The following is a 144179-nucleotide window of genomic DNA, read 5'->3' as shown; positions in this document are numbered from 1 at the left end:
GAATCTCAAGTTTTGACAGAGAGTTCAAAATATCACAGCTAGCAGATGACACTACGCTGTTTTTGCAGGACAAATGTCAGTTACCAAAAGCTCTGGATTTGGTTGAACAATTCTCATGTGCTTCAGGTCTAAAACTTAATACTTCGAAATGTGAAATTATGTCAATTCATGATAGGGATGATATAGTCTTAGGAGGCATCCTAGTTAAAAAAAGTGTAAAATATTTAGGAATTCATATCAGTAGAAATGTAATCAGTAGACATCATTTAAAATTTTCTGATAAAATTATAAAAACGAAACAGATCTTTAATATCTGGCTTCAGAGAGATCAGAGAGTTATTTTATCTAAAGTTGAAGGGCTCTCTCACTTTGTATATTCTGCTCTTTCTTTGTTTGTCAACGATAAAGCTATAAAGGAAATTAATAAAATATTTTTGGATTTTATCTGGAAAAATAGACCGTACAAGTTAAAAAGAGATGTGCTTACTAACTCCAGAAGCGAAGGTGGCCTTGATTTTTTGGACTTTGCAGACACTGTAAACACCTTTAAAGTAAACTGGCTGAAAAGATGCCTTGCAAATCCAATGTCAATGTGGTTTTATAAGATATTTGACCAACTTTGTGGCCTATCTTTCTTACTGAAATGTAATTTTCTGCCTGGTAAGTTACCTATTTCCTTATATAACTTCCACCATCAATGTCTTCTTTCCTGGAAATTGTGTTTTGTCCATGGATTCTCCCCCATAAAGTTCTCCTTTGGAATAATGCTGATATAACGGTTAGAAATAAATCACTTTTTTCCCCTAGATGGTTTAATAATAACTTGAACCCTATTCTATCTGTGTTTGACAAGTTTGGTAATATTTTAACTTACGAACAATTTATGAATCTTCATAATTTTCCAGTCCCACCAAAGGAATATAATAATTTGATGATAGCCATCCCAGTAGGTTTAACTCAGTTAATTTCAAGTCACCTTAAATTCAGTAAAGGCAACAGCGTTTATCCGGCTTTACGTTTGGGGGGTATTGGTATTTTAGATCGGAAATGCAATAACAGACATATCCGCAAAATATTTCAGACAAAAAGAAAGATTGTTCCAAGAGGGAAATTCTATTGGGGTTCCTTTATAACAAATATAAATTGGAGAAAGGCCTGGCTCCTGCCAAGTAAATTTTGCATTTCTAATAAGGTAAAGGAGATCCATTATAAAATCTTTCATAAAATTTACCCCGTTAATCTGTCTATCTCAAAATATTCTAATGTCGATGAATCATGCTCGTTTTGTGGAGGAAACAGCTGCCCATTTGTTTTTTGATTGCGGTGTTACCAACAAATTATGGGTTGACATAAGCACCTACATTTCTAAATGTGTCCCACAAAAAAAAACTTTTATCCTCAAAGATGTTATCTTTTATTATGAAAATCCAAAGCTATTATCTGTTGAATATGTTGTTAATTTTCTTATATTGAATGCAAAATTTTTCATTCATAAACAGAAATGGCTTAAGTCTCCTTGTCTTTCCCCTATTTTCTTATGGAATTGGACTCTCTTGTTTCATCTCTTAGACTTACAAAGAACAAAAAGAGTAGCAAGTTTTTGATGTATTATGACAACTTTTCCAAAAGAATGTAAGTTTATTTTTGCACTTTTATGTATCAATAATACTATAATACTACAATCGCTGCACTGCTGATCATGGTTTCGAGGATCGATACATATCCCCTTTTAAGACAACACATGAACGCGCAATTATTTCAGATAACTCAATCCAGCGATACTAATCATACACAACTGGTGTGTTCGAAGAACCCAATTAGCCGGATCATAGCACGATGATATCATCTTGGATGTGTCATTTGATCTCCGATGTAATAAGCGACGTACGAAGAACGGGCCCCAGATCTGGACATCGAAGCAGGAAGTGTTTGTCAAACAGTTAATTGGTGATAAATGAATATTTAAACTTGAAACTTTTTTTTTTTTTTTTTTTTTTACCTGTCGATTCAGCCTGTACGTGGTGCAGAATTAGTTTTTATAGTCTCAATAAAAAATGTTTACTAAACTTGGGATATTGTTGTTTACTATATATATATTTATAGCAATAAGCGTCAAGAGTCTGTGGTTTACGGTGAATTTATAACAGCTAAGGGGCGTTGTTAGGCGCTGTTATAAAACGTTTATTCCATATATGTAGTAAGGTTTCACAAAATAAAACAGAGCAAATAAAGTGTAATGATATTAATAAAAACAGTATTCTTCCACCAAACAATATAGCTGCTCAGAATCAGTTGTGGTTGTTCTCGACTCGGTTGATTCAGATCGGCACTTCGGAGCATGTTCGCGACTCGGTTGATTCAGATCGGCACTTCGGAGCATGTTCGCGACTCGGTTGATTCAGATCGGCACTTCGGAGCCTCATCGCGACTCGGTTGATTCAGATCGGGACTTCGGAGCCTGTTCGCGACTCGGTTGATTCGGATCGGCACTTCGGAGCATGTTCGCGACTCGGTTGATTCGGATCGGCACTTCGGAGCATGTTCGCGACTCGGTTGATTCAGATCGGGACTTCGTAGCATGTTTGAGATTTTTTTTAATTCAGATCTGGACATCGAAGCAGGAAGTGTTTTTCAAACAGTTAATTGGGGATAAATGAATATTTGGACTTGAGGCTTTTTCTTACCTGTCGATTCAGCATGTACATGGACCCACACACAAAGGTGGACACACTAGGCTTAATCATCAGTAGGGCTCTAAACCTTTCATCCATTGTTTTAAAACTTAATTTCTGATTATGCATATGCAATATGCATTGCTAAGAACTTCATTAGGACAACTTTAAAGGCGATTTCCTTAATGTTTAGTTTTTTTGGGGGTTTTTTTGCACCCTTTTTCTCCTCCTAACAAATCTTACATTAATGGAAAGATTATTTATTCAGCTTTCAGATGATCCATAAATCTTTTTTTTTTTTTTTTTTTTTTTGAAAAGACTGGTTTTGTGCTCCAGGGTCACAAACAAGAGGGTTTGTTATATACCTCGGTTTTTTACGTCACTCAGCAGGGGAGAATCTAAACATAAAATTGATTTTTTTTATTAAATAGTGGTTTACTGAACAAATCGCTCTTTCTTTCAATAATTTCAATTAGAGATAAAAATCTACATCAGCTCATACTATAAACTACAGGGGGTCCTTTAACATTTCTGGAGAGTTAAAATCAACAAAGCCCAAACTTATATTTATTTTTAAATATAAAACCCTCAACTTAAAAAAAAAAAAAGTATGAAAACATGTAAATTGCACGTAATGCAGTTAAATTAAATTACCCCCTAAAATGATAACATTTCTATAATATATGCATTATATACATGTCTATAATATATAAAATATACGCAGTGGCTGTCATAACTTTTATTTTTTATTTAAACATACATTAAATAACAAAGACATCACTAACAGATAAAGTAAAATATATAGACAATATAGTTTAATATTCGGTGAAATGCTCTTCTCTGTGGACGCTGATGCTACATGACCTTTTGAAACACGGTTGAAACACTGATTTATGTTAAGTCATGTTTATTTCGCATTAAAACTATGATCGCGTTACCGTTTGAACTGAGGCGTTTATATGCAATCTGACACTCACTACTCATCAAACAGCGTCAAAATTGCATCAATTGATTGAATTTACTGTGTTATATGATTTAATAGAAATGTGATTTAATCAAAAATGGTAGTAATCTTATGATTACATAAAATTTTTACTTTCACAACAAGATTAATTAAACTGTAATCAAATTCAGTTTGAACAATCCTTTCGTTTTGTGGCCATACAGTGCAACATGACATGAATAATATGTGTGTTGTATTCTTTTAATTATTTATTAGTATTAGCTTTAATAAATTGAATTATTGCTATTAATATTCGTACACATTACTATACTATCCCATGACGTCTTGTGTTAAACAGTAAAGTACACTTTTATGACTGAATCCCGTGATTCCGTTCCGATCGCAGAAATGCCAGGGCTCTACATTACATGGAAAAAAACTTTTGGGCGACCAGAGAGGATCACAGATGGCCAACACACCCACCAACCTGAGAGAGACCAAACCTGTGAATATAATCATAGTTTCACTCAGTTTGACACACTTTACCATTAGTGCTCAACCGATATATCGGCCGATATCTGGCTTTTTTTTTTATTTATATCGGCCGATACATTTTTCTGTTTGGGCGATGTGTTCAAAGCGGGACTTTTATTTTGACGGCATAGAGAGCAGCACACAGTGCACTCTCTCTTGTTCGTCGCCGTCGTTAACAGTTCTGTCTAATACGGATAGAATGGCTAAACAAAGGAATTAATGTATACCGAACGTATTATAACGATTGCTTTTATATTAGTAATAGAAAGGCAAACATTATAATACTTTTATAATACCCTGGCTTTATTTGAAAAATATGCTTCCCAATGCACACAAACTTCCCAGAAAACAGAGTGCCCTGTTGGTTACAGGGTTTACTTCCTTTTTACTTATATTTGTATTAAATATTTATTTATTTGTGTAAATACTGTCATCTAAAGTATAAGCATGTTTCTTTTACACATTTACTTTTTAATCAATTTAAAATTTCTTAAAATTAATAAAAATAACTTAAAAAAAATAATAATATCGGCTTTATATCGGTTAACGGTCCGCTGCTTCCAAAGATATCGGCATCGGCTGTCAGAACAAAAACATCTCGGTCGACAATCATTTACCGTGCTTCAATCCATTCTGGGATTCTATTTTTGTAATAAATTGGCTGATGCTATTAAAACAGGACTGAACGGGTGATATCCACTGACATAATCAATGAATCCTTGCATAATCAATTGCTGAATCATGCCGATCGTTTCCGAGCAGATCAGTACAGATGAGACTGAAGCTATTGATCGTGTGGATCAACACTAGATGAGAAAACCACAAGATTATTATTGTTTTCCATTAAAAGATTTATTTCACTACCATTAAGATTATTTTTATGGCATGAGGTAAAGTTGACTGAAATAAAATTAAATATAAAAACGTTTCATTTAGTAATAATAATAAAACAAAAACAAGTAAAATTCCACAACAAATAATAAACTTAAATATAATTAAAACTCAAAATATTAATAAAAAGTATAATAGCATCTAAATGAAATGAAATAACAGTTATATAAAATAAAATACACAATTATGTTCTATTTAAATCCGCACTTAGAAATTAATTTAAAAAAATGACTTTACCATTTAAATATAAAAATACCATAGTATAACAATATAAATATTTATATTAATATAAAACAAAATTCTCTCTCTCTGACCTCGACAGAATTCATGAGATTCATTTATTAAAGTCTACAAAGCACCTGGATAGAGATGTATCAATGATTTTACAGACGTCATGTAAGGTCTCGCCGATCACAGAGACCTAATAACTGCAATATTACCTTATCTTTAGAAAAATAAAACAACAATGTGTGAAATCATTATTTCCAATGCCCAAAAAAAACACAAAATCTGATCATATGTCTCATCAATGTCATTTTAATTTAATTGTGTGTTAATGCATTAGAAAACAATACATATGAATCTTCAGCTACGCAGAAAGAGCATGTTAACTCAAGAAACCGCAAGTCTTCGTCTGTAACACACATGCACTAACATGCACACATTCCAATGTGTTATAGTGAAGGTCTACAGCAGGATCTGGATCTGGATCTGGATCTGGATCGGTCTCTGTGTGTCCAGAAGATGCTCAAAGAAAGAAAGAAAGAAAGAAAGAGTCTGCAAGAGAGGAGATGATAAAAAGGATAGAGTTAAACAATAAAAACCAAATGAAGCAAGCATGCAGCATAATCAGATCTCATGTGACAGTGTAGCATACTTCAGATTTATTTATCGTTGCATTGCATGCTGTCTCACAGACTACATGAGGAAAAAAAATAATTAAAAATAATATATTACATATGTGACCCTGGAGCATAAAATCAGTCTTAAGTCTCTGGGGTATATTTGTAGCAATAGCCAAAAATACATTGTACGAGTCAAAATTATAGTTTTTTCTTTTATGCCAAAAATCATTAGGATATTAAGTAAAGATCATGTTACATGAAGATATTTAGTAAGTTTCCTACCATAAATATATCAAAACTTAATGTTTGATTAGTAATATGCATTGCTAAGAATTCATTAGAACAACTTTAAAGATGATTTTCTCAATATTTAGATTTTTTTGCTCCCTCAGATTCCAGATTTTCAAATATTGTCCCCCTAAAAACCATACATCAATGAAAAGATAGTTTATTCAGCTTTCAGATGATGTATAAGACTCAATTTCGAGTAATAGACAGGTTTTGTGCTCCAGGGTCACACATTTTTAACAGTTTCTGCATGTTTTATGATGGTCAATTTAACTCGTAATTCAAAGAGAAAACTAGATTTCATTTCACATTGAAAGCTATTTGACTTTTTAAATTCTGACTTCATATGTTAACTTTGCATCTCCGGTAAATGTATCTTGATTTAAGGATGTTTGGATATTTGTTACTGTTACTGTTAAAGCACACACACACACACACACACACACATTGATCCACACCTATTCATGTTGATGGGAATGTAAACTAATCAAAGAAAAGTTCATGAAAACAAAAAGCTAGCTGACAATATCTGTTTGCTTTCAACAAACCACGTATAATGACAGATATGTTATCATGCTTTTCAACAGCTCAATCCTTCAAGTCTATTGTGCAACAGTGTAAATGACCAAAATCAGGTTATAACACAACTGTTGTGCATTCAAACCTAGTGAACTGCCTACCTAGTGTGCAAGTAGTGAGCTGTCAGCATAGTGTGGATGACTAACAAGGCAGTAAACAAGTAAACAAGTGGTCTGTCTAGATAGATGCAGTAGAATTGTGGTTTAACAGCATCATTCTCGGGTTGACAGTTATTAAACTCGACCTGCTGCGAGAACTAACAGCTGTGCATTGATTAAAGCGCTCCTGTGTGGTTTATTAGATGTTAAACACTAATGTCAGTCATTAGATGTTGTTTATGTTTGTTGTCGTTGTTGCAGGGCTCTCAAGTCTCACGCATTGGGCGTGAGACTCACGCATTTCAACCCGTTCACACGCTCACACGCCACACCTTGTATTTCTCACGCAGAGACATTACGAGGACAACGCCCACCAAGTTGCGGCGCTATTTTTTTAAACAGTGAAACAGGTAACGTAGAGGAATCAAGTGAGTTCCCCGAAGGCCCTGACACGCACCTGCTAATCGAATAAAAAAAATATAGCTACCGATCAGCCAATCAGAAAATAGCATTGCTGTATCCGGGTAAGATTTTTACAGGCTCGTGTGCAACACAGATCCAGACGCTCGCTGAAGTAGGTAACGTTACGGTTACAGACTTGTCAAGACAATGACACAGATTTTCACTATATGTTTTTTTTTATCAATATATTAATTTAACATTTTTTAAAAACAGTCTAAGATATGTTGAGGTCTGATGGTTATTATGACCCCGACACGCACGCAATTTTGGCCATTATACGTGGTCGGCCGTAGCTTTTGTGCCTATTATTAGCCCACTATTATTTTTTTATTGCCAAAGTTACTCGTTGAAAAGGATGCGGGGCTACTCTGACAGTTTTATATAAGAGACTTCTATAATAGGCCTATCCATAATACTTGTATGGCAGTATCCATAATAGTTTAAAAAAAAAAAAAAAATTTCTTTCCTTTTATTTTTACTGCACCTCATCCTGGTCCCCATTTTCAAAACGTTTTGCCTAGGCTATTTCATTATATTTTATCCAATGTATAATATTGATTATTGCATTCGTCTATTTCAAAGATGTCAGGGAAGAGGCAAAGGAGCAATCTTTCATGCTTTGTTCTAAAAGATCTGGGCCCGTATTCATAAAGAATCTTAATGCAAAAAGTAGTTCCTAGTGACAAAATTCTAAGAAAATTCTTAGAAATGTGGGCGTTTACTTTTAAAATTAAAGAAAAAAATCCTAGTAAAGAAAAAAGTAATTCAGAAAGCATCTTATCCCTTAAAAGAGGTCTTAAGGTAAAATTTGTTATGAGCACAGACGAGGACTTTTAAGAGGCTTAAGAGTTTCTTTAGCAGAGGAGAAAATGGCAGAAAGATGAAGAGGCAGAAGAAATGTGTTGCAGACAATGGATGACAATGAGTTAATAAGACGGTATAGATTATATAATCATTTAATATAATATAATTTAATATATAAATTAAAGTAATCACTACATTACAATATTTGGCAACTGGGAACATGCAACAATGCAATAGTGATGATTTGGGTCTGTCACAACCTTCTGTAAGCAGAGTGATCACACAAACAATTACAGCACTTTCAGAACATCTTATTGTGTCGCAGTTCATTTCGTTTCCACTGGACATTCCCACCTTGCAAGCTCAAAAAACTGCATTTATGAATATAGCAGGCTTAGGTGCGCACAAGCAGGGGGAATGAACCGTTAATAGTTTGTCCCATGTCTGCTTCTTGTCCCTTGCTGTGTCTGAATTTTCCTTTAAGAATGGCCTTGTGTTCATCCATTAACTGGGCTAACAGTAAACACTGTTCCTCTGTCCAGTTGGGCTTTCTCGCTCTTCTTGGCTTTGATTCCATGTTTGATACATTAAAACCAACACTCAAACCGCCACTTAAATAGGACAGCAATCACTGTAACTGGAAAGAGTGGAACAATTTTTATCATTCTAAGCCAATCAAATACCTTATAGGAAATTAAAAGCATGGTAAATAAAAAAAATAGAATTCATATACACACATATAATGTGTGTGTGTGTGTGTGTGTGTGTGTGTGTGTGTGTGTGTGTGTGAGAGAGAGAGAGAGAGAACGGTCAAATAGGAAAAATTACGCATGTAAATTCAAAGTGAGAATTAGAATAGACCCTATACTTAAAATCACTCTTTTTTTTCCTTCTTGGACAACCAGCCAATCAGAGTCTTCAAAAGATTGTGTCATACATAGCAACCGGTTCAACCCCGCCTCCTCACTAAGATAAACGTTTTTGTCTTTTCCTTACTCAGAGTTGCTCTCAGATCGGTCCCGAATCGCTTTTAAGCTAAGACTCCTACGTAAAAGTTTTTAAGCTAAATTAAGAGTTTTCTGAGAGGATTCTTAGAATCTTTATGAATGCGGGCCCAGCTCCCTAAAAAGGTGGCTAGGTCAGAGGAGGAGGCTGTGGAGAATACAGTAGGGGAGGGAGTTAGGGTGCCAGAAGAGGATGGGTGCATGGAAGAGACTGTGGAGGACCATAGAGGAAACAGTGGAGAACCCACTGGAAACAGGGAAAAAGAGAGGGTTATGTAGAGCAGCCACCTGTAGGTGTTCCTTTAAGAAGGAGTGGTCAACCCGATCACCATTCATCACAATGGGAACCACCAGCTCTTTTTACTGGTGCTTAGTCTGCAGACAAGATAACTCCTGTGTCCATCAAGGTGTGAGGGACATAAGCAGGGAGGCTTTCTAAAATAGCTGCATTAGTGTTAGTGCTTGCTCATTCAAATACCTATGCTGAGAGGGTTTTCTCCAGGGTGGGATTAAACAAGACCTAAACCAGGAACAGTTTAGCACTTGATGGAACTGTGAAAAATGGCTGGCCTGGAACCACAGTGATTCAAATGGGAGCCACCAACCCCTGGCCTCAAAACCAGCTACCAACACCTACTATAAACAGCACTGACCATTTTTTCTCTCTCTCTCTCTCACACACACACACAAATAAATGCTGAATTAAATAAATATTATTTTATTTGTAAAAATATGTGTCATTTATGAGATCAGACACCCGTCCCCATCAAACCCCTGCCGCCATCGCGACCGCGGGCAAAATCTCACTCTGAACTCAGTTCAAAACTTGAGAGCCCTGTTGTTGTTAAAGAAAAACACGTAAATAAAGAGTATGCAAGCGTCGGTCAATCACCTGCTTCAGGCAGTTAGATGCAGGAGACGCGCGCTGTTGTGGTAAAATCGGGGTAAAAGCAGAAAAGAGACGGTGAAGGGAATGTAAACAGTAACCATACAGTAACCTGTCTACGCCGCCATGACGCTCCCTCTCAGCTGCGATGCTGTCATGACGTAAGCACGCACGAGCGCGTCACGCGACGACGGTTTGTTTTGGCTTTAGCGGAGTTTGGGAGATCTTTTTTTGTTTGTTTGTTTGTTTGTTGGTGTTTATTCGTAGCTGTTCTCAGTTTGTTTTAATTAATTATGTAGAATTTATCGATTGTTGGTAATTATTTTATATATTTGTTTAAATTGTTTGTAACCCCCTGGCAATGTTCGTTTTCTAATGTTGTTCGCGTATTAATTGTAAAAATAAAAATAATAATACAATTAATAAACAATAATAAAATTACATTTAATAAAAAAAAAGTTTGGATAGAAACAGAATTGTAAATTTAAATTATACAATTTTTAATTAAGAATTTTTAGTAGTATAGTGATTATTAACCATTAGTATATATTTTTTTGTTTTTTTTAATAGATTTAAATTAAATGCAGTGTTCTTTTAAACAACTTTCAGAATTTTAAAATATTTTTTGTAAGATTTATAATAATTTCTAATAATTCTTATATTATTATAATAATTGGGCTGATATTTCCATTCCCTTAAGTGTACATTTATGTAAACATTTTGTTTTGTTTTTAGGTCTTGAGTTAAATCACTTTCAGCATATTGTAGATTATTTTAATAAAAAACTTCACCATCAGTAGCCAAAAGAGACTCACATTTATTAGCAAACTTTCATTGTTAACCATTTAGTCTCCAAACCAAACTGAATTTAAATGAGCGTACACAAGTAGATATCAAACATATATACAACCAGCAATTATTCATCAGTCATACAAAAAAAAATAAAAAATAAAAATCTGGCCAAACAGTGTTTACTTTTTCACTGAATCGTAAATGAATCATGCTTAAAAAAAAAAAAAAAAAAAAGACAGACTGAAAGGGTGTAGTGTTCAGATTTAGAGTTCCTGAGATCTGTCTGTGTTGATCTCACAGCTCTTTCTCTCTCTTCACACTGGTGAAGACGTGATCTGTGTCCTCCTCCATCTGTCCGTCACTGGGCTCCGGTTTGATTCGGACTGAACTGGCTGAAACCGGACCAGAACCGACCGGATTCTGAAATGTTCTGGTTTGTACCGGTTCTGAAACGCCATCTCGTCTGCTTCTGGACCTGTTCACAGAGAGAATTACATTTATTCTTTTGTGTGAGTTTAAAGAGCTTATATAACATCCATTTGATATCTTTACTTGCTCAAGTACATACAATATACATTATTTGCCTTGAACTTCATTTATTTTGTTTTTGCACCAAAAACAGGGTTTTGTTTTAGTTTATCTAGATCTAAGATCCCCAAACATTATTATGAGCTAAAACCCTTGAATCACGTTCTTGGTTAATTATAATTTTTAGTGTTTTATATTGATTGTTTATTTTATAATTATTTTTTATTATGTTTAATTTCTCAGTATATTAATTTAATATATTTTTCTATATTTTATATAAAATATTTAATTGCATATATTTTTTAGATTTTATATATGTGTGTGTGTTTGTGTGTGTGTGTGAGAGAGAGAGAGAGAGAGAGAGAGACAAATGTGAAATATTTATACATTAAATATATAATTTCAAATAATATGGTGCATGCATCTTATATATATATATATATATATATATATATATATATATATATATATATATATATATATATATAAACAATTTTTATTACTTGTCTATATGAATGTTTTATATTTTATTAGATTTTATATTGTTTGTATATACATACTGTACCATACATACACACCTTATAGATTATATAGGCAATAAAAATATTGATTATTTAAAATCATAATAATTATCTTAAAATATTAGAATATTATTGTTTTAACCAATTATAAAAAATCATGAAATTAAATTAATTAGTAATTGTACTGTCATGTAAAAAAGGAATATTTGATAGTAATAGGTTTAATAATTATTTTGTCTGCACTGCATGTTGCAAAAACATTTATATTTGTGGTATAAATCCTTAACTTTTATTATGTCTAACGTATTCTGGTGAAATACTGTAAACATCCATCGACAGAAATGTTGAAAACTGTGCACATTGCTTCCCAAAATGCACTTTTATTTCACATTAATTTATTTTAATTTATTTTAATTTAATTCTTATCTTTCCCTCATCTCGTGGTCATTGATACGGACCTGTAGTTGTAGAACCAGTTGCTGACGGTGCTGGAGTGGAGGCCTAGCTGTGCTGCGAGTCTCTCGATGGTGTGTGGAGACGGATACGGCTCTGTCTGATACACCGCTATCAGTGCTTCTCTCTCCTGAGCGCTAAAGATGACACGCGGCCTCTTCACCACCTCACACCGTCCCCAATGATCACAAACCCAGCGTCCTCTGGCGTCTAACGTCCTGTGTGACTCACAGTCTGATCCCATCAGAGCACTTTGAGACGAGCTGCGAAAGAACAGACGACGTTTAAAGAAACAGTGCACCAAAGATGTGTAGGAGATATCCTTACCCTCAAGTCACCCGAGTGTGCTTCTTCATCAGGTTTGGAGAAATGTAGCATTGCATTAGTCTCTCATCAATGGATGCTCTTCAGTGAATGGGTGCCGTCAGAATGATAGTCTGATAAAAACATCACAATAATCCACAGTCCATTAGTGAACATCTGGAGAAGACAAAAGATGAAAAAAATCCAGTGTTAAGAAGTTTTATAGAGTCTATAATCCATAATAACGCTTCCTCCAGTGAAAAAGTGTTCTGGTCTGAATCAGGAGAGAAATCTGCACAGATCAAGCAGTGTTTAAACACATGTGAGAGATCTTTCACCGGAGGAAGTGTTATTATGGATTATAGACTCTCTAAAATCTTCTTAACGCTGGATTTGTTCCTTATTTCGTCTTCTCCAGATGTTCACTGATGGACTGTGGATTTTTGTGATGTTTTTATCAGACTCTCATTCTGACGGCACCCATTCACATCCATTGGCGAGGAAGTGGTGCAATGCTACATTTCTCCAAATCTGTTGAAGACACAAACTCCTGATGGACTGAGGACGAGTAAATCAAACACACATTGACCTCTCTGGTCCATCTTCTTCATAGCGTTGAGCTTCTGGATGTTTTGAGGGTCTTGGAGCCACAGATGCATCCGAATGAAGTTCTCCTTCCCCTTCAGACTGAGTTTAGTCCAGGGTTTGGGGTGCGACAGCAGTTCAGACACAGAGCTTTGTGTTAGACCCAAAACCTCTTCGCCGAACACGCGCTGACCTGCCAGAACAACAGCAATCAAGAGCGGCACTATTAAACACAAATACACTTAAACATTCAGATTATACGTCAAATGGTACATTTCATGCCCATTGATGGGGATTATATTTTTTTCTAACAATTTTCTTCAAAAATATAATATTAGAAATATAATTTCATAGTTAATAATTTACCAAAAGGAACTTTCTTAGTAAACTTTAATCTCATTGTTTACCATTTAGTCTCCAAAAGATTATTATTCAGTCATACTGAATTAAAAGAAATACTTTGGCGGATCAGGATTTACTTTTACGTTCTTTAAATGAATTGATAAATGTAATTTTATTTTTTTATGTAAATGTAAAATTTTTGGTACATTACAAGTAGAATTAAGATTTATATTATATTTTTTTCTGACTGTTTTCTTTAGATAGATTATATCCATTAAGTGAAAGTATTTTAATATTTTAAAGAGCAAGTCATGTAGGTTTTTGGAAAAAAATATCTCTTTTGCAGTTTATAACGTAGCTATCCTTAAATTAAAAAAAAAGTGCATGATTAATAAAGATATTTGAAAAGATATGATTTGAAAGAAAACAGTGCATCCTTGTGGAGCGGTGGACACAGAAGAGCGTACTCTAATATTTAATGGATATTCTGAGAAAACAAATAAGATGCATTTAAACATAATATTAGGACACTTTAAAATACCATATGACCTACTCTTTAAATTAGCCTTTATTTTTATAGTAATTTTGTTTGTTTATTTTATAAAAAAATATATTGTAATATTTATTTAGCTTTAATTTATTAGCTTTATATCTATATAGCTCTAATTTATTTATATGTCTATTTAAATTTTACTTAAATTTATTTATTTCAGTAAAATAATTTTATTTCAAGTCGTGATTTAAAAAATAAAAAATAAATAATGACTTGGAAAAAAAAGATGAAATAATATAAAATCTAAAAAAAGTTGCCTTGCAACACAATTAAGTTGAACTAAAACTGAGATAAATAAATAAAATATACAGACATAAAAAAAAAAGCTAACTTACTAGAACTTTAAAATTAAAATCAAAATGCAAACTTAAAAAAAAAAAAAATCGAATATTTATACTTGATTGGAGGTTTATTTTAAATGACTGAAAATACTGATTTTTAAAACTAGTATTTTTAGATAACAATAACAACACTGCTTCTGGTCTCTAGATACGGTTTAGGTTCCTGCTTTTATCTGTGGGATTTTTTCACTTGTGTTCTGCTCCAGCAGATGAAAACGATGCATTAGATCGGTTATGATCCGAGGAATCATTGATGTCTGATCTCAGGTCCTCATTTGCTTTATATGCATGAACACAAACCGATGTTGTTGACTGTGAGAGCTTCTTTGACCCTCTGCGTGATGCTGAAGGTGTCCAGATCCAGAGACTGAAGCTCACAGCTGCTGCTGATGGGACAGGAGCGAGGTCTCTGACGCGGCTCCGTCTTCACCTTTGACCCGTTAAAGACCTGAGTTCTCTGATCCGGATCCACAGGAAGTGTCTGGGACGAGCGGCTCACGGAGGACGGAGAAACGGAGGGGTCAGTATCTTCATCCAGTTCACATTTGACCTTCTGGATGATGCTTTGGACAAAATCAGCCGGGGACTGAACGCTGGGCTCCAGTGTCCCATCATCCTCTTCTTCTTCTTCTTCTTCTTCTTCCTGGAGCGCTGCTTCACTCGAGTCGTTCGTCGTATGCATCTCGTGTTTGGCCTGCTGCAGGATGTTCCTGATCACGTCGTCTGATGCCTGAGATCTGCTGCCTTCATCATCATCATCATCATCATCATCATCATCCAGCACTGAAACAAAGACACTCAAGCTGTGAGAATCCCTACAAACACATGCCATGAAACACTAGGACTGTCAATACATGAATGGATGGAAATCCGCTTTAAAACTCTCTGTTAAATGTTGTTAAAGTGAGATGTGAGTCTGCACTGACTCTCTCGACGACTCTGATCCAGAATGTTCCTGATCACGTCGTCTGAGCTCACGTCTGCAGCACCAACCCACGGGACGAAGACGCCTTCACAGACAAGAACAAACTAGATGACAAGACTACATTTGTATTTTTTTATTTGGTAAGTAAAATGTGTATATATATGTATATATGTGTGAATAATAATAATACTATATAATAGTTTATTCATTATATCAAAAATACCCCCATCTGTTTCATTACTTTAATACAACAAACTATTTTGGTACAAGAAAGCAAGCAAGAAAGAAAACATATTTTCCAAATAACTAAACTAACTGTCTTGAAAATGAGGAATTTACCTGAGAAATATAACTACAGGAGATATTGACTCTAAGATATTATCTGTTTTCAAAGAAACTGTTTAAAAGAAGTACATTTTCTAAGTTCTATCCATGAATATCAATATTGCATCACAATTCCATTTATCCATTTCTTCATCTATCCATCATTCCTTCCTTCCTTCTTTTCTTCCATCCATCCATCCATCCACCCATCCATCCATTAATCCTTCCATTCATCCATCTAACATCTTTCCTTCCTTTCATCCATCCATCATCCATCCATCCTTCCATTTATCCATCTAACCATCTTTCCATCATTCCATTTGTCATTCATCCATCCATCCATCCACCTTTCCATCGACTCTTCCTTCCTTCCATCCATCCATCCATCATCCATCCACCTTTCCATAGACTCTTCCTTCCTTTCATCCATCCATCCTCCCATTCATCTTTCCTTCCATCCATCCATCCATCCATCCATCCTCCCATTCATCTTTCCTTCCATCCATCCATCCTCCCATTCATCTTTCCTTCCATGCATTCATCCTTCCATCCTTCCATTTACCTTTCCATCCATCCTTCCATTCATCCATCTAACATCTTCCCTTCCCTCCATCCATCCATCATCCATCCATCCTTCCATTCATCCATCTAACATCTTTCCATCATTCCATTTATCCTACCATCCATCCATCCATCCATCCATCCACTTTTCCATCCACCCTTCCTTCCTTCCTTCCATCCATCCATCCTTCCAATCATCTTTCCTTCCATCCATCCATCATCCATCAATCCTTCCATTTACCTTTCCATCCATCCTTTCATTCATCCACCTAACCATTTTCCTTCCATCCATCCATCCATGTTTCCATTCATCCATCTAACCATTTTTCCTTCCATCCATCCTTCCAATCATCTTTCCTTCCTTCCTTCCATCCATCCATCCACCCTTCCATTCATCCTTCCAACCATTTTTCCTTCCATCCATCCTTCCAATCATCTTTCCTTCCTTCCTTCCATCCATCCTTCCATTCATCCTTCCAACCATTTTTCCTTCCATCCATCATTCCAATCATCTTTCCTTCCATCCATCCATCCATCCATCCTTCCATTCATCCATCTAACCATTTTTCCTTCCATGCATACTTCCAATCATCTTTCCTTTTATCCATCCATCCATTCATCCATCCAACCATCTTTCCTTCCATCCATCCATCCATCCTTCCAATCATCTTTCCTTCCATCCATCCATCCTTCCATTCATCCATCTAACCATTTTCCCTTCCATCCATCCTTCCAATCATCTTTCCTTCCATCCATCCATCCATCCATCCTTCAATTCATCCATCTAACCATTTTTCCTTCCATCCATCCTTCCAATCATCTTTCCTTCCTTCCTTCCTTCCTTCCATCCATCCATCCATCCATCCTTCCATTCATCCTTCCAACCATTTTTCCTTCCATCCATCCTTCCAAACATCTTTCCTTCCATCCATCCATCCATCCATCCTTCCATTCATCCATCTAACCATTTTTCCTTCCATGCATACTTCCAATCATCTTTCCTTTTATCCATCCATCCATTCATCCATCCAACCATCTTTCCTTCCATCCATCCATCCATCCATCCTTCCATTCATCCATCTAACCATTTTTCCTTCCATCCATCCTTCCAATCATCTTTCCTTCCATCCATCCATCCTTCCATTCATCCATCTAACCATTTTTCCTTCCATCCATCCTTCCAATCATCTTTCCTTCCATCCATCCATCCATTCTTCCATTCATCCATCTAACCATTTTTCCTTCCATCCATCCTTCCAATCATCTTTCCATCCATCCATCCATCCATCCTTCCATTCATCAATCTAACCATTTTTCCTTCCATCCATCCTTCCAATCATCTTTCCTTCCATCCATCCATCCATCCATCCTTCCATTCATCAATCTAACCATTTTTCCTTCCATCCATCCTTCCAATCATCTTTCCATCCATCCATCCATCCATCCATCCATCCATCCATCCTTCCATTCATCCATATAACCATTTTTCCTTCCATCCATACTTCCAATCATCTTTCCTTTCATCCATCCATCATCCATCCATCCTTCCATTTACCTTTCCATCCATCCATCCATCCTTCCATTCCTCATTTCTTCCATCCATCCATCCATCCATCCTCTCACCTCTCAGTCTCTCCTGGATGTGGCTGAGTGTCCGGATGCTGTGCTGGTCTGACAGGAAGTGCTTCATTCTCAGGAAGGGTTCTCTTCCTCTGTTGGTCAGTTTGCTCCAGGGTTTGGGTCGGGCCAGTATATCACTGACGGTTCCCTGAGAGAGACCGAGCACATAGTGACCGAACACCCGCTGACCGATGTTCAGCCGCTGAAGAGCCTCTCTGACCTGCTGAGCTAATCCAGCCGTGTCAAGCTCATCTCCATCCTCAGACTCCACATCTCCACAGGGGTCTGTCTCTTCTTTAACGAAGCTCTGGAGGCTTGGAGATGAGGGTGATGAAGAAGAGGACGACTCATTCAGTGCTTCTTCTTTCCCAATGGAGTGATGAAACTTTGTTGTTTCCGTCTGGATCACAAGATCTGATCAATGAGCAAAGGTATCAACAGATCAGACATACAGCAACATAACAGCATTGCTAATACACATCATTTAGCGTGCTTTTGTAAAATAAAGAAATAGATTTTCATTCTGTTTTCTCTTTCAATGTGGATTAGACTGTATTATGTGGATTTTGTGTGTTTTTAAGGCCGGATTAGACTGTATATTGTGACACTTACACCAGGCTTTCTCAAAACTCGGGTTTGTGAGTTCATGAAAATAAAAATGTAATGAAATAAGCACATAATTTTAAAATGAATTAAGAAAAAAAAAACACTGTAAAATCAGATTTTTTAAAATAAATTAAAATGTGAATACATAATTTAAAATAAATTATAAAGCTAAACTGTCTTATTTTAAATAGACTAGAAAAAATAATAATGCAATAAATCATCAATAAAACACACACTTAAAAATCTTAAATATATTATTTGAAATAAATTGGACGTACTTACTAACTTGGTTTTTTTCTCCCAAAATGTAAAACTATAATGCGTTTTAAAATAAAATATAAAAAAATCAAAATAAGATAAGTAAAAGGGTGAAATGTTTTATTATTATTATAAATTTTATTATTATTAAATAACATTCTTACCAAAAATACATTGTAATTAAACACAAAAACACTTATTAAAAACGCTATATATTTTATAAAATTTGTATACATTTTTAAATCAGAACAAATCAAAACAAAAACACCTAGCAGAAATCTGAAAAGTGCTGTATTTTGAATAAATTAGAAGAAATAATTTTTATATAAAAACAAGATTAAAGACTAAAAATCTAATTGAATTAGAATAAATTATAAAAAAATAAACACTTACCAAAAAGCTGAATTATTTTATTTGAAATAAATTCAAATTAATTAGAATAATTCAAACATTTAATCTACAAAAAAAAATAAAAAAAAATCTGATATTTTATTTGAAAAATTAAAATTAGAATACATTTTAAAATAAATACAATTAAAATAATACTTACCAAAAATAAATGGAATAATTTAGAATGAAAAAAAAAAAAAAAAATCGGCACAAATTTTTTTACAATTGAAATTAGAATAAATAATGTATTATTTGAATGAAGCACTCACCGTTATCAGCAGAAACGCTCCTGAGAGACACCTGAGAGAGAATCAAACACCAGTCAAATAACTATTGTAAGTGAATGACAATAATTTTTCATCAGTAGGTGGCGCTGCCAACAAACGCCTTAGTTCAGCTGACTGAATTCAGAATGGCATGCTTGCATACTATTAATATTTCTGCAATATAAATACAGTAAATAAGAAGAAAAGTGAGTGAAAATCATGTTTCTCTTACCGACACGACATCAGTAGTTTGCATCTGTGCTCGAAGAGTCCTGAAAGTCACAATAAAGAGACGTTTGTAATGTTATATCACTGTATATTACACGAGGAGAGAATATATTTATGTAATACCTGAGCTCAGCTTTGATCTTGTCATAGTCCTGCTGGGATTGTAGCTTTGTCTGGAGTCTCTAAGGAACGGACGAGATGTCAGTGTGAGTAAACGAGTCAACTGTTCCTTTAATAATCAATACCTCTGTATATTTCTACCTCTATATGCTGTGCTTTATTGGCCAGTTGCTGTTGCAGCAGAGCGACGTGATTGGCTGCTCGCTTCTGGACTTCCTGCAGCAGACTCTGAAGTCGTCGCACTTCCTGTTTCAGACGCTGAACGTCACGATGTGTCATCACAACCATCGTTTCCACATCAGCAGAGCTACAAATCAGTTCAAAGAACAAAAAAAAAAAAAACCTTTTCAATCTTGATTTAATGCATTATTATTTAGTAGTATATTTATATTCATATTTATTTCATTCATATTCAGTAGTATACTTTTACATTTATATTTATTTTCATGTTATAGTATATTTAGTACATTTGATATTTAGCAATATATTCAGTGTTTACATTTTATATGTATATTTAATTGTGTGTTTAGCAAATTAGTATTATATTTTGCAATACATTTGCTATTTATATTTAGTAGTATATTTTGTACACTTTATAATTTGCAAATCATTTAGTTTATTTACATTCATATTTACATTTTATATATATTTAGCACATTTATATTTAGTAATAAGCTTGGTATATTTATGTTATAATATATTTATTACATTTACAGTCATTTATTTAATTTATATTCAGTAGTATACATTTGCATTTATATTTATTGATATGTAATTTTATTTTTACATTTGATATTTAGCAATATATTCAGTAGTATATTTAGTGTATAATTGTATATCCTATATTTAGCAAATAATTTAGTTTATTTGCATTCAAAATTATTTACATTTCATTTATGTATATTTAGCACATTTATAATTATATTTAGTATTATACATAAGAATTTACTTTTATTTTCAGTAATTATTTAGTATATTTACATTTAAATGTCTTTATTTCATTTATATTCAGTAGTACGTTTTGTTAATTTCTGTTTATGTACAAGTAATAGTATATTTTGTACATTTTATATCTACATTTATATTTAGTAAATTTATATTTAGTGATATATTTAGTTAATTTATATTTTATAGAATATTTTGCAAATAATTTAGTTCATTTACATTAGTATTTACATTTATGTATATTTAGCACATTTATATTTAGTAATATGCATAGTATATTTAGATATATTAAGTAATAGCAATATATTAAGTGCATTTACAGAAATATTTACTTATATATTTAGTAAATTTATGTTTCTATTTAGTATGTTTACATTTCTAGGTATTAATTCTCACGTTTGAGCAAGACTAAAGTCGTTATGATAAAAGTCTTACGGTGGTGATGCTGCAGGAAACACACACAGATCCTGTAAAGATGAAGAAAGCAGATAGAAAGATGATAAACCTCCACTGAACAAGCAGAAAAACCTGGTTTACTACGGGGTAAAGCTGTGAGCAGCACGTTTCCCGATACGAATACTGTACATGTTATTCATCACACACCCGTGCAGTGACTCTGTAATCAAAGAGACAGACATAAACAGTGTGAGAGAAACTGAAGCAGCTCTTACCATCAGTTGTGCTCTTGATCTTAATGTATTTCCACGCAGCGCTGAGCTTCAGCAAACTAACATCAGACCAGAGACGAGGAGAAGAGAAGAGAGGAGGGACAACACAGCCGCATTCATCCAGACAATCAATCCCTGCAAACAAAGAGCTCCATCAATCCATCAATAGATCTATAGACAGCAGCTGATGGGGAGGAGTCACGATCAATCAATCAATCAATCCATCAATCAATCAATCAATCAGTCGAGAGGAGACATGCATTCAGCTGCACGCGTGTGCAAACGCTCACTATTTCAGTTTCACCTCTCAATGACCTTTTGTGAGACACATTAATGTATAAATGCACAATTACTGCCAGTGTCGTTATAGTAAACTAAAACCATGTAAAAAAAGACATTACTCAGTAATAACTGATTCAGAATATGAATCTTTTATCTACTACGTCTATAGTTTAACATGTCAGTAATACTAAAACAACTGCATATGTTTATAAAACTGCGTGTGCAATTATTATATATATTAGCATAGTAGCATAACATTATGATTTTTGCCACAGGTATATCATATTAATATTCATGCTCTGTATAGTATGCACTGAGGTCATGTGATAAGGTCATGTGATGATTTAAAAAAAATAGTATGCAACAACAAACATTTACAAAAATCTGATTGATACATTCTGTTGTTTGTTGCTAGCGTTTGATGTTGCACACTGTCACTTGTATTATTATATAGTGTGTAGTGTTCAGTATTCCATTTAAAACATAATTCATATTTTATATTACATTTTTCATATCCAATAGTCAGTTTATGATCCCATGCAAAATTCATGATGAAATCTGAAGCCCAGCTGAAACGGCTGTTGTAATGAGGATGAGGAGGGTTACAGATGACATATTGACTGTCACTATTGGTTTATTGATCCTGATGATTGATCTGAAGCTCACAGGACACAGTATTGATTTGAAGCACAGCCGGAGGAATATTAAGAAAGACCCAGAACCCAAACCTTTATATAACTATATTCACGGGAAATAAAATAAAATGTGTGTGTGTGTGTGTGTGTGTGTGTGTGTGTGTGTGTGTGTGTGTGTGTGTGTGTGTGTGTGTGGGCACTTGGATGGTATTACACCCCGTGTCTAGGGAACGAAAGGGACATATAGAGTTTGGGGCGTAATAGATGAGTATGGGACACTCACTTTCTTTTTTCACTTTTCTTTCTTTTCTTATTTGTTGTATTTTTATGTATTTGCTGGTACCATTTTTTATGTATTTGTTGTTCAATCATCAATAAAAAACTAATAAACTAATAAAACTTTTTTTTTATTGCAATCTTTAGAACAATGAAGGGCAAAAACAGAACTTTCATAAAAAATAAATATAATAATAAACAAGGACAATTAAAAATATATATAAAATAGGAAAAGCAGTAAGAAAATCACATGAAAGTAGCTAGAAGGACAAATAGTTACAAATTAATCAAACAACAGATATAAGGCTTTAAAATAATTTTTGTCACTTTGCCATTCTTTATTTATTTATTTATTTATTTATTTATTTTTTAGCTGTAGCCTATACATATAGTGATTTATTCTATTTTCAAATTTTTTTTTATTTTTTATATATATATATATATATATATATATATATAATAAAAATTTAATAACATTTTAGAAACATTCTCAGTAATATTGCCAACGAAAATAAAGCACGGAGAACTGTTCTGGATGTTTCCTGAACTAATCCACATTTTTAAGAGTGACTGAATTTTATTTTGGTGAATTCTATGCATCTCAGGAATATTATCGGCTTGGAAATGCAACTATTGGTTTGGACAGATTCAATCAGTCCAACTGGTAAATCACATTTTTAAGTGAAAGTAAAACATCACATTATTTATAGTCACTGAATATGTAACCACATGTCTGATGCTTTAGATTTTATTTGCATGTCTCAAAAAAAGTTCATTCGTTGTTTTAAGATGAATGACAAAAAACTGAGATATTTTTCATAAACAGCTGTCAGAAGTTAATAGCTAAAGCAATATTAATTGACTGATTAAAGGTAAATATACATACATACACTGTATGTTTCTCAGGGCTGTGGTCAAAAGCGCTGTTATATACTCTCTTCCTGTATACGAAAAACTGACGAAGCTTGGCTTTGGGATTTCTGAGATCAACAGGTTTCTTCTCAGATTTAACAAAATAGCCCTTATTCTTGAAGGGAATGATAAACCCAGGTAAGAAACATAAAACATGTCTGAGACGTTTATATTTGTTTACTATGTAAATATGAAACTATTAAGACTTTTTATGTTTTGCTCATTTCTGTCACAGACGTTGGGACACTCACAGCACTATTGAGAGCTTTCCTGTTTTAATTTTGTTTTCACTTGCTTTTATCGCTGATAAGGAGATCAAGAATAGCAAGGAAATCCAACTGTTACTGCCTTTGCGGTAAAACCATTAAGTATAAAACCTTAATGACAATCAGTTTGAACCAGTTCAGTAACAATAAGTTGTATTTATTTTGATAAATTAATCTAGAAGGCGAATATTATGCATTTATACTCTTCATAACTATTGTTTGTTTGCTACAGAGTAATCAGGAGAGTATTTCTAGAGTTCTGGAACCCTATTCTCACAGCAAGAAATGAGACTGAAAGCCAGCTAATAGAGAGGTAAGAAATGCCCTTTTATCCTCTTTAGTTTTTATATATATATCCAGTTCCTGTCTGGAAATCTTGTAAACTGTCTGTTAAACGGATAACAATCACATAATAATTCAGAAATTGTTTATTTTACAGCAAATGGATTCATTTGAGTAACATCACTAATAACGAGTTATTGAAAAGTAACGTATTTTCTCGAAAGCAGCTTGAAGACGCGCCAAAGTAAGAGGAAAGATCTGTTTATTTGTAAATAGAAATATGCAAAGACATGTATGTTCCTCAAATTCCCATCCCTGTTTTATATATGTGACTTATCTCTCTTTTCGGCTTTTGAATCCTAAAGGAACTTTGTTGAAGCCATTCGCCGGATCCTGGAGAAACTGAAGCAGTATACCGATCTCATAGATGGCTTCGATGAAAGGATCCATCCATCATTTTTGTATGATTATTATTTTGATTTCATGCATTTGAACAGAAGCCGTATTGATTGTCACTTTGTGTAATTAGAAGATAAATATGAGTTGATATTGCAAGTTTTTATTTTGAAGTACAATTGACAAGATTATTTATTTCCTCAGAGCCTTCAAGAAGTTGATCCATGACATGGATAAATCTTTTCATGTTATCTGGGACTTGCTGTTGGAGTAAACGCTCTATATTTGAAGACAATAAACAGGATTATACCAGAAATGCATGAACAGTAACATGCTGTTATTGTGTTCCTGTCTCTGAAAGAATACTAGGTTCATTGCATTAGTAAATATGTGCCACTGTAATGCTTTGTTTTCACCAAATCATGATTTGTTGCATTTTTTTTTAAATTTGTTTCACACATTCTTGTTCTCCAGCATCTTAACACATTAAATAAAAAAAAACAGCTTAAAATCTTGATATCAATAACATCTAGATCTATTTTCAGGTGTTAACACTTAAGTGCAAAGTAAATAAATATTTGTTTGTGCAATGTGTGAGAGCATGAAATTTAATTAATGGAAGATGAAAACAACTAACAGATTTCATTTCTGATGGGTTTAATACAAACAGGGATAAAAAGTACCTCATGCCACGGTTAAATATACTGTAGATAATTATTATGAAAAAACAGATTATTGTTCAAATACTGTACATTATTGTAGATCCTCTATGCCCCGCCTCTCTCTCAAACCTGTTGTTTTCTACAAAGCCCCTCCTCCTGACAAGAGCAGTCTGCTCTGATTGGTCAACTGATCCAGTGCACTGTGATTGGCCGATCACCGCAAGCACTCTACGGAAATCTAACGCCCCTTTCCATAATCATGAGCTTCATCTTTTGAAATAAATGTAAAGATAGTTAATAATGTCCTTTACAAAATAAATGACATGCCTTGCTTTTAAGATGATTCTTTCATGAAGCTGCTGTTTTCAAAAAAAAACAAAAAAAACCTGTTGAGTAAAATGTCAAAACGACGGATTTCCATCAGTTCATAATAGGGCTGTCAACGAATATTCTAAATTTGAACATGTATTCGAATAGTAAAAAAAAATTAAAAAAAAATAAATAAAAAAAAATTCGAAGGTGAACATTAATATTATAATTAAAAAAAATGTGGGGAAAAAACGTCCGCGGTAGTAGAGGCGTGGTTGTGTGCAAAATCCCAGCCATGTTCGTCAGTAAGGGAGCAGGTCAGAATTTAATTTATATTTACTAGGGATGGGACGGTTCACTGAAAAATCCGAACCAAATCGGTTCACCACACTCTTCTATAATGACAAAAAAGAACCCTTTTGGCACAAAGATTCTTTAGGCTATTATTCATTCATATATTACATTATTCTGCAACATTTTGTATTTGTAATTAAATTATTGTTTGTAGTAACTTAATATCACATTTTAATCATGATGATTTTTGGAGAAAAACGTTGTGTGATATTGATTAACTTAATTGATTAATTAATTTTCTAACCCCCATATCTTGAATTTTGTGATCATTCACATGCATTCATAAATGTATTTGAATACACAGAATAATGCAGTGAAAGAACGCACTCAAAATGTTCACTAGTATGACTTAATCATGTAACTTTACATTAGCCTAGATGCGTGCAGTTTTTAGGCACGATTTGTTTAGTTTTTGAATATACTTAATACTGTTAAAAGGCACATCAGTAAAACAAAAAATACAAGTTCACATATCACACCTAAACACGCTTGGAAAACGTAATTAGAACTAGCTACTAAATTAGTTAAAAATGCCTATCCATATACAGCTATGATTCGCGATCCCCAAACTGACTCAAATGATTCGCGAACCCGCTTTGAACTCCCGAACTGACTCAAATGATTCGCGAACCCACTACAAACTCTACGAACTCCCAAACTGATCCAAATGATTCGCAATCTCGCTCCGAACTCCCAAACTGACTCAAATGATTCGCGATCCCACTCCGAGCTCCCAAACTGACTAAAATGATTCGCAATCCCGCTTTGAACTCCCGATCTGACTAAATGATTCGCGAACACGCTTTGAACTCCCAGACTGACTCAAATGATTCACAATCCTGCTTTGAACTCCCGATCTGACTAAATGATTCGCGAACACGCTTTGAACTCCCAAACTGACTCAAATGATTCGCGATCCCACTCCGAGCTCCCAAACTGACTAAAATGATTTGCAATCCCGCTTTGAACTCCCGATCTGACTAAATGATTCGCGAACACGCTTTGAACTCCCGATCTGACTAAATGATTCGTGAACCCACTTTGAACTCCAGATCTGACTCGAATGATTTGCGAACCCGCTACGAACTCCCGAACTGATTCAAATGATTTGCGATCCCCAAACTGACTCAAATGATTCAAATGAGTCAGTTTGGGAGCTTGGAGCGGGATCGCGAATCATTTGAGTCAGTTTGGGAGTTCGGAGCGGGATTGCGAATCATTTGGTTCGTGACCCCGCTACAAACTCCCGATCTGACTAAATGATTCGCGAACATGCTTTGAACTCCCAGACTGACTCAAATGATTCGCGAACCCACTTTGAACTCCCGATCTGACTCGAATGATTCGCGAACCCGCTACGAACTCCTGAGCTGATTCAAATGATTCGCGATCCCCAAACTGACTCAAATTATTCGCGAACCCTCTACAAACTCCAAAACTGATCCAAATGATTCGCAATCCCGCTCCGAACTCCCAAACTGACTCAAATGGTTCGTGATCCCGCTACGAACTCTAGATCTGACTAAATGATTCACGAACACGCTTTGAACTCCCAGACTGACAAGAACGCACTCAAAATGCACACGTTCACTAGTATGACTTCATCATGTAACTTTACATTAGCCTAGATGCGTGCACTTTTTAGGCACGATTTTAGTTATTGAATATACTTGATACTGTTAAAAGGCACATCATTAAAAAAAAATGAGTTCACATATCGCACCTAAACACGCTTGGAAAACGTAATTAGAACTAGCTACTAAATTAGTTAAAATAAATCCATATACAGCTATGATCAGCTGTTACTTCATATTGGCTGTAGAATACATCTTTATAGAAATCTCTGTCACTATCCAATAAGGATATATATATCTATATATATATCTATCTATATATATATCTATCTATCTATATCTATATCTATATCTATTTATATATATATATATATATATATATATATATATATATATATATATATATATATATATATATAAATCTGCACACTGTTATGCACCCTTTATTCAAAAAGTTCAAAATAGCAACATTTCGGTCAAAGACCTTCGTCAGGCAAACACACACACAAGCAAAGGTAATAGTTCAATAAGTATTCAAACAGTTTCAATAGACACCTGTTAACAATCAAAAAAATAAATGGAACAGCTATAGTATATCGCATTAAAACAACATCTCAAAATATTGTAAATAATATTTTATAGGTTATTGAAAGTGCTTATTTGATATTGCAGAGAAACTCATTGTGCAGAGTGAGAGAGAGAGGGGGACTCAGGGAAAGATGATAGAGACAGTGAATGCCTTGATACTTCTTGATACTTCATTTGATTATTTTGCCGTTCACAGTCTAAAGATTTTGATTAATTTTTTAATTCTGGTGGACACATGAATTGGGTGGTGACTGCAGTTAGGTAAAATTGTTGACCCGCGAGATAAAAGTTGTATGGAAGCTATTTAAGATACCATTTGACCACTAGCAACATGACGTCACATCTCAAAAATGTGCACCCAAATGAGCATGGCATAATGTGTGGAACTCCAGCTAAACAGTCACATCTTGACACCTAACGTTACTTTGCATCGCCCGCCGCAAGCTCTTTGTCTGCAACACGACAAAGAGGCCATAATGGATAAAATAATATCGTTCATTAATTGTAAGGACATGAGACCGATCAGTATCGCGGATGGGGCACGCTTCGGGGAGTTCTGTCAAGCAATGGATCCGAGGTTTGATTATTTATCGTTTCATGTCAAGGAAAAGTTCCATGTTTTTTTTTTCATTATCAAACAACTTAATTTCACACACCCAATTGAAAAAGCTTTGAATTTTATTTTTAAATTCAAATGTAAATATGCTAAAGTTAATATGATTTTAGATGCATTGAACAGGAGGCTGCAGTATTTGGGTTTTGGATGAGCTGCTCCTTTAAGAGCTGAAGAGCGCAGCTGCGATTGTGTTTGTGTTTGTGTAAATCTCCTGTGAATCTGATATTCTCGTCTGATCCCTACTGAGGCCTGATATCTGTATTTATAGAGACACTCTTTAACATACTGGATTCACTGCATTCTGTCAGTGTGACTGGGACGTGTGTGATATTGTGAGTCTGTGTAATACAACAGTATGATCTCAACAGCGTCTCACACGCTTCTGCTCAGATTCATACACATCAGTGTCTCAGACAGTGCTGCTGTTCCTCTCTGTCTTCATCTCCAGGCATTTACCATCATGGACCAGAACTGAGATGGATTCATTGACAAGAATGACCTGAGGGACACGTTTGCAGCTCTAGGTTAGTTTGACAAAAAATTAAATCATAAGAAAAAAAGGCCAAATGTTCATTTATAGATTCTTCACTGGGTCAAAACCTCATATTGAGATTAAAATGTTTTTTTTTTTTTTTTAATTACTTAATTTTATATTTTACCTACTTTATTTTAATTAATGTGTGTGTGTGTGTGTTATTTTATTTTTATTTATTTTTTAAATAGATTTACAAATGAATAAATTACAGGAAATATATACATATATATATATATATATATATATATATATATATATATATATATATATATATATATATATATATATATATATATATATATATATACACATATATATACACATTCATTTAAAATATGTATAGGTAAAAACTAAAATTTAAAAACACGTTTATTATATTTTTATTTTATATCTTACCCATTTTATTTTAATTATATTAACAATTATTAATAATTAAATAACCACACACACACACACACACACACACACACACACACATATATATATATATATATATATATATATATATATATATATATATATATATTTACATAGTATTATTTTATCTACTTTACAATTTTTTTAACAGTTTCATTTAAATAGTAAAATTACAAGAAACAACATTTAAATTTATAAATAAATATATAAATACACACACACACACACACACACACACACACACACACACACACACACACACACACACATATATATATATATATATATATATATATATATATATATATATATATATATATATATATATATATATATATATATATATGGGTAAAACAATTTTATAATATACTTATTTTATTTTATATTTTATCTATTTTATTTTAATTATATGAATAATTATATATATAGCATTATTTTATTTTTTTTCTATCAATTTTACAAATTGTTAAATTACAAGAAATAACAGTTTTGATATATATACAATATATATTATTTTATATTTTTTTTAAATGAAAATGTTACAATTATGTATTGATATTATATTGAAAAATTAGAGGAAACATCAAACAGAAATGGGACTCATTCATTTTTTAAAATCCTTTGGTTAGTTTCGATGGTAACTAGTGCATTACTACATGCGTTTCCCATCATGCCCCACTTCTGTCTGTAACAGGCCGGCTCAATGTGAAGCAGGAGGAGATTGATGAGATGCTGAAGGAGGCCCCGGGGCCGATCAACTTCACCGTCTTCCTCACAATGTTTGGAGAGAAACTCAAAGGCAGGTTTTCTGCAGATCTTGATCTTGAGAGAGTTTGACTGAGGCGCTGATGAGGGTTTGTTTGACCACAGGAGCCGATCCGGAGGAAACCATCCTCAACGCCTTCAAAGTGTTCGATCCCGAGGGGAAGGAATAGTGAGATCTGTTTTAGCTCAGAAACACAAACACTTGGTCTTTATTGTTTTGTCTTTTGAGTAATATGCACTGATGAATCTGTCCTCAAAACACATTCGAGTCCATTTCGACCCAGGAGAAAAAAAAGTGTGTTTTTTTTTTTTTTTACAAGGGAACAAAACTATGCAAATTCTTTTGCAATAGGACCCTCAAAATTCACATAATTTATTTAGTTTTATTTTGTAATTTAGTTTTTATGATAATGTTTTGTATTCGGGTCATTTTTGACCCAGGTGTGTATTTAGCAACATTAGGTGTCAAAAATACTTAAAGTAAAATAGTTTCAAATAATACTTTTTTAGAACAACCCATAATCATGTTCTTATCAGATTTATTTAAGCATCATTTATAAACGATTACAGTTTTATCTTTAGAATTTTGAATACATTTTTAGTTTATATTAATATTATTGTTAATATATTTATATTAATGTTTAGTTTTTGTGTGCTGATGCCCTATTTATTCTATTTAATAATCATTTTTATAATATTCATCTGTAGAAAAAAATATTTTTTATAATATTTATTCTATGTTTAAATTATATATATAAGTTAATATAAGTTATTATCTGGTTTTATTTCAGTTTTAGTTATTTTAGTACTTCAATTAAAAACTAAATGAAAATGAGATGATTCAAATAAAATAAGTAAAATTTATAATTTTCTTTTAACTTTTTTTCAGAGTTATACTTATGTCGTGTTGGTGTTATTTTTGAGAATGAAATAAATTAAATGAGAAGTAAATATGTAGGTTTAATGAATTTAATTATATGTTTTAGACTTAATACTGGTAAATTTCAGATTAAATGTCTCAGAAATGTCATATATAGATAAATAAATGTGTATATAATTATTAATATATAAGTGCTATATATATATATATATATATATATATATATAATTTTAGAAATATAATTTTAGAAATTTGTAAAATATATAATATAATATAATATAATTTTTGTTTGCTGTTGTTCATGTGTATTTTGAAGATAAAATAATTTTTCAGTTTTTTAATTAATCAAAAAAGGGGTAAATGCAATAATATCATATATATGTAAATATCGAAATGTAACAATATCATTCCAATTTTTAATGCATTATGACTGTTGACATTTCTGAAGGAAGTGAACTTGTGATTAGTGTCTCTCCAGTGTGACTGAGATGTTGACCACACAAGCCGAACGCTTCTCTGCTGAGGAGGTGAGGCTCGTCTCACATGTGATCTGATGCTCGATGGACACAGTCTCAGCACCACTGACCGCTGTGTTGTTTCAGATGGTGCAGATGTTCACCGCATTCCCACCACATGCTACGGGAAACCTGGACTACCGCAATCTGGTCCACATCATCAGACACGGAGAGGAGAAGGACCAGGAGTAGATCACACGCTCCTCAGCCAATCACAGCGCTCCCTGCGTGTCTGTACCCGCCCACTTATTTACAACTGACAGGCTTGCTGTTGCTGAAACGAGAATGTTCAGATTTTGTTAATGTATGATGATGTTGTGTGGATTTTTGCACCTGCTACCCGTCAAAGTGTACTTTTAAAATACATTTATATGAAAAACTGATTTGAGTGCAAATTATTTTCTTTAGAGACAAGGAATGCAATGCAATCCAGTGATGTTCAAGAGACGAACAAATAAACAATGCAAGAACGTGTGCATATGAGGGATGTAGAAAGTATGTTAATATGGAACAAGAAAGAGCCATAGTTACAGAGGTTTAATTTCTGTCATAACATCAGTGAATATTATGATTCAGTAAGGCACTGAAGTTTTCTGTCTCAAGGTGACTCTCAGGACAGGTGGCAGTACTTTTGTTTTCTTCTGGGATAAAGTCGAGAGCCTGTGCTGTTATTTCTGTATGCAGCTTGTAATCTAATACAGTTTTACTGCAGCGGCCAGAGACATTGAGCATAGAAACCTCCGGATGTCTGAAGTCTCACTATGGCAAGCTGTTTTTACATTCAATCCCTAAAATCTATTTTCAATCCCTAAAATCTATATTGCTACTAGTACATGCACTTACTTTTATATATATTACATTAGGTACTAGTACTTGGCCTATTTGTTGGCTAATAGTGCTTATTTTTTAGGTATTAGTAGCTATTTTAGTACTTTTTCATTAGATACTAACTCTTAGTAGATACTGGTACTCATTCATTAGATACTACAAATAGACACTAGTACTCATTTATTACATAATAGCACTTTGATTTGTTTTACTAGCACTCATTAAGCAGGCACTATTTATTAATTATTTATTCCTTATGCTAGTACTTATTAAATAGACCCTAGTACATATTCATTTGATGCTAGTACTTATTTCTGTAGTGACTAGTAAGTATTCTGTTGTTACTAGTAACACATTGTAACTAGTAATTTATATACATATTATACACTAGTAATTATTCATTAGGTACTAGTTTTTATTATTAGTATTATTTTTAGATACCAATATCTATTTTTCTTAATCGTTAGATACTATTACTATATTATTATTATTATTATTATATACTTGTACCCATTAAATAGTATTTATTTATTACATACTAGTATTTATTCTTTAGATACTTGTACCTATAAATGATATACTATAATTAATTATTTAGATATTAGTACTTATTTATTAGCTACTAGCACTAGATACAAGTACATTTATTAGCTACTAGTATTTATTCCAGATGTTTCTAGTAAGACTTGTAGAAATAAATAATAATTAGTATCTGATGAATAAGTACCAGCATCTTTTAAACTTTACTAGTATCTAATGGATAAGCACTGGTATAATTAGTAATGAATCAATATATATATATATATATATATATATATATATATATATATATATATATATATATATATATCAGTACTTAATTTAATAGATACTAGTAGATATATTATTTTAAAAGTACTAGTAGGATGAAAATAGATACTAGTATGTTTTTAAGGAATTGATGTTAAAACAGCTTGCCATACTATGTCTGACGGGATGCTGATCGTCTCGTAGCATCGCTGCTCGGGTCATGACTGCCAAAGATGAAGAGATTGTATTAGTTGTATTAAACAGACACTTAAATATGTAACTCAAGAACTCTTGACTGTGTCTTACGTGCTCCTCTTCCAGTCATTGTGTCAGCGCTGTAGTGTTAATCCAGGGTCTGGATGGGCTGGTATTGTTGGCCAGCAGAGGATTATGGGTCAGGAGCTCTTGTTTCTAGGTCTATTTTAAAGCTTCTGAAGCTCTAGGACGCTTGTATGAAAGAGGACGAAATGAAGATACGTCTGATGACCGATTTTCATCACACACTGCTGCTTTTGTGGAGTTTTTCTGCTGAAACGGTGTATTTGCAAAATGTACACTGTTAAAAATGTATTGGAACTAATGGCAACTAATTGCCGTGAATTTACAGCAAGTAATATACAGGCAATATACAGTTTTTTTTAATACAATATAGTACTGTATTTATACAGCAGTCCTACTGTGATTATAGTAGCATTATTACAGTAAAATGCTGTAATTTATTTTAATTTACTGTATATTTACTGCAACTCAGTTGCCAGGAATTACATACAGACAATTACATACATTAAACTTTTTACCGTCATTATGTTGTCCACCACAGGCTATTAATTTTTGTAAATGTTTCAAATTTTTATATTTACTGTGTTTGTTTTAAGTTTAGTTGGTTTTTGTATGTTGATGTGTGTTATTTTCATTTTTAGTTATTTATTTATAACGATTTTTTTTTCATATGCCTATAGCATTTTTATTTAATTTCTGTTTTATTTTGAATTATTTTAGGACTACAAGTTGAGATCATGAAAATGATCAAAATAAAATATTTTTTTTTATTATAATAAAAAAAAATCATTATATCTTTTATAAATAAAATATACTTTAAATATATTTTATAAATAAAATATTTTTTACATATATTTTATTTTATTTCACTGAACATTTATTTAATTTAAAGTAGTGAAATACATATATTTTTTAGTGTTTTAGTTTTCAGTTAACAATAATAACCCTGATTCTCATCCTCACAGGATATGGACTATTTACAGAAACACTTTTATATTATTCATTTATTTTTGACAGGTATCTGATTTTATATTGCACTATATTTAACAAATTAACTTTTGTTTTTGTACCATGATGGAAGAGTAATGAATTTCCCAGAATGCTCTAATTTAGTCACAATATTATAATCAATGTAATCCAACCTGGATTTCAGTATATATTTTTGAGTTCTTATCAATTAATATTCATACTCTTGAACAGAAAGGGACTGAATTAGAAGTAAAGTCACTGCACAAACACTAGAGGACACCACAGTTCTGTTTCTACCAATACTGCTCTGAATAGGCTATCCACAAATCTAATTTATATATGAAGTTGACAATGATTTTTTGTTTGTTGTGATATTTTTTGGGACGTGGTTTATTCAGACACACCCTGTCAATATTCTTCACCTTATGTGAGCATGATGCTGACGAAACATCTTAAGAAATCATCATTTCCTGGTGATGTAATACTGTATGATGCTGAACATCTATCACTAGTCCTGTGTTTCCTCAGTCACATAAACTTTCTTCATTACAGTAAAAATACTAGGATTTTTAAATAAAATTAAATGCATGATGCTAAAATACTTTTACAAACGAAATAAGTAGCCAATTTCCTTTTTACATTAAAGTATTGAGAACCAAGGGAGAATGTGGTTAGTTGTAATTAAAATAATATTGACATTTAAAAATAATATTTTTTTATAAATATTTCATATAAAAAAATATAAATAGCTAAAAAAAAGTATCCAGTTAAAATTCAGCGTCACGGAATATTGTGAAATCCAGCTCCCTCCCATTTCCTCCGGACTATTTTTCCTCATTTGTGCAGCTGTGGTGTATTCATCCGCGCGCCGGTCAGTATATAAACGGCTGTAACTGAATGCGTGTATCCTTCCGCTGAGCCGGTGTGCCTCTGCCGCAGCACGCACATCTGACGGCCCACTCAAAACCACGCGTTAAATCTTCTCTTTAGAGTTTTCTGTGACAAATCTCTTCCTTTCTAACCGAAATCGTTTTATCTGTCGTATTTTGTGTGTGTTTTGAGCGGAGCTGTTTGTGTTTTATTCGGCTAGTCATGGCTGACATCGACAAACTCAACATAGACAGCATCATTCAGCGCCTGCTCGAGGGTGAGTCGATCAAATATTGTTATAAAAAGACAGATCATTTAAAAAGTGTTCTTATTGTAGCATATCGATATGTCTATTACTGATTTATCCGCTATCAGCGTCGTATTTCGAGCTGTTGAGCTGAGCTAATACGTTTAGCTTAGCGTTAGCCGCTTAACGTAACGTTACTGACATCAACGTCTATGTTTCAAATACATTAAAATAACGTTAGATTTCCTCTCGAGACACGTTCAGAAGCGCGCCAAAGATGTCAAACAATGCAGTCTACATAGACAGCTCGCTTGGTTTTGAGACACAGCCGAGCTCCTCGCGCGGGTTTTGTGGTTAAAATATAAAAATACACTATATAATGCTGAAAATGTATGTTATACACTTATATAAGGCTCCCACATTCATTAAAAACCTGGAAATGACAAAACTGTACTGGCCTGAGTTAGTAAAAATAAAATAAAATATATTTAATTGCTTTTTGAGACTAAATATTCAAAAACATTAATTTTATTTTCTGTTCTGACTCTTATTATACAAGTGCATGTTTCATAATGTTATTGCTTTATTGTATTGCATTATCATAAAGCAGTAAAAGTCGTTACTGCAATAAATGCCTTGCTACCATGCAAAAAAAAGTTTTATTGTATACAGTATTATACTGTAATAGCAATCCTTCATGATAACGAAAGTTTTTACGTAACTCACTTCTGGGTTCGGTTATGTGCAGTATTTTTGTAGCTTTACATTGCATTAGTTTTTAACATTGTAGAGATGCATCATCTTTAGGAACGTAAACATGGATGTTCAGAACTCAGATGCATTAAAGAACAGAACGTACACACCTTGAATCATTTTCACACATGCATTGCTTTTAAGAAAGACTTTTTTTGCTTTGTGTCCGAGCCGGTCGTGTGTTTTCATGCGGGCTACTCTATAAAGCTAACTGTGTTTCTCAGAAGCCTCTCCCTGTTTTTTCCACCTCGTCAGAGTTTAGATGTAGCCAGTTGCACCACCTGCATGTTTATTGCTTTACAGCCTAGAAACGCGGCCGGGGTGTGAGGACTGCACCTATATCTGCCCGCCGTCGCCCGTTATTAGTACGGCTGTTCCCTTGGCAGTCTGCTCCTGTTACATAACCACACCCACTTTAATGCCGCCCGATGTGTTGCCAAAACCTGCTTCCTGGTTCAAGGGTGGAGGATATCAGTCCAGGAGAGCGGGTCCTTCTCAGATTCATGAATTGAAGAGTTTAGGATATGCTCAAAGGAATAGGTCTAGTTCACTTAAAATGACAATTTATGGAAAAGGGAACCCTCAGGTCATCAGAAATGTAGATGAGTTTATTTTATTTTTCACTTGAAATTTAGCTCCGCAGTAGATGCTCTGCAGTGAATGGGTGCCGTCAGAATGATAGCTGATAAAAACATCACAACACTCCAGTCCATCAGTGAACATCTGGAGAAGACAAAACCTGAAACACATCCAGCATTAAGATGATTTTAACTCAAACACATAGAGTCTATAATCCAGAATAACACTTCCTCCAGTGAAAAAGTGTTCTGGTCTAAATCAGGAGAGAAATCTGCACTGATCAAACACAGCCAAAAACAACTCTCAAAAAATATGTGCCTGGATTTTGATGTGAGAGACAACAGCAGATGCACTTTTTCAATGGAGGAAGTGTTATTATGGATTACATATTCGTATATAGCTTGTTGGTGCATAAGCAATGAGCATTTGTTGTATTTTTTTTATATTTTGCTAAGGACTCAAGTTGGAAGTGAAACTCTTGAGTACTTCAAGTACCTTCATGAAGCTCTGAAAGGTTTCATTGCACAAGCTCAACTTTAAAGACGCTTTCCACACTATTCAGCTGTTGTGTAGTGTTGTTCATACAGTATGTGAGCTCACGAGGGTGTAGTTTGGTATGTGTGTCTCGTCACAGGGAGTTTCAGCTGGTGCATTACATGGCAGTGACTTCACCCGCATAACTCAGACGAGTTCGTCCAAGCAGTTGAACTCCAGCATGCGTCATCTTCTGGCTTCATTCACTGTAAAGCTCCAACCTCGATAGCCGTGCACCACGTTCTGTGTGTTGCAATCACTCAGAAGTTTTTGGGTGGATCTCCCGCCGTTGTCAGCTGTGTTGTCGGTGTAGTGTAGACAAGTTTTGAGGAGCACTGACTCACAGTCACCGTCTGAAACCTCGTGATGTGGCCGATCTGTGCTCCAATGTTGCGGCTTTCAAGCTTTTTAAGGAGCAATTTGTTACATAAGTAGCAGATTATATAATTTAGCATTTACGAGCAGAGTTTTGAGTGTCACGAAAACAATGAGGATGTGAATTAAGGTGACGGCAGTCTTAAGACCGAAACAAAGAAAACACTATTTTACATCTGCATCCAAAACATAGTGACGTCTATCAGTATTTAAAGGGCCGGTACACTCAAATGCTGACTGTTTTCGTTATTTGCATGAATGATTCCTTTAAGAAAGGTTCAGCTAATGGTGATGAAGTGACTTGACATCATCTCGTTGAATAGCCCTTTGCTCATTGTTGTGGAGTGTTTCGGACAGTCCTCTCTCTCTCTCTCTCTCTCTCTCTCTCTCTCTCTCTCTCTCTCTCTCTCTCTCTCTCTCTCTCTCTCTCTCTCTCTCTCTCTCTCTCTCTCTCTCTCTTTCTCTCTCTCTCTCTCTCTGTTAGAGTTTGTTGACATGGAATGAGATTATGAAGACAGCCAGTGGAAACTCATTTGCTGTAAATGACTAATATATTCCACTTTTTTAATACTATTATACTGTTTTTTTTTAATATATATAATTCATATATACACACAGCATATTTTTTTTTGAATCTAGTTGTTGCTTAAATTGTTCAAAATATTAAATAATAGATTTAAATAAAATATAATGCATTTAATATTTTAGTGTTATTGTTTTTAGTTTTTTATTCATATTAAATAATATTCAGTATTATATATGTATATATCAGAGTATTTTGTTATTTTATTTATTTTAAGTGTGTATTAATATTTTTCATAATCATTACGTAAATCAATATATTTTTAATTCTTTTTTTGTTGATTTTAAAATTAATATTCAGATTAAATGTATAATATTTGTCTATGTATTTCATGTCATTTAATGTACAAAGGGTTTTATTTTTGTTTTTATTTTAAAGAGATTTTTTTTATAATTTTAAATGTTTTGCTTTAATTTTTATTGAACCCCAGTTTGGGAAACGCTACTGTAAATGTAAATCCCCACAGTCTTACATCCTGGTAATTATGTTGTTTTTTTATATCACAGAAGCTCTATATTGCAACATATTACTGCTGTTTTAGTTGGTACTTCAGTGGGAAAATACTTAAATATTAACCGTTTCAAGCGTGTGTATTTGGATCATCCAGTTAAATCCTGTGTTTGGTACGTTGTGTCCTCCATAACTTTCCGTTATCAGCAAAACAAGCTTCGGTCCAGAGCTGCAGAGCTGTGTGCCAGTTGCTCAAAACACGGGGTAAAAATAGAAAAGCTGGGCAGTAACAGGCCGTCGTGGAGCACAGGCCAGCCTTTATTCCCTGGAGTTCCAGCGCAATAAAAACGAGATCGATGTGAAAACTGCCAACATTGTGAGCAGGCAGAAGTTGTTAGTGGGGAGAAATGGGACTGCGGGGTGATCCGTGTGCTTTCCACATTAGGGATGAATCCTGTAGGTCACTTTGATCCTCTGTAAGTAGGGCATGTCTGCAGACAGGAAGACGAACCTAACCTACTTCCCTTCCCTGTGCTGACGGATCACAGAAAGGCCATATTTATCTGCATAATGCCACGGTTCTCTCCTGTTTGTCCTAAATAACTACAGGTTAAATTGCTCTGGTTTCGCAACTCTGGACGCACACTTGCGAGAAACGATTGCTCAACTAACCAGATAATTACATGAACTATGACGTCTGATGGGGATTGAAGTGTTGGCTTGGATTGATAAATTGTCCACATCTTTGTTTTATCTTCCAGCTGTAGGCAGAACTTTGGACCAGGATTATGATTAAAAACTATTATTATTATATTAGTTTTATTATATTATTATTATATTATATTATATACTCATGCCTTAATTTGATTACCTAAAAAAAGTATATATTTTTGTTTATTGTTTTAAAACCTAAATCCAAAAAAAGAGGAACAATGTCTGAAAAAACAACAACATCAAAGAATTTCATAAGGTCCTGTTATTGTAAACAGTTTAACTAAATTGTTAAATATTTATGAATTCAGTTGATTAGACACACATTTTGAATATTACAATTTAAATAAACCATTAAAAAGGAATTAAGAAACACAAAACACAGACTTTGAGCACACAAAATATATATATATATATATATATATATATATATATATAATATAAGAACCTTTAACGTATTTCAGTTAGTTATCAAGACATCATTTCACATTATTATTATTATTATTTTAAGCTTAAGTGCTGAAATATACGTTATACACCGGATAGTTCTGGTCCTTGATTCTGATTGGCTGAGCTGCGTTCGAAGCTGTTGTAAATTACTCTACAAACACACACCTTTGTTTATTTTTGTGTGTTGCTTGGCAACCACTCTGTTACAACAACAACTGTTTCTGAGGAGCTACATAGTTTGGTGATTAATACCATTACACGATTTGCTCTGTTTTTGTGAAACCTTACATGTATGGAATAACAGTTTTATAAAAGCAGTAAGCCCCGTGAAGCCGTGGTTTACAATTAATTTATAAAAGACAAGGGGTTTTTATAACCGTGCCTAACAACGCCTCTTAGCTGTTATAAATCCACTGTAAACCACAGCTTCACGGGGCTTACTGCTTTAATAAATCACAAAATTGATATATAACAAAATGAATAAATAAAATTGCAACAATTAAAATGTAAAAATATATAATAGGAATTATAATAGTACATCAGTGATACTATAATAAACATCAAGTGTCTTGAAAACAATCACTGCGCTCTTATGTTTTTCCCATGGGACTGGTCAAAGAGTCGACGCATTGCTTTGGTTAACTGTGTGTGTGTTTGTGTGTGTGTGTGTTTGCAGTGAGAGGCTCGAAGCCTGGCAAGAACGTGCAGCTGCAGGAGAACGAGATCCGGGGATTGTGTCTGAAATCCCGCGAGATCTTCCTCAGCCAGCCCATCCTCCTGGAGCTGGAGGCACCGCTGAAGGTCTGCGGTGAGTAACACAACCCTGCTGCTAAGCTTCAGCTTTAGCCGGTCGTTTTGTTGAAATAGTCAGCTCTCCTCTCCTCAGGTGATATCCACGGACAGTACTACGACCTGCTCAGGCTCTTCGAGTACGGAGGATACCCACCGGAGAGCAACTACCTGTTCCTGGGAGACTATGTGGACCGAGGGAAGCAGTCTCTGGAGACCATCTGTCTCCTGCTGGCCTACAAGATCAAATACCCCGAGAACTTCTTCCTGTTGAGGGGAAACCACGAGTGTGCGTCCATCAACCGCATCTACGGCTTCTACGACGAGTGTGAGTGTCCAGACACTGTGCTGCGGTTTCAGTGATGCCGAAGATGCGCTATAATAATAAAAATAAATTTCTTTTTAATAAAAAAAAAAACAAACTAACAAAAAAAAAACCGTGTTTCAAAAGAAGATATTTTGAAAAATGTTGGTTTCCGAACAGGTCACCAATGACTTTCATAGGATTTTAAATTTTTTTTCCTACTATGGAAGTCAGTGGTGACCTGTTTGGAAACCAACATTCTTCAGAGTATTTTCTTTGGTGTTCGACAGAAGAAAGAAACAGGTTTGTAACAAGTGGAAGTTGTCAATGTTTTATGCCATTATTTGATAACCACCATTTTTTTTTTTATGAATTAATTTGTTACATTTATAAAAACCACAAAAACTGAAAGCGCGGATTTTCTGAAAAAATAAAAATAAATTGTAAACATTAATAAATAATTAAATTGTTAACATGTTATTAATTCAATTTATTAGACATGCTTTTGTGATTATTACTATTTAATTATGCCATTAAAATGGAATATAGGCTCATTATAACGGAATACACAGAATTTGAGGAAAATAAAAGATTTCATAGGGTCTTAAAAATAATAAATTGTTTATGTATCATCTGAAAGCTGTATAAATCATCTCTCCATTGATGTTTGTTCGGAGGACAATATTTGTCTGAGATACAACTATTTTGAAAATCAGAATCTGAGGGAGCAAAAAAATCTAAATATTGAGAAAATCATCTTTAAAGTTGTTCAAATGAAGCTCTTAGCAATGCATATTACTAATCAAACATTACGTTTTGATATTTATGGTTTGAAATTTACAAAATATCTTCATGGAACATAATCTTTACCTAATATCCTAATGTTTTTTTGGCATAAAAGAAAAATGTATTATTTTGACCCATACAATGTATTTTTGGCTATTGCTACAAACATACCCCAGAGATTTAAGACACATCTATTATTTTATTTAGTTTATCTTTGTTCTAAAATAACTAAAAGTAGAGATGGATAAACTAAAACATTTAAAAATTACAAAAAAATCAACAAATTACTAAAACTTTTGTCTTTTTTTTTTTTTTTTTTTATAAATTGAAAAACATGATTTTGTGTTAAGGTGTGTGCTGAAATCCCTAATCCTGCTAAAACACTGGACCATCGTGGGAATATAATCTGTAAATGCATGTCCAGATTTGACTGTGTTTAGCCGTGTCTTAAACTCTTTTATAAGAGCAAGACGTGCACTGTAAACAGCACTCGTTCAGTGCAGAATTAATTATTGAGCATCGTGGAGAGTGAAAGGAACCAGAGTGTATTTTTAGCAGAGTGTGTTCCTCTAGAGCTCTTCTTCTTTTTAATGTGAACTAGTGTTAAATAATGAATCCTGCAGGTGATCTCAAACTCATGCTTGTGTGTTTAGGCAGGAGACGCTACAACATCAAGCTCTGGAAGACGTTCACAGACTGCTTCAACTGTCTGCCCATCGCTGCCATCGTGGATGAGAAGATCTTCTGCTGCCACGGAGGTGTGTGTGTGTGTGTGTGTGTGTAGATAACCAGAGAGACTTTCACCTGCTGAACAAGCGCTGGCTCTTCTGCTGCGTGGAATGTCATGAGTCTGAGTTTTTATGGTATCCATTAACGCTCACACTTTTTACAAGGGCATCTATACAAAATATTGTACACAAGTCTGAGTCACATCACCGGTGTTTGGTCACGAGTCCAAGTTTAATTTCAAATCCATTTGTTAGTCTCTTTCTGTACGCAGGTTAGTTTTATAAACACTGTTGCTGGACATTGTTCATACATTATATAAATAAATATATACATGCATACATTATACAATTATATAAAATACATTAAAAAATGTAATAGAAAAAAAAAAAAAAAAAAAAAAAAAAAAAATATATATATATATATATATATATATATATATATATATATATATATATGTATATATGTATATGTGTATATATAGGTATAGGTATATATATAGGTATAAAAAGTTAAAATATATTTTAAAATATATATTTTCAATTAAATATACACTACTGTTCAAAAGTTTAGTTTGGTAAATTTTTATAAAATCTTTTTGAAATAAGTCTCTTATGCTCACCAAGGCTGCATTTATTTGTTAAAAAATACAGTAAAAATTGTGAAATATTACATAATTTAAAAAATGCTGTTTTCTATGTAAAGGTAACTTAAAGTGTAATGTATTTCTGTGAATCTCCGCTGTATTTTCAGCACCATTCCTCCAGTCTTCAGTGTCACACAATCTTCAGAAATCATGAAAATATGATGATTTACTGCTCAAACATTTGATTATCATCAATGTTGAAAAGAAACAATATTTTTGTGGAAACTGTGATGCATTTTATTTTTCAGGATTCACAGATGAACAAAGTTAAAAAGAGGAGCATTTATTTGAAACAGAAATCTTTTGCAACATTCTAAATCTCAAATGTCACTTTTGACACATTGTGTCCTTGATTAAAAATAAATAAATATGCAATTTAACTTAAAATTAATATGTAAGCGAAAAACAAACTTATGCTACTGAATTAAAAACAGTATTTAATGAACTATATTTGTTACAAAATGATACACATTATATCGTAGTGCCCCCCCCCCCCCCCAGTCATTAACACGAATGTCCTTATGAACTAATCGCTAAAGTGAATCAACCTCCTAATGCTTCAGTCCTCCGTCAGATGATCTTTCTCTTCAGATACATGACGCATGTAAAACGAGAAGCCTGAACATCTGCTGTTTAAATCATCTTACTTCATCAGTTTATGATTTGCAGTGACATCATCTGCGTCTCGTGTGATCCCTGAACGGGTGCAGCGTCTCTGGGAACCTAATCTCCAGCGCTTTCTGCTGTTCCTCAGGTTTGTCTCCTGATCTTCAGTCCATGGAGCAGATCAGAAGGATCATGAGACCCACAGATGTCCCGGACCAGGGTCTCCTGTGTGACCTGCTGTGGTCCGACCCGGATAAGGATGTGTTGGGATGGGGCGAGAACGACCGGGGCGTGTCCTTCACCTTCGGAGCAGAAGTAGTGGCCAAGTTCCTCCACAAACACGACCTGGATCTGATCTGCAGGGCTCACCAGGTGAGGCAGTGTTTTTTTTATTGAATACATGATTTTTTTTTAAAGAGTTTTATTGCAGTTTTTGTTTGCTCACACAGTTATGATGCTGAAAATTCAGCTAAATAAATCATATTTTTAAGTATATTAAAATAGGAAACCTTGGGATCTGCCTTGACTTCTTACTGATCCCAAAGTTTGTAACAAAAATGTTTGTTCTAAATGTTGTCCTTTAGTAAATTCTTGTCTTTTTTTTTTTTTTTTTTTTGCCTGTATAATTTTTATTCATTTTATTTAATTTTTTTGTTTTCTTTATTTTAGTTTTTTATTAAATGTATAAAAATGAAAATTATGTCTTGGTAACTAGCTGAATAAAAAAAAAAAAAAGTGTTTTATTCCAGGGGATTTTTTTTTTATTAACTTATTTTTTAAAACAGCTTTGAATGTTGTAACTCTCCAGCTGTGATTCGGTGAAGTAGTGAGTTGTTTGACTGATAGCTGCAGCTCCTGAACTTCCTCTTCCTGTGTGTGTGTGTGTGTGCGCAGGTGGTGGAGGACGGATACGAGTTCTTCGCCAAGCGGCAGCTGGTGACTCTGTTCTCCGCACCGAACTACTGCGGAGAGTTTGACAACGCTGGAGCCATGATGAGCGTAGACGAGACCCTGATGTGCTCCTTCCAGGTGCGTTCAGTCCTGCTCTGATCCTCTGATCGAAATCCACTCGCATCTAAACCTTACGTGTGCAGCCAGTCCCAGATACTCCAGTTTAAAAAACTACAAAAAAAAACAGTTTAATGCATCTTAAACTGTTAAAACGAGTGAGAAAAGATGACATTAAAAAGTGCATTAAAAAGAATGTAAATCAAGGACCTCTGATAAATACTTTCCCTTTAAAAGACATGTATAAATGCTATTTAAATCCAAATCGCATTCATTTAGATTTACATAAAAAATGCATGCAATACGACCATAATCCAGTGACTACTCATGAGATGAAACGACATACATTTAGTTTATAATGCATTATGCATTCATCATAGTGTGTTATAAACGTAAGTGTTGCATGACACAAAGCTGATTCAGACTTTCACGTTATTCAGCTCGATTCATGTTTAATCTGCAGATTTTGAAGCCAGCAGAGAAGAAGAAACCCAACTCGAGTCGTCCAGTGACTCCTCCGAGGAACACAGTCCCCAAACCGGCCAAGAAGTGACCCCCGCGGCCCACTGGACTTGTATCATACGCTCTTCATGTGTCTCGGATCAGGAGTGGCTCTGAACCGTCCACCACGTCTTTATTTCGATTCTTCACGTCCTTGTTTATCGTCCCGAGCGGAGCGTTTTAATTTCACTTCATTTCCGAGGCAAACAGTCTCTAATTCCCACTTCAGGACGACGTATCTTCTGGATTTTTAAATCGACACGTTTGAGATGATTTGTGACCACTGTGAACAAACCAGTCTGTTTTTATGCACCTGTTGCTTATTTTTGGTCTGGTGAATGTGCCATGAGGTTTGATATTCAGTCCGCTTTTATCATTTTTGAGTCTTTTTTTTTAATCTTCATGATTGCGAACGGATGGATGTTGTGAAGTGTATGAACTAAAACGTCCTCTTTCTTTCTTTCGACGCGATGCCTTGTTTTCTTCATTGCGTATCATGTGAGGTTTGGGCATGTTGACTTCTGGATCTCTTGTGTTGCATGCGTTAGTGTTAGAGGAACAGGACACAAGGTTCGGCTTCTCTCAGGGCATGCCACCTTCAGCATGTCTGCAGAATAATGTAGCTCCTCATCAGGTAAATCACGTCAGGAAAACCTCTTTTCTTGCAAATTTCTACAGTATTTCAAATAGATTCTGTTTAACCCAAACTCACTGTAAATATACAGGACACGTTTTGTTCAGTCTTGGCAATAATTCAGTTTTCCACACTATAAATAATTGTTATACTTGGAGAATAAATCGAAGGGAGATGGAAACACTTTGTTTGTTTGATTGTTCATTTCAGAAATGTATTGAATTTAAAGGGAACATGAAATCAAAACTGATTTATTAATGTTATTTACTTAAGATATATATATATATATATATATATATATATATATATATATATTATTGTGTTCCCGACAATATTCAGTGTTCTTTTAGATGTTATTTTTGCATTTTGAGTTCAGAAAATAAGATCTTAAATGTTAAGACAATATTTGAGAACTTAGTTGTTCTTTAGAAAATATTACAAATATTTGAAAACTTAAGATACATTTAAGAATGTTAGGAAAATATTTGAGAACTTAATCATCTTAACTTAAGTTGTTCTTTAAATATTCAAGAACTTAAACGTTCTTAAAATATTGGAGAACTTGGGTGTACTTTGAAAAATATTTGAAAACTTGAACGATATACTTCAGATTAACAACTAATTTTTTATTTTTAAATATGAGAACATAGACGTACTTAAACTTAATAATAAAAATGTTAATACAATTTTTAAAACAAAATATGTACTTGTATTTGCAATCGTAAAAATATTTAAGAAATAAAAATATTCTTTAAGAAAATATTGGAGAACTGACTTAAAAAAAAATCTAATTGAAAACTTAAGATGTTCTTAGAAAAATATGTAATGTTAATAGAATATGTAAGAACTGAAAAGATGTACTTGTATTTGCAATAAAGTTAAAATATTCAAGAACTTAATCTTTTAAATTCTGAAATATTTTAATATTTAACTTAAACTCTTTACAATAGAAAACAAAAAATAAGCAAATATTCAACTTACATTTTCTTGAATAATGAGAACTTAGATGTTCTTAGAAAAATACTTAAGAATTTAAAAAACTGATAAGATGTACTTAAGAAAATATAAAGTGTAAAATATTTCAGTAGAATAGAAGATTTGAAGATGTACTTTAAATATTTGCAATTAATTTTAATAAATCATATATTTAATTTTTTAAAAAAATTCAATAACTTTGTTTACATTTTTGTTTTAAGGTTTGCACGTGGAACATGATTTGTTCGAAGGAAAAATTAATCTTTGTAATGTTCATGATGACACTAATAACTTTTCCCCATTCACTGAACCTCAACCTACATTTCTTTTAATATTTCAATCTGAAATAAAAATCAGTACATGAAAATCTGACAATAAAATATAACCGTTAAAATGACTATTAAAACATGAAGTGTTGCATTATTTCTTTATTATATAAACAAATACATTCTGTATTAAAATAAAACAAAATGATTGCAAAAATTTGATTCATAAACAGATCTGTGCAAATTAAGTACGATTCACAAACCCTTTATAGTTTCTCAGCCATCGTTTACAATGGATATGCATATAGTTTTCACGAATGTCTCGATGTCTATAAACCATCTCATAATCAATCCTTTATTCCTTTATCAACCGATGCACAAAGAAAGACCATGAAAATGTAAATCAGTCATTGAGATTTGATCGTCCAGCATTATGAATCGTGGATAATTGAATTAAATGCTCGTTCACATTAAAAAGTAGTTCACATGGAAATGTGCTGTAAATGTGCTCATGCCCAGACCATCAAAGATTAGGAAGAGTTTGTGTCTTCATCAGATTTGGAGAAACGCAGCATTGCATCATGTGATCACCAATGGATGTGAATGGGTGCCGTCAGAATGAGAGTCTGATAAAAACATCACAATAATCCACAGTCCATCAGTGAACATCTGGAGAACATAAGATGAAACCAATCCAACATTAAGATGCTTTTAGAGAGTCTATAATCCAGAATAACACGTCCTCCAGTGAAAACGTGTTCTGGTCTGAATCAGGAGAGAAATCTGCACAGATCAAGCAGCGTTTACAAATCAAAAACCGCTCAATATAAAACAAGTTTTTTACTTCTAAACACATCTTTTGTCTTCTCCAGATGTTAACTGATGGACTGGAGTGCTTGTTGATTATTGTGATGTTTTTATCTGACGGCACCCATTCACTTCCATTGCTGAGACACTGATGCAATGCTGCATTTCTCCAAATCTGATGGAGACACAAACCCACGCTGGCCTCAGGGGGAGTAAATATTCAGCCGTTTTTAATTTTCAAGATAATTATTACTTTAACAGCGCGTCTTTCTGTGGGACGATCGGTACTCTAATGAGACTAAAGCATTTCTATTGCATTGAATATTTCACCATGAATTAGAATCGAATGTCAAGCACTTAAAAGTCAGTGTCATAATTGATAAATATGAATGAAAGCCGTTTACAGATGATCCCCATCTTCACTGGATCTGTTGAACAGATTTGGAGCTGAAGCGTGTAAACAGTGCAGGATCATCTGAATAAACCGTGAGTTTGAGCTCTCACAGGACGGGGAACATAAACACTCGTCCGTCAGAAGGCGATGTGGTGACGAGGTCCTCCAGGAGGAAGCTGAACGTGATGAAGATCGAGCTTGATAAACTGAAATATGTGAGATCTGCTGATGACACCAAAACCAACACAACATGAAGTTCTGAGCAAGATTTCACACAGAATGAAGATTCTGTCATCATATTTCCTGGAGGAAAAAATGAATAAAAATTTTGCTTATAAGAAAATATTTGAAAATATTTTTTTTCCCACTTGGATAAAAAAAAAAAGTAATTTGTTTTTATTTATTTTTTTTGATTTATCAAAACGTTTAGTTTTTAAATCTCTAAGAACTCACGTTTTTATTTTATATCATCCTTAAATTGTTTTGCTGTATGTTTTCATTGTTTTTTATGTATTTTAATTATATATATATATATATATATTTTTTTTTAAAGCACTTTGAGATGCAACTTTTAAAAGGCGCTATGAAATAAAGTTTATTATTTTTGTTGTTTTTGCAGAATGCATCAGAGCATGTTATTCTAAGAAAAAAATACTTATTTCTCATGTGAATAAATTAAATGATTATTTATTGATTAATGTAATTAATGCAGAAGATCCTCAATATATTTAACTAATAAAGATCAGCACATTTAATTATGACACTATCATTTTACAAAATATTAGATTTTGATGATAAATTGGTAACACTAAGGTTTCATTTGTTACATACATTAATTACAGTAGTTAAACGAACAATAAAAATACTTCTAAAGCGTCCATTAATCTTTAGAATTTAAACATTTAGTAATATACAAATTTTAAGTAGCATCTCTTAATATTAATGCACAAATAAACAAATAAAAAAAATGAACAACTGTATTTTTATTAATAATGTTTATTTTTAGTTAATTATAGTTAATGAACGTTAGACTTTATTGTAAAGTGTTACCAATAAAATAATATACGATTGTTTAACATCTCATCAGCCGATTAAATTTAGTCTAAGTGGCGTTTTAACAAATTACTAACTCATAATTCATCACATATTGATCATAAGGCCTAAATTCGTCCAATCTGGATTATAAACGGAGCACAGATTATCAGATGTTAAGAAACCGAGTAAATGACGACAGAATCTTCATCTGAGGCTTTAAACCTTGTTCTCATTAATTGTATTAAATGCATTCCTCTACACTGTATGATTATGAAATATAACTAGTGAGTGTGTGTTTATGTCATTTCCTTCTAAAGTCATGAATAATTCTGAGGATTTATGAGAGATATGTCATCTCAATCGCCAGGTTTGACTAGTGAGAGCATAAAAACGGTGAACCTCATAAGTGAGAATTGGAAAAAAAGATCTAAATGCCGTCTCCTGGCGACAAAATGAGCACGTTTGAGCCAGCGCTTCACGTGTTCATGATGATTCCTGTAGTTTAACAGTGGCTGTTGTGTGTGAAAGAGCAGCGTGAACATCCTGAGAAAGGTCTTCTCCTCAGAGCGAGGTCTCGCTGGTGTGCGGTCGAGACGTCTCCTCCTCCAGGAGAGCGATGCGCTGTTTCAGCATCCGCACCTGTGTCTCGTGACGCTCCACCATCGCCATCATCTGAGACTCCAGCTTCTTCAGCTTGTTCTGGTGCTTCTTCTTGGCTTTCTCGTACGCTGCCACCAGATTACTGCGGGAGATGAACACACACAGCTTTATCCTCCTGATTGACTGAGACGCTCCACTCCAGTATTACTTTACAATCAAAAACTTGAAGGACCTCAGATAGAGGTTACAGCTCAAAACACATTTTAGATGGAAAAAATGCACTAAACCTAAAGCTGAAAAAAACCCAAAGTGTTCAAAACAACTTATGAGACAAGTTGAAATACTAAAATTATTAAAACTGAAATCAAAATATATTAAAACTAAACAGATATATTAGGGGGAAAACAGCAAAAGCACATAAAAAAAAAAAAAAATTCTAAAGCTAAAAAAAAAAAAAAAAGCTGGAATGAATAATATTAATTTTGAAACCTTGTCTTGGCAACTAAGTGATACAAGTTAAAGTTACTAAATTACTAAAATTTTAATAATTAGATGAAAGCTAAATGGAAATATAAAACTGCAATAAAATAAAAAAATATTAAATTAAAAACTTCGACTTAGATACTAACTGAAATAAGCTAAAATTACTAAAAGACTGAAATTAAAATAAAATAGAAAATGTGAATTAAAGGAATAAAAAATTATATATAAATAATAAATATAAATAAATAAATAAACCCAAAGTGTCAAAAAAACTTATGAAACAAGGTGAAATACCAAAATTATTAAAACTGAAATAAAAAAATATTAAAGCTAAACAGAAATATTAGGAAATAAATACTTTTTTTTCTAAAGCTAAAAAAATAAAAATACATAAAAATACATCTCAAATGAATAATAATAATAATAATAATAATGATAATAATAATAATTATTATAAAAACGTAGAAATCTTGTCTTGGCAAATAAGTTACTAAATAGCTAAGTAGAAATATTAAAAAAATAAAGTTAAAAATTAAAATGAATAAAAATGTTGCTCTGGCAATTAACTGAAAGAAGTTGAAATGCTAAAAATAACTAAAGCTCAATAAGAATACGTAACAAAAAATATATTTTTTAATTTAGCCTCAAATTGACAAAAATATATTAAAGCTAAAAATTAAAACTGAAAATATAAAAATAAAATCTTATTGGAAACATTAATAAATACTCTAATAATATATAAAATAACACTAAAATAACTAAGGTAACGCCTGGACGTGCAGCAAGAGTGTGGCATTAACAGCAGCTCCTGAAGTAAACACACAGTGATGCTGCGATGTGACCAGCAGGAGGCGACACAAACATACACAGCTACACTGGATCCTGTCATCATGAGGCTTCTTCACATCAAGGCACACATTTGAGCTGTGTTTGTGTGTGTGTGTGTGTGTGTGTGTGTTACCTGTTTGCTCGTTTAAGGTCGTTAACGAACTCCGATGACTGCTGATGTCTGACTTCACTGCTCTTAGTGAGTCTTTCTAACGCCGCGACCAACTCCTGAACACGACCCTTCAGCTTCTTCTCTCTTGAACACACACACACACAACAAAACACTCACATCTTCTGAGGAGCATTTATTTCTTTATCTCTCAATCATAATGCCATCATATAAATATCAGCATCTGCACCAGATTCATATTTGTTTGCTCTTTTTTTGAGTGTCTTAATAAAACTGAGCTGTTTTTCCTCCATGTTCTCACTGTATCAGACTAAATGAGCCAAAGCCTGATGATCAAATATGATACTCAACACAAAAAAAAGTAACTGTAGTTACAGTAGTAAAGTAGCAGTAACTGACCTCCTGAGGGCGCTGGTGAGCTCGGCTGCGAGGTCGCTGTCACTCAAACTCCTCAGATCAGACAGACTGATCACCGGAGAATCACCAGAGTCCTGCAGCACACACACACACACACATATATTATATATATATATATAAATAAATAAAGACAAACACACATAACAAAATTAAATATAAATATTAAATTAAACACTTAAACATGGAAGCCTTAGAAACATCAGAAACAGCAACTAACTGAAATAAGTTGAAGTGGTAAACAAACAAACAACAACAAAAAACTAAACTGACGCCAAAAACAAATACACATAAAATAAAAAAATTACAATGTAAAAAATGTCGCCTTGGCAATTTGCTGAAAAAAGTTGAAGTACAACTACAACTAAAACTAAAACAAAAATAAAGATAAACAGAAACAAAAATTTTAAATGTCAAAAATACATTACTTAATTACTCAAATTTAAACTAAAACTTTAAGTTTATTTAGACTTTAATCAATATGAATATTAAAATATACAAATGTAAAATAATAAATAAAACTATAAAATGATACCAATAATAAAATATAAAAATAAAAGCTAATTCGAAATATTTTGCTTAAATTAAAGAAATGAAGGCCTATATATTCAGGTTTACAGAGACGGTGCGAATCCTCGTTCTTCAAAGACCAAAAAAAAAGGGGTTGTTGAGGGTTTATTTTTAGTTGTTTTTACTTATTTTAAATTATTTTAAGTCATCTTGAGGCCATTTGAGAACCAGTGAAATAAGTCCTAGTTTCATACTCATTCTTCTAATGTAATGAACCAGTATTTAATGTCAAATTATTTATTTGATAAGCAGACCTAATAATGCTAGTGTAATTGTAATCCTGAAGCTCAAACAGTAGATGGCGCTAGCAACACCAAGGTCATGGGGGCATTTCCAGGGAATGCATGAACCGTATTGCATACATTCCTCTATTGCAAGCTGCTTTTGATAAAGTGTCTGTTAATGCATAAACGTAAATGCAATTATCATAACAAATTCTTATTAGAAACAACTGAATCTTATCTGGCGCTTATAGACAAGATAACAGAGCAATCGATCGAAACAGAGAGAGAGAGAGAGAGAAGATACTCATCAATAATTCACACGAGCTGCTGCTGGAGACATACACAGAAAGACTGATGGACAGACATCTGACAGATGGATGGAAGGAAGGACAGCAGACAGATACTGTAGATGGACAGACAGATGGGCAGCAGACAGAGAGACGAACAGACAGAAAGACATCATGGACGGATGGAGAGACAGACAGACGGAGAGATAGACATCATGGATGGATGGAAAGACAGAATGGACGGATGGACAGACAGATAGACGGAGAGGATGGACAGACAGATTGACGGAGAGATAGACATCATGAACGGATGGACAGACAGATAGACGGAGAGATAGACATCATGAAGGGATGGACAGACAGATAGACGGAGAGATAGACATCATGAACAGATGGACAGACAGATAGACGGAGAGATAGACATCATGAACAGATGGACAGACAGATTGACGGAGAGATAGACATCATGAACGGATGGACAGACAGATAGACGGAGAGATAGACATCATGAACGGATGGACAGACAGATAGACGGAGAGATAGACATCATGAACGGATGGACAGACAGATAGACGGAGAGATAGACATCATGGATGGATGGACAGACAGATTGACGGAGAGATAGACATCATGAACAGATGGACAGACAGATAGACGGAGAGATAGACATCATGAACGGATGGACAGACAGATAGACGGAGAGATAGACATCATGAACAGATGGACAGACAGATAGACGGAGAGATAGACATCATGAACAGATGGACAGACAGATTGACGGAGAGATAGACATCATGGACGGATGGACAGACAGATAGACTGAGAGATAGACATCATAAACGGATGGACAGACAGATAGACGGAGAGATAGACATCATGAACAGATGACAGACAGACGGAGAGATAGACATCATGAACAGATGGACAGACAGATAGACGGAGAGATAGACATCATGGACGGATGGACAGACAGATAGACGGAGAGATAGACATCATGAACGGATGGACAGACAGATAGACGGAGAGATAGACATCATGGACGGATGGACAGACAGATAGACTGAGAGATAGACATCATGAAGGAATGGACAGACAGATTGACGGAGAGATAGACATCATGAACGGATGGACAGACAGATAGACGGAGAGATAGACATCATGAACGGATGGACAGACAGATAGACTGAGAGATAGACATCATGGACGGATGGACAGACAGATAGACGGAGAGATAGACATCATGAACGGATGGACAGACAGATAGACGGAGAGATAGACATCATGGACGGATGGACAGACAGATAGACGGAGAGATAGACATCATGAACGGATGGACAGACAGATAGACGGAGAGATAGACATCATGGACGGATGGACAGACAGATAGACGGAGAGATAGACATCATGGACGGATGGACAGACAGATAGACGGAGAGATAGACATCATGAACGGATGGACAGACAGATAGACGGAGAGATAGACATCATAAACGGATGGACAGACAGATAGACGGAGAGATAGACATCATAAACGGATGGACAGACAGATAGACGGAGAGATAGACATCATGAACGGATGGACAGACAGATAGACGGCGAGATAGACATCATGAACGGATGGACAGACAGATTGACGGAGAGATAGACATCATGAACAGATGGACAGACAGATAGACGGAGAGATAGACATCATGAACGGATGGACAGACAGATTGACGGAGAGATAGACATCATGAACAGATGGACAGACAGATTGACGGAGAGATAGACATCATGAACGGATGGACAGACAGATAGACGGAGAGATAGACATCATGGACGGATGGACAGACAGATAGACTGAGAGATAGACATCATGGACGGATGGACAGACAGATAGACGGAGAGATAGACATCATGAACGGATGGACAGACAGATAGACGGAGAGATAGACATCATGGACGGATGGACAGACAGATAGACGGAGAGATAGACATCATGAACAGATGGACAGACAGATTGACGGAGAGATAGACATCATGAACGGATGGACAGACAGATAGACTGAGAGATAGACATCATGGACGGATGGACAGACAGATAGACTGAGAGATAGACATCATGGACGGATGGACAGACAGATAGACGGAGAGATAGACATCATGAACGGATGGACAGACAGATAGACGGAGAGATAGACATCATGGACGGATGGACAGACAGATAGACGGAGAGATAGACATCATGAACGGATGGACAGACAGATAGACGGAGAGATAGACATCATGGACGGATGGACAGACAGATAGACGGAGAGATAGACATCATGGACGGATGGACAGACAGATAGACGGAGAGATAGACATCATGAACGGATGGACAGACAGATAGACGGAGAGATAGACATCATAAACGGATGGACAGACAGATAGACGGAGAGATAGACATCATGAACGGATGGACAGACAGATAGACGGAGAGATAGACATCATGAACGGATGGACAGACAGATAGACGGAGAGATAGACATCATGAACGGATGGACAGACAGATTGACGGAGAGATAGACATCATGAACAGATGGACAGACAGATAGACGGAGAGATAGACATCATGAACGGATGGACAGACAGATAGACGGAGAGATAGACATCATGGACGGATGGACAGACAGATTGACGGAGAGATAGACATCATGAACAGATGGACAGACAGACGGAGAGACAGACATCGGATGAAACTTCTAAATTATCTAAGCTAACAGAGTTTTCAAATTAAAAAAAATTGGATGACAAATAATTTTCTCCTATAAAATTCAGATAAGAGAGAGATATTACTTATTGGACCAAAAAGCAGTACACACAATATCATAAAGTTTTCAATTAGACGGATGTACTGTTATTTCCTCTACAGTCAAAAATCTGGGTTTTATTAGACAGCAACTTGTCTTTTGAAAACCATATTTCCCCAAAAAGTTAAACGCCAACCAATGAGATGTGCACAAATGATTTTATTTATTTCCACTTAAAAAAGTGTGAAACCGTATTTGCATCTTGTTGCTTCCATTTAGGTTCTTTATGATATATCCACACATGTGCATATGAATATGTGAACAGACAGTATGTTATATTGTATGCACCGTACCTTCCCGCTCTTGTCTTTGGCTCCAGCGCTGCTGCTGGTGGAGTTGAGCGATCGCCGTCTCTGTTCCTGATGTTCCTCCACCTCAGACTTCAGATGCTCGATGTGCACCAGATAGGCCTGTTCCTGAGCCTCCCGTGTGCTCAGCTTCAGCTCCAGAGCTTTCTTCTCCTTCTCCAGCAGATACAGCTGAGCCTTCAGCTCCGCCATCTCCTCCTGAGCACACAGACATCTGTGACCTACAGCTCCTCTCCTGACGTGTCACATCACTGATGAAAGCATCTCACGACTCAGATACGGATCACAATCACACACTCATCAAACCTTGACATGGTTTGTTTGATGCAATGAAGGACAGTCGGGACGGTACAAGGGGTTCAGTGCATTCTTATCCAATTATATTTACTTATAATCTAAATTAGCATGAGAAAAACTCTTGCTTATACCAGGGATTTCCAAATGGGTGCTGAGTTTAGATTAATTATGAAATATTAGGAGAAATATGAAAGGAATATGAAAATGTGCATATTAATAAATATTTCTGAAATAAAATTCAAAAAAAAAATTTTAAATAAAAAAAAGAAATTTTTCATTGAAATAAATTAAAACAAATAAAAATAAATAAAAATAAAGCAACTACTAAACAATACAATATTATGAAAAAATATTAAATATTTAAAAAAATAAAAAATAAAACACAGAATTAATAAAATGAAACCATACAATTATTTTATTGAAAAGATTAACAAACAAAAATAAACTAAAAATATTCCGAAAACATGAACATTTTGACTTTTTATAAACTTTTTATATTTTAAAATAATACAAATTAAACCCTTCCTAAAAATAGACAAAATATTTTATTTGAAATCAAAATAATTACTAAAACAATATCTGCACAAAATAATTACTAAAAAAAGTTTAAATATTCTATTTGTTTACCTGCATGTCACATGAACAGAGAACCGGGAACATGTGAATGTGTTGATAAATACTTATATATAATAATAATAATAATAATAATAATAATAATAATTTATTCCTCGAGTCTTTCACACTGATCTAAAGTCTGTGTTTCTGTAGAAATGTCAGCTGATGGAGTTGCTCTCCTTGCGTCTGATCAGATCTCACATTTCAAACACGAAGCTGAAGGTCACTGACGGATAGAGCTCACTGAGGTCACTGAAAGACTACTCTATAAACATATGAACAGATCTTCATTTTACAGTTTAAACTACAGATTCAGTCATCCATCCAACAAACGTACAGCTTTTGCTTCATTATAATGTGTGACTGTATCAGACTCAGTAAAAGACATTCATCAATTCATCTGTGAATCCTGAAAAATAAAATGCATCACAAAATATTTCCACAAAAACAAAAGCATGAAGCAGCACAACAGTTTTCAGAACAGTGTTATTTTAGTACAGTTGATTTCCTTTTTTTTAACAGCTTATGTAATTTTACTAACATTATTTTATGTGTTTTGGTCATTTTTTTTTAATACGTTTTCAGTTTTCATTTTTAGCATTAGTTTATTCCGTTTTAAATATTATAGTTCTTTTAAACAAAATGGAATGGGAGATTTTGCTTTGGAAACAAAGCTGAAATAAATTTTATTTAATCTATTTTATGAATGAATATATATATATATATATATATATATATTTATATATTTTTTTCAGTTAATGTAATGTGTCAAGTAATTTTTTTTATGGATTTAGTTAATAATATAATAATAATAGTGATAATATATTATATAATTTAAAAATGGCTAATAATCAGAAATGTTTCTCGAGCAGTAAATCATCATATTTTCATGATTTCTGAAGATCATGTGACACTGAAGACTGGAGGAATGATGCTGAAAATACAGCGGAGCATCACAGAAATACATTACACTTTAACACAGATTCACACAGAAAACAGATGTTTTAAATACTAATAATATTTCACTGTTTTTACTGTATTTTTGATCACATAATGCAGCATAGGTGAGCATTTACCCTCAAATTTAGCATCAGACTTTGATTCATGAACTAAGTATTCCTAATCAAGACATTATTTCTGAGAGTAGTTTGATTTATTATTATTATTAGATCAGCGTGAAGCGTGTGGTGCTGTACCTTCATGGCCATGAGCTCCTGCATGAGCACGGCGTTCTCCAGGTCGAGTCTCTGCGAGTCTGCGCGGGGTTTGAGGTCATAGTTCAGCGGGTCGATGTGGACGCTCTCCAGCTCCAGCATGGTCAGCTTGACGGCCGCTCGGTCGTTCTTAAGCTGCTGCACGTAGTCCTTCAGACGCTGCTCGTCGTCTTTGGAGAAATCAGTGTCACAGCTGCTGGCCGTCGAGCTGGTGGTGCTGCAACACACACACACACACACACACACACACACACACACACACACACAGGTGAGACAGGCAAATCAATAAAGGTTAGTTCATACACACATTAAGCTAGTATGGCCATAATCATAAAACCCTTTTTTTTTGTTTTGGTCAAACATGATGTTCTCGGCATGACCTAAAGAATATAGGGAGTCCACTCTAATTTATTCAAAAGTTTTTGCATTTTTGTAAAAATCTTTAATATTTTTGATCTCAAGGTGGCACTGCACCCAAACGTTTTGAGTACCATCAGGTCATTGTGCAGAAGAACAAATTCACAACGATACGCTAATGCTTCAGTAAAGCATTTTATGGCATGATCCACTGAATCTAAAGAGATCAGATTTTGGGTCAAACCATTCAGAAGTTATAATCAAAAATATGCATTTTTCGTGCCTCCTGACCACTAGGTGGCGCTGCCTCAAGTGAATTTTTGCATGCTTTTCGTCAAATATGTTCACATGTCATTCGAAAATGGTTGGACGAATCAACTTGAATTCCAGAACTTTTTGCCAGCGTGGTCTGAAGATGATCTGACTCAAATTTGGTGAGAATCAGACGAATCGTCTAGGACAAGCTCGAAGTAGCAGGTTTTTTGAACAATTGAAAATAGCAGAAAAAACGGAACCTTGTGATTTCTAAAGTTATTACCATAAATAAATTGAAACTTTGGACAAGTGGTGGAGCAAGAGAGTTTGAGTTAGAGAATCCAAATTTGCTATGGTGACATTTCCCGCTGTCCTCTATCAGTGTGCCAAATCTCACAACTTTCCCGGAAGCAGTTCTATGGGCTGCCATAGATGGAGGAAGATGAAGAGGAAGAAGAGGAAGAGGAAGAAGAAGAAGAAGAAGAAGAGGAAAAAGAAGAAGAGGAAGAAGAAGAAGAAGAGGAAGACGAAGAGGAGGAAGAAGAACAGGAAGAACAGGAAGAGGAAGAAGAAGAGAAAGAAGAAGAAGAGAAAAACAGGAAAAACAAGAGGAGGAAGAAAAAGAGGAAAACGAAGAACAGGAGGAAAAAGAACACCAACAGATACAATAGGTGCCTACACATCTTACTAATTTTTATAATAAATGTTTATAATTATTTTATTAATTATCATTTTTTATAATACCAATTCTTTCAATAACAATAAGAGTAAATTATAATTACTAAATAATTGTAAAATGTACATCACAAATAATTTATAACAACAGTTGTTATGATTTTTGTTGTTGTTGTTGTTGAAATTAATATATTTTTTAAATAATTTTTAATGTTAGTAGCTAATAATAATTTACAATGCATGTTTATTAATGTTTGTTTAAAAAGCATTTCACCAACAATAATATAAATTATTATTATTACTAATTTTACTCAATATTTGATCATAATAAATATCATTAATTATATTTACAATAAATGATTATAATTATTTAAATAAAAAAATGTGTATTACTATAAAAAAAAATTTTACAATAAATGTTTGAAATTAATTACAATAAGATCTATTATTATTATTATTATTATTATTTATGAAGCCAGGGCTGTTCACAAACTGACAGAGCAAAGACTCTAGCGGTTTATATCATCTTCAGTGTGAAAGAGACTAAACACAATCACAATGAAGCGTGAAAATTTCTCCAAATGAATCTCCCTCCTCAATTAGTGAAGCCCCTAATTACAATGAAATTCCCAGTTATCTCCATCTGCGCAGAAACACTGCTGACACACACACACACACACACTCTTATAATCTTCAGGTCTGTCAGTCATTATAAACTCTCTCAGAGAGCAGAACAATCCCAGGTCTAACTGCGATGAACATCATCAACAGAGAGATTCATAATCATTTACACACATCAGTGAGCAATGGAGATTACCGCGGTAAAACAATGAAACCTGTAGACTCGACACCTGTCTCATTAAAACGCAGAACACCTCCTCATCGGTAATTGCACGGTTTAGAGACGCTGGATGGAGGATTGAGGGGGAGATCAATGTCTGGTTATTTGAGAAGCTGCACTGAGTCTGAACTGAACAACAAGCAGAGAAACATCTGGATCAGAACACAGTCCGGATCCACGGATACTGCTCTATTATCAGCTCTAATAAAACTAATATAAATACAGAAGACCCCAAGAAGACAATTAGACAGCTGCAGCTCATCCATTTAATCATTTTCTTTACTTTCTTTTATGTAAAGCACTTTGAATGACCATTGTGTAGGAAATGTGCTATATAAATAAACTTGCCTTGCCTAGAAGCAATTTTTACTTAGAAATGGTGACATGTGGCATGTAATGCATTGATTAATGCATTGAGTTTTATAGTAAAAAAACTAAAATATTTTTTATGTAAAATGTACTCTGATAACTGATAACCAAGAAATAAATGATAAAATTTACACCAATGTATATATAGCAGATATACAGAATCAATTATTCCTTCCAACCACTAGCTAAAAATCTTTTTTGGAAAAAAAAAATCAATATTTCATAAATAACAGTAGTGAAACGGTTACTGCAGACATCATTTATTTTTCATTTCAAATAATAAAACGCTGCTGCAGACTGATGAATTACACCAGACATCACTCACCCTCCTGCTGTCACATGCAATAAACCTGAGTGTGTGTGTGTGTGTGTGAGTGAGTGTGTGTGAGTGTGTGTGTGTGAGAGAGAGTGTGTGTGTGTGAGAGAGAGAGTGTGTGTGTGTGTGTTTGAGTGAGTGTGTGTGTGTGTGTATGTGTATGTGTTTGTGTGTGAGTAAGTGTGTGAGTGAGTGAGTGTGTGTGTGTGTGTGTGTGTGTGTGTGTGTGTGTGTGTGTGTGTGTGTATGTGTTTGTGTTCTTGTTTTTATGACATATCAGGACACAACTCTGTATAATGGCATGGGTATGACACAGGTATTACAAGGAGAGGGTTCTTATGAGGACATAACCCATGTCCCCATTTTTCAAAACACTTATAAATCATACAGAATGAGTTTTTTGAGAAAGTTAAAATGCACAAAGTTTCCTGTGAGGGTTAGGGTTCGGTGTAGGGTTGGTGAAGGGCCATAGAATATACAGTTTGTACAGAATAAAAACCATTACACCTATGGGATGAACACACTTTACACAAAAACAAACATGTGTGAGTGAGTGTGTGTGTGTGTGTGTGTGTGTGTAACTGGTGGGAGGTGAGACACAGTATGAGACTGTCTGTAATAAGCCAGTGTCTATTATTTCTGCTGTATAACCTCCATTCTAGCGGTGAGAAATACTAAAATACATATTAATAATGAGACCGAATTATGCAAGCATCTGTCATCTTATTATCGATCCTCCCAGATATCAATCAGCAACTCTTAAGAGGTTTTCTGCATTAAGCACTCACTGTCATGGCCAATCTCTTCATCCACCAGGAGTACATCACTACTGCCTCAGAAGAAAGAAAGAAAGTCATGCAGGTTTCTAGTGACATGAACGAGGATCATTTTCATGTTTGGACACATGATCCAGCTCACGCTCGTGCAGCAGTGAATCTCAATAAAGTCTTTCTGCTGATGGCCAGCAATACCAGCTGCAGTGCTGAACCGATTCCCATCGAGAGTCTCTGTATCATCCTGTCCTCTCGTGCACACTCTTTTTTGGGGACTTGAATTAATTTGTTTTATGCAAATACTCTCCACTACTCTAGAAATCACAGATCTGGAATGATCAGCTTCTGTTGCAGTGCTTGAAACGTCTCAGAGCGGTATGCCATCTTGCGATCTCAGTCCAAATAGGGGGAATGATGCCAGTTAAACAGGGTTTGTCACATAATTAAGCAAATTAGCATCAGGTGCAAGATTTTTCTCTAATTTCTCTAATCTGTTCTCTAATTTTGAGCTCTTTTTCCAAATATCTCATTTAAGTATTTTTACACTGTGCTTCAGAATACATTTATTAAATATGCTTAAAAAAACTGCCCTTCTACTTCAGGTCTGTAATTTTCTGTTATCTTCTGTGGTTATTATAAATAGTTTTTAGATTTATGTACAATTTAAAATGTTTAAATATAAAATAAATATAATTATATATTTATTAAAATATATTATTTATGTAATAATATAAAAAATACATTATAAATAGTTTAATTTTACAAATGCTTTACATTCATGTACAATTTCAAATGTTTATAAATTAAATATATTTATATATTTATTAAAATATATAATATATATAATATAAATTAAAATATATTATTTATAAATAGTAGATTTTTACATGTGCTTTACATTTATGTACAATTATTTCAAATGTTTATATATAAATTAAATATATTTATATATATTTTTTAAATAAATTATTTATATAATATTAATACAAATATATTATTTATTATTAGTAGATTTATTTTACAAATGCTATACATTTATGTACAATTATTTCAAATGTTTATATATAAATTAAATATTTTTATATATTTATTAAAAAATATTATTTTTTATAATAATATAAATAAAATGTGTAAAAACCGTATTCCATTCATTGTTTTTAACAACACAAAGTGCATTAAACATTATTTCATCAAATAATTAATTAAATTAATTACCATTTACCATTTAAAAACAACCAGAATCATAAGAGAACTCTTGCTGCTGTGATGGTGTACCTGGTGTGGCTGTTGGATGAGAGACTCTCCCAGGGCTGGACCGCAAACGCAGCTCCGCAGCTGCCGTCCAGACGCGTCAGGAGGTCTTTAGCGGCGTTTTCTGCCGTCTTTCTGCTGTCGTGAGCTTTCTTCAGGATCTGTGTGATGCTCTCTTCACCCGCCTGCTCTCCTGCCATCACACACAGATCAAAATATCCCATAACCTCACTGTATCAGGACGATTAGCACATTCACTATAACTCCAGTATGATGGCTCTACTGTAAAAACCTTGGAGGTATAACAGTATTCTGTATAGAGTCTCATACTGTAGTGTTTATATACAGAATACAAATGATTCAAGCGCATGCTAAAATACATTAATCAAACCTGAAAGTTCTACACTCTCACGATCTACTGGAATTAAAACCCTACACTTTGTAATTCATTTCAACTTTTATTCAAAGCTTTTTCCAAATGCGATTATAATGAAAAGAAAGTAAGAATAATCTAAGGTAGCATTTAGAGATAAATGATTGTGGGGGAAGTATTGTGTGGAAATCTGAATTCACACAGTTTTATTGAATAATTTTGTTTTAATTCAGATGTTCAGCGTGTGGAGACTCTAATTACACTAATAACTCACGCGCAGTTAATGAAGCAGGATATTAAACGACTGCATGAAGTCACATTTATCTCTATATGCTTTATACCATACAGACTGTTTCCAAGCAGTAAATCATATTGTAAAGTTGATGAAATATTAACTAAATCTGCATGTCTCTGCAGACAGAAAAAGCAACATTAATAATATTAACTTTTTTTTAAAGGATGCCACACAAATGTTGTTTCACCAAAAATAATAGGAATTGTTACATTTTCATTTGATTACATTTAAAAAAAATTATTAAACTGTTAATGTGTTATGCCATCATTTGATTAATACCACTTTTGATAATAAATGTGCATGAAATAATAAATACAGACAAATGTAAACAGATAATATAGAATTTCTAAAGAAAAAAAATTCATATGGAACTATTATTGTCAGAATTGTAATAAATTCTCAAATTGCTAAAGCTTTATGAATTCAAATAAATAAACACTACTTTTTGATAACTAAAATTTTATTTAACTATTAAAACAGAATCCAGAAAGATTTAAATGGAAAACAGAATTATTCAATTGCTAACGTTTCATGATTTCAATTATTTAGACGTGCTTTTCATTACAAAAATTTTATTTAACCATTAAAATGGTTTTAATGGGTTTATACTTGAATTTTTTTGTATTTGTATATTTTTATGTTATACAAATATATTTTATTTGTTTACCTGCATAACAAACAAAATAAATGAAAGTGTGTTGTAAAATTATTGAAACACTGATTTATAATTTTAAGATTATTTAAGCTCAAATGGATCGGCTGATAAAAAAGTTTGGGAATTCTTGAGTTATTTATTTATCTGTGCATACACCAACAGAAGTGTATGGGACGTCCTGATTCAGATGAGTGTGTGTGTGTCTTACCTACAGCACTGACTCCAGCGACTCTGAACTGACCCAAAACCAGACCCTGTTCACTCTCAGCCAGCGCCAGCAGCAGCTCATACGCCTCGATACACTGCTCACTGCAACACACACACACACACACAGGGCAATGAAAACACACTCCTGGAGGAATGTAGAGGCCAGCACAGATCCTTCATCAGCTTCTGAAAAAATATTCATCAGGAAACAAAGCCCCAAACAGGTCCAGACATGATGCAGGAATGTGTTTGTCTCACTGGATCTGATTATAACACAAGACTGAATATGAACCCTTCACTTCACTCCTGAATCCTCCTCAGTTAATCTGAACCCTTCTTCACTCCTGAATCCTCCTCAGTGAATCTGAACCCTTCTTCACTCCTGAATCCTCCTCAGTGAATATGAACCCTTCACTTCACTCCTGAATCCTCCTCAGTGAATCTGAACCCTTCACTTCACTCCTGAATCCTCCTCAGTGAATCTGAACCCTTCACTTCACTCTTGAATCCTCCTCAGTGAATCTGAACCCTTCACTTCACTCCTGAATCCTCCTCTCTGAATTCGAACCCTTCACTTCACTCCTGAATCCTCCTCACTGAATCCGAACCCTTCACTTCACTCCTGAATCCTCCTCAGTGAATCCGAACCCTTCACTTCACTCCTGAATCCTCCTCAGTGAATCCGAACCCTTCACTTCACTCCTGAATCCTCCTCTCTGAATCCGAACCCTTCACTTCACTCCTGAATCCTCCTCAGTGAATCCGAACCCTTCACTTCACTCCTGAATCCTCCTCAGTGAATCCGAACCCTTCACTTCACTCCTGAATCCTCCTCTCTGAATCCGAACCCTTCACTTCACTCCTGAATCCTCCTCTCTGAATCTGAACCCTTCACTTCACTCCTGAATCCTCCTCAGTGAATCTGACTGGAAATCACTAAGAGAAAAACTTACTTCCTTCAGAATCTGGAAAATTCAAGGTATTTTAATTGTTTTTTATTTTTACAAACCACACGCCAGTTTAAAAAGCGGGGATCTGAAATCAAATAAACATGAAAGAAAATATTAAAAACCTAAAGTTATTTTATTTTCACTAGTTGCCAAAGCAACATTTCTCATTTTATGAAGTTTAACTTTAAGTGCTAAAATAAACGCAAACAAATAAATACAAATTAATGCATATAATAAAGGAATTGTTAAAATTATGCTTAAAAATTATAAAAAATTTTTTAAATGAAAGTAAATTTAAAAATAAAATGAAATTCAAAATATTAAACACTACAATGGTAAATAAATTACATAAAATAACAAAAATATATATAAAATAAAACAACAAAACAACTAACTCGAACATAAAATAACAAATTTTTTGCAAATCAAACAGCCGCTATAAAACGGTTATTTTATTTAACCTCATTGCCAAGGCGAGATCTAAAATAAAATTGAGTGCCTCTGAAAAGCTGTCAGAAATAATTTTTATTTTCCAGTCAGCCATCAGACAGTTGTTTCACTCTTCTCTCGTCATCTGTGTTCTTCTGTAAATACTGTCATAAGTGAAGCGAGTGTGTGTGTGTGTGTGTGTGTGTGTGTGTGTGTGTATGTGTGTGTGAGCCATCAGCGTGATTGATCGCAGTGTTTTACGCTCTCGGCGCCGTCGTTATGAGCATTTGACCGCCCTCAAGTAATGACAGTCAGATGACATCATGATCACTGGAGACCAAACTCAATTAAACCCTCGACCTCCTGCTGAGAAACACAATCATGCTTCTGAAAGATGTCTCTCCTGCTCAACACAGCCGCATTTATTTGATCAAAACTACAGTAAAAATTTGCAAAAAATATTCTGATTGAAAACATCTGTTTTTCTGTGTGGTTCTCTGTTAAAGTGTAATTTATTTATGTGATGCTCCGCTGTGTTTTCAGCATCATTCCTCCAGTCTTCAGTGTCACATGATATTCAGAAATCAGAATAATATGATGATAGACTGCTCAAGAAACATTTCTGATTATTAACAATGTTGAACACAGTTAATATTTTTGTGGAAACTGTGATGTATTTTATTTTTCAGGATTCACAGGTGAATAGAAAGTAAAAAATAAAAAAACAGCATTTATTTGAAATATAAATATTTTTTAACATTATAAATGTCTTTAATGGCACTTTTGATTAATTGAATAAAAGTTAATAAAAAATATGAATTAACTACTAAATTACTTGCTAATATTATTATAATTTAACAGTACAAGCATTTACAGTGTTTCTGTTTCAGATAAATGTTGTTCTTTTCAACTTTTGTTCATCTGTGAATCCTGAAAAATAAAATGCATCACGGTCTCCAGTAAAATATATAACTGTTTTCAACATTGATAATAATCAGAAATGTTTCTTGAGCAGTAAATCATCATATTTTCATGATTTCTGAAGATCATGTGACACTGAAGCTGAAAATACAGCGGAGTATCACAAAAATAAATTACACTTTAACACAGATTCACACAGAAAACTGCTGATTTAAAGATTAATAATATTTCAGATTTTTCCTGTAGTTTTGAACAAATAAATGCAGCCTGATGAGGATATATACCATCCACTTTACCTTGATAATGTGACATGTTTCAGAGTGGAACAGAATATTCAATGAGAAAAATATCCAATGTTTCTAATCAGTTCATCAGGAATAGACTGGATGTTGAAATGTGGGTTTATGAAGCAGAACTGAGTTTAAATCCGCATCACTTCCTCTAACAGCATTTTAGGGAATAAATCTCTTCATGAATACAAATGAGCTCTGAGTGTGTGTGTGTGTCTGTGTGTGTGTGTGACAGACAGACAGATTACACTTCATTACACTTGTCTGTAGGTCACACCACTTATAATATGCTTTTATCAAATAATGACACTGAAAGTGATTAACCTTCTGAAAGGATATTCCTGTATGTAAATGCGACTGTGTTTAGAATCGGAATGCAATTATAACCAGAGGTCCTGCATGCATGCATGTGTGTGTGTGTGTGTGCACGCTTGTGTGTGTGCGTGTGTACCTGTACTGCAGGGCCAGTCTGAGCGCGGTGGCGTTGGACTCGTATTTCCCCACCAGCATACTCATCCGCTCGGCGTTGCTCTTACACTCCTCCAGCGTGATGGTCAGCAGATCGTTCTGAGACTTCAGGTGCTCGATCCGACTGAAACAAACACAGTAAAGTATGACATCAACAAACAATGACGTGTGCACTTCACAGGGTCCCTACATAGTGTTCACTGCTCCCTACACACTCAGACTACAGTTCAGCTGCACAAATTCGGGACTGCCTGTGTTATACAGTGTTTATTTTTTTATTTTAGCTTAAGTTTTAGTTATTTTATGTGCTTGTCATTTTTTTAAAATATATATTTAGCTTAATATTATTTCAGTTTGAATGTGTCATTATTACTTCACCTTAAACATTTAAAGCTTGGTTAAACTTATTTTATTTTAATTTTTTTTCATTTATGTTTTAACATAATTTTATATAATATTTATATTTAGCTTATATTTATTTCCTTGAATTCTAGTACTTTAGTACAAATACTTTTTATTTAATGTTATTTTATTTTTACCCAATTAAATTTTAGTAATTTTATGTGGTTTTTGTTTTATAATATTTCTATTTAGCTTATTTCAGTTTTATTAATTATTTTTTTAAGTTTATATATTATTTTTAAATTAATTGTTTATATATACAAATTTGCTATTTTTTATATTTTAAAAAAAAAATCAATAAAAGTTTACATTTTACATTTTTTAATTTTTTAATTTTATTTAAATTAAGACAACAACACTTGTGTAAATACAGAAAAATATTAAATACTGTTATATAAATGTATATAATATTTCATGTGCACATAAAATGTATATTATTTTAAGCTTCAAATCAGCTTCATTCCTGTTGCGCTTCATGCAGTACAAATTGTTTATTCATTTCAGAAAATGCTTAACAGTAATAAACAGGAACACTGCAAGTGATTTTACACGATAAGCCTCAATATTGTTGCATGCAATGGTTGATGGGTAAATCTGAGTGTGCACTTGTTCCCGATGCCACTGCTGTAGGATTTCAACAGCAGATCTTTGGGTCTGTGCTCTCTAACCTGTTCAGTCTTTCCGTCTCCACTTCGAACTCGCGGATCTTGCTCTCGGAGATGGCGGATCCGTGTGAGTAGAGCGTCTGAAAGATCTCCTGGATGTTGGAGCAGTCCTGAAGGGAATGAGCCAGGTGTTCAGCCACATTACTGGACACCTGCGGAGACACGATCACTTTATTACTGTACTTAAACCTCTGACTACATCTCATTTCTCCTCCTACAGTGTCCTGCCATTCATTCAGCTCAAAGCTTTTTGTTTAAAGATGTAATTCCTTCTCATTTTTGGTTGCTTTAAGTTGTAAAGGGTTTAAACTGGTCTTCAAAGTTGCACATTTAAGATTAAACTCATTGTAACATTCTAAATGTAACCAGTGGTGATGACATCATCACAGCATCTGCACAACAGCCAATGCCCTTCCTTTCTTCCTGTCTCATTTGCATGCTGAATCTTGATTGGTCGTTTCTTTCTTTCTGAATTTACACTGTAAATATGTGCTGATTCTCAAATAAAATAAAATAAATTCTACTATCACTACATAAATAGTCAAACACTTAAAATAAATAAGCCACTTATAAAACAATAAATAAAAAAACTTAAAATAATAAATAAATAAAAGCTACTCTTATGCTCTTGATCAACACACTTAAAAAAATGAAATAATAAAAATAAACAATAAAATAAAAATGACAAAATTTTTAAACAGTCACACATTTCACCTTTTAGATCAAATCAAATAAAAATGAAATAAATCCTTCTATCGCTATTATGTAATTGATCAAGACATTAAACCTAAGTTAAATAAAAATAATTGTAAAAAAAAAAAATAGAAATAGCTAAAAATAAATACATAAAGACGCATCTCATTTATAATTTTTTATAATATTTATATATTTAATAAAATGAGGAAAATTACAAAAACACAACAGAGTTCATGAAGTTGACTGTGAAATCAGAAAATATTCAAAATATTAATAAATATTAATATAAGACTGTGTCTGACCCCGATGCTGCTGATTTCAGAACCGAGGACGGATCTCTCCGCTGGCAGTGATTCAGAGCGCGTTTTCGACAGCTTCACTCGTTCTGCCACCTGCCCCACACACACACACACACACACACACACACACAAACAAATGTGTGCAATACTTCCATCATATTATATGTACCTTTATGAGGTTTTCTTCTGTGAAACACACAAGGTAATTTTTTTTTTTTAATTTTGACCCTCAATTCAAACAGCGAAAGTGAAGGACTGGAGCTATTCAACTCTAAAGTGAAATGACTTAATGTGGGAAAAAATATATAAAAATAAAATAAAATAAAATCTAATAGCACTATTATGCTCTTGATCAAGGCACTTAAACTTAATAAAACAAAATAAAATGGAAAAATCAAAAATCAAATAAAATCTGCTATCACTATTATGATATTCATCAAGGCACTTAAACTAAACAAAATAAAATGAAAAAAAAAAAATATTAATAAACAATAAAAAATTAAATTGAATAAAATAAGTAAACAATTTCAATTTAAATAATTTAAATATAATATATATATAAAAAATTCTCATCTTTATTTAGTTTAAGTTGTACTAAAATAACTAAAACTGAAATAAAATATAAAAAAATGTAACTAAAATGAAAACCATAATAAAAAAAGTATATTATAACTGAAAATAAATATATATAAAAAACAAACTTAAGTTTATTTTATTTCAGCTAGTTGCCAAGACCTAATTTCTCCATATTTAATTTGCACTTAAATAACTTAAAATAAAAAAAATAAAATAAATGGCTTTGACAAAATGCTATCAACTACTTTGGCGACGGGGATGTCGTTGCTGCTGCTGCTGGTGCTGAGTTCCCCGGTGCTGGGGTTGATGGGACGTCCTGCCGGGGTCAGACGTCCAGGACTGGACGGAGCACCGGGCTGAACGCTCTGGAGACGCGTCTGCAGCTCTCGCACCTGCAGGGACCGAAACACACCTGTCAAACCTGTCCGAAAGGTCTGAAAGTCACACAGAGCAACTCATTTCAGAAGAGCAGCAGTCAGTAGACTGGGTTCAGAGGGCAGTTCTAGAGCTAAATCTAGACGCTGAGGTTTGTTCAGCATCTGCATTCATGTGGCTTCAGTTAAGTCTATATTAGAGGCAGCAGAAGCCACGATGATCACAGATCTCTCATCCAATACATGAAGAAACACCACAGACACATACACACACACACTGCTGCACAGAGTCAATGAGTGCATTGAGAAACAGAAATCAACCGTTTATGACCTACAGTGAAACACTTGTGAATCAGAATTGATTTTCAAGGGTATTTTTGTTTAGAAGACACTCATGTTTCTAGCGGGCAGCGCACAGGTCAGCTCCTGAGCCCCGTGTGTGTTATGTTGGCAGCGATTGTGAATTTTTCAAAGCAAATAAAGCTTTACTGCCAGAGGAAAGGCTGCCAAAGGACAACTAAAGGACTGAATCCTGAAGTAATGCAGCTCACACATACATGGACACAACATCAGACTGAGCTTCAGCACTCTGAATGCCTCTAGAGCTCTTATCAATATTATTAATACATGAGCCAGACATATATGAGTCAGATATATATATATATATATATATATATATATATATATATATATATATATATATATATATATATAGTAATAAAATAAATAAAACATAATTTGAAGTGAAATGTGCATAATATGTAAGGGATTATTGAAGGCCGTTGAATTATTAGAAAAATAATGCATTATTATTATTGCAGGGTGTGCATTATTTTCTAAAACATTTACAAAAAACATTTACAAACAAGCTTAATAGTTGAATGTATGAATGAATTGTGTGTACAGTTTATGAAGAAAACACTGCTCATTTAGTCTGTGCGGTGTCAGGAGTGTTGTTGGATGCATTCAGTTTATACTAACAATATTTTCAGTGTGATTTTAAGGACATGTTATTAATTTTTGCATGATAAAAAAATGCTTTTAATATGTTGGGTTCCTAAAGCACAAGTGGTTGAGAAGCCCTGATGTGTTTGCACTGAAAACATCTCTCCATCAGACACTCAAGTCCATCAGCTCTTAACAAAGAGAGAAAATATCAATATTTAACTTAGCAGCTCAATGCTGTCCATTCTCGTGGTCTTTAATGGACAGCAGTGAGTGTGTAAGCGATTGTCTGTGACTTAGATGGATGACAGCGGCATTAAAGTGGTGCGCACACACACACATACAAACACGCACACAGCTGACCTGTGGTAGTCCAGTCCAATCAAACCAACCACCGCCACAAAGCCAGGCTAGTAATTACGGTCTGGTCAGTGTGTCTTGACTCAAGCGACAGCTGCATGTGAGTTTAAATATAGCCGTGCTTTGGATCCGGATCATGATTAGACTGGCCACAAGTACGGTTTTAGGTCCGAAAATCTGGTTTTGAAATACTGTATCTGCCTACTGGGACATGGGTTGAGACGGATGCTCATTTGTCCTCATTTTAAGACCACCATTTCATACTATATAAAATTGTGTCTAATAATTGAATAAATAATTCAATGCTAATTTTAGGTTCAAGTTTGTTAAATTGTATAAAATAAATTCTAGTGTTATGTTCAAGCTTGTACAATGGTGTAAAATAAATAAATAAATGCTCATTTTATACAGGGCCTACTCATCATAATCATACTTTAGATGTAATACTGTCACATGGAGTTGATGTTAATGAAAATTAACTGAACGCACACACACGCACTGACATTCTGCAGCAGAGTGATGATATCTCGGATCATTATCTAGTCTTGTGTATACTCTATATAGCTAAAGATGTAAACACAACTCCCTGTTACAAATAGTTTAGAGCCATCACTTCTACCACAACAGACTAGTCTGTAAATAATCTTCCTCACTTATCTCAATTACAAAGCATATCCAATAGCTCAGAAAAACTTGATTATGTAACAGAAACTATTAAATCTCTCTTTTCTAACGTTTTAGATATGGTTGCTCCTTTATGCTTAAAGATGATTCAGGAAAACACTGTGGTCCTACACTGTGATATAACAAGCACACTCGCACCTTAAAGAGAGCAGCCCGGAAAATGGACTGCAGCTGGAGGAAAAACTAGAGGTATTTCATATTCCATGGAAGGAAAGCACTTCTACATACAAAAGAGCCTAAAAAACACTATTTCTGCTTACTTTTCATCTCTCTTAGAATAGAACAAACACAACCCCAGGTATTTATTCAATATAGTGGCTAAATTAACAAAAAAATAAAGCATTTAAAGACAGAACTTTCCCAAGAGCACAGTGCACTATAGACCCCCTGAGGAACAGTTCCACTCATTCTCTACTATAGGAGAGGAAGAATTGTATAAACTTGTTAAATCATCTAAACCAACAACATGTATGTTAGACCCTATAACATCTAAGCTCCTAAAAGAGGTGCTTCCAGAAGTCATAGATCCTCTTCTGAATATTATTAATGCATCACTGACATAAACTTTCAAATTGACTGAACTGAGCTAGACGATGACATCACTGAATCAATAATGAATTGACTTTAACTGAAAAATTGGCTGTTTACTAATGTCCTCTTGCATTATTGAAAAAATAATTTTCCTGTTCGACACTGTAAAGATGCTTTGACAATCAGTATCGTATAAAGCGCTATACAAATAAAGGTGATTTGACAAAATATATATTTATATATTTTTCAATACAGATGAGAAATCTTATTTGAATATATTTTTGCATGAAATTTATGAGAACATATAATCTGAGAATTCTGTATTAACCCCAATAAAATGAAATGTAATTAAATAATAAAAAAAAATTATGAAACCAACATATTTATTTCTAACAAAACTAAATCAAAACAACATAGCTATAACTCTGAAATGTTTTCAAGCAAAGTAAATACATTTTATTAACAATCTTTAACTTATTCATGCTGCAATGATCGTTCAATAGGCACACATATTTATGTTTAGCAACAAAATACAGTTCCTAAAGTGTGTGAGATATGGGAAAAAGGCTAAATATATTTGATCAAAGTTTTTGGCAGTAAAATAACTTCATAGATAATTTAACAAAAATATTTTTTACACTAATGATGCTCCGTACATACCCCGGAAAAAAACTGTCCCAAACACAAAATGGCTTAAATATGGCTTAAAAATACTAAATTCTGAAGGAAAAATAAATAAATAAATAAATAAAATTGTGTGTATTTGGAGGGTCTTACAACACCTGCAAAAAATTTTTCCCTTACTAATAACTATATAGTTTTTAGAAATGGCTATGTATCTCTTGCACGTCAAAATGGACTCCAATGCATTAAGGGGTTAAATTTCACTCCTCAATGGAAAAATCAATGTTTATTTTTATTTTTATTTTTTATGAATGCTGCAAAGAGTCATCCTTTTGGTGTAACAGAAACAGACATGCTAATGGTGATGGATCTTTGTATTGAGTTTAAATAAGGAATGCCTCTGTCCTCAGATCGGTCTCAGAAAAACGCACAGCACAAACCTGTTTGGATCGATTAGTCTGCTGCTTTTAGATGCGGTCTGTAATCGAATCTGGCCATCTGAAGCCGGTTAGCACACTAACATGATTAGCCCTGAAATGCATCGAGTGAAAAAGGCCAAAGGCTTTTATAGAAACAGCCAGGTCTGACCTACGACATACAAACGGCCTGCAATTTATCTCTAATGAAATCTGTCCGTGCTGGTGGAATTTGTCTGATGCATCGCTTGCTGTTTCTGATGGGATGGGGTTTATTGTAGAGATGCTGAGAGCATGTTACTGCTTCTCATTGTGTTTCTGACATGAGACACAAATGTGCATTTTAAAACAAATGACATTTGAAAAAGAAAACACTTCTGTTTTTTTTTTGCCATGTTGGTCAAAACACAAACCAATAATTAAAGCCTGTTTTAGGTCATTTTAATTGTGTTTTTGTTTTTTGCTTTGAAATTAAACTGAACTGAACTGTATTTTATTAGTATTATTATATATATATATTTAGGTTAGTGTGTTGATTAAGAACATAATAGTTATAGTAGATTTGATTTGATTATTTTCTTATTTTATTTTATTTTATTTAGGATAAGTGTCTTGATAAATAGATTTAATTTTGTTATTTAAAATTTTTTATTTCGTTTTATTTAATTTAGGTTGAGTGTGCAGATTAATTGTATTTAAAAAACAAAAAATCTTAAAAAGATCTAAAAATATAAAACAATGAATATAACAGTGAAGTGTTTAATAAAAAAAAAATATACAACATAAATGTTCTACAGTATTGAGATTGTGGGAAAAAAAATTCTTTAACAACTGTACATACAATAAATACAAAATGATTTGTACATTCAAAATGTAAAAAATGTTCACCCTGATTCTTTAATTCAGAAACAGTCTTGGAAAGTTGGGTCTTAAATAAAATCCCACTAGATATTTCATAATGTAAATACATGAAGTCAGGACTAATCCATTCCTGTAACTCAAACAGTTACAATAGCACTACAATATTGACAATATTTATACTTAAAAAAGCAATGCAAGTCATTTCGGACACAAACATCTTTCCAAAATGTGTTTGACAAATAGATAATATCTAATTTTGATAATATCTAATTATCAGCTCGTGTGCGAGACTAATCTGACTGTGAACACCTGAATGTCATTAACATCAGTCGAGAATAAAAACAGGAGCATCTGTGGCCCAGAAATAATATAATATAATATAATATAATATAATATAATATAATATAATATAATATAATATAATATAATATAATATAATAGTATAGTATATATTCAGGAAAATTAAGATTTTTAGTACCATTATATATTTTTTTCTTATATTCACAATAATTAAACTTCGTAAAAAGTAAAAAGTTGATACGTTTTTTTATTGGCACAAAATGTGCAAAAATACTACCACAATGAGAAAACAAAACAATGAAAACTAACTACAATTCTCATTACTGTAACAGAGTAACTTAGTAAATTATGGTAATTTTAGTAATTCAATCTAATTTACAGTAAATTCAATATTAGCCAAACATTTTATTTTTTAAATTCATTAATTAAAATTTTTTTTAAAATATAAAAACAGTATAACAGTATACTTCTGCAAAGGTGTATACATATATATCACTCCAAATATATATATATGATTTATAGTATACATTACAATACAAAGTTTACAATATTATATACCATATTTACAAAATAATTAGAGTATAAACAGAGTATTTAATGAGTGGAGAGAGGTTGGTGGTCTGAATCCCTAAGCTTAAATGATAAATCAGTGGTAATTTGTCATAATGCAATTGTTGGTTGCATGTTTACTGGTCACTCACACGTCTGCGCAGACGGTCTCGCTCCTCTCGGATGGCATTCATGGTGGCTTTGGTGCGGTTGAGATCCTCCTCTTTACTGCACAGCATCGCCGTCAGGCTCTCGTTCTCCTCCCGGAGTCCAGCCAGCTCCTTCTCCCAGCGCACACGCTCCTCACACAGACTGGGATAGAAGTCACGGCCCAGAGCGCCCTCGATCTCCTCCACCGTCTGCAAACACACACAATCATCACATAAACCAAGTTAGCAAAGTTTAGTTTCAGCCTCATATGACATTTGCACAGTTCTATATCAAATAAATGCTGTTCTTTTTAACTTTATATTCACAGAAAAAAAAATGCATCACCATTTCAACAAAAATATTGGGCAGGTGTATTCATCACTGATATTAATCAGAAATGTTCCTTGAACAGCAAATCAGCATATCTGAATGATTTCTGAAGAATCATGCAGTAATAATGCTGAAAATTCAGTTTGATCACAGTAGTAAATTACATTTTAACAGATATTCACATAGAAAACAGCTATTTTAAAGAGTTAAAATATTTCAAATTTTTACAGTTTTTTTGATCAAATAAATGCAGCATTGATGAGCAGAAGAGACTTCTTTCAAAAACATTAAAAACTCTCACACAGTCAGTTAAATAACCATCAGATCCATATTTTACACAACACTAGAAAGCATGTTCTTAATCTGGAAAATTCTCATGTCATTGCCTGGTGCTATGTAACTTCTAAGAGCAAGTGCACAATTTAAGGAAAAACTCTTTCTTATAGTGCTCTTCAGCAAAAAGGAGGAGATGTTTCAACATGAAACTACACTATAAACTCTCTTCTCACTTTTTTATATAAACCTGCTGAAAAAAATTGCTGAACAATAATAGGAGAGTTTATAAAGTACAATTAATGCAAGTTTTTAACTAATTTGATATCACCATACTTCCCCAACTGATTAATCAGATTATATTAAGACAATTGTTTAGTATTACAGGTTTTCTGAAATGATGTTTAAATAAGCAAATAACGCATTATCTATTTATATAGTAAGCACTACTATTATATAGTAGTATATATACTATATACTATCTACAGTATTTCCAGAACAAAAATCTGAACACTGGATTTTGCTGCTATGTTCTGTGAGGCGGAAAACACATTGACATACAAAACATCTAGTTTTTTTATTTCAATATGAACACTGGATGAAGCCAGGTTTAAAATTAATATTTTAATTTGCTGAAATATTACAATTATTGCTTTTTACAGAAAGGATTTTTTATTTATCTTTTTATCACTCTGTAAATCAGAAAATAGTTACCTTTCTTTCAACAGACTGTTTTTGTGTTTTTAGTTTTTTTTTACAATGTATTAGGAATAAAATGTTAAAACAAAACAGGTGAATGCTATATGATAAAACCCCTTAGTAAAATCCTTCAGAATATAAAAAATAATAAAACTAAAGTTTGGTGTACTGTATGTAAGTGCTACTGATTCCAAGAAAAACCTCATGGCCTTTAAACATGTTAATGTGACTGAAATCTAAAGACACAAATAGGTAAAGTGTACTAATAAAACCAGGCAAATTATATATATGAACAAAACCCTCTATAAAAACCCTCAGAATATACATAAGAATAAAACTCTAAGTTTTGGTGTTTGTAAGTGCTGCTGAAGTGGAAACAAATACTCTCTAAAGGTATGAATTGTAGCGGACATATACAGATGCAAATACATGAAGTGCAAAAATAAAACAAGGGGAATGATATATGAACAAACCTCTCAGTAAAAACCTTCAGAATAGAGATAGGAATAAAACTGTAAAGTTTTGTGTTTGTAAGTGCTGCTGAAGTGGAGAAAAAACTCTTTAAAGATATAGATTGTACCTGAAATCTACAGACATAAATAGATTAATGCAATAAAATAAACACTTCAGTGTGTATTTTGGATATTTTCTTTACACTAGTCTGAAAAAAAACAGTTTTGAAAAGACAAGAATAGAATAAAATAAAAACAATAAAATTGTTTTTAAAATCATATAACATTATTAATAAATACAGAAACTCATTATGATCTTTTAATCGTTTATTCTAGGCAGCAGTGAGATCAAAATGCAAAGCAAATGAAGACATTTGCCGAAGTCTCCTGCTTCTCAGATGTTTCTCCTGAGAAAAAACAAAAACATCAGTGTTGTGAGCAGCTGCACGGCAGTCAGCGGGAGACTATTATAATTGCAGCACAGCCTCCGATGAACCGGATTATGCAGCAGAGCCGTGAAATGAAGCATCACACACTAATACAGGATCAGGAGCGCTGGAGGACGAGATGATGACTACAAGTCCAGGAACTACAGGCTCTTATAACAGTGAGTCAGCAGCAAAACATCAGGCTTTACTGACATCACTCACATCCTACAGACTGTATTGAATTATTGATAACCAGCATGAGGAAAAAAGTGGGGTATAAATATAAAAGATGTGGAGTCATTCGGCTCCACAGTCTCAGAATTCTGACTATTAACTTGAAATATTGTGATATAAATCTAGTCTACTTTGCAGCTTATTTTGGTCAAGAACCGCCCACTTAGGAAAAGATGAGGTTAAAGAGACCAATCATAACTTTTTGTTGCGTGAGCTACTTAGGTGTTAGTGAATCTAAAACAGTTCAGACGTTTTTCAAAATAAATTAATATTTTTGTTCAGGAAGGATGCATTAAATTGATCAAAAGTGAGAGTAAAGACATTTATAATGTTACAAAATATTTCTATTTAAAATTTCTGCTCTAAGACTTTGTTCAACAAAGAATCCTGAAAAATGTTATGTATCACGGTTATGTCAGAAATAGGAAGCAATTAAAGGGTTTTCAACACTGATGATAATCAGAAATGTTTCTTGAGCAGTAAATCATCATATTATTCTGATTTCTGAAGATCATGTGACACTGAAGACTGGAGGAATGATGCTTAAAATACAACTGTGCATCACAGAAATAAATTTCATTTGAACAGATATTCACATAGAAAACAGCTGATTTAAATTTTTATAATATTTTATTTCACTGTATTTTTGATCAAATAAGTGCAGCCTTGAGGAGCAGAAGAGACTTCATTAAAATCATTAAAAACTGTTTTTCCAGTCGATATACTGAAAGGTTTTTACCAGATCAAGCTGCAAAAGTGTCAAAGTGTATAGTTGAAAGTTAAGAAATTGCGTAAAGCCAGCCAATCAGACTGCAGTTTGTGGTGTAGTGCAATACATGCATGAGATGGTCCGTGGCCTCCTGTATATGGAGTCAAAATAATGCCGCATATATATGCAAAACAATAAAGTTTTGCAAACGAAAATTAAAGTATTGAGAAAAATAATTAAGCTTTTCGCAAACAAAAATAAGGAATTGCAAAAGTAAATAAAGTATTGGGAGAAAAAAAATGAAGTTTTGCAAAACTATTTTTTTGCATATATATGTGGCATTATTTTGACTCCATACCTTTATGCACATGTCAGGTGTTATACCTTGATGGCCAGATCGCAGTGTTCACTGGCAGTGGTCAGCTGCTCGATGTGTCTGTCCACCTCTGCCACAGACAGACTGCATGTGCTCTTCTTACGGCCGCACAGGACGCTCTCCAGACCCGTCAAAACACGCTGCAGCTCCGAGTTCAGGTCACTGCAGTTATCTGAAAAAAAAAACCACACGGATCTTAGGGAACTTGGAGTCCATTATCCCAAAATCTTTATAATTATAATGTAATTTATAAATATGATCTGTAATATTTATTGAAACATTTGTTAAAGTTAATTCAATAATTTACATTAACTATATCCGAGATCTCCATCCATGACATCTTTTGCATAACCTGTTCATCCAGCATCAAGCAGGCAAATGAAATCGGAAAATCAGAACTCATATGAATCAATATGATCGCTGACATGAGCGGATTATTGATCCACAGCTGTATTAATGTTCCCAACTGCTTGGAATGTGTCGTCATACATTAACCATGAAACATAAAAGGGTTCATGGGATAAACATTGGATGAACAGAAGCACTTCACATCGAACCTCCAAGATCATTTAAATTAGAGATTCATCACTTTGATGGCATTATTCTGAAGTTTAGTTCTGTATGAAGTAAATGACAGTCTGTGCGTGCATTTAATTTATTTAATACACCAGTTTCAGAATTTGAGTTGAATTACTGAAACAAATGAACTTTTCCACAACATTCTAATTTATTTAGATGCACCTGTAACTAAAGCTAAATAAACAAAAAATTCACAAACAAAACCATTTATAAAAACGAAAACAACAATTAATAAACTTAACCTAAGTTAAAATTATAACAAAATAAAAAAAATATAAAATCAAAAATTATACTAAAAGTCTGAATGTATAATTGTTAATTAGAAGCTTAATTTCTCTAACAGTGATTTGAAAACCGCTTCATTATTAACACTTTTGTAATGCGAAGCTATTTTAATCATGCCAATAAAGCATATAGAATCTGAATCTGTCATTTCCTTTCACAGACAGGACTGATGCGTGCTGGGAATGTCTATACAATACGGCGTTAGTTAAAAGCGCTATTAGACGGCGTGAATCACAGCCACTGAAGGTACAATGCCAGCATCCTGACTGCTGAGGGCTTTAAAAGCTTCTGTGTGGAGCGTATCGGCTCGATCGAGTGAAAAAAAATAAAGAAAGCAGAGCGAAGACGACGATTACGCACAGCAAAATGAGTCATTATAAACCAAGACTATACACACTCACAAAGATGATTTCTCTCTTTCAGGAAAAGCTTTTATTTGCTCTCTAATGAACTTCACTGCTGCTTAGAAGAAACACTGGAGATCTGTCTGTGTGTGTAAACACAACTGCTGCTGTAAATAAGCAATACTGAAGCCTGTTTTTAGGCCCACTACGACATTCCTTCCATGACAGATGCACGTTTTTATTACAGAAATGCATACTTTTTTGGATTAGAGTATAGAAGATTTTGCAGTTTAAATTTGCTTAGTTATCAAGTAATTTTTTTTAAATGGTAGTTTCCAAAAATAGGCATGATGTTCAACAATTAAACAATTAATGTTTATTGTAACATTATTTTCATGAAATATTTACATTTGCATTATTATGAAGCTATTTTCATGGCATTATATTTTTACATTGTGCATTAGCATTATAACATTATTTTCATCACACTATTATTTTACATTTAAATTGACATTATTTTCATTCATATTTATTTCACATTTATATTCATTATTTTACATTTGCATTATTAGAAAAAAAAGTAAGACTTTGTAAGTTTTGTTTTATATTTACAAGTATTATTTCACATTTAAATTGAATTTCTCACATTTTCATTGTGATTATTTTCATTAAATTATTATTTTACAATTATATTTCTTATTTTACATCTGCATTATGAAATGATTTTAATGACATTATTTTAAATTTGTATAATCGATAAATTTTTTCATGACATAATTATTTTACATTTATATTACTTAGCCATTTTTTTATGACAATTTAGTTTATATAATTATTTACCTATTTATATTTACATTATTTTAACATTATTTATAAGACGGCATTTTTTTATATTTACAATGCCATTTTAAAAAAACACGATTTTAATTGAATTATATTATTTATATTTACATTTATTATTATACATTTGTATTATGTCATTATTATTTTACATGTTCATTATTATAACAATTAAGCCCAGTCCTTCATAAATCACATTTTTCAGATTTCCCTCAGGTTTCCCGTCTGTCAGTCTGCATTTCTGAGATTGGATTTGGAAATATAATAATCCATCAGGTTTTCTGGGTGCTACTGAACAGTTCAGCTCCTCACCCATGTCTGCTGTGACCAGTGTGGACTGGTTTTCAGGCAGTGAGATGGACGCCTGGTCGGGGTCCTGATCGACGCTCCGGTCGTCCTCGTTAACTTCCTGCTGGCTGTGACTTAGATCAGAGCGGAGCTCGGAAAACTCATCTTCCTCCCTGAGAAACACACAGAGCAGTTATGATGGATGAGAAGAATCATGGCAGAAAGTGTGGAGAAGTCCTTTTGATACGGTCATTTTGATTCAGTATGAATCTATGGAAGCTTGACTGCCCCAAAGAATAAAAAAATAATTTAAAATAATTTTTTCTCATAGTTTTAAGTTTATATGTCACAATTCACAATTTTGACTTTTTTCTCGGAATTCAGAATTGACGTCTTGCAATTCTGACAATTTTTTCATAATTCATAGTTTACGTCTTGGGATTCTGACCGTTTTTGTTGCAATTCTGAGTTTTTCTAGCAATTCGGACAGTTTTTGTCGCAATTCTGAATTTACACCTCGAATTTCTGACTTTATTCTTGGAATTCAGAGTTTACATCTTGCAATTCTGACCGTTTTTGTCGCATTTCTGAGTTTGTCTAGCAATTCTGACTTTATTCTCTGAATTCAGAGTTGACATTTTTTTGACCATTTTTGTTGCAAATCAGAGTTTTCATCTTACGATTCTGACCGTTTTTGTCGCAATTCTGAGTTTACATCTTGCGATTCTGACCATTTTTGTCGCAATTCTGAGTTTACATCTTGCGATTCTGACTGTTTTTGTCGCAATTCTGAGTTTACATCTTGCGATTCTGACCGTTTTTGTCGCATTTCTGAGTTTGTCTAGCAATTCTGACTTTATTCTCTGAATTCAGAGCTGACATTTTTTTGACCGTTTTTGTCGCAATTCAGAGTTTTCATCTTACGATTCTGACCGTTTTTGTCGCAATTCTGAGTTTACATCTTGCGATTCGGACCATTTTTGTCGCAATTCTGAGTTTACATCTTGCGATTCTGACCGTTTTTGTCGCAATTCTGAGTTTACATCTTGCGATTCTGACCGTTTTTTGTCGCAATTCTGAGTTTATATCTTACGATTCTAACCATTTGTCGCAATTCTGAACTTTTTTCTTGCAGTTTATGTCTCACTATTCTGAGCTTATGTCACGGAATGAGTTTTTCCCTCACAATTCTGACGTTTTTCTCGCAATACTGACTTTTCGTCTCGAAATTGTCTTTTTTCACGCAATTCTGAGTTTATGACTTTTTTCTCACAATTCTCACTCTGTTTTCATAATTCGGTGTTTAATTTTTACTTGTTTCAAATTTTGACTTTCTTGCAATTCAGATTTTTTTTTTGTAATATCTTGCAATTTCCCCACTTTTTTTCTTTTATATTTCGCAATTTTGATCTTGCAGGTCTGTTTTTTCCCATTTGTGATATAAAAGTCACTACAATTTTCCCTTATTTTTATTGCATTTACACATCTTGTGTATAGCTACACGTGTGTCTGTTTATTTTTTAGATAATAAAAAGCTACAAAATTAGAAACTAATTTCCCCTTTAATATTGCATTTAACTCAAGCTAGGTTAACTGCATCAAATTACAGCGTTATAATTCAAGGATGAATATGAAAGTCAACAGAGACCTGGAGTCATTTGGCATATTCTAATTTCCCTAACGAGGATGCAAATGTCCCCACCTGCTGCATACTTATGAGGCGTTTGTAATTAAACACTGGAGTTGATCTAATTTACATGCAGCGGAATGCACATGAAAACAGAACACACACAACTCGGTATTCATGAGCTCTTATTCATGCAGTTCGTTTAGAAAGAGGAACAAGATATCTTCAGGATAAATGATGAAAAGACACACTCATCTCCTGCTGGGATTCCAGGCCAAATGACAAGATGAGACGCGCTTGAGTAACGTTTATCTGGATGGAGATTTAAAGGAGCATTAAAGCAGCCGATATCGGTCATCGAGTAGTTATAAAGTTATAAATCACAGTAAGAGGCTTCAGAGGGAAGGTGTTCAGAGAATAGAGACATGGACAGAAGCTCTGCTCTAAGCCCTAGTGAGCGGCCTACATAGATTATTTTGTCATTATTTTAATGACTACTATTTTCATTTATATTTTACATTTAAATTATTATAAAAAATTAAGACAATACTATTTTACATTTTCATCATTTTGTCATTTTAATAACTATTGTTTTACATTTATTGTTTTGCATTATGGCATTATTTTCAAGAAAATATTTAATTTAGATTTACACTTATTTTATATTTGCATTATTTTCATTACATAATTTTACATTTATATGTATTTTATATAAGTATTATTATAACTAATTTTAAGATATTATTTTTATTCATTTATATTGATAATTTTACATTTGCATTAATATTACATTTTCATTACATTATTATTATTAATTTGCATTATTATGACACTATTTCCATATTTTTATTTTATATTGACCTTTATGTCATCATTATTTTGTATCACAATGAAATACATTTTCTTTCTTAACTCTCTTTCTACAACTCTCTCAGTTGTAAACTATTCACACATTAGGTTAGTATTTGTTTCAGCGCCTTTAAATTAAACCTGTTTTGCCCCTCAACACACTCTCTCTCACACACACACACACACACATACTGTAAATGTGCATGCTTAAGTTCCTGAACTGTAAGCAGCTTTGGATAACAGCATCTGCTAAATGCATACATGTAAATGTTCTCTGAGCGATTGTGTGGAGCATATGGTTTAAATCATGTTTGTGTCTGTATTTTTATTAATGTGTGTGTGTTTCTGTGTGTGTGTGTGTGTGTGTGTGTGTGTGTGTGTGTGTGTGTGTGTGTGTGTGTGTGTGTATGTTGGCGAACTCTGTTAGGAACAAATGTCCAGCTGTGTCGACTAGAAAAGAAATGTGTTTATATTTTCCCAGCCTACTCAAACGAGCACCAATGATGAAGAACTAATGACTGGATGAGCAGGACTGAATATTGTGCTTTGTTTTAACAATAACAGTATTTATTACAGACAGAGATTCTGCTCAAGTCAGCTTCATCTGTGCATGCATGTGGTGTGTGTTTTGATGTGTGCATGCATGTGGTGTGTGTTTTGATGTGTGCATGCATGTGGTGTGTGTTTTGATGTGTGCATGCATGAGGTGTGTGAGAGTGTGTGTGTGTGAGACCTGATGGTGGCTCCCTGCAGCAGGTCTATCTTCTTGTTGAGTTCGGCGATGATGCTGTGCAGCTCTGTGATTCGCTCCTCATAGCGCAGCGTCGTCCTCTCCTGAACCTCCTCATGCTCCCGCAGCAGATGAGACTGCTCACACTGCACATACACACACACACAAACACACACAGCGGGACTGGGATTAATAATGCAGAGTTACACTGAGGAAAACTGCAAGGTGAGACAAACAAACACAACACATGCTGTGAACACACACACACACACACACAATCACTCACCTCATGCACACAAACACACACACACATGGTGAGAGATGCAACTCTCTCAAGAGACATGCACAACACCTGCAGAAACACACACACAGTTTGCGTGAGAGAAATCGTCAAACACACACTTACTCATTACTAATATCAGATTAAACAATATCAAAATCTGTGCAACTTCTAAAACGACGTGGATTTATGCAGTTGTGTACATTTGTACTCAAGTACATTTGTATTGTATTACTGTAAAAATGTCTGAACAACACACAAAAAAAACAGTTGAACGAGTGTTATTTTAGTATCATTGATATACTATTATAGTTTCTGATAAATAAATATGTTTTCTATTTCTTTAAAATTTAAGGTTTTAGTAATTTTGTTGTGTTTTGGTAATTTTTATTTAAGATACTTTGTCTCGGATAAACTGAAATTGAAAAAAATCAAACAAAATAGTTTTTTAAATCATGACAGTCGAAATCACACACACAAATGATTATGTTTACATTAATACATATACACATACATGTTATATATTAAAATTTATTATTTAAAATTACGAGTCGAAATTGACAAAAAAGTTAAATCATGATATAAATAGCTAATTATTTTTACCTTTATCTCGTAATTTTGATTATGAATTTGTATCTCATTATTATGACTTGGGAAGCTTCCATACAGAAATGTGTTTAATGAGTGAAGCACCACTTGTGTTTCTGTGAGTGAACTGGAATAGAATGTAAGTTTGTCGTCTGTAAGATACCAATTAAAAAAATAAAGTAAATAAAACCGGGTTCCACTCCGTCCATCAAACTGATTGATCCAGAATAAATGAATCTGAGTTTAGCAGCTCTGAAAACCCAGATCTACCGTAAGGGGGGATTAGATCCCGTCTTCTGGCCGAAACGAGCGTTACGCGCCCTTCCTGCAGTGATCTGAGAGGAATGGCATGTTCTCCTGGCTGGAGTTACAGAGTCTGTGTGAAAACACAACACACTCGATCACTCAGTCCAAACGAGGACAGACAATAACCCGTTAAACACACACTACACAGCTAACCACAGCAACAATTAGCACACAATGAGGCTATTCATGAAGCACAGACGCGACAGGAACACACACACACACACACACACACACACACACACACACACACCAGGGCCATCTGGTATACAGGGCATTTTCCTGGTGGGCCAACACACTTTGGGGCCGATACTTTGGGCCATCATGCATAGGGGGACCATGCGTGCCATTTTTAAAGGGCACGTCCTGACCAGGGTTTCCATGTTGCCTAAAATCTCCAACCGCTAAGCGCCGCTTCAAGCCCAATGAACAAATCTACTATGTTCCCGTATTTGCATAGTTGCATACTTTTGACCGTAGATCCCACGATTGGTCGATTATGTACAATGGCTGCACATTACTAGTCAAGCTACTTTTTGATCATTACCTTCAGCAAATACGAAAACAAGAAAACAAAGCCAAATATAGAAATCCTTGCCAAGACATGTCCTGTAATCTTACAGGGCCAGCGGCTCATTGGTTTGTCTTCTGCATTGAAAACATATAAAGACGAAGCAATGGAGTATCTTGCTCCGCCTGTAAATAAGTATTGCTTCACACCTTGAGATATATGGAAATGTTATGAAGTCTGTAAACAGAAAGGGTGCTCCAATAAGGATTTTTGGAGCCAATCACAGATACTGATCTCTTGGAAGCCATATTTTTACCACGTAGAATTATTCATAGCGTGACACACTTAAACTGTAAACCTTTCCACTTCGCCGTGGGAGTTTACATGTTCATTTTCCCAAAGTGTACATTCCTTCAGATGTGTGTGTGAGCTGGCTTAACTAACAACTGAATTGGAGCAACAGTACCCAGGACTCTCTATTAATCATTCTTGGGGATTTTAACAAAGCAAAATCTCTCCTGTGAAGCATGTTACACTGAGACAGTAATATATCGGACCATAATAAAAGATGCATATCACTCTGTCCCAAGAGCAGCTTTGGGGCTCTCTGATCTATGTTTGTATATAAAATATGTTACACCTGAATTAAGGACTGTTAAAAGATGGACTAATGAAACAGAGCGGGATATACAAGTCTGCTTCGACTGCACTGACTGGATTGTTTTGGAAATCTGGATGAGCTCACAATGACTGTTACTTCATACATCAGTTTCTGTGAGGATATGTGCATCCCCACCAGTTATTTTATCATTCAGTAGTGATAAACTGTGGTTTACTGGGAAACTCAAACAGCATTGTTATGCCAAAGAGGATGTTTACAGAAGTGGGGATAAAATCTTATAGAACCAGGCCAGAAAAAGACTGACAAAGGAGATCAGAGTGGCTAAAAACGCTACTCTTAAAAAAAATATTTCAACCTACGCTTGAGGTCTGTGTAGAGAATGTGAACCAGGTCTTCAGAAGACGAGAAGTCTAGAAAAGCTTCAGGCACAGATGGTGTTTCGCCCGCCTGTCTAAAATGGCGCTTTTCCACTGCTTGGTATGGCATGGTATCCACTGGGTACAGTACCTGGTACTTTCTTTTAATAACACCTCGGTTGAGGTTCCAAGTGAACTGTACCGTTACCAAAATGTGACGCGTAAACTCTTCTGATCATGGATAGGCTGGAGAGAATCGTCACTAAACTTGTGACACAATCACAAAATGATTGTTAGACAGACTGGTGTTGGACCCTTGTTTGATCCTCTTCTGTTTATGTACAGAGCACACAGGTCTGTGGATTATGAAGTTAACATGGGACTGCATCATATTCTGCAACACCTCAACAGACCTTGGAATAATGCAAGGATCTTGTTAGGATCTAGCTCTACCCTCACCTCCATCTGTCAGTGGATCACCAGTTTCCTGACAGACAGGCACCAGCTAGTGAGGCTGGGGAAACTCACATCCAAGACACTCACAATCAGCACTGGTGCCCCCCAGGGGTGTGTGCTTTGACCATTGCTTCTCCCTGTATACAAACGAATGCACTGTAAAAGAGCCCCCTGTCAAGCTCCTGAAATTTGCAGGTGACACTATCAGCCTCACATAACGGAGATGAGTCTGCTTACAGACAGGAGGTTGAGCAGCTGGCTTAACAACCCTGGAGCTCAACACGCTCGAAACAGTGGAGATGATAGTGGACTTCAGAAAGAAGCACTACCTAGTTTATGACATCTAGTAGTATTGACAGAAGCTACAGTATACAATATACCCTCCTCAAATTTACCACCAAGTCTTTCTCCCATACTATTCTTAAATTGTCACTTCTCCTATATAGACTGTTAGCAGCAATCCTATAAAAAAAGATGAGGTTTGTACAGAGTTTGAGAGTTTCAAGATAAATCCTAATAAGACACTTTCTTCTCCTGCAGGCTTTTAACCCACTGATGTTATTTTACCGTTTAATTGCATATAGTTCCAGAAATCCCCTTTATCCAATAATTTGAACCTGTTTTTTAGTTCCTGAAATGAATGTGCCCTCTGTCTATATAAATCATAAATTGTTTTAAGGCCTTCCAATACACTGTTTTCCTCCCTATCTTAAAAGCATGGTTGTTCCATAATAAAGAATAGCCCTGTTTATAGTGGGGCCATTGAAATGTCTTGTGCTTTTCTCCAGACTGATGTGAATGTTCTTATTAGGGTTATTTTTTTCTCATATAGTTAATTTAAACAATTTTTTTTTTTTATGTACAGTAGGTGCTGTGCTTTATAGAGTATCAAGTCATTGGGTTAAAAATTTTCACACATATGATAAAATGAAAATCCATATGAGTCAAGGGTGAGTTGAGGCTCTTACATGTGTTTCTCATCATTAATGAAGCTCAGTTTCTTTGGAGATGCTATATATGCAGATGTTATACAGCAAACTCACTAGTTTTTGAACCAGAAATGTGGTTTTATTAACAAAGTTCGGGAGAAGCACGATCAGATAATCATCCAATTTGGTACAGGTGCATCTCGTTTAGCTAATCATCTTATAGCACGCACGCGTATATATATCCAGTCTTCCTACCTCCTGTCCCACGACAGTTTTTCGGCAACCCTCCTCCACCCCAACTCCTCACTTCTAATCTATTTATCCCAAATTGGGATAGGGGGAGTTATTTGGGTTCGGGCTATGCTCCGGGCCCGGACCCCTCCCCCAGGACAGCACGCCAAAATATGCCTACTATTTGCCTTCAGATTAGATGTAAGGGTGAACTCGTGAACTAGACAAAAGGCAAAGAATGGAGGCTTCAAATGTAACTGAAGATCTCAATGCGACTATCAGCTTTACAACATGTGTTTTCACTTTTCGCTTGGGTCTTTTCATTAAGCAGATGTGTCACGAATACTCAGCGCACCCATGATTCGCTGTGCTCATTTCTGGATGCCGACTGATGTTTATGGCTGTGATTCAACAGTAATTCATGCTGGCAACAATAGGCGCTTTGTTTCAGGAGAGAATTCGGGATGTGTGGGACTGCTTGATGAAAAGTGTTGTTTTATGGGAAAACACATGGAGGGAAAGACACAAGAGTGTAATGAACACAAAGAGAATGGAACCTCTTAACAGCACTTTCTGAAATAGGCTGCAGGTCAAAGGTCAAAGTCAAAGGTCAAGACTGAGGCATGTGCCTGGGGCTGTCTCGCCCCTTTATGGCATCTTTCAGGGTTGTTCCTTTCACATTTTTGAGTCTCAGCTATTCCTTCATGAACAATACAAATACAGCCAAAACGTTGTATTCAGTAGTTTTTTTTTTTTTTTTTTACTATTTTTTACCAGATCGACTGATATGGGAATCTTAATGATGGCTGATAACTAGAGAACAGAGGGTCAAAATAATTATAATACTGCATATACATAATACAATTTCAATAAATATTAAACAGAACTTATCATTGGCAAAGAATGAATGAATGAACTAGAAGTCGAATGATAGTGGGTTTTACCTATAATGATAACTAGATTGGTTGACACTGGCTGATAACAGATTAATCAATTGATAATTTTTACAATGGATACTGTATGAAAACAATCATAACCCTTCTCAGCTGCTCCAGCTGAAGAAAAACTATCGGCATGGATTTTTTATGATTGTCAACCGGTTATCGGTACCGATTAATCGGCAAAACTAGTTGACCTCTAAAATAAACGCTTCCATAAAATAAGTCGCACCAGGTCAAAATTGTGTTTTGTGGAGAGAATAAAAAACAATGCAAAATGTATGAATCACATTTTAAAATAATTTCAAATACAGAAAAATAAAATGAAATATTTACAAACATTATAAAACATTTTTTAGCTTTCTTCACACTACAACAAATTTTTCAAATATAATGGTATTCAGAAAAGAACAGGCTTGAGAAATCTAAGTAAACAAATGACAGTGCCATTTACTATAAACAACATTTATTATAATTGCTAAGCCTAAACTAATTTAAAGCGAAACTGAAACTATCGGAATCTTGGAAATGTGCTGTAAAAAAAAAATTATGCACACGTTTTTATTTCAAATAATAAAACAATTGCAACTTAAATTCCATAAAACATAGTAATGTACATGATATTTCTAAATTCACTTGATCTGAAAATATGATCTGAAAATATGGGAAAATTATCAATGGCAAAGACTGTCATGATTGATATAATTTCGGATTTATACCTTGAAATAATTATTAAAATTAAATTATACATATTATACATTAATATGATATAACACATGTAATATTTTAAATATTATTGTATTTATTATTTAATTATAAATGCATATTTAAATATGTATACATTTACATTTACTTATTTTTAAATAAAGTATGTAGTATAACCTAACTTTAGTTTAACTTCTACTAAACTTTGAACAAACATTTAAAAACGGCAAACGGGAGGATATTCACGATTACATTCCATTTCAAAATTCACTTTAAATGATATTGAAATTATTACATTATAATTATAATTGCAATATATATATATATATATATATATATATATATATATATATATATATAATATATATACATTATTTATAATGCATCAACAGACGAGCCTTCAAGTAAAAATAAAACTGCAGATAAAGAGCATCAAAGAGCTGCGAGACACGATTAATGATTAATATCAGCTGTATTAAAATTGTCAGACGGACTCTCAAAATTTGAGTGATAACCAGAGATGACTGATTAATTAGTAATCAAACCCACGCAGACGTGACACTAATGACGGGAAACTGTGAAACTCTCATGTGATGGAAAACTGATGACATTTACAAGTTAAAGAGCAGCGATGACATGCAGGACATCAAGTTCACTGAAAACAGGGCTTGAGTTTAATGCATGTTACTGGTCTTATTGTGAATGATTCATTAACGCAAATATATCTATATAAGAAAAAACAGTAAGATGTTTATTCATCAGGAAATTATTGCATAGTGAAAAGTGATTATATATATAACTTAGATAAACTAAATCTGAAATAAAAATGTATAAAGAGTATATATAAACATTTAGAAACTATGCATAATTTATAAAACATAAAAATGACAAAAAAACACCATTTTTTTAAAAAAAAGTTTCTCATTCATTCAAACTACATACATATACACATCTACTGTTCATATATGTATATAAAATATATATATTTCCATAATTTCACAACACATTTGCATGTCCATAGTTATGTAATGTTGCTAAATGGTCACTTAATAACATATTTTTAGTGTCTTTTTAGAAAGTGTTTTTATTACGGTTGTTGCTATTTTAAAATGATTTATGCATATTTATTGTACATTTTCATGATTTTATTAATTATTAGCTATTCATCAACTCACAAACCTCAGTTTGTGGCTGAAGTGATGTCAACAAAAAAGTCATTTAAAAGAGCAAGTAGATTACAAATGGAAACAGATTTTCTCCGTTTAATTACATGCACTGATGAATCGTTCACAGTGAGACCAGGAACAGCATCATGAAAGTGCATCGGTTGATTCTGTTTTATGGATGGATGCTGGTTTTCAATTAACCGGATGAGGAATGGAGTGGATGCACTGCAGAGACGGCGTGCAGGTTTGTTGTGTGTAAACATGTTGTGTGCCAGGATCTGACAGCGGTGTGTGTGTGTGTGTGTGTGAGTAGTGACCTGTGCTTTGGCCAGTCTCTTCTCCAGCGTGTCTCTCTCTCTCTCGGTCTGCAGCAGACGCTGGTTCAGCTCCACCACGTCACCCTTCAGAGACGCCAGCGCAGCCAGATGCAGCTGCACACACACACACACACACACACAAACATTACAGCACGGGAAAAAAATTAAATAAATAATCACAACCTGCACAGTGTGTTTCTCTAGTGAGCTCGGACTTTATATAAACATCTACTGTTCAAAAGTCTGGAAGAATTATGATTTTTGAATGTTTTCGTCTCTTCTCACCAAGGCTGCATTTATTTGTTCACAAATACAGTAAAATTGTTAAATATTATTTCTATTTCAAACATCTGTTTTCTGTGTGAATCTGTGTTAAAGTGTAATGTATTTCTGTGATGCTCCGCTGTATTTTCAGCATCATTCCTCCAGTCTTCAGTGTCACATGATCTTCAGAAATCATGAAAATATCATGATTTACTGCTCAAGAAACATTTCTGATTATAATCAATGTTGAACACAGATGTGCTGGTCAATATTTTTGTGGAAACTGTGGTACATTTTAATTTACAGGATTCACAGATTCATAGACAGTTCAAGTACAGCCTTTATTTGAAATAAACATTTTTTGTTACATTATAAATGTCTTCACTGACACTTTAATGCCTCCCCGAAGAATAAAAGGTATTAATTTCTTTAAAAAAAAAAAAAACATCTGAGAGAGAACAGTTTTTTCAACAGATCAGAAAAAAATATATATATTTTTTGGTTTGTTTTTTGTGTACAATGTTGTTTGCAGTGTAAACACACAACACACACACACACACACACACACACTCTCTCTCTCTTCTACTGGAATCAGCTGCTAAACCTCATGAAATCAACAGTGGATCTGTGATGTCTGCACAAACCCATTTCACATCTCAGCAGAGAGAAAGAAATAAAATCCTGAGAATAAGATCCTGAGAGTTTATAAGAACCAGCCGAACACATACAAACACACACACACACACACCCACACACAACCTCTCTGAGAAATACTTTTACACACCAGTGCCTGGCATGAAAAGACTGCATTCAGTGTGTGTGTGTGTGTGATACAGTGAAAGTTTTCAGCTCAGACTAAAACAGTTTATTTATGACTATATTTTCCCCATATACTTTAAAATTATGACCATCTTACAGTAAAACAACAACAGTCACTACCAACAAATTTGCAAGACTTCAGCTAGCATGCAAATTATTAATTCCATGTACAAGTACGAAACGCATGAGGTAGGCAACATTTGTGATGTTGATTTACAATTTTTGAAGTTTGCACAGCTTTGCTTCACATCTAGTGAGAGAACAGCAGTGAAGACGAGAGCAAACATCACTCAGGCAATTAGAAACTGACCTCTGACCTCTGTTATAACGGCTGATGGACAAGAACTGGAGTCCTTACAAACTACATACACCACAAAAATAACTACATCTATTTTGACAAACTCAGTGGACTCAAATTATTTTTATGTTTTTAGTTTTACTTAACAATAACAACCCTGATTTTATTATAGTTAGCCAAAACTAAAAAAAAAAAAAAAAACTAAAAATATATATATAACCTTCAGCTTATCGCCAATGCAACATTTCCCATTTTCATTCCCATAGCTTAACGCGAAATATTAAAATGATTGCGATAATAGTGAATGAATGAAAGGAAAACTGTGAGTGCAAATAACTGTGTTAATAGATGCACGTATAATGTGCATTTAACTTGGAATATTTACAATTATTTATCAATATTTTGTATATTTTATTATATAAATATTTGTTACAATTTAAATCGTTATGCACAATTAAGACCAGAGATAGCAGCACAGATTTCTTCCAAATATAAAACAAATACTACGCTTACTAAATGGTTAACTTAAAAAAAGGAAAGAAATCAACACAGTTGCATAAACTGTACAAGTAGAATATTAGTAGATTTCCAAATAGTACACAAATTCTACATTTTAAATAAATCAAATTAATTAACTATAAGAATTAAAATAATAAAATTAAATACAACTGCCTATATGAGTAAATATTATTAGATCTTCAAATACTACACACACACACACACACACACACAAACAAATACTAAACTAAATGAATTAAGTAAAAAAACTGTATTCATTACAGCAGCATGTACATGCAGAATATTATAAGATCATTAAAACTCTGAGTTTATTAAATTAAATGAAGAATTTAATACACCATTAGAATATTAGATTGTCAAATACTACACAAATAGTAACAGACGTTCCCTTCTCCTCTCTATTAATGTGCTTGGACCAAGAGCTCTATAAACAGCCAGCCTCTTTTGCAATGCTCTTTTGTGTCTTGCCCTCCTTGTGCAAGGTGCCAATGGTCGTCTTTTGGACAACTGTCAGGTCAGCGGTCTTCCCCATGATTGTGTATCCTACAGAACTAGACTGAGAGACCATTTTAAAAGGCCTTTGCAGGTGTCTTGAGTTAATCAGCTGATTAGAGTGTGGCACCAGGTGTCTTCAATATTGAATCTTTTCACAATATTCTAATTTTCTGAGATACTGAATTTGATATTTTCCTTCGTTGTCAGTTATAAACATCAAATTTTGCTCTTCTTAAATTTAATACAGCTGCATGTTCATTTCATTTAGAAAAGAAAAAAAAAATTTCATAAAGCAGTTTTGTTTCAGTCTCATAACATTGTCAAAAAGGCCAACATGACCTCAGACGTAAATAAAGGTCGTATGGGAAACGTGTCAAAGTCATCTGGAGAGACTTCATCATGTTAAAGAGTCAAAGGCCTTGAAAGGCAATTTGAAAACCATACTAAAATAAATCTGTGAAACCAACCACGCTTCAATTATCTAATGGGGTTACGGCCGGCGCTCTGCTGGAGAGCAAATGCAGCACGAGGGGGTCGTTCAATCACGGCTAATTGAAGACATTACGGCCCACAGCACGTCTCATGAACCTTCAGAATATCACGTCCAAATATCCTGCAGCTTCGGAGACGGTGATGTTAATTACAAATAAAGAATCAAACCGCATATGCTCTTAAATTATATTTAGGAATTTTCAAATCAAATTTTAGATCTTTTAATTCTATACAATGTGCAAGTCAAATAGTGAATTTTCAAGTAATACACAACTAATAAAACAGGTAATAATAATAATAATAATAATTACTAAATAATAAAACAATGTGTCTAAATAATTAAATAACTAAAATAAATTAAGAATAAAAAAGATAGTATATTTTTATTACATTTTCAAATATATGACAAATACTAAATCTAAACTAACTTAATAAAAAAAAAATCTAATTCATTAGAACTGCATACACAAGTAAATATTAATAGAGTTAATATAACACAAAAACTAGTTAATTTTATATATATATATATATATATATATATATATATATATATATATATATATATATATATATATAAAATCAATACAGCTGTATATGCAAATGGAATTTAAGCAGATTTTGAAATACCACACAACTTCTAAAATTACTAAATTAAATTAAGAAAAAAAGATAAAGAATATATATATATATATATATATATATATACACACACACACACACACACACACACACACACACACATACATACAATACAGAATATACAAGTAGAGTATTATTAGTTTTTTCAAATATTAGTAAACAAATAGTAAAATTACTAAATTAAATTAAGAACTTAAAATACATATTTTAACTCATTACAACCATATAAACAATATTAGTTGATTTTCAAATACTACACAAATGGTATAATCACTAAATTACATTAGAATATATATATATATTCTCTATATATGAGCTCTTTTTGAGACTTTGGAGACGGTGATGTTTTTTAATAGAAACTCAAACATCATACGCTCTCTGAATGAAATGTGCGATTCATAAACAGCTTATAAAACCTCCATCGCTGGATAATTCATGTAAATGCTGTCGGCCAGTTGATTTAAATATTCACACAGACGCGCTGGTGTTTGTAATCTACTAACGAGCCGCTCGTGATGAAACGCTCGGTTCTGACCGTACATCAGTGTCATTTCTCTTGGGGTCACAATTAGGTTAAAAGCACTGAGTGCTCAGCCTGATCTCCACGTCTCCTCGTGCTCCTCTTTAATGGAGTCTGTGAGATTGATATTCTGAAGAAGCCTGAATATATCACACACAACTGGATCTTTATTACTGACCCCGAAGGGATGTAAACCAGCAACATTCAGGGTGGTTTTAACCATTAGATCACATCAGACTCCAAAGCATACAACAGGTTTACATGCAAAATAATGTCTTTCAGCTATAAATGCCAAAGCAACATTTCTCTTTTTCATTAAGTTTAACTTCCAGAAGTAAAATAACTTAAGTAAAAAAAAAAAGGTTTCGTATATTTTGATGGAAGTTAAACAAAAATATTAAATATATCCTAAAAACACAATTTAGTTGACTTTTTCATAAAATGAACTTAACTTAATGTAAAGCATGAACAATTGAAATATATCATTGAAATAATCTCCATTCTCAAATATTTAGATTGAAATTTAACTAAAATATTAAGTATGCCCTAACAATATTTTGTTGGTCAAATACGAGTTTATTTTCGTGAAATAAACATAGATGTGAAAAAATAGATGTAAAGCAAAAACAAAACAATAAATTGTATCATTAAAATATTTTTCATTTTCAAATATTTTAACTGACATTTAACAAAAATATTGATTATATCCTAAAAATATGATGTGTCGCTCAAACACTAGTTTATTTTTGTGAAATACACTTAAAAGTTATAAAAGCATGAACAAAATGATTAAATAATCCTTCAAATATTCTCCATTCTCAAATATTTTTAGTAAAATTTACTAATACTGAATATATACTAAAGTATAATTTGTCGGTCAAATACTAGTTTATTTTTATGAAATACACTTAATAGATATAAAGCATGAACAAAAATATGCTTTAAAAATAAAATACAATGCACTACAGTGCAATTTTAAAACTCAATGAAAAATAATTATAATGTATATAGTATATTTTAAATTCTCAATTATTTTGACTGAAAGTTGGCAAAAATCTTTTGTATATCATAAACTTAGAATGCGTTTGTCAAATACTAGTTTCTTTTAATGAAATAAACTTAACGGTTTAACGAGCATTAACAAAACTATGCTCCAAAAACGAAGCACATCTTAAAAATGTAAATTTCTTTTCATAAAATAATTTATCATATTAGATATTAATCAGACAAAATTTACAGTCGGATTTAAAAAAAATTTTAACACTTAAGTGATTTTATTCTATAACTATTTATTATTGCGATATTTAAAAAGACACAAGTTTATTTTAATGCAATCCTGCAAACATTAAACACAGGTTATGGGTTTCGTAATGTATTTTTCAGTGTCAAATCTTAGTCCTGAAGCAAAACCAGTACTCGATCCAGTCCTCAGTGCTGACTCGGGTTTTCCAGTTTCTAATTAAGTTCAGTTTCACTTCATTACGTCTGAAGCGGATCATTAAAGCCTGTGAAAGCAGGTCTGAGACTCAATATCTCACTCAGCTCTTTACAAACACTTAGAAACGCTGACACACACACGGTTTAAGTTGAGTTCAGATCATAACAAAAAGATCTTCTGCTTATCAAGGCTGCATTTATTAAATACTATTCCAATGTTTTCTGTGTGAATGTGTGTTGAAGTGTAATGTATTTCTGTGATGCTCCGCTGTATTTTCAGCATCATTCCTCCAGTCTTCAGTGTCACATGATCTTCAGAAATCATGAAAATATGATGATTTACTGCTCAAGAAACATTTCTGATTATTATCAATGTTGAACACAGCCGTGCTGCTCAATATTTTACTGGAAACTGCGATGCATTTTTTTTAGGATTCACAGTTGAACAAAAAGTTCAAAAGAACAGCGTTTATTTGAAATAGAAATACTCTTTTGTTACATTATGAATGTCTAGTGCATCCTTGATGAACAACAAATGACAACAAAATTTCGAACGGTAGTGTAGGTGATACAGATGTAAATACAGATGGTGATGAATGACTGAAACAGCACTAAACAGAGACACTGCAACACACACACACACACGTCCCAGCATGCCAGTATGAGATATTACATAATGCATTAAATTTGGGAATGACTAACAAGCGGTTACATAATAAAAACAGCCCCTCTGAAACGTCTGTCAGGAAGCAGTTCAGTCGAGCTCTGGATCACGACGAGAAGGAGCCGGTGTGTTTTATCACAAAGCACACACACACACACACACACACACACACACACACACGCACACACACAAAGCTAATTTACCCAACTGCCTGACAACACGTCAGAGGAGCCTGTGCTGCTTGACAGGAATGCTGGGAATCATTTCTGCCACACACACACACACACACTCACCTTTGACTGTCACTGATATGTCGTCTCTGTCGCTGCTGCTAAACTCCAAACGAAACGCTCATCATCTTCTGCGGTTCTAACCTTGGTTCGTTCACATGTGAATATTATAACAGCTTCCTTTAGCCGTTTACACTGGCCTTTCCTTCCTGTCAGGATAGGGAGGGATCATCTCTCTGTGTGTGTGTGTGTGTGTGTGTGTGTCTGTGTGTGTGTGGCGGTCTTATAAGTGTGTGTACACTAGTAGTCCAGAGATATGGGTTTATTTAAAGTACAATGTGACACTCACTTATAATGTTACACATCATTTCGGTTTCAAATAAATGCTGTTCTTTTAAACTTCGTTCATCTGTGAAAAATGCATGACGGTTTCCAATATTGAGCAGTAGGGCTGCACGATTATGACAAAAATCATAATTGTCGATTATTCCCTTGAAATTGTAATTGCGATTATATATTACGATTAGCACAATTTAGATTTAATAATTTTTTTAATAGCTTTATGCCATTGTTTGAAGCCACTGCATGCCATATTGTTATATCAAAATAAACCAGCGGAAAACACTCTTCCTGAAAAACTTTTTTTTAAGCCTCAAATATCATATATATATACATAATTATTATTATTATTATTTTATTTATTTATTTTTTCTGAGAAACCAAACCAAAGTAAATATATGCATGGTATTATGTTATATTAAAACAAAGAAATTCAAACAATTGGGAAAATAACCCTTAAGATAATCTGTAGAGAGAACAACAACATATGTTATCTTGTACACAGAATGATGTAAGTGAACTTTTTTTGTGTGTAATTGTGCCTTTAAACGATTACATAATTGTGTCATCTGTAATTGTAATTGCGATTACAAATTCGATTAATTGTGCAGCCCTATTGAGCAGCACGACTGTTTTCAACATTGATATCGTTGACTTGATTGCAAATAAATGCACAGACACTATTTAACTGAACAGAGATGACCTGCCTTTTAACTATCATTTTGCATTATTGAGACACTGTTTTCCAAATGAATGTTGTTCAGTGCTTTGATGCAATGTATTTTGTTTAAAGCGCTATATAAATAAAGGTGATTGATTGATTGATTGATTGATAATAATCAGACATGTTTCTTGAGCAGTAAATCATCATATTATTCTGATTTCTGAAGATCATGTGACACTGAAGACTGGAGGAATGATGCTGAAAATACAGCGGAGCATCACAGAAATACATTACACTTTAACACAGATGTTTGAAATTCTAATAATATTTCACAATAATATTGGTTTTAACTATTTATGATCAAAGAAATGCAACCTTAAATCATAAAGCTGAAAATCTAGAAAACATATTATCAATTGATAAGACAAGCTTATTGATAATTAAACTTTAATAAAACAATTAAAATGGAATCCAGAAAGAAATAAAACAGGAAACACAAAATTTTTGGGGGGTGGAAATAAAACATTGTTATAAATGATTAAACTGTTAAAGTTTCATGAATTCAATTTATTACACGTGCCTTTTGATAATTAAAATGTAATTAAACCAGTAAAATGAAATCAAGAAATTGTAAACAGAAAACACGCAATTAGGAAAAAAAATATTATTACAACTTTAATAAATTATTAAATATTATCTAACTGCATTTTTGTAATCAAATATATGAGCAGAAGAGATCTTTCATGAGCATATGAATTTTATTATTATTATTATTTATTTTTTTATTTTTTACTGCAAATTGTAAAAAACATGGAAACAACTTAATTGCATTTCCACACTAAGTGCAAATCTTCCTCAGAAATTAAAAGCCTTAAATTGAAAGACTTTTGAAAGAATCGTTTTTTTCCCAATAAAGAGCCATTCACAACAGCAGCATCAATAACTGGAGCACGATTCACTTTCATTCAGACACTCAAACTTTCCTCCAAAGCATTGCAAAAATGTGAATGGCTTAGTGCAGGGCTCTCCAAACTGTGTCCTGCAGAGTTCAGCTGCAACCCTAATTAAACATCTGAACCAGCTGATCAAGCTCTTACTGTGTTGAGGCAAGCTGGAGCTAGACTAACCGAGTTTGGAGACACTGGTTTAGAGACAGATTGCAGGCGATTCACTTTATTGGGTCGCGTGTTTTTAACATCAGTTTGTTGCAGGAATGAAGTTTTCAGGATGGAGTTCCTGCAGCTACTAACATCTCTCAGATCTCAAACACTCACGCTGAGGCAGAGGTCAAAGGTCGTGACACGAGGTCAATATGTTAGACATCAAAGACGTTTTTTTTTCGAGAGAGAGAAAAACAATGATAAAGTCATCTTGTTTTAAGTGCAGTTCGGTGAGTTTCACATGCACGTCATTTTAAGACTTTCAGGAATCAAACAGGGCGCACATTTAAATTCAATTAGTTAGAGCTGTATATGATGACCACAATGTGGAAAACATGGAGAGAATACCAGAATCTAGTCATACAAATGGAATTGACAGTATTGTGAGGAATGTTACCAAATCTGGCAAACAAAAAATAATTCAATAAATCAATAAAAATCATAGGGTCAAAATCAAAAATAATCATATTTTTTTAAATAAAAAAATATATTAAAATGTTAAAGTTTTATTAATTCTACTGATAAGACATGCATTTTGATTATCAAACTTTATTCAAACAATTAAAAAGAGTCCAGAAAAATAAAAACAGCAAACTTGGAATTTTGAGGGAAAAAATAAAACATTTCATAGGGCCCCATTACCGTTAAAATTGTAATTAATTATTAAATTGTAAAAGGTGTATGAATTCAATTGATTGCACACACTTTTTATTTAAATATAATTAAATTATTAAAATGGAATCCAGAAAAATGTAAACAGAAAACACAGAATTATGGGAGAACATAAAACACAAAATAATATATATATATATATATATATATATATATATATATATATATATAGATATAGATATAGATATATATATATACATATATATATATAGATATAGATATATATATAGATATAGATATATATATATATATATATCTATATATAGATATATATATATATAGATATATATATATATATATCTATATATAGATATATATATATAGATATATATATATATATATATATATATATATATCTATATATACATATAATTAGAGAAAAAAAAATACAAAATTTTTTTGGGGGAAAAAACTAAATATTCTGTTGGGCCCTAATATTTATAAATGTTTAATAAACTATTAAAATGTTAGACCTTTATGAATTTAATTGATTAGACAACACTTTTAATAAAAAATAATAATAAACCATTAAAGAGTAACAGTAAACATGGAATTTAGGGGGAAAAAATATACAGAATTTGTAAAAAAAAATATATATATATATATATTGTCATACGGCCCATATTAGCATAAAGTAAATGATGTGAAACAAAACAACAGATAAAAGGTAGAAAGAGATCAATGTAAACTGTATTTAATTTGTTGGCATCTACAAGAACTTAAACTCAGGAGGCACAGAACGAACGTTCACACGCTTCCCAACTGTGGAATGTCGGCAGGACGCAAACAATCAGACACTGTCTGAAGATTCCCATCAGGAAGAGGATCTCCACCCCACCGGTCAAACTCCAGAAAAAAACGCCTCGGACAACAATGACGGCAGCACAGAGGGTCATTTCCATCACAGCACAAACATTCACCCGTTACAATGAGTTCTAGCACAGTTTCTCTGGTCATTAGACGAGTGCAATCTCCAATTCAATTCTTCAGCTCTGAAACTAATTAGATTTGCTTTGGATAAATATAACGAGAGCTAGAGCAAAGATCCAAGCCATTTCAACCCAAATTTATCAGAGCCGTTTTTTGCAGATCGACTTCTGATTTTTGTTTCCCAAGCATTTTTTAGTCGGACAGCAATGGTTTCTCCATTAATGCAAAACACAGAGTCATAAATAAACATGCTGAAGCTCATTTGTAGCTGGACATATATATCTGCACATTCAACACATCAAACAGAGGGTATAGGAAATAATGCATTCAATCAATTCATTTAAACAACTGATTCATTTAGAAATGGTACTTTAACTATAAAACTACTTAATGAAAGAGTGACTGAGTCATTCATTCAACTGATTAGTTTAGAAATTATACTTTAACTATGAAACTACTTAATGAATGAGTCAAGGAGTAATACATTCAACTGATTCATTTAGAAATGATACTTTAAATGTGAAAATAAAATCACCAATATGTGAATTCAAAGAGCCATTAATTTAAATGATTTGTTTAAACAACTGATTTGTTTATAAATAATAATTAAAGAATGAAACTAAAACCGCCAATGTGACAGCTTTTTAAGTTTTCAGTCGATATATATATCTTCTGATTATTTCTAAAATGTGATTGAGAAAAAGACAACGAAGAAGTCTTTTTTTAAACGAAGGTCAAAACTTTTTCTACATTTTTAACAAAAATCATTGGTAAATATATATATTTGGGACTCTTAGACCATTCCAACGATATATAGTTTGTCAAGATTAGATTAGATTTGATTGTAATATAGTGAAGTAACCGTAGGCGTCCCGAATTCGGGACGGGGTGACAGTTAAGGGGTTATGAGTAAGTCATTGAGTCAACTGATTTGTTCAAACAACTGATTCATTTAGAACTGATACTTTAAATATGAAAATAAAACAGTATAGGTGGCGACTTCACGAATGTGTCGAGTCATTAATTCAGCAGTTTCTTTCAAAATGACTTAATTACAAACAATACTTTAAATATTAAATATAAAATCACCAATATGTGAATTCAAAGAGTTATTAATTTAAATGATTTGTTTCAACAACTGATTTGTTTATAAATAATAATTTAAGTTTGAAACTAAAACCGCCAATGTGACAGCTGTCACTCACGTATTTGAAGATAGACTTGAATGTGTATGATATAAACCTACATTTTTATAATTCATGACTGAAAACATTTTTTAACATGATATTGATGTACCATTTACATTGTAATGCAATGATTGATTTTAAAATGGCTTTTAAAGGATGAATTTAGAAATTTTAAGTTTTCAGGCGATATATAACTTCTGATGATTTCTAAAATGTGATTGATCTATTACTTTTCCTACATCATTTTTAACAAAAAACATTGGTAAAATATATATTTGGGTGTCTTAGACCATTCCAACGATATATAGTTTGTCAAGATTAGACGGGGGACGGGGTGACAGTTAAGGGGTTAATGAGTAAGTCACTGAGTCAACTGATTTGTTCAAACAACTGATTCATTTAGAACTGATACTTTAAATATGAAAATAAAACCGTATAGGTAAAACAGCTGATAGATGAGTCAATAATTTAAATGGCAAATTAATTTAGAAATTATACTTTTAATACGAAACTGAAACATGTAATGAGTGAGTCACTGAGTCATTCATTCAACTGATTCGTTCAAACGGCTGATTTACTCAAGAATCGATTACTTTGATTTCAGAATCAATTATCCACCCAATTTGTTCTAAATGCTGATTGATTTAGTAACAGCTATTTAAAATCAATATCTCATTGTGCAGATATTCAAGGAAAACGCACATTTACTAGTGTGATACAGAATATAAATACAAAACTCATAATACTCCTACACATAATAAACTGAACACACGAGAAAATGCTTCTCTTTATCCATTTGCAATCTGCACAATCAAACTTGCCGCATCACAATAGGTTTGTCCTCAACAGCGTCCAAACTTGAACATCTTTTATGTCTAACTATTACAGCAAAACAAGCTCTTTCTCCTGGTAGGAAACAAAAACACTAGTCCCCTATGAAACCTGAGGTGCAAAAGTCCATTTCTCTCTCTCTCCAGCACTGAATAAAGAGCGCTTTGTCTTCAGAGGAGCTTTTATGAGCTGCGGCTGTGGTGTATATACAGCGTTTGTTTGGACTGAAGGGGGTGAAGGTACTTGAGGTGCTCACACGTTCGTTTTCCAGCTTAATGGTCTGTGAAAGGTGAATTATCTCTGTACACACTCGCTCTGAGGCCTCAGCGTCACACACACTCAACACACTTCACTCTATACACACACACACACACACCATCAGCCTTTAATGTTATAAATAGAAGAGGCTTGAGGCTGAGAGAGACAGAAACGGACACAGAAAAGAGCATCCGGATGAAAAGGAAGCAGAGAATCACTGTTATTAAGCTAAACTCAATCTACAATCAGGAAAAACAGATCAAGTGTGTGGCCCTTTCTCAGCTCCAATTATTCCAAAAAATGAAGCGCAGCCATTAGAAAATGAACAGGTTTATAAATTCTCTGTGGTTCGGTTTATCGGACTGTTAAGATGGTGATAAAATGAATGACATTACTGAATCATTGAATAAGTTTCCATTTATTTGGTATAAATAATAATAATAATAATAATAATAATAATAATAATAAACTTTTAAAAAAATTAAGGAAAATAAGAAATGTCTGATTCAGTTTTTTGGAATATATTTCCACTTATATAATATTAAAATAGAATTTCTTTACTAAAACAAAATAAATATTGAATTAAAACTTTAAACTTAATAAATAAACGAAAATGATAAATGTTGTTTTGGCAACTACTGAAATAAAATAGCTTAAGTACTAAAGTAAAATGGAAATAAAAATTTATTAAAGTTAAATAAAATTAACAAATTTCTGAAATCACTGAATACGTTTAAATTCATCTTAAATTAATGATTTTAAAATGTATTGAATTGAATCTGAAAAAAAATTGATGATAATTAAAAAACATATTAATCGATATTTGTCAACTTGTCAACTAAATTAAATAAAATGAAATAAAATTACTAAAAATACTCAAAAAGAATTCAACAATAATATATAAATGTTCACGCTCCTAGCTGTGCTGGTTTAAATTGAATGAAATTATGCAACCATGCAAACAGTCTAACCTCTGATAAAAATGTCAAAACGTCTATTAAAAAAATCTATTTAAACCAGTCCAGCTGTGTGCCAGAAAGCCCAGCACCTAGCAACCACCCAGACCTCCTTAGCAACTGCACAGTCATGCCTTTACAAGTTCTGCACAGACAAGATTTCCGAAGACATATGTAAGGAAACAAAGCTCTTGAGACTCTTGGTGTTACACACGAGAGCTTCACATCCGTCCGACAGAACCAGCAGCAGCATGTGAAATCAATATTACTACCGTGACATTCATCATTTAAACATCAGCACACTGAAACATCTCCAGCTGATTCCTCAAACCATCTGACAGCCGATAAATATTTCAGTCCGACGAACAGTGAATTTTTAACCTGCTGTGGTAGCAACAGCAGGATCTGAGCGTTATGAGCTTCTGCCGATCACTATACTACTGTAAATACTTGATTCATCAATATCAATAATCTATGGTCAAATATTTTCAAAATCACAGCCTGTAGTGTCTGATTCACACACCTACAAAATCACCTCAAGCATTGATTTATTTACTTTTCCAAATAGAGGTATCCATGTCACCGGGTAATTATATATTTTTTCCATTTAGCAGAAAAAACTAAATATCGCAATGTGCGTTTTTTTCCAATCTCGTGCAGCCCTAATGCAGTCTGAAGTTCGGTTAATCGTTCAGTTCAAGTTAACTGGCCAAAATAAACAGTTATCAAACTTACAGCAAAAATATCTCTATTTCTAATATCACCCTTCTAGTTGGAAATGATAAAAAAAAAATTAAAATATTTTTCTAGGCACTTTAGGCCCTTTAAATCCCCTTAAGTGTTTGTAATGACATCCGATTGTGATCCAATGTGTGTTTTGGCCATATAATCTTGCTGACATATTTGTAGCTTATATCAGGCTAATCGCTAAACCTGCTTAGCATGAAACATGTAAACAGAATCTCTTGAAAATCACATACAAATCATATAGAAATTATGATTCGGTCTAAGCTGAAAACGATTTTAACTTTAATAAAAACTATTTGCACTGATTTATTGTGTTGGTTATACTTTGTCTCTTTGTGCGGTGGCTCAGGAGATCAGTCTTTGAGTCTGTGAAGACATCAACACGCTGAAAAAAAATTAAATATCAAAAAAGTATCGTATCGAAGTCAAGGTATCGGTATCGATATCTAACATTTCTGATTGATCCCCAGCCCTAGTTATCTGTCCATAATCTTACAAACATCTCAGTATCAGCCTGTCTGATTCATCAGCCTGTTAGTTAGTTGGAAATAACAAAGAAGACAAAAGAGAGGAGGAGAGACACCCAAAAATGTATCTAAAAAGCCAACATGGCAGAATAAGCTCAACATATTGGCATTCTGTGTAAAAACTATCAGTTAGTTGGCCAAATAAGCACAGTTATCAATCATTTATCTCAAAAATATCCCAAATATGATTCATGCTGAATCAGACAGACTCTTCTGAGGAATCCTGGAGTGTGATGTAAGAGGGAAGCAATGATGTGAAGTTAAAGGGGGGGTGAAATGCTCGTTTTCACTCAATATCCTGTTAATCTTGAGTACCTATAGAGTAGTACTGCATCCTTCATAACTCCAAAAAGTCTTTATTTTTATTATATTTATAAGAGAAAGATAGTCTGTACCGATTTTTCCCGGAAAAACACGAGCGCCTAGAGGCGTGACGTGTGGGCGGAGCTAAAGAATCACGAGTGCCAGTAGGCTTTTGCGTTGAGAGCGTCTGAAAGCTGTGACACAGATCCAGAGGCTGAAATTTAACAAGAGCAGCATCAGCAAAGGCGTCTATATGTGGTATGTACTGAAACTGTATATATTTGCTTAGCGGTTTTGGAAAATGACTTAAGTTCCACTTTATGGCGTCTTTTTTTTTCTTTCTTTTTTTTTAAGCTGTACATGTGGAAAGTGCAGTTTGATGACAACATCGCATGTTGTTTACTAGATGTGCTTATGCGCTGATAGCTAAGTTAACAACACAGAGATATTTGAAGCAGTTTTACTCACCGCCTGCGGTTCCAACACACGATCGTGACCCTTTTTAGTTGGGACTGCATTATCCTTAAGAAATAAACAATGTGCAATCCGAAATGCAGGGAACAAACAAAAACACTTGCACAACTCCGTTGATGCTCTGTAAAAATAAACTCCATCCACTGGTCCCTTAATGCTGTTTCTCTTTTGGTAATCTGTGCAGGGTTGTCTTGCCCTGGCAACCAAAAACACACTTCTTTTGTGACATTTGGCGACGCTCTCGCTCTGATCAGTGAAGTCTGTTGTGCTCTCAGTGCTCTGCTATACGGGAGCGCGCTCTTCCGGCAGAAGTGCGTCAGGACCCATATAAGGAAATTCCGCTCCATCTAACGTCACACAGAGCCATACTCGAAAAAAACTTTCCGAAACTTGTGACAAACCGGAAGAGGTTTTTTTGGAACAAAAATACTCCTTCAAACGTACAACTTAATTTTTGAAACTTTGTCCATGTTTAGCATGGGAATCCAACTCTTTAACAGTGTAAAAAACTCAGTATGCATGAAATAGCATTTAACCCCCCCTTTAAGGAAACTAAACAACCGAAAACAATATGTCTTTGTGGTAGAGAAAGCTACTTATTTGTAGCTACACGGGGAAATGAGTTAAAGCAAAGATACTGAGTTAAACATAAACAGAGATCATGCATCGGTACTCGACTGCTATTCCTTCAGCTCCCGGATGTGCAATGCTGAATTTTCTGCCGAATTTGATCTACTGAATTGGTAGAAGCGAATTTGTAAAGTGAAAAAATAGACTGAAAATTGTCATTATTTTTATTCCATATAGTTTACCCAAAAATTAAAATTACCTCATAATTTACTCAGCCTCAAGCTATTCTAGGTGTATATGTCTTTCATTTTTTTAAACACATCCAATCTGAATTATATTAAAAACTTCCTGGATCTTCCAAGCTTTATGATGGCAGTGAATGTGTGTTATTTTTCAATAGTCCAAAAGACGTCAAATAAAGTGCATCCATCCATCATAAAAATTGTCCCACATGGCTCCAGGGGGTGAATAAAGGCCTCATGCAGCGAATCCATGAATCTTTGTAAGAAAAATATCCATATTTAAAACATAATAAACAGTAATCTATAGCTTTGTATGTTTATTTGTTCTGGCAGATGACGTACACTTTAAAATATTACTGATTTTAATGTAAAAAAACAAAACATACTATAGTACAAACCTTTTAAAAGGTTAACGGTAATTTCCTGTAAAATTTACAGTGAAAAACCAAAGAAAATGACGTTCCCAGTATTCTCTGCATTGCATTTAAAATTTCGTAATCTCCGATGAATTGTGATGGATGCAGAAACGCAAAACACTGGTCATGAATAAAAAGTACAAAATGAATAATATATTATAATATTATATAATATTATAATAACACATTTTATGATGGATGGATGCGCTTTATTGGACTTCTTTTGGACTATTGAAAAATAAAACCCAATCACTGCCACTGTAAAGTTTGGAAGAGCCAGGGCATTTTTAAATACAACTTTAACTGAACATGTCTGAAAGAAGAAAGTCATATACACCTTGCATGGCTCGAGGATGAGTAAATCAGTGTAATTTTCATATTTTGGTGAACTATCCCTTTAAAGCACTTCATCAATCCATTAAGGGTATTAACTAATGAACTGCAGTGCGTCTAGTTACCGCACACCTTTCTTCTCTTGCTGAACCAGACAAATAAACCCAATAAAACATTGTGGATTTACCGGCCCCGCGGGTTTAATAATGCATGCTGTAAATTTGTATAAAATAAAAGCTGCTTTCATATCTAGACTGGCTCATTGTTCAGGCCTTCTCAAGCGGAGGGCCTGTAAATCGCAGTGAGACGCCGCTTTCCTCTCGAGTGAGTTTGTCTTCCTTACAGAAGTGCCATAAATCATGGCCGTCACAACACCAGCTTGCTCATGTCTCCGTTCACAATCTCCCATCACATCCATCAGCGAGCGCAGAGCTTTACGAGCTGATGGAGGCGCCGGTAAATCTGAGAACATTAGTGCCCTGAACTATAGCAGCTCAAAGATGTCGTACCGAGAAAGAGACGGAGACTGATCTTGAAATACTCAGAGACAGAAAGTCAGTAACTGAGCTTTTGAAGCTGCTCTCAGGTGATCTGATCTCTAGTGATGTCAGGTTAACACAGGTCTCCTGTGAACACTTGTGATGAGATTTAATCAAAAAGAGTCTTTAATATCATGACTGCATATGCATTTACATCTACTTGCATCACAAAATAACTCAATATTGCTTTTAAAATCAGTGCAAAATTCAGCTCGCCACTAAATGCAACATCAAACTGCTCTCTTAGAGATCATGACAGCGGATGGAAAATCTACAATAACACATCACAGCAGCACAATTAACTACTGAACACGGAGACACTTAAACTTTACAGTTTGATCTGACAAGTCTTAAAACGCTTGAGAATAATAGACCTTCTTGAGGAAGTGGCACTGGTCTGATTGTACAGCTAGTTTTGTGGGGCTGAAGCTCTCCTTAAAAGGATCACCCTTGGCATAGCATGGTAATTATACTTCAATATTAAAGGGTTACTACACCCCAAAATGAACATTTTGTCAATCACTTACCCCCATGTCGTTCCAAACCCATAAAAGCTCCATTCGTCTTCGGAACAAAATGTAAGATATTTTGGATGAGGTTTGTGACTGTCCCATTGACTGCCAAGTAAATAACAGTGTCAAGGTGCAGAAAAGTTATGAAAGTCGTCGTCAGAATACTCAGCCTGCCATCAGACATGTCCTCCGAGCCACAAGGGTGCGCTGTTTTATTTAAAATAAAAGCTAAATACATGTAGAAGCAGCGCGTCCTTGTGGCACGAGAGCATACACAGCATACAGTGATATGGAGTGACACAGAGGAGACTGTTGACAAAGGAATTATTGAATAAAGTCGTTATTTTTGTTTACTTCGCTTAAAAGTGTTCCTATTGCTTCATATAACCCAGATTGCACGTCTGATGGTCAGATTGAGTATTTAGATGACTTTTCATACCGATGGCTCAATGGTAGAGCATTGCGTTGGCAGTGCAAAAGGTTGTGAATTCGATTCCCAGGGAACACGTTAGGTAAAAAATTTAAGCCTGAATGCATTGTAAGTCGCTTTGGATAAAAGTGTCTGCATGAATTTATTATTATTTACCTATTACTTATTTTTATTTACTTGGCAGTCAACGGGACAGTCTCAAGCCTCCACATCCATCAGCGAGCGCAGAGCTTTACGAGCTGATGGAGGCGCCGGTAAATCTGAGAACATTAGTGCCCTGAACTATAGCAGCTCAAAGATGTCGTACCGAGAAAGAGACGGAGACTGATCTTGAAATACTCAGAGACAGAAAGTCAGTAACTGAGCTTTTGAAGCTGCTCTCAGGTGATCTGATCTCTAGTGATGTCAGGTTAACACAGGTCTCCTGTGAACACTTGGCACTGGTCTGATTGTACAGCTAGTTTTGTGGGGCTGAAGCTCTCCTTAAAAGGATCACCCTTGGTATAGCATGGTAATTATACTTCAATATTAAAGGGTTACTACACCCCAAAATGAACATTTTGTCAATCACTTACCCCCATGTCGTTCCAAACCCATAAAAGCTCCATTCGTCTTCGGAACAAAATGTAAGATATTTTGGATGAGGTTTGTGACTGTCCCATTGACTGCCAAGTAAATAACAGTGTCAAGGTGCAGAAAAGTTATGAAAGTCGTCGTCAGAATACTCAGCCTGCCATCAGACATGTCCTCCGAGCCACAAGGGTGCGCTGTTTTATTTAAAATAAAAGCTAAATACATGTAGAAGCAGCGCGTCCTTGTGGCACGAGAGCATACACAGCATACAGTGATATGGAGTGACACAGAGGAGACTGTTGACAAAGGAATTATTGAATAAAGTCGTTATTTTTGTTTACTTCGCTTAAAAGTGTTCCTATTGCTTCATATAACCCAGATTGCACGTCTGATGGTCAGATTGAGTATTTAGATGACTTTTCATACCGATGGCTCAATGGTAGAGCATTGCGTTGGCAGTGCAAAAGGTTGTGAATTCGATTCCCAGGGAACACGTTAGGTAAAAAAATTAAGCCTGAATGCATTGTAAGTCGCTTTGGATAAAAGTGTCTGCATGAATTTATTATTATTTACCTATTACTTATTTTTATTTACTTGGCAGTCAACGGGACAGTCTCAAGCCTCCCGGTTTTCATCCAAAATATCTTGAATTGTGTTCTGAAGATGAACTGAGCTTTTATGGGTTTGGAACTAGGTAGGGGTGGGAGATATTGACAAAAATGGATATCTCGATATTTTTTTTCAATATCTCGATATCGATATTCAGATTATATTTTTGCAATCCTTCCAAGAAATGTGTTCAAACTGGCAAAGATGGTCCAGTTGGTCTTTTGACTTGCTGCATTTGACCTATTATTGTATAGAATTACTAGTACATAAAGATATGAGACTTATTGATTTAAACATGAACCAAGTTACTGTACTAAATATTTTAATATAAGAACAGTGATTTTTCAATATATGTAGGTAATAAAGTAACTTTGTGCTTTACAAACAGTACTCTATTAGTAATAGACTAACAAAACTGTGTTTTGTGCGTTGTCCGGAGAAGATGAAAGAGGTTGGTTGTGGCGTTCTGCTTTAAGCCGATCTGCTTTCGACAAATTCTACAGATGGGCGACGTTTGTTGCTCATCTTTTTCGTCAAAACCAAACCATCTCCAGGCTAAAGAAGCTGACCAACATCTCGCAGTTAGTTCTTCTGGCACTGGTTTTGAGGATGACTGTGTAATTTCGTTTTGTTCACTCATTTTTGTGTTGTTACGCTCAAAGCTAGATAACAAGTGACTGATGAGTCACACGCACGACACACTGTGATGACGTAAGACGTAAGACTGAGGCATTATGGGCAATCCACCGTATTAATAAAAATGTTTAAGTTTGTATTTTCTAGAAGTTAAAAGAAGCCCTGTTCGTGTTCGGAGGCTATTCCGGTGGATCTCTTGGGAAAACGTATTTAATCTTTTGGACTCGTCGTTATACAAATGCAATTTTCTAATGATGCAATCACAAAGCTTGCCTCTTGAGGACGCCACAGACATTCAACTTCAGACTTTCTGCAAACAACGCATATTTTGCCTTTTCTAGCAGCTATTTTATTAATGGTACATCGGCTTTACTCTTTACGTTTTTGGATTGTTGCTTCAATCTAAGAAACATCATAACACACAGGTAAGAACTCAAATTATTAGCAGCTTACTCTCGTGCAATCGAGGAACGATCGTGATTTTGTACAAAAAAAAAAAAACATAAAATACAGTCAAACAAACCCCTACATTATTAAAATCGCTACATATAATTGTTTAGAAGGTTATAGTCTGCGTTATTTGTTTTCTCTTTAACTCCCTTCATCTCTTTTCATGTTTGGGGTGTCCCAATTTTGCATATCGTCCAGATAACAATTTGGATATTATCATCTAAACGATATATCACCCACCTCTATTTGGAACAATATGGGGGTAAGTGATTAATGACAACATTTTCATTTTAGGGTGGAGTATACCTTTAATATCTAAACTTTTAGCTCAGTAACAGTTCAGTGTGAAGCTTTTCCCTGAGTGTCAGAAAGCCCTGTGCAGATCTCCTTCGATCTAAAGTGGCTTTTTAGTGTGTACTAAAGCTAGAGAGCCGAACGTGGCACTAAATCAGCGTGAAGAGACGAAGTGGAGATAAAAATAGACAGTGGCCCTGTGCTTATCACACAGAGCTTTTATTTCTGACCGTCTGCCTGCGAGAGGACAGACGCTCCCGGTCAGATAAAGACAGCTCTGTCTTACGTCTGTCTTAGGCAGGAGGACACGAGAACAGAAGAAGTCCTGTCATCCTCAAACCTTTGTAACCTCAGACTGGGTTTTCCATGAAGGAATGCTCTTTACAATAAGGTTCCATTAGATAACCTCAACAAGTAATACGTAAATTCTTCTAAAGCATTTATTAGCCTAAGTAATACACCATTAAAATTAAAAGTCGTACCTGATAATTGACCTGAGCCAACAATATGGTCTCAACTTGTCGCATTTACATTAATGCACAAACTATAAAATGTTTAAGATGTATTTTATACAGTTTAACTGCAACTATTTGACTCCGTTATTGCACAAAATGATTAAAATGGAAAATGAAATGTGAAATTACTTGCTTAGAATGAAACTACATTAAAAAATAAAAACAAGTAAAAACTTAATTAAATATAATTAAGTAATGAAATGCAATAAAATTGTTTACATAAAATTAATTAAAAACAACTGCACTATTAAATAACAAAATAATATAATTTAATAAAAAAATTGAACTAAAAAGTATTAATTTAAATAAATATAGACTTAAAATAGCAAAAAATATATATTAATGTAAACAAACACCAAGAGAGAAAAATAGCACTCAAATGGCTAATATAAATCCACTGATATCTGATGAATAATTAGTTTTTTTTAAAGAATATAATCAAATTAACAATCAACAACACACCAACATATAAAAGCACTTAAAATAGATCAATAATTTAAATAAAGTGTTTGACCTTGAGACCATTACTGTAAAAAAAGAAAACATTTTTACAGAATTATTTCTGTTGCTACAACACACCAATAAATAAATGCACTTACAATAAATAAAGCATTTAATTGATACAAATTGTAATGAATTATTTAATCAACAACGCTCAGGTGCCTAATAAAAAAAAAAAATGTTTCTCATGAACACATAACCGTATGACTTTACAGGATTTGACCTTGAGACCATTACTGTAAAAACAATTCTAGTTAATTTCTACAAACTGAGCACAATTATTTCCACTGCAATCAACCACGTGTCATGCAGTAAACCATCATTCGGCTGGTAAAGCCCCCAGAGACGCTCATCGCTTCCAGAACAATCCCTGATCAATGTAAGAGGATAACATCTGTACACACAAGCAGCAGCTGTTCAGAGCCGCACACTTCACATAAACACGTGTTTGGACAATTAAAATGTTCAGCTAGCAGCTCCAAATCAAAGGTGCTCTCTATTAAGTGGCTTTTGTGTTTTTTTTTTGGTGTCGGATCAAACGCTCCGAGCGAGTAAGATGGGATCTGATTACATCCCTGACACTAAAATGACAACAACATCAGCTCATAAAACACACATCCACGAGGCATTACATGCACGTGGAGCAAAATGTCTCTTTCTTTTGCTTGAACTCAAGACGCGAGGAAGAAAATGAACTGCAACATTATGCAATCAAAACTAGGTGTTTTCTCCTAATAAATCTTGAGATTAATGCACAACAAGCACTAGTTAAATAAAGGCATAAAATAAACAAAACTATTTCATTATGACTCATTAGGGAAATATTTAAAATAAACAAACTTCCAATGAAACCTGAACATGGTGCAAAACGTATTATATACAACTAAATGTACCTTATTTTTATAAACCGTGATCACACACTTTCTGACCAATGAATTTTCATGCTTGTTCCAGTAAAAATTATAACAATAAAGATTATATATAAAATTATTTTTATATAAAGTATTGTATATAAACAATTATACTAACTATTATCCTCTAAATTATTTTACTCTCAATAAAAGACTTGAGAATCAAGCAAAACGAGATAAAAATATTATAAATGATAAAGAATATAAAAATTTTAATTTTAAAAATGTAAAATATAACTCTGTAAATAAATAAATATTCAATATAAATAAATAAATGCATATAAAAATTGAAATAATTATAAAAAAATTAAATTATATATTTTATAATAATTAAAAATAATTATCATTCTTAAAAATGTGCTCATGCCACAAGATTCTGAAAACAAGTGAAAGCAAATATATATAAAAAACTATTTTAAGGTGTATTTAATGTTTCATTTTGACAGCAGATACATTTTCTTAGATAAAAAAATTATATCAAATATACTTAGAAAAGAGTCTAATGACTGAGCATAACTAAAACAATATTAAACTGAAAATAAAAGTGTTAATTAAAAAAACTATAAATAATTATAATTATAATAATTTCTATTTCAGTGTGCAGTTCTTGTTAACAGCATAAGGATTTTCTAAATAAAAATATTATAACAATTATTCTCATAAATTAGTTTAAGAACCAAGCATGACTATACAAAAAATTCAAGTGACTACAAAAATGCTTATTAAAAAAACCTGTAAACAAAAAAAAAAAAACAAGTAAACAAATAACATTACAATACTGATATTCTTAAAAATGTGTTGCTCATGGCACAAGATGCTGAAAAACAGTGAAAAACTGCATATATATCCTATCTCAACTTTATGCTCACTTTTGAATTTGATTTCAGAACAGATTTCCTATTCCCTCCATTCTAGAGTCTGTGATTAAAGAAGTACATGTCTCCGGTGTAGGAGGGCGTTCACATGAGATCTGACCCTGAAAACACCCAGGATGAGAATCACATGACGAGGCTCTAAAAGTGACAGCAGAGAAACACACACACACACAGACACAGAAAGAGAACAAGAGCAGAAGTCTTTCCTCCAGTGTGTGTGTGTGTGTGTGGTGCGCTTCATCTGCTGCGTCTCACCTCTCTTCCCTCGGCCGCTGCTTCCCTGCCAGCGTTCACCGTCACTCCAGAGTTCATGGTCCCGAAACTAATGGTGTTTCCGGAGACGGTATTCCAGCCTGAGACGGCAGACGCCCGAGGCTAACGAGAAACACGTCTCTTCTCAGGTTCCTCCCGCTTCTGTAATCCACAAACGCTGCTGGCGGCTCATCCTCAACCCCGCAGTCTTCCCAACACAATCCCAGCGCATATATCCACACCAGACACACTACTCAATCCACACTCCGCACATTCCCTGAGCCAGCTCCGCAGCGCTCTGATCCACACACACACACGCAGAGAGAGAGAGAGAGAGAGAGGGACCTCCTCACAGCTGCATGGGGCCGCAGGATGGAGTATTTGACGTCTGTGTGTGTGTGTGTGTGTGTGTGTGTTTGGGAGGAGACTCCTTCAGGGAGTCATGCTCTGGACTTCCTCTCTCTCTCAGCCGCTCACTTCTACACTTACAGTAAACACTGTAGAAGTAAATCATCCAGACACATCAACTAACTCAATTAATGTATTTTTGTATTGATTGTGAAAAGTTATAAAGAAATCAATTTTTTGCTCTATTGAATTGAATGCTGTTTAACAATCTTTGATTTATAATTATTTAATACGGATTTCAATGATGTGACAGATTCTTTTTTAATCATTTAGAAATATATATTTTTTAGAAAATTATTTAAAATACAATATTGCATTATATGTTGCTATATAAACACAATATTTGCCTGAGATACAACTATTTGAAAATCTGGAATCTAAAGGAGCAAAAAAAATCTAAATATTGAGAAAATCATCTTTAAAGTTGTTCAAATGAAGTTCTGAGCAATGCATATTACTAATCAAACATTAAGTTCTGATATATTTACAGTAGGAAATTTACTAAATATCTTCAAGGAACATGATCTTTACTTACTATCCTAATGATTTTTGGCATAAAAGAAAAATCTATAATTTTAATTCGTACAATGTATTTTTGGTTATTGCTACAAATACACCCCAGAGACTTAAGACTACTTTTGTGCGGCATGGACACATATAAATATATAAATAACTTATAATTTATAATTCTTATATTAATTTATAATAATTAATATACATAAATCAATTATTTCAACACAAATACTATATAATTTAGAAATAGTTGTAAATTACAAATATTTAATATTTAAAAATCATAATTAACTATTATGATTTATAATTTTTATATTTATAGTAATTTGCATACATTTAAATTAATTATTTTTGATAGCAAATACTAATTTCAAAAATAATTATAAATTGTTAAAAAATATGTAATACTTACTTAAAAAATGTATTTAAAAATGCAATATTGAAATTTTTTACTTATATATTTTAAATAAATAAATAAGCATTATACTCCCCAAAATTCCATGAAAGCACCATAAAAAAGTATCATAAATCTCGTTATTATTTGCCGTTTTTAAAGATTTACACTTACATACTTTTAAACAATCCGCAAAACAATGCAACGCACCAGATTTGACATTATTAATAATCAAAAGTGACCAAAAACAAGCCTAATATTAAATCTGAATGGAATTTAGAGGAGTTCTTTAATTATAGATAAGCGTTTTTAATAGAAATAACTACAGTATACAAATAAATCGTAAGTAAATATTACATAATATAGCAAGTAATATATAAAAAGTGTTTCTGTTTTGGTGCTGCTGGTCATTTTGTGTACCTGACATGCTTTGGTCACCATCCACTGTATGAAACAGAGCAGCGTGAACATTCTGCTAAATATCTGCTTTTGTTTTCCACAGAAGAAACTCAGTCAAACTGGTTTGAAACGGCATGAAAGTGAGCAAACGGTGACAGGCTGGTCATTTTTAGGCGCACTGTCCCTTTAAACCCCAGCCTCTGATGGTTTATAGGTGTTTGCTCATTGTTTTCCTCGCTCTGGCTGAGATCCAGGGCTTTCTCTGTCGTTTCTCTGGCTGAGGCTCTTAAGCTGATTATATCGCTCTCCTGACACAGACTCTGTGTAACGGACTTAATTACAGTCTTCATCAAACAATCTGTCAGAAGCAGTCAAAAACACCCAGCATTAGAGCGTGCTGGATTTACATGTGAAGATTATATGGGTGAAAAGAGTCAAGTATTGATGTTGAACAGGGTTATATCATGAAATCAACAGCTCCCTCTAGTGAAGTGATGGATCATTTCACCAAAAATCAAAGTTTAGTCACCATTATAACTCAAAACACACTGCAGATCATTATTCACATTCACATGATCTCACAGCTATATAAACTACACACATAGAGGTCGGATATTTTGGGTTTTTGGCAAACGAGCCGCATTTCCTGCGAGAAACGTGAAGAGCTGAAGCTCAGAAATACAAAAATACTCTGATGAATAATTCATGAGCTTACTGTCATCATCACTAGACTTGTTCAGTATACTGATGCATTCGATCTCCATCTTTTCTTTATCCTTCTTAATTATTTGTTTGTGTGAAGTCACTTTTATTTATTCCTTCCAGAAATCAGTTCAGAAATCACTTGATTGAAACTTTTTGTTAACCCATTTACTCCGTGCTGTTAATTAAACTCATTTTTTATAGTCCGTTTTACTGTTTTCTTAATTGTTTGTCTGTTGCTAATTTCTCAAGCATCTTGATCCATATATCATGTACTAAATTAACACAGCAAATGTAATTTAGAACAACAACAAATTTGAATAATATTATAAACAATATAAAATTACAATAAATATAAAGAATATTTGATACATGTAAACATTAAATAATATTATAAATATATAATAAAAAAAATTAATACAAATATATACATATTTTAATTATATTTTAAAAGTATAATACATTTTTAAAAATTCATATGTACTATTTTTTATTAATGAAAGAAAGACAACAGGGCTCTAAACTAACTTTTTGCACTGGGTGCACTTTATTTTCTAAAGGTTAGGTGCGGCACACAATTATCATAGCTTATATTTGATCAATTCAGCCTTCTCAAATCCTGACGACTTGCCTAAAATAAAAACTATAGATATAAAACAGTTCAAGCATATAAGAATGTTTAAACGTTAAACCTAGATAAATGTATGATATACTCAATAGTTTGTGTTTTCCTTTTTGTTCACTCACAGTATCAACAAAATGTTGTGCTTTTATAAAATAAAGAAAACACACATGATGTGCTTTCTGCCATCTCGTCTTTAACAAGAGTACAAAAATGAACCGAAACTCACAGACATGAATTAATATATCTAAAGAAAGCTTTAAATGACTACTTAACGAAATAAAACAAATCGAAACAAAAACTCTTATAATCATAATCCATGAAGATGCACTTCTCTCTAAATGTCTAAAATATAAAAAGTAAGGAGAAGTCCAAAACAGGCCAATAACAATAAAAATTAAATCCAAAATATTAAATTTATAAAAATATATATGTAATTTAAAATATATTTAAAAAAGTAAAATATATATATAAAAATTTTTAAAAATTTAAATTTAAAATTGAAAGAAAGAGAGAAATTATTTAAACAAATTAATTCTTAATGAAATATCAGTATTGGAATCGGCCAATAAGTGTTTGATAAAATCGGTATCAACAATAATAATTAAATTAATAATTATTAAACATTCAAATTAAAAATGTATTTTCTTTTTTTATATTTTGGCTGGAAATTAAGTAAAAAAAAAAAAGACTAAAAGACTAAGTTTTTTTTTTTTTTGCAGTGAAGGAGCAGTATTCTGGTAGGATAATTATACACCGTAACCGTGTGTGTGTGTGTGTGTGTGTATGTGTTTATTTCCAAGGGCAAGAGAGGAAACAGCATTCACATTTATCATTTCAGACCATTCCCATGGTGAGCATTCGTCTTTTCATCTGTCCTCTAAAGGATAAAACACACGTCTGGCCTTTAAAACAAGCAGCCTTCACAACGGCTGGAGAAAAACTGCTTGAAGCAGCACAACTGCATCTGAAGGACACAAAGGTGAGAGAGACCATAAACCTGCAGCAAACTCAACATATAATGAGGCTACAGAGCCAAACGAGACTAACTAACACACTGTGAAGACATCTCGAAGTGAGGCGTACTACATTTTTCTGAACAGACACAACACAGCAGTCTTCTGTCCTCACCTAAAACACAAATCTGAGCCACCAGAGGCTACACAAAAGGAAAATAATAGCAATAATATTTACAAAAGCATCATTCTGGTCACTAATTACATATTTCATTAATCAAAATACAATCTAAAATATTAATACAATAAATGATAATGAAATATCAGTTTCCAAGAAGTTTCCAAGAGGAGTCTTTTTTTTTTTTTTTTTTGGCCAAAATATATTTTTAATATATACTAAGAAATATATTTTTTTTAAATTTAAAATCCAATACTTTCAATACCAAAATATATTTTAAAATGTATTTCAGGAAGACTAAAAATATATCAATTAGCCTAAATGCAAAATTATATATATAAAAAAACAACCTAATAGAGATGAAAAGTAGATTTATAATGATATAATCAAATTATTATTCGAAACATTGTAAATTATATTACTTTTTGTATAACATTTATTCAAATGTGTTATATGTTCACAGGAGTTAAACACAATAAAATAAAGCTTTGGTTCAAAAGTGGATTGAATGTATGAGAATATGTTTTAATGCTTTAAAAAAACATTTATATATTTTAAATATGTTTTCAAAAATATAGTCAAAAATGCATTGGTAGAAAATATTTAAATAAATATTTATTTAATATTTTTTTTTATAAAGTTGGATAAAGTTTGAATAGTGCTCATTTATTTGAAATAATCTGTACAATTATGAATGTCTTTACAATCAATTTGTATCTATTTAATGCATCCCAGGTGAATAAAATCAGTTCTTTTCCAAAGCACAAATGTCCTCATATTTGCATATTCTGAATGTTAGCGTATAAATACACACATCAGCTAAACTGCTCTCTAAATATGCAACAACTTTTAATAAAAAAAAAAAGCCAAATGAGTCGACCAATGCAACTAAGCAGAAAAAATATCCTTTTTCATTTAAGAGCCAAACATCTGCATGCATGACATTTATCGCTCGTTGCATCTGTTGAGGACACGATGTCAGACACTGTAATATGCTCTGGTCCCCTCCCTGCTTACCGTGGTGATGAGATGCATAGCAGATTGTCATCACTCAATGGCTGGATGTCTAAGTGGTGCCCACAGAATAACATAGGTTATATAGACAATTGGACGAGCTTTTGGGGCAGACCTGACCTGTTTAAAAGAGATGGTCTTCATCCCTCCTGGGGTGGCGCCACTCTCCTGTCTAGAAATATGGCAAATAGTCTTAGTGTTTATACTTGACTAACTGGGGCCCAGGTCAGGAAGCAGACAGACTGGCTAAACCGACCGTCTGCTAGCTGCCTCCCGTCACAGAGGTCAGTTAATTCTCAGCACATAGAGACTCTTTCACCTAGATATCACACTATAGAGACTGTGTCTGTTCCACGAACTAGAAAATACAAAAAACGTCCAAACCAAGTTAAGGTTAACAATTTAATTGAGGTTCAACAAATAAAAAACAAATGCAATATGGATAAACAAATGATAAAGATTGGCTTATTGAATATCAGATCCATTTCTACGAAAACACTTTTTGTAAATAATATGATAACTGATCATAATATAGATGTGCTCTGCTTGACAGAAACCTGGCTAAAACCTGATGATTACATTATTTTAAATGAGTCCACCCCCCAAGATTATTGTTATAAACACGAGCCGCGTCTAAAAGGCAAAGGGGGAGGAGTTGCTTCAATTTATAACAACATTTTCAGGATTTCTCAGAGGGCAGGCTTCAAGTATAACTCGTTTGAAGTAATGGTGCTTCATATAGCATTATCCAGAGAAACCAATGTTAATGATAAATCCCCTGTTATGTTTGTACTGGCTACTGTATACAGGCCACCAGGGCACCATACAGACTTTATTAAAGAGTTTGGTGATTTTACTTCCGAGTTAGTTCTGGCTGCAGATAAAGTCTTAATAGTTGGTGATTTTAATATCCATGTCGATAATGAAAAAGATGCATTGGGATCAGCATTTATAGACATTCTGAACTCTATTGGGGTTAGACAACACGTTTCAGGACCTACTCATTGTCGAAATCATACTCTAGATTTAATACTGTCACATGGAATTGATGTTGATAGTGTTGAAATTATTCAGCCAAGTGATGATATCTCAGATCATTATTTAGTTCTGTGTAAACTTCATATAGCCAAAATTGTAAATTCTACTTCTTGTTACAAGTATCGAAGAACCATCACTTCTACCACAAAAGACTACTTTTTAAGTTATCTTCCTGATGTATCCGAATTCCTTAGCATATCCAAAACCTCAGAACAACTTGATGATGTAACAGAAACTATGGACTCTCTCTTTTCTAGCACTTTAAATACAGTTGCTCCTTTACGCTTAAGGAAGGTTAAGGAAAACAATTTGACACCATGGTATAATGAGCATACTCGCACCCTAAAGAGAGCAGCCCGAAAAATGGAGCGCAGCTGGAGGAAAACAAAACTAGAGGTATTTCGTATTGCTTGGCGGGAAAGTAGCATATCCTACAGAAAAGCATTAAAAACTGCTAGATCTGATTACTTTTCTTATCTTTTAGAAGAAAACAAACATAACCCCAGGTATTTATTCAATACAGTGGCTAAATTAACGAAAAATAAAGCCTCAATAAGTGTTGACATTTCCCAACACCACAGCAGTAATGACTTTATGAACTACTTTACTTCTAAAATCGATACTATTAGAGATAAAATTGCAACCATTCAGCCGTCAGCTACAGTTTCGCATCAGACAGTGCACTATAGACCCCCTGAGGAACAGTTCCACTCATTCTCTACTATAGGAGAGGAAGAATTGTATAAACTTGTTAAATCAACTAAACTTACAACATGTATGTTAGACCCTATACCATCTAAGCTCTTAAAAGAGGTGCTTCCAGAAGTCATAGGTCCTCTTCTGACTATTATTAATTCCTCATTGTCATTAGGATATGTCCCCAAAACCTTCAAACTGGCTGTTATTAAGCCTCTCATAAAAAAGCCACAACTTGACCCCAGAGAACTAGTTAATTATAGACCAATCTCGAATCTCCCTTTTCTGTCCAAGATACTAGAAAAGGTGGTATCCTCACAATTATATTCCTTCTTAGAGAAAAATGGTATATGTGAGGATTTCCAGTCAGGATTTAGACCGTATCATAGTACTGAAACTGCTCTCCTTAGAGTTACAAATGATCTGCTCTTATCATCTGATCGTGGTTGTATCTCTCTATTAGTTTTATTGGATCTTAGTGCTGCGTTTGACACAATTGACCACAACATTCTTTTGCATGGACTTGAACACTTTGTTGGCATCAGTGGAAGTGCATTAGCATGGTTTAAATCGTACTTATATGGCCGCCATCAGTTCGTAGCAGTGAATGAAGATGTATCATATCGATCACAAGTGCAGTATGGAGTACCTCAAGGCTCAGTTCTAGGGCCGCTACTCTTCACGCTTTATATGTTACCCTTGGGAGATATCATCAGGAAACATGGTGTTAGCTTTCACTGTTATGCTGATGATACGCAGCTCTATATTTCCTCGCAGCCCGGTGAAACACACCAATTTGAAAAACTAATGGAATGCATAGTCGATATAAAAAATTGGATGACGAGTAATTTCTTACTGCTAAATTCAGAAAAAACAGAGGTGTTAATCATAGGGCCTAAAAACTCTACTTGTAATAACCTAGAACACTGTCTAAGACTTGATGGTTGCTCTGTCAATTCTTCGTCATCAGTTAGGAACCTAGGTGTGCTACTTGATCGCAATCTTTCCTTAGAAAGCCACGTTTCTAGCATTTGTAAAACTGCATTTTTCCATCTCAAAAATATATCTAAATTACGGCCTATGCTCTCAATGTCAAATGCAGAAATGTTAATCCATGCATTTATGACTTCAAGGTTAGACTATTGTAATGCTTTATTGGGTGGTTGTTCTGCACGCTTGGTAAACAAACTACAGCTAGTCCAAAATGCAGCAGCAAGAGTTCTTACTAGAACCAGGAAGTATGACCATATTAGCCCGGTCCTGTCCACACTGCACTGGCTCCCTATCAAACATCGTATAGATTTTAAAATATTGCTTATTACTTATAAAGCCCTGAATGGTTTAGCACCTCAGTATTTGAATGAGCTCCTTTTACATTATACTCCTCTACGTCCGCTACGTTCTCAAAACTCAGGCAATTTGATAATACCTAGAATATCAAAATCAACTGCGGGCGGCAGATCCTTTTCCTATTTGGCTCCTAAACTCTGGAATAACCTACCTAACATTGTTCGGGAGGCAGACACACTCTTGCAGTTTAAATCTAGATTAAAGACCCATCTCTTTAACCTGGCATACACATAACATACTAATATGCTTTTAATATCCAAATCCGTTAAAGGATTTTTAGGCTGCATTAATTAGGTAAACTGGAACCGGAACACTTCACATAACACCGTACTTTCTACATCATTAGAAGAATGGCATCTACGCTAATATTTGTCTGTTTCTCTCTTGTTCCGAGGTCACCGTAGCCACCAGATCCAGTCTGTGTCCAGATCAGAGGGTGGATCAGCACCTAGAAAGGACCTCTACTGCCCTGAAAGACAGCGGAGACCAGGACAACTAGAGACCCAGATACAGATCCCCTGTAAAGACCTTGTCTCAGAGGAGCACCAGGACAAGACCACAGGAAACAGATGATTCTTCTGCACAATCTGACTTTGCTGCTGCCTGGATTCGTCTGGTCAGAGGAGAACTGGCCCCCCAACTGAGCCTGGTTTCTCCCAAGGTTTTTTTCTCCATTCTGTCACCGATGGAGTTTCGGTTCCTTGCCGCTGTCGCCTCTGGCTTGCTTAGTTGGGGTCACTTCATCTACAGCGATATCATTGACTTGATTGCAATTTAAAACAGACACTATTTCAACTGAACAGAGATTACATAACTGAATTCAATGATGAACTGCCTTTAACTATCATTTTGCATTATTGAGACACTGTTTTCCAAATGAATGTTGTTCAGTGCTTTGGCGCAATGTATTTTGTTTAAAGCACTATATAAATAAAGGTGATTGATTGATTGATTGACAGTGTTTACAACAAGCGTGCACACACACACACACACACACACACACACACACACACAGCCTCCATCCTGAGCTCTTAACGAAGCTGATAATGAGATGACGCTCAATGGTGTGTAACAGTCATGAAACAGCGGTGACAGATGAGCGCGCGCTGATGGGATTGCTGGATCTTGTTGTGATAAGCATATTGGGAAGTTGGTAAATAACAGGTTTGCTGAATAACTTCAATAATGCATCATAACGCTTATGAAAAAGTGCATTTCCTGTTGTCTCTCACATCAAACTCCTCCCACATATTTGTTTAGAGCTGATGTAATGCTGCATTTCTCCAAATCAGATGAAGAAACACACTCATCCTTATCTTGGATGACCTGAGGGTGAGGACATTTACAGCACACTTTCATTTTTGTTTGAACTATTCCTTTAAGTTAAGAAAATCCTTTGTTATAGTAGGAACCTGTGATTTATGTGTGTAAAACATGATAGAATAACAGAATACAGTAAAAAAAATAAAAGAATTAAATGTACTGTGTAGCAGGGAATGTCACAGATTTTGGCAAATGTTGACATTTTTGGGAAAGTGCAGAAAGTTGCACAGAATTCAGAAAATGTTTAATTGAAAAAAAGAAGAAAAAGAAACGAAAAAAAAAAGCTAGTAAAAATGTAATTATTTTGGGAATAAATAACATGAATTTCACAGGGTCTTATCTTTCACATAAGTTTTAGCAAAGGTCTTATAATCTTTGTGCATTTGACTTTACACAAACCACAAAATAAGATTAAAACAACCAACAAAATGCCACTAAACTACTTAATAATGTCATTTTAAAGGAGTCGTTTCTAAAAAGAAGATTATTTGGTGTAATGCAATGTTTGTGTGATTTAAGGCTCAAAACACATTATTTTCCACATAATGTACAATACTGTTTCTCCTCTAAGCCCCGCCTTCTTTTTACAAATCTCATCGTTCTGAAAAGCTAGGTGTGCTCTGATTGGCCAGCTGTCCAGTGCATTGCGATTGGCCGATTTTCTCACGCGTGAGATGGACACTTATCAGGTTCAGGAAACTCTCCTCTCTAAAATACGCTGCACACGCTCCAATATTTGGGATGAACTGTTCTGATACAGATAAAACCTAACCACTGATTTCTAGAAATCTGGACTCAGCAGGATCTTCTGGAAACCGGACAGACTGAAGATTATTTGCAAGGCGCTCCACTAAACCTGGCTTTGATGGATGGCCTACATGCATTAGTGAGCTGGGAAATGAGCCTCAGCAGATCAGGTCCGTAATGACATTTGGGCTCTAAGAGGAGGATGAAGTGACAGAGAGAAAACCAGAGAGAGAGAGAGAGAGAGAGAGAGGTTAAATACCAGCAGAGAGACGGCAGACCTTCAACATCCCTCCAATATACAGCAGGCGCTTTCTAACAGAGTATCAGAGAAAATTGAGAAAATTTAAAAAAAGATATTGATTAATCTTTGTTAATATTAGTGAATATAAATATAATATAATGTTAGTGTGTAATGTAAGCTCAGCTTCACTAAATAATATTTGGAAAAAAAAAATTGTTACTAATGTAACATAAAATCTGCCCATTCATTTAATTAACTAAGATTAATAAATGAATCAATTATTTTAGAATTGTGACCAAAAAAAAAAAGAAACCTTATTTTCAATTCAAGTTAATTAATGCACTTAACTCATGAAAGAAAATCTAATCATATAGTAAACAAAGAAACTGTTAAGATTAACTTAAAAAAAAAAATCTTTATCTGTTTTTCACTTACTTCCTGAAAAAAAAAATTAAACCACAAACAGACGGACATAAAACACAGCACACACACAGATTCCCACAAAGCACATCTTTAACTGCTGGATAAAAACTACTGATGAAGAAAACTGTAAACTACAGAAATGCAACATCACTGCCATCCTCCACAAACTCAGAGTATTAATGTTAAACATGAGAGTTCATCTGAATAATGAAGAAACTGAACAACACTGAGCAGCACAGAATCACAAGCACTGCTTCTGAAGCACAGCATCCACTGATGAAACCAGCGCAGAATAAAGAAACCTGCGAGAGCATCTAAATCACACTGGTGATGTCCTGCTTTAATGATTCGGCACAACTTTACTGCTGTGACCAGATCTGATAACAACACACACACACACACACACACACACGCGCGCAGACACACACGCACGCACCACGCGCACGCACGCAGACAGACACACACGCACGCACACGCATACACATGCAGACACACACACACACACACACACACATGCATAAACACTCACACACACACACACACGCATATCTCAGCAGAAAACACTCGTACAGTAATGAGAATCAATGCACAAAAACATAGTTAGTTCTTGAATCAAAATAAAGGTTGGTTGATCTTGATGCAGACGAAGAAAGTTCAGTGAAGAAAAGAGCAAACACTGAGAACAGATCACAGCGCCACCTACAGACTCACTGACACACTGCAGCCAGATGAACCACATCCCAACTCCCAATAATGAGATCAGAGGTCAAATGATGACTAACTACTTCATGATTATGAGATTGAAAGTCAAAATTATGGCATTAACTAATTAATACTAATTTATAAATTAGATTAAAAAAATTACTATGACATAGGGCAACTAAATTTAAATTATACGAAATTAGGATTTATAATGAATTATGATAAATCTCACAAATTGTGAAGTCATAATTGCATATTTTAATACTAATACAGTTAATATTAGTCTTTGCTCAAAATCTAATTCTATATTATAATTTCAACTGATTATAATTTGCCAAAGCATGTTTCTTATTTGGGGGAAATGTATCTGATTTTGCCCCCGAAATCAAATAAGAAAATTTAAAAAGTCTCTTTTAAAAAGCTCTTTTAAAGACCATTAAAATGCACAGAGTTTGTTTTTAATTCTCAAAAATATTGATTATTCTCATCCGTTTTATCAATTATTTTTATTTAACTCCAGTACAAATACAACCATAATATACCACATTGCCAAAAAGGAAAAAATATCTTATTTGTTTTGTAAATTATCTCTACATCTTTACAGTATTTATTGTACTTTCTTGCATTTGTGCTGATTTAAAAAATATATATATACACATTCAATTAACTTAAAATAGATATATCACTTAAAATAGATATTTTTATTAATATTTTAATGCTTTTATGTATATTTACATAAATAGTTATTACATTATTAGTAATCACAGATTTATATATATTTTAGTAACTTAAAATGCAGAAAATCTACTGAGAATCAGCTATTAGATTATGTAGAGCAGATAACACATGGGTTAAATGTTATGAAAGTTATGTCACCGTATCATTAGTTGCGTCAGGTTACAACACAAGTAACTAGAAACAAACAGACACGACTTTACTATGAAAACCAGATGAAATCAACTCATTCTTGCCAGTCACTCAAAGCCAGCGGTCAAAGCGTGGTCAGACTCACAGTGTTGGCCAGACCCAGAGCCCCGCTGCGGCCGGACGGATGCTGGGACAGGAGCTTGTGAAGTCCAGCCGAGGGCTCCAGAACACTGGGCTGATCCAGGAGCTTCTGGAGGAACAGAGAGCTCTGCTGCGGAGGATGCAGGTCTGGACTCTGTAAGTCTCGAGCTCCAGAATCAAACTCCCAGCTCTCACGAGCGCCTGCGGGAACAAACACACACACTGCAATACAAGACTGAGGACTACAGAACAATACAGGAATATACAACTCGCAATCGAAACATTAAACTTTTGCATATAGCTTATTGCAAAATGTGCAAATACATGTTTTGAGAGTGTGGTGAGAATCATGGGTAATGTCATTTGTCTAGCCAGGAAATTCTGCCATTAAACTATTCTTTTATGGCTTCGACAAAAAGCATAAACCTTCAGTTGATCACAGCAGGTCTGTCTTTAAAAATCATTTCTATACCCATAAGAAATAATTTTTTATGTCCATTAATGCTAATTAAAAATGTGTTTTTATACAAAAAATAGACTATGTTTTTTGCCCATTACTGCTAATAAAAATGCATGCTTTTTAATGCAAAAAATAAACTGTTACACTCCATTTTGTTAATTATTGCTAATAAAAAAGCGATTTTAATACAAATAATACAGTTGCACTCTATATTTTTGTCAATTTATTGCTAATAAAAATGTGATTTTTATTACGAAGATTATACTATTGCACTGTACATTTTTGCATATTAATATTAATAAATATTGTTGATTTTTAATACAAACTTATACTGTTGCACTTTAAATGTTTTATTAATGCTAATAAAAATGTTTTTAATAAAACTGTTGCGCTATATTTTTTGTGTATTAATGCTAATAAAAATGTGATTTTGAATACAAAAAATAAAACTGTTGCTCACTAGATTTCATTACTGCTAATAAAAATGCACAATTTTTTATGCAAAAAAATATAAACTGTTGCACTATTTTGTCAATTATTGCTAATACAAATTGTTGATTTTTAATACAAATTTATACTGTTGCACTGCACTCTAAATGTTTTATTAATGCTAATAAAATTGTTTTTTAATACAAAAAAATATACAATGGCATTCTGTATTTGTGTCCATTATTGCTAATAAAAATGTGATTTTCATTACAAAAATTATACTGTTGCACACTAAAATTTTGCTTATTATTACTAATAAAAATGTGTGATTTTTAATACAACAGTATACTGTTGAACTCTAAATGTTTTGCTTATTAATGCAAATAAAATGTGTTTTTAATACAAACAAATTATACAGTTGCATTCTGTATTTTTGTCCATTATTTCTAATAACAAAAATGGTTTTTAACACAAAAATCACACTTGCATTCTATATATTTGTTAATTAATAAGTAAAATCACCAATAAAAAAAATGTGAGAGCAGCATTCAGTAATGCTGATTAAAATGAATGACCTTTTTCTTATTTTTTTAAATCATACTGTTGCACTCCATATTTTCGTCCGTCAATAATGATACAGTTGCACTTACATTATTGTCTACAATGTGACAAAAAAATGTGTATAGTAAATTACAACAAAAGTATTTATTTAAAGGACACAACATTGAAGGTAACTGCTCATTTTCGATCCAGCTGAGATCGTGGTAGGGAACACATACCCAGACTGTTCTCGCTGCTGTCGGGCCACGACGACACGTGTTCATGAAGTGTCCTCTTCTCCGAGTCGCTGGACACCAGGGAAAGCTGGCCTTCCTCCTTGCGGATCTCGTTCAGCAGCTGCATGCGGCAGCGAGTGAAGTCTTGGAAGGAGATGTTTCCTTGCTCGTCTGCGCCCAGCTGCCCCATGATCTCTGCCACCGAATCCTCCATGTTCAGCTGCCGGCAGACCATCAGCAGATCATTCCTGACCGACACAGAGAAGCTTGAGAGGCCGGGAGATCCCAAATCGTCACAAAAGCATGAAAAAAGGATATTTTCTCACAGCTGAACTGACTTCATCAAAGTCATTATGAACATCTTCCACTAATGTTTCACAATCACCTTCAGGCGTGAAATATCAAATCTTGATGACACACTCACTTGCTCACCAATGGATGTGAATGGGTGCCGTCGGAATGAGAGTCTCACAATAATCCACAGCACTCCAGTCCATCAGTGAACATCTGGAGAAGACAAAACCTGAAACACATCCAGCATTAAGATGATTTTAACTTAAAATCATAGTCTATAATCCATAATAATGCTGCTTGATCTGTGCAGATTTCTCTCCTGATTCAGACCAGAACACTTTTTCACTGGAGGAAGTGTTATTATGGATTATAGACTCTATGTGTTTGAGTTAAAATCATCTTAATGCTGGATGTGTTTCAGGTTTTGTCTTCTCCAGATGTTCACTGATGGACTGGAGTGTTGTGGATTATTGTGAGACTCTCATTCTGACGGCACCCATTCACATCCACTGGTGAAACGTTTCATTATTTGTGTGAACGACTTCTTTAAGGCATTACGTATGAAGCAGCTTACAGATGATTTTGCTTCACATTTCTCATAATTCACAGTTTACTTTGTGCTTGTTAAACCTCATGCGCAAAGAATTGCTATAAAAGTTAAAGCTGCAGTCGGTAACTTTTGACGCGCTAGCGGTTAATAAACAGAACTGCTTGCGTCTTGTGGAAGAACATCGTAGCCGGAACTACTTCTCTCTGTTTATGTCTATGAAGAATCACAAAGGTACTGGGTTACTCCGCCGCGGTACCCCCGAAGCAATCTAAAATAGTCTGAATATAAACACTTATTATAGGTGTACCCTAGTGATTCAGGACAAGCTAAAAACACGGTTTGGAAAATGGATTCATGGTGTACTCGCTTATTATATACATTTTACATACATTTTGAACTCAAACAAAGTTACGGACCGCAGCTCTGATTGGTTGTTTCTTAACTGGAGTGGTCTGTAACTGCAAATGGCAATAGGACCACTGGGAGGAGCCAGAGGAGCTTGATTTGTTCACAGATTATCTGTCTCATATTCTACTGTCAGGACATAATGACAGGTTCAACAAATATGTAAAAAAAAAAAAAAAAGTTCCCTACAGCACCTTTAAATAATATTTTAAAATCATATAAATGTAAAATATAAGCGGTAACACAAAGCTTCTGAATTACTTTTATGACCTGAATGCATGGCATGCTACCACAAAAGATGCATGTCTTTTTCAATACAGCGGAACACGTTTCACATGTTTTTGCTTTAAAGTATGTTTGTGCATCTCGCAGTTTTACATTTTGCATCTAATGCAATGACATTTTTACGAGTCATTTTAAGTGTCCAAATACTTTTGGAGCAGATGCATGATTTTGAAACCTCTTTTATATTAAATCACATCGAAGCACGCTGTTGTCTTCTTCAACAAAGAATAAGACAAAGTGCTTTTGCAAATCAGTTCTGATGCCACCTCGGATCACTTTAACACATTAATGCATGCCAAGTGTGTCCCGGAGAAACTCTCAGCCCTGAAACACGGTCAGAAACATCAACAAACGCTAAAGTGTAGCGAGCGGATGAAGATGAAACATTTCCCGTCACTTCCGACGCTCCAGCTCCAGCCTCGGGAGCGTCCGAACTAACTTCGCGCGTCTTATTTTGTTTGTTTGCGCTCTTTGCACAGATTTAATCGCACTATCTTTGCTCTGTGATCGTTCTTACAAACTAAACTCGCCCGTGAGGACACCGCGCCTGTCCCGCTGCTCGACTCCGTGACTCTTCTTCCGCTCGTAAACGCGTCAGAGTGAGTTTGGTGTAGTTTCTGACCGGTTGATGTATCCGTCTCCGTCCCCGTCACACGTCTGGAAGAGCCGCCGCATGCGCTCCTCCTCCGCGGTGCTGCACGAGCCGCTGCTCCCGGTGCTCCCGCTCTCCTCCGCCGCCGCCATCACGATCACAGGCGCGCGCACAGACACGCTCCACGGGAAACGCGCTGCTTCTACAACAGCACATTCTTTTCAACTGCTTTGCATATTGTAAAACATAACAGATATTATTCATTCAAAAAAAAAAAAAAAAACTTAACAAAGGTAAAAGTCTGTTTTGTTGTAAAGATACATGTATATTTATTCATTTATTTTATTCTGAATTATATTTTAAATAAATTTTTATTATCATAGAAACATTTATATCTGTTTTAATTTATTTTGAATAATATTTACTTTTTAGATAAGTGTATATTTAGTTTATTTTGAATAATATACTTTTTATTTTATTCTGAATAATATTTGATTTTAAACACATTCATTATATTTATTTTAGCTTGTTTTGAATAGACTTAATTAATGCACATTTAATTAATTTTGAATATAATTGATTTATTTTCAATACATGTTTCTATTTTAAAGGCATTCATTTTTTTTGGGGGGGGGATGTTTATTTTCATTTTAAACATTTAATTTTGAGTACTATTTATTTAAAAAAAAAGACATTTATTTATTTGGAATACTATACATTTTTTTTGTTTGTTTGTTTTGTTTTATTCTAACTATTTTTATTTAAAAGGCATAAAAGGCATATTTATTATTATTATTATTATTATTATTATTATTATTATTATTATTATATTATATATTATATTATTATCTAATTGTTGTGTAAACGATATACATTATCAAATATAAAAATAAATAAAAAATCCCCAAAATTCAATATATAACTTTTAAATGTCTTTTCACTTTTTAGCACCAAAATCATTTCAAATATCACTGTAAAAGGTTTTGTTTTTTAAAAAGCATCAATACTTTCTCATGCATTTGTTACTGCAGGTTAAATGCATTAATTTCCTGCATTGTGTGTGAATGCATCTATATGCCACTTCATATCCAGTTCCCGTGCCACCTTAATTTGATCGATTGCAGTCCTATAGTGTGTCATACAATATAACTTAATTGATTAAATGTAAGAATTTGACACAAAAGATGATGCATTAAGGATAGAAAAAAAATAGAAAATGCCCATAAAAGGTAGAAATCCATTTAAACATATTGAAATATAAAATTTCTGTTAATCCTGGAAACTTTTCTTTTCTTTTCTTCCAGACGGAGAGTTTCCTCAGACCTGAAAGTCATCAGACTGTTGCCCTTTGACCTCACATGTGCTTCCAGCATGACTACAGGCTTTAATTCCATTCAGAGAAATCACTGCTGATCATGTGTCAATATTTAGTCGTTTGCGTAACTCTTCTCTGCAGCGAAGAAAAGGCCAAAACCTTGTAAAGGTCTGATGGAGAGCGGATGCGTGTCAGAAGAGGAACCCACAGCCAGAGACAATAATAGGAAGCTTTTAAAAAGCAGCAAGACCTTTTAAAAAATTCCTGAGCTGAGATCAGAACAAACAAGAACATTTCTGACATTAGCTGAGTAAACAGAAGAACAGCCGAGGAAACGGTGGCTCAGATTTCACTTTTTCTTGGTGATTTATAAACTGAGATCCTTTTTTTAAATATTTTAAATTATTGAATAGCTTATTTCAGTTTTAGTTTAGTGTATTTTCCCAGTAGAAAAGTTGTTGTGAGTCTCTGAACAAAACTTTTCTGAATGAATCCTCGTTTTGAAGGAATCGGTTGAATCAATGAACCGATGGCCCATTCATAAAGATCGAGCTGTTACTTCATTCCTTAATGAATCAACCGTTCGAACGAATCGAATGAATTAATGGATCAATGACTCATAAAGACCTTTACCGCCACCTACTGGCAGTTTCAGCTTCTTTAGCGTATTTCCATAATTTAAAAAATCCGAAAATAAAATAAAAACCAATATTAATAAAAAAATACTAAAGGGATAGTTCACTTAATAATTTAAGGAAAAAACTATTTCTAAAGCTACTTTTTGTGCTTTCATTTAATGGTTTAAAATTTTCCTCCAGATTTCTCAGATCTGATGTGCTATTTATAATAAAAAAAACTAAATAAAATTGCAGCGTAATTATGCCTATGCCAACATGGACAAGTATTCATGACGTAAAATAAAAAAATAAAGTGAATTACTAGCTGTCCAGTCTAAGTTTAGTTTATTATTTTTTTTTTTTTTTAAATATGTCTATAAAGTTTTTATTAATTTTTATTTACATTTAAGTTATTTAAGTTATTTTAGTACATCAAGTTAAAATGAAAAATATTGCTTTGGCACCTAGCTGAAATAAAAAGCTTTTTTTTCATGCTAATTTAATTTTTCATTCTCTATAAAACTTGATTTGCGAATTAACTTTTTTTTCTTTTTACGTTTTAGTCACAACCCTGGTGCAGTTGACCTCAATACTGAATCAAACCCATACAATGCTTGCTCTGATTTAATGAAGTCTTTATAGTTGCATATTTTGCGAGCAATTGCATCCTGCAGAAACGTATCTGTCATTGGTGTTTGGTGCACTGCGTTTATTATTACGCGTCCTGAAATGTGATTGTTGAATGGAGAAAGATAAGACGTGTGGGCCTCGTTGCTCCTCTATGGGACGGACTGAAGCGTGAGTTAAAGCTGCAGAAATGCAGAATGACTCTGGATTATCAAAAGGCTGAGAAACACAGAGATCAGCAAAGAAACGGCACATGCATTTATTACTCCCACCTCAATCTGAAAATGCACTGTGAAGCACAAAAATGCCTCTCAACGTGGTACAAAAAAGCAATTTCTTCATGAAAGAACAATGTAAAACGCTATAAAACACTGAGTTTAACACAATCTTCAGTCCTGTTGAGACTCTCGAGTCTTTATTTGATGGTTTTGCTGATGTTGCTGTATCTGGCTCCCACACACGTCACCAGGACGTAAAAGTAAAATTCCAACCACCCCCCCAAAAACCGGTTGATATAAATTAAAATTCAAAAAAATGAAACAGGGTTAATAAAAAGTGAAATTCTATAAAAACAAACAAAAACAAAAACAAACAAAAAAAACCAGGGTTAATATAAAGTAAAATTCCTAAAAAAAAAAAAGAAAAAAAAAACAGGGTTAATATAAAGTACAATTCCTTAAAAAAAACTGTTGATATAAAATACAATTCTAAAAACTTAAAAGTTAAAGTAACCCCCCCCCCCCCACAAACAAACAGGATTAACATAAAATTCTAATTAAAATACCAGATAAGGAGTTAATAGTTGACTAAATTTAAAACCAACATCATAAAACATTGTTATTGTAAATAAAATATGTATTTTATCTCAGTAGGTTAACTAAAACTATAAAGACACAAACCCGACACACTGATCGAAAGGCCAAATTCAGAAGATTTGACACATGAAGCTGGAGTCCACAGAAGTGAAGCGCTGGAGGTGAAACACCGTCAATCTTCAGTTATCATAGTACTGTACTCGACACACACACAGCACCGGTGCCATGATAACTGAAAATGGACAATTCATGACGGCGGAGAGGATAGATGCAATATCATCACTGACAAAACACAGTTCTGGATGTCTCCATTTTTATTGCAATATTGCTGACTCTTATAGATCAACAGACAAAAAAAAGCCTTAAAACTAAATGAACAATAACTGAAATATATTTTATTTTAGCTATAGCTGCCAAGGAAATAGTTTTTTTTTTTCTGGTTTAACTTGATATACTTAAACAGCAAACTACTAAATAAAAACAAATAAAATATTTAACAAAAACTGATTTAATTTCAGTTAATTACCAAGGAAACATTTCTCGTTTTCATTGCACTTGATTACTAAACTAAAAAACGGTAAAAAAGGTTAGAATACTAACAAGTCCTAATAAATTGCTACTTTTATGCATTGCATGTGTAAAATCAAAGAAATAAGCAAAAAACAAGTCTAGCAGAAACAATTGTGACATAATAAATCAGGCGTTTTAGTTAATTAATATGATGATAAAATAATGACCATGACACTTTTAGACACAGTCCTCCGTGGTACTGAATGATTAGATTTAGTATATTCGTATACATTATGGCATTAATATGATTCTGTATAGCAAGAAACAGGAAGATCTGATCCATCGACATTCATGAACAGACTCAGAACATGAACCTGGACACACAATTACCTTAAAATACACAACTCTACATCCTCATTTAAAGAGACAGTGACACGTTTAGGAAAACTACACTTGCACTTAGAATGAAAAACTACAAACATTTTAAACAAGTCCATCCTCACCGAAAACTAACACTGCAGGAGAGACACTGACGTCCTGATGAACGGCTTGATTTGATGCTCTAACGATCTGAAACTTTCCCACAATGCCTGCTGGAAAAGTCCCAAACATTTCTGTCTGAAGGTGAGACTCTGAAACCCTCTCCACGTGATATTCCTGTCATATTCTCCATGACAAACCGTCAAATGTAATTATGAGGCCGCACACTGAACGTCTTTGTCAGAGCTGCATAACAACCGGCCGCATGTTTTCAAGAAACTACCGTCTGTGCTCAGAATCAGGCCACCGCAAGAACATAAAGAAAAAAAATCTTATTTATTTAACAATTCATCAGCAGCAGAACAAGAAGCAAGTAAAAACATATATAAAATTTATGCATTTAGCAGACGCTTTTATCCAAAGCGACTTACAGTGCATTCAGGCTAACAATTATAAATATATATATATATATATATATATATATATATATATATATATATATATATATATATATATAAAAGAAATAATAATAATTATATTTTGTTTAAAAAGTTATAATTAAGCCTAATTTAAGGTCATTGTATTATAAACTCAAAATCAAACCTCAAAATTCTCAAAATGTAAAAAAATAAATAAATTATACGTTTTTATCAAGGGTTATTAAAGTTAAATAAAATGAAATCGGAACCTTAAAAATAAAAAAATAAAAAGAAGTCACTTAAAATAAAATAAGTAACAAAAAAAAAATGCAATATATATTTCAGAAACATATAATTTTAATGGTTTAAAATGACGTACTACAATAACTAAAACAACTCAAACTAAACAAAAGCCACATTTCATAATATATAAACATACACACACACACACACACACACACACACACACACACACACACACACACACATATATATATATATATATATATATATAAACATAACAAAAATAAAAATACAAATAAAATAAAAAAAAATAAAAATAAACATAACAAAACACAAACTTTAAAATTCATATGAAAACAAAAACTATAGAAATAACCATTCAAAATATTAATAAGAACTATCAAAATATTGAAAAAAATATATATATATTGAGAAAGTGTTTTAATAATAAAAATCATACTTTCTGGTCTAAATGTTTTAGTTCATTATAAATTAAAGACAAAATACTATTAAATATTGTCACGATATAAAAAAACTAAATATATAAATAATATTAAATTACAATGCAATGAGACTTTTGGGGTCAAATGGGTTTCATTTTCATAAATGAATAATAGACTTTGTTTTCCAAATCAAATAAAGGATTCAGATTTTGCAGTGGAGCGACACAAACAAGGACAGGAGCGTGTCAGTGACCGTACAGCTCTGCCAAAACATGCTCAACACAAACAAGTGCTCGGGTCACTCTGGAGATAACCAGAGACAAAACATCATCTGAGAGCCGTCTGATCAATGATGGACCGCTGGACACTAATGACAGAAGAGAGAAACACTGAATCATACCACGTGAAGATAAAATGTGGAAAATAGTGCTATTGTGTTATTAACATGTTTAGATATCAAGAACAGATTTCATATGACAACATGTTCAAAACAACCTTTTAAAGCTGAAGCGTGTTCTTTCTGCACCATCCAAAAATTGAGAAAATAATGACTGTTTTCAAACAGGTTTCCAACACTGCACCTGTGCGCCATTGGTTGAACATGTAGCTCCGCCTCTTCCTGTCACGATAACAGCTTTGTGTTGTGTGATAAATTGCTCCAGAAATGAAAGTGATATTACTGATATTTTATAGAGTATTTTATGCCACTGAATATAGAATTATAATGTAACAGCATAAGGTTTTACACACTTCCAAATGACAACAAACTTTTAATTTTTAAGAATATTTAGCTCATGGAAATTAAGCTTTGAAATATTAGATACCCTAAACAAGATCATATCTGATCATAAGATCATATTTTTTTTATTTGAACAGCACCTAATGACTACATGTCATGTACGAAAAGCTGCAGAAGACACAGGCACAAGTGAAGCGTACAAAACATGGTGACATTAATTTTTAAGTAAATATAATTGGCGATCTATCACTAAAAATGATTGAAGTCATGTGCAGATATTGTGCGATAAATATTGATTATTGCAACAGGCATAGCCCTGCCCCCAACAATATCAACTATATATATATATATATATATATATATATATATATATATATATATATATATATAAAACCAACAAGTATTAATAACTTGCCACTCATTTATGTATTTCATGTGCAAAAACTGTCTTTTCTTATTTCATATTGATATTTATCATTTTCTCTTGTTTATATATATATATATATATATATATATATATATATATATATATATATATATATATATATATATATATATATATATATATATATATATATATATACATAATAAAATAATAATAAAATATCAATATGAAATAAGAGACCTTAGAGTTTCTTAATGCATATAGTATATTCTAATTTTCAAAATGTAAAATTTTCCTTAATAATAACACAATATTGAATGTTTAAAAAAATTACAGAAGTGCATTAAAAACAAATCATGCTGAACATGCAGACAGTAATTAAAAATGTTTACATTTAAAAACAAACAAGCAAAAAAAAGTGAGAATAAACTCACGTCATGTTTCCAGTTTAGTCAAGCGCAGCACAATCAGAACTAGTCTGCATTCAGGAGCTGTTTACTACAGAGACTGACCACCAGCTACTGATTAACCTCAGCACACACACTCACACACACACACACACACAGCATCTTCAAATATTAACAGCCCTAAAAAGACGCCACTGCTGCCAAACATTCAGTAAGAAAAACACAGATTCAACCCATTTTAACTCAACTCACATGCCTCAAAGCGAGAGAGCCTCGTGACGTGTGTCTTCCCCGTGTGTGCACTATGAAGGGAGCGTATGCTAAGTGTTTATCTGGAGTCAGTACAGTCAGTTACAAACTCGTAGTGGATTACAGTTAAACGGCTGGTATCCCCTTTATCAGAGAGGATCTAATCGCCACGGCCCACCGTTCTCCATCACAAACACACACTTCATCCTCCAAAAACTGTGAGCAGACACAAACCCTTTCAGAGTAACAATGATCAGACCGTAGAACTTTTTTAAATGTTTGAGACATTAACATCTGTCATTGGTTATACAACATAAGAAGCCCCGCCCCCAAATCACCCCATTGGTAGAATTAATGATGTAATTTTTCAGTCTGCCATTCAAACAAAGAGTCTATTGACGTCACTTAAGAAAATAAATAAAAAACAAGAAATAAAAAACTTTTAATTAAAATAAACTACAATATCTAGTAAATATGAGTGTGAATAAAAATAAATAAATAATTTACATCAGTAAATGGATTAGTAGTATCCTAGAACAAGGAGCACATTATTAATATATATTAATATATTTTTTATAGCGTTTATTAACCTTCATAAATGTTAATCCATAAAAAATACGCTTGTTCATTGTTTGTCCATATTAGAGCAGTGACTAAAGTTAACAGATCCATATTTAGATTTTTTTAATTGTTATAAAAATAGTTGGGACTAATAATTCTAAACATCATTGGGTAGTTTTATTGTTTATTAAATCTTTATGGCACAGCCTCTAAAAGAAAGACTGAAGTAGCATAATCTGTGGAATTTGATGACTTGAAGTGAAAAACACATCACAACATAACTGACGTAATCAACAACCTGTCTACAATCATAATAATAATATGAATTGATATTATTATTATATTAATTATAGATATTTAATAAAATAAATATATTTCAATTGCGATAAAACTAATGTATTGTAACTAAAAACAAAAGTATTTGTTTGGTCTGTGAATACTGAAATTTTAATCGTAAATAAATAACATACACGTAATGATAAAACACCAGAAAAGCATCATAGAATTAGTCTGGAGCCATCAACAAAACAAATCTAAGACAGTCCTAATCATACAACATGAATACTCTGTTAAACGTTTACTCCAGTGTTTGACAGATGAAAAAACCCTGCAGAAAGTTCATTGTTTATATGCATTACTTTGACAGTCTGGCAGAATAATGCACATAAATAATGGGGATAAAAAATATCATTAACCTGACAGAAAATCAAAGGAAGTCTATGCAATGTCCTCTCTAATAAAGTTATACAAAATAAGGGTTGACCGATTATCGGCACCGATATTAAGCTTTTTTTATGGTTATCGTATCAGTCATTTTCAAAACTGGTTTGTTGATATTAGAATTTAAAAGCATTTAAAGAAAGTTTTTGTCAGAGCCCTTGATATTCTTAATTTTGACATTCATTTTCATTTATACACCAGACATATATATTAAAACATTGGTAATCGGTCTACTTGATCTGTAATAATCGGTAACACCCTGAAAAACAAAACAAAACAAATATCAGATTAGGGCAAAACATCTTAAGGCAAATAGTAGGTCCTAACTTAATTTATGAAAAACAATAGGTATGTCAGGGACATAATTTTAGGACTCCTAAATTTTTGCTCTTAAAGTATTTGACAAAGCCTGCTGAAACCTGTTTCTGCCCATGGATGAAACTAACGGATTCATTAATCTGCCTAACATCTCCTTTTATAAATCATGTGGACTTCTCTAAGCAAAGAATGGAAAATAACTTTGATGCAAGTGTATAGAGGACTTTACACGACAACATTGTTGTTTGTAGTTTCATAAAACAAACATAAATGTGTGTGTCTTCTGTTGGATTTCATCTGAAACAGCTACAGCGCCACACTGGTCAAACCGTGTTATTGCAGGCCCTTACCTTAGGTCACATGAGATTAAAAGACTACTGTACAACAAAAATATTTGTTGACAATATATACGTATATATATATATATATATATATATATATATATATATATATATATATATATATATTTATTTTTTTGTGAAACTGTTTCAGCCCTAACAGGCTTCCATAAAAAACAGCTCCAAAATCTGTGAAAAGTTAGCCTACATTTTAAACTCTTTATTTGAATATGGCGACATTTTTTATTTGTAAAACTTTATTTAAATCTGACAAAAAAATTTTTTTGTCAAAGTTACTCTCAGCAGTTTTGTAAATAGGTATGTAGAGGAAACTCTTAGTGGTAAGATAAAATATTTTGTGAATGTACACATTTGTGAAATTTCAACTAATATTGTGGAACTGTGTCAGCTTCTTTGACAGAATTCCTGGTAACCGGTTTTATCATCAATGGAAAGATACGCTATTCCTCGGATCCTCTTGATTTTTCCCGGTTCTGAAAATAAACAAAAACTGGACATGCTGTAGTATTTTATTTAAAACAAAAAAAGCAAATAAATTCCGTTTATCTTTGGAACTAACCCTAATTCTAGAATAAACAGGTTCAAAATGACTGAAAAAAAGAAAGAAAAAATAATATATATATAAACAAACAAAAACTTGGAAATGCAGCAGTATTTTATTTAGAAAATAAATAAGCGTAGAGTACAAAATGACGAACACATAAATAAATAAATAAATGCAGTAGTATTTTACTTAGAAAACAAAGAGGCAAATAAGTTTAGAATAAACAGAGTTCAAAATGTCAACTAAATACAAACAAGAAAATTAATTAATAAATGTGTTGGACCTGCAAAAAAAAAAAAAAAAAAAAAACATTTTTTAAACTGAGAGGATATGATATATGTGCTGTAGATCTATGATCCTGTGATGATAATGTGTCTTATAATTCATGTATTGTATATTTGTTTTGATGATGATGAGCTCTGTTATTGATTGATTACGTACTGCGTCACGTGTCATGTGTGTTGCTGTGATATAAACGCACCTCGCACTATTTGAATTTAATCTCAGTATCTACTAATAAGAAAGCTGTAAGGACTGTTAGAATTTGCTCTGCCTTTGATCTCCTTGTGTAATCTTGTTTACATTTTGGCCCTCTTTTCTTTTTCTTTTTTTCTTTAGTTCTATTTTATTCTTTATTGTTTTTTATTCATTCATTTTTTATGGTTGATATTATGTGATGTATGTTTATACTTTTGTATGCTTTTGTGTTCTGCATTACTAAAATAAATAAATAAACGCACCTCGCAGGGCGGAGTTGTCATCTTTAGATCTGATGTTTCGTAGTTTCACTCGTTTTCCGCTCAGTGTGGACAACACTAGTTTCTGTGTGAAGCAGCTGCAGTCCTCAAACTCCATGTTGTGAGGAACACACATGTGTCTGTAGTCAACAACCAGACCAGAGCCCGCGAGAGACAAACCACAAAACGATGACGTTACATCTGATGACCACCAGAGGGCGCCAAAGTCCACCCGTTTGTATACACCAACAGTACTAATTTGGTGTCCGCATCACATAAAATGTATCAAAGTTGTTATTATTACATAGGTAGAGCTAGAGTTTTATTCAGGGAGTCCATAGATCATGAGAAATTGCATAAAAAATGCAGGAATAAATTCTACGATTGCTGCTTACTTCACATTACCCCACATTAGCTATATCCTACTGAAACTTAAATTTGGAATTTATTTCTCTTATTTCTATTATCTGACTAACCAGCAGCTGGAGCAAAAGATCCTATTTATTA

General features: G+C 33.6%; 3 protein-coding genes and 1 long non-coding RNA gene across 10 annotated transcripts; 2 read left to right on the top strand and 2 right to left on the bottom strand.

Moving 5' to 3' along the window:
• Window positions 1-10943: 10943 nt before the first annotated feature.
• On the bottom strand, window positions 10944-21453 carry LOC113068917 (homeobox protein cut-like 2). Of its 4 annotated transcripts, none has more exons than XM_026241865.1 (12): window positions 21339-21453; window positions 21103-21134; window positions 19864-20029; window positions 19726-19784; window positions 19607-19646; window positions 19378-19408; window positions 17858-18268; window positions 15351-15434; window positions 14725-15207; window positions 13187-13381; window positions 12306-12563; window positions 10944-11273 (listed from the first exon to the last, which is right to left on the bottom strand). In XM_026241865.1, the coding sequence occupies exons 1-11, from the start codon at window positions 21339-21341 to the stop codon at window positions 12544-12546; spliced, it is 1524 nt and encodes a 507-aa protein (XP_026097650.1). In that variant the 5' UTR covers window positions 21342-21453; the 3' UTR covers window positions 10944-11273; window positions 12306-12543. The 4 variants fall into 4 exon arrangements, with proteins under 4 accessions (XP_026097650.1, XP_026097659.1, XP_026097641.1 ...); XM_026241874.1 differs by having other exon boundaries at window positions 13193-13381; XM_026241856.1 differs by lacking the exons at window positions 10944-11273; window positions 12306-12563 and having other exon boundaries at window positions 13079-13381.
• A 7318-nt stretch (window positions 21454-28771) lies between these two features.
• On the top strand, window positions 28772-32197 carry LOC113068909 (uncharacterized). Of its 2 annotated transcripts, XR_003279630.1 has the most exons (4): window positions 28772-28819; window positions 28936-29011; window positions 31552-31611; window positions 31687-32197. It is a non-coding gene; the product is annotated as an uncharacterized LOC113068909 (long non-coding RNA). The 2 variants fall into 2 exon arrangements; XR_003279629.1 differs by lacking the exon at window positions 28772-28819 and having other exon boundaries at window positions 28894-29011; window positions 31687-32196.
• Window positions 32198-35363: 3166 nt separating this feature from the next.
• LOC113070852 (serine/threonine-protein phosphatase PP1-gamma catalytic subunit B-like) lies at window positions 35364-46200 on the top strand. The gene is made up of 7 exons (XM_026244261.1): window positions 35364-35611; window positions 40693-40824; window positions 40903-41133; window positions 42549-42653; window positions 44022-44245; window positions 44768-44902; window positions 45345-46200. Exons 1-7 carry the CDS (start codon window positions 35557-35559, stop codon window positions 45432-45434), a joined length of 972 nt encoding a protein of 323 aa, XP_026100046.1. The 5' UTR covers window positions 35364-35556; the 3' UTR covers window positions 45435-46200.
• Window positions 46201-49333: 3133 nt separating this feature from the next.
• On the bottom strand, window positions 49334-140262 carry LOC113070821 (colorectal mutant cancer protein). 3 transcript variants are annotated; one of them, XM_026244255.1, is made up of 19 exons: window positions 140212-140262; window positions 131062-131306; window positions 129398-129594; window positions 92597-92710; window positions 85198-85340; window positions 82013-82161; window positions 79661-79824; window positions 76154-76360; window positions 70603-70749; window positions 69785-69874; window positions 68790-68938; window positions 67703-67843; window positions 64663-64763; window positions 63156-63324; window positions 58277-58511; window positions 56154-56366; window positions 51934-52025; window positions 51538-51660; window positions 49334-50235 (listed from the first exon to the last, which is right to left on the bottom strand). In XM_026244255.1, the coding sequence occupies exons 1-19, from the start codon at window positions 140214-140216 to the stop codon at window positions 50055-50057; spliced, it is 2865 nt and encodes a 954-aa protein (XP_026100040.1). In that variant the 5' UTR covers window positions 140217-140262; the 3' UTR covers window positions 49334-50054. The 3 variants fall into 3 exon arrangements, with proteins under 3 accessions (XP_026100040.1, XP_026100036.1, XP_026100045.1); XM_026244251.1 differs by lacking the exon at window positions 140212-140262 and adding an exon at window positions 133215-133388; XM_026244260.1 differs by lacking the exons at window positions 129398-129594; window positions 131062-131306; window positions 140212-140262 and adding an exon at window positions 116683-117026.
• Window positions 140263-144179: the final 3917 nt, after the last annotated feature.

Source organism: Carassius auratus, chromosome 5 (assembly GCF_003368295.1).
Source record: "Carassius auratus strain Wakin chromosome 5, ASM336829v1, whole genome shotgun sequence".
NCBI classification, from domain to species: Eukaryota; Metazoa; Chordata; class Actinopteri; order Cypriniformes; family Cyprinidae; genus Carassius; species Carassius auratus.
The sequence above is the reverse complement of the archived record's forward strand: the minus strand, read 5'-3'. Positions and strand labels throughout refer to the sequence as shown.

Excerpts from the sequence above, each read along its gene's own strand:
- LOC113068917 (XM_026241856.1), bottom strand. Across the intron at positions 19,409-19,606 it reads AAACTACTGATGTCGTGTCG|GTGTCTCTCAGGAGCGTTTC; the intron begins GTAAGAGAAACA and ends ATTCTCTCTCAG. Across the intron at positions 15,208-15,350 it reads GGATCAGAGTCGTCGAGAGA|TGCTGGATGATGATGATGAT; the intron begins GTCAGTGCAGAC and ends TCTTTGTTTCAG.
- LOC113070852 (XM_026244261.1), top strand. The coding sequence starts at position 35,557 with ATGGCTGACATCGACAAACTCAACATAGACAGCATCATTCAGCGCCTG. Across the intron at positions 42,654-44,021 it reads GATCTTCTGCTGCCACGGAG|GTTTGTCTCCTGATCTTCAG; the intron begins GTGTGTGTGTGT and ends GCTGTTCCTCAG. Across the intron at positions 44,903-45,344 it reads CCCTGATGTGCTCCTTCCAG|ATTTTGAAGCCAGCAGAGAA; the intron begins GTGCGTTCAGTC and ends TTTAATCTGCAG.
- LOC113070821 (XM_026244251.1), bottom strand. The coding sequence starts at position 133,336 with ATGGCGGCGGCGGAGGAGAGCGGGAGCACCGGGAGCAGCGGCTCGTGC. Across the intron at positions 69,875-70,602 it reads ACGACATCCCCGTCGCCAAA|GTGGCAGAACGAGTGAAGCT; the intron begins GTAGTTGATAGC and ends TGTGTGGGGCAG. Across the intron at positions 63,325-64,662 it reads CGCTGGAGTCAGTGCTGTAG|GAGAGCAGGCGGGTGAAGAG; the intron begins GTAAGACACACA and ends GTGTGATGGCAG.